Source organism: Dipodomys merriami, unplaced genomic scaffold, assembly GCF_024711535.1.
Source record: "Dipodomys merriami isolate MVZ:Mamm:240054 unplaced genomic scaffold, mDipMer1.0.p SCAF_62, whole genome shotgun sequence".
Taxonomy (NCBI): domain Eukaryota; kingdom Metazoa; phylum Chordata; class Mammalia; order Rodentia; family Heteromyidae; genus Dipodomys; species Dipodomys merriami.
This window is the reverse complement of record NW_027206202.1, coordinates 1,064,720-1,201,347: the sequence shown is the minus strand read 5'-3', so window position 1 is coordinate 1,201,347 and position 136,628 is coordinate 1,064,720. Positions and strand designations below refer to the sequence as shown.

The 136,628-nt window shown below is 50.7% G+C and overlaps 8 protein-coding genes across 19 annotated transcripts; 5 read left to right on the top strand and 3 right to left on the bottom strand.

The window, feature by feature from the left end:
• Positions 1-6,708: 6,708 nt before the first annotated feature.
• Positions 6,709-11,317, bottom strand: LOC138814953 (B-cell CLL/lymphoma 7 protein family member C). Its single transcript, XM_070004100.1, has 6 exons — positions 10,990-11,317; positions 10,413-10,491; positions 9,986-10,094; positions 9,731-9,895; positions 7,575-7,660; positions 6,709-6,904 (listed from the first exon to the last, which is right to left on the bottom strand). The coding sequence occupies exons 1-6, from the start codon at positions 11,079-11,081 to the stop codon at positions 6,779-6,781; spliced, it is 657 nt and encodes a 218-aa protein (XP_069860201.1). The 5' UTR covers positions 11,082-11,317; the 3' UTR covers positions 6,709-6,778.
• A 2,579-nt stretch (positions 11,318-13,896) lies between these two features.
• On the top strand, positions 13,897-19,146 carry LOC138814954 (cardiotrophin-1-like). 4 transcript variants are annotated; one of them, XM_070004101.1, is made up of 3 exons: positions 13,897-13,961; positions 15,072-15,190; positions 18,112-19,146. In XM_070004101.1, exons 1-3 carry the CDS (start codon positions 13,937-13,939, stop codon positions 18,577-18,579), a joined length of 612 nt encoding a protein of 203 aa, XP_069860202.1. In that variant the 5' UTR covers positions 13,897-13,936; the 3' UTR covers positions 18,580-19,146. The 4 variants fall into 4 exon arrangements, with proteins under 4 accessions (XP_069860202.1, XP_069860203.1, XP_069860204.1 ...); XM_070004102.1 differs by having other exon boundaries at positions 13,911-13,961; positions 15,075-15,190; XM_070004103.1 differs by lacking the exon at positions 13,897-13,961 and adding an exon at positions 13,962-14,006.
• A 1,669-nt stretch (positions 19,147-20,815) lies between these two features.
• LOC138814888 (cardiotrophin-2) lies at positions 20,816-24,838 on the bottom strand (the record flags this gene model as incomplete). The annotated part of the gene is made up of 2 exons (XM_070003985.1): positions 20,816-21,274; positions 24,689-24,838. Coding segments are annotated over 2 exons (609 nt in total), but the record flags the coding sequence as incomplete, so codon positions are not given.
• A 17,228-nt stretch (positions 24,839-42,066) lies between these two features.
• Fbxl19 (F-box and leucine rich repeat protein 19) lies at positions 42,067-63,379 on the top strand. 3 transcript variants are annotated; one of them, XM_070004099.1, is made up of 11 exons: positions 42,067-42,386; positions 43,658-43,858; positions 46,215-46,358; positions 46,482-46,568; positions 46,665-46,883; positions 47,398-47,430; positions 49,216-49,727; positions 57,737-57,900; positions 57,987-58,148; positions 62,585-62,803; positions 62,905-63,379. In XM_070004099.1, the coding sequence occupies exons 2-11, from the start codon at positions 43,682-43,684 to the stop codon at positions 63,081-63,083; spliced, it is 1,896 nt and encodes a 631-aa protein (XP_069860200.1). In that variant the 5' UTR covers positions 42,067-42,386; positions 43,658-43,681; the 3' UTR covers positions 63,084-63,379. The 3 variants fall into 3 exon arrangements, with proteins under 3 accessions (XP_069860200.1, XP_069860199.1, XP_069860198.1); XM_070004098.1 differs by having other exon boundaries at positions 47,398-47,559; XM_070004097.1 differs by lacking the exon at positions 47,398-47,430 and having other exon boundaries at positions 42,307-42,386.
• Positions 63,380-64,927: 1,548 nt separating this feature from the next.
• On the top strand, positions 64,928-70,697 carry LOC138814950 (protein orai-3). The gene is made up of 2 exons (XM_070004096.1): positions 64,928-65,297; positions 68,989-70,697. Exons 1-2 carry the CDS (start codon positions 65,070-65,072, stop codon positions 69,637-69,639), a joined length of 879 nt encoding a protein of 292 aa, XP_069860197.1. The 5' UTR covers positions 64,928-65,069; the 3' UTR covers positions 69,640-70,697.
• A 2,012-nt stretch (positions 70,698-72,709) lies between these two features.
• On the top strand, positions 72,710-100,077 carry LOC138814949 (histone-lysine N-methyltransferase SETD1A). 5 transcript variants are annotated; one of them, XM_070004095.1, is made up of 19 exons: positions 73,641-73,784; positions 74,115-74,279; positions 74,487-74,582; positions 76,647-76,917; positions 79,769-79,890; positions 80,112-80,341; positions 80,599-81,487; positions 81,632-82,417; positions 82,866-83,042; positions 83,155-83,242; positions 84,147-84,304; positions 84,964-85,051; positions 88,080-88,421; positions 95,097-96,149; positions 96,587-96,759; positions 96,865-96,975; positions 97,104-97,223; positions 99,036-99,173; positions 99,260-100,077. In XM_070004095.1, the coding sequence occupies exons 2-19, from the start codon at positions 74,130-74,132 to the stop codon at positions 99,431-99,433; spliced, it is 5,166 nt and encodes a 1,721-aa protein (XP_069860196.1). In that variant the 5' UTR covers positions 73,641-73,784; positions 74,115-74,129; the 3' UTR covers positions 99,434-100,077. The 5 variants fall into 5 exon arrangements, with proteins under 5 accessions (XP_069860193.1, XP_069860194.1, XP_069860196.1 ...); XM_070004092.1 differs by lacking the exon at positions 73,641-73,784 and adding an exon at positions 72,710-73,355 and having other exon boundaries at positions 96,587-96,975; XM_070004093.1 differs by lacking the exon at positions 73,641-73,784 and adding an exon at positions 73,503-73,529 and having other exon boundaries at positions 96,587-96,975.
• A 528-nt stretch (positions 100,078-100,605) lies between these two features.
• On the top strand, positions 100,606-105,246 carry LOC138814946 (3 beta-hydroxysteroid dehydrogenase type 7). Of its 2 annotated transcripts, XM_070004087.1 has the most exons (7): positions 100,606-100,684; positions 100,926-101,168; positions 101,392-101,547; positions 101,784-101,892; positions 102,218-102,317; positions 102,652-102,814; positions 103,981-105,246. In XM_070004087.1, exons 2-7 carry the CDS (start codon positions 101,003-101,005, stop codon positions 104,394-104,396), a joined length of 1,110 nt encoding a protein of 369 aa, XP_069860188.1. In that variant the 5' UTR covers positions 100,606-100,684; positions 100,926-101,002; the 3' UTR covers positions 104,397-105,246. The 2 variants fall into 2 exon arrangements, with proteins under 2 accessions (XP_069860188.1, XP_069860189.1); XM_070004088.1 differs by lacking the exon at positions 100,606-100,684 and having other exon boundaries at positions 100,696-101,168.
• Positions 105,247-105,337: 91 nt separating this feature from the next.
• On the bottom strand, positions 105,338-132,644 carry LOC138814947 (syntaxin-1B). Of its 2 annotated transcripts, none has more exons than XM_070004090.1 (10): positions 132,412-132,644; positions 120,815-120,889; positions 120,548-120,647; positions 120,373-120,447; positions 112,753-112,826; positions 112,336-112,444; positions 112,112-112,185; positions 109,218-109,355; positions 109,003-109,113; positions 105,338-106,370 (listed from the first exon to the last, which is right to left on the bottom strand). In XM_070004090.1, the coding sequence occupies exons 1-10, from the start codon at positions 132,439-132,441 to the stop codon at positions 106,350-106,352; spliced, it is 807 nt and encodes a 268-aa protein (XP_069860191.1). In that variant the 5' UTR covers positions 132,442-132,644; the 3' UTR covers positions 105,338-106,349. The 2 variants fall into 2 exon arrangements, with proteins under 2 accessions (XP_069860191.1, XP_069860190.1); XM_070004089.1 differs by having other exon boundaries at positions 105,338-108,731; positions 132,412-132,643.
• Between the last annotated feature and the right edge of the window lie 3,984 nt (positions 132,645-136,628).

Genomic DNA, 136,628 nt, shown 5'->3' with positions numbered 1-136,628 from the left:
AAAGAACAAACTACTGACCATAAGACAATGTGGGTGATATCAAACAATATGAAGTACCCTACTGAGTAAAAGAAAACAGCACAAAGCAGTATAGACTAAACAACTCTTTATGGAAACCTTTAAAACTGATTATCCTAATTTGTGATTTAAAAACAAAATTAAGAGGCAGATGCCAGTGGCTCACATCTGTAATCCTATCTACTCAAGAGGCTAAGATCTGAGGGTTCTGGTTTGAAGCCAGTCCAGGCAAAAAAGTCCATGAGACTCTCATCTCCAATGAACTACTCAGAAAAAGCTGGAAGTGGCGCTGTGGCTCAAGTGGTAGAACACTAGCCTTGAGCTGAAGAGCTGAGGGACAGCACTCAGACCCAGGGTTCAAGCCCCATAACCGACAAAATTTGAAAAATAAAAACAAAATTAGAGTAGTGATTGCCTCCTGAGAAGTTGGAGAGGAAAGGGCAAAATAGAGCTTTCTGGGGTGATGGTGATGCTTTGTGTTTGATAAGGGTTTGCTTTATGCAATTATACGCATTTGTTTGGTTTTGGTGCTAATCTTGGGGCTTGAATTCAGGGCCTGGGCACAGTTCCTAAGCATTTTATTTATTTATTTTTGCTCAAGGCTAGTGCTATCACTTGAGCCACAGCTCTGCTTCTAGTTTTTGGTGGTTCATTGGAGATAAGAGTCTCATAGATTTTCCTGCCCAGGCTGGTTTTGAACTATGACCTGTAGGAGCTCAGCCTCCTGAGTAGCTAGAATTACAGATGTGAGTCACTGGCACCTGGCTAGATGTATAAGTTTGTTAAAACTCAGTGAATCATGCAGTTAATATCAGTGCATTTGCTAAATGGATATTTTACCTTGAAGGAAAAAAAGTACTGGACTTTAGTTAATGATATGTACACTAATGACTATGGAGAGAAGTTTGTGTCTACAACTTACTCTGAATGTATCAAGCAAATAAGGTGGATGAATGTGGATATGTGATAAGGCAAGTACAGTACAATGACATAGGGTTTAGGTGGAGGGTATATGTGGGTTTTTTTTGTTGTCAGTCATGGGGGCTGAACTCTTCAGCCCTTCAGCTCAAGGCTAGTACCCTACCACCTGAGCCACAGCATCATTTCCAGCTTTTTTCTGCTTATATGGTGCTGAGGAATTGAACCCAGGGCCTCATGCATGCAAGGCAAGCACTCTACCACTGAGCCAACTTCCCAGCCCCAATATGTGGGTTATTATATAATTCTTCTAACTATCGAATTCTTTTTTTTTTTTTTTTTTGGGTCAGTTGTGGGGCTTGAACTCTGGGCCTGTGCTCTATCCCTGCGCTCTTCAGCTCAAGGCCAGTGCTCTACCACTTGAGCCACAGTGCTACTTCCGGTTTTCAGGTGGTTTATTGAAGATAAGAGTCTTACAGAGTTTCCTGCCCCAGCTGGCTTTTAACCTCAATCCTCAGATCTCAGCCTCCTGAGTAGTCAGGATTACATTACAGGCATGAGCCACCGGCACCCAGCTATTAAATCCTTTAAACTCATGTTTTTATTTTTATGTGTATTAAAATGAAATGTTTTCTTTCTTTTTTTTTTTTTTTTTGGGGGGGGGGTCAGTCATGGGCCTGAACTCTGGACCTGGGCACTGTCTCTCAGCTCTTCAGCTCAAGGCTAGCACTCTACCACTTGAGCCACAGTGCCACTTCCAGCTTTTTTCTGCTTATGTAGTGCTAAGGAACCGAACCCAGGGCCTCATGCATGCAAGGCAAGTACTTTACAACTGAGCCACCTTCCCAGCCCTTTAAAATGTTTTCTAATAAAATGTTAGGGCAAAAAAATCCTAAGTCTGACCATGTCAGCCCCCTGCTCGTAGCCTTTCAGTAGCTCTTTGTCATAACTACAGTGGAAGCCAAAGTCCAAACAGACCTCCCAAATGGGATGACCAGACATTCTACTTGTTTCGCTATTACCTGTGGCACTTAGAGATAATTGTGAATACTATTCTCTTTTTCTCAGCCTCCTAGTTTGGATGACAGATTGCATAGATGCGTGTCCTGCCTGTGAGACTCTGCCTGACCTGAACTTACTTCCTACCTCCTCCTCCCTGCCTTTATTACAGCCACACAGATCTGGCCTGTTCTGGCTCAGACATATTCCCTTTGCACTCACTGGTCCTTGCCTGGGATGCTTTTCCCCTAGACATTCATTTGGCTCTGCCCTTAACCCCTTCAAACTTTCCTTCAGGTAAACTCGCCAAGGAGGCCTTCTCTCTAAAACTGCAACTTGCTCTTTTCTCACCTCTTTCTGCTTATTTTTCCCCAGTGTACAGACATGGGCCACAGACTGATGTTTCACGAAGAAAAGACCACATATGAGATGTTGATCTCATAAGATTTTATCATAGGGACATTGTAGCCATCTTAGTTGCTGATAGGCAGTCTATGATGTTATGCAGTAATAAGACTGCCCAAGATGCATTTCTCAGAAATGCATGCCATTGGGCTGGGAAGGTGGCTCAGTGGTAGAGTGCTTGCCTTGCATGCATGCGGCCCTGGGTTCGATTCTTCAGCACCACATAAGCAGAAAAAGCTGGAAGTGGCACTGTGGCTCAAGTGGTAGAAGGCTAGCCTTGAGCTGAAGAGCTGAGGGACAGTGCCCAGGCCCAGAGTTCAGGCCCACAACTGACAAAAAAAAACCCAAGAAATGCATGCCATTCTTAAACATTGAGTGTACTTAAACTTGCTGGGAACAGGCTCCATGTTTTTCTTGGCATCTCTATGGTTTGAGTTCAGTACCTCATGTTTGCTAGGCAGGTGTGCTACTACTTGAGCCACATTCTTTGCTTTAGTTAATTTTTTAGATTTGGTCCTCCACTTTTTGCTCTGCTGACCTTGGACCAAGATCCTTCTACCTATGCCATCTGTTAAGCCAAGATTACAGGTGTTAAACTATCACACCCAGCTGTATTGATTAAGATGGGGTAAAGGGACCCCTAACTTTTTTTTTCTCAGGCTGGCTTCAATCTATGATCCTCCTGATCTATGTCTATGGAGTAGCTGGGATTGCAGACATGAGCACCATGCTCACTAAGCTAGCAGTCTATTTTATTTTGTTTAATATGTATCTTCTGAGTCTAGAAAATAGTAAATGCACTACAACTATATGACCCTGGTTCAAAGATTTCCTCACTTGTAGAACTTGCAGGCTGGTGCTACAACCAAAGCCAACACAGCCCACTATGAAGCCACAACCAGAGCTGCATAACATACAAAAGTAGGTGGAGGGACAGGAAAGAAGATGCTTGCTAGGTGAAGGGGACCACAAAGGAACTCCTAACAGAGTGGACAGCATGAGCTAGGTCTGAGAGGTGTGACTCTGCAGAGCACATGTAAGGTCAATCTAAGCAGCTAGAGCAGCTGGTGGTGGGTGAAGGCAGCAGATGGGCACTGTCATGCCTGTAAGGGGAGGCATTAGAAGGATTGGCAGGGCAGCAGAGGGATCGATGTAGGTTTGTAAAGGGCTGCCTGAGAATCAAACTGAAGATGGGCAGGAATGAAGACACAAACTTCCAGGAAGATGTTACAATTCTTTTGGTTCCTGAAGAAAGTAGAGCATGCCACCATGCAGAAGAGGGCCATGTAGAGCTCATTTAGGAGAGAGACTTAGAACACAGTGGTTTAGGAAAGGGGGGCAATTCTGGGCAGAGGAAATGGTGGGAATTAGCTGGGAGGGAAGATGTGGACAGGCCAATGGATGTTTCAGTCAAATGCCTCTCTGAATCTAGAGGTTGGAGAGATCATTTGAAGGCAAGGAATTAGGAACATTAACTCAGAGGGTTGCTGGGAGGCTAGAGGGCAGATATTCATGAAGAACTAGGCCTAGACAACAGATCTTAAGGATAAGGAAGAGACACTACGAATGGGCAAGAAACAAAGTGGGAAAGAAGAGAGGACAGACATTGGAGGCTAGGGTTCTGGAGCTGCAGGTGGAAGAATTTCCAGAAGAGCATGTGAATGAAGGGAGAGCTGGAGAGTGTCTGGCAAGTGATGAAAAGAATTGTGACTATGTGAGTTGTAGAGCAGGTCAGAAGTAGGCCACAGACAATACAGGGACAGACCTTGCTTGGGGACGGAGCCTATGTCCAGAAGAGGGAGATGAGAGGATATTCAAACTTTAGATTCTCAAGGATGCTCATCCAGGGCCAGAATTCTTCCCAGCCTCACTCTCAGGTAGTTCTCCAGCATCTGTCCCCACATTTTAATATACTCATCTATAAAATGGGGTAATAGGAAACACGGCTGCTTATTGACTTACTTTGTGCTAAGCCAAGGGCTCTCTCCCTTTCTACAAGTTGCCTTATTTAAGCTTTACAATAATCTTACCAGGCTATTGTTACTATTATCTGCACTTCACTGATGAGAACAGAGAGGTTAAGTCATTTTCTCAAGATCAGATAGCAAATGAATGCAATGCTGAGATTTAAACCCAGAACCTGGGCCTTAACTCTGTACCACTGACCTATGTAGTGTACTTTACACTTTACAGAACATGCATATTATCTCTGGTGTATAAGATGACTTATACACCCAGAACAGGGCTGAGACTTCTACACATGGGAGCCTGAATAGTGGCCCTCTCTAGAAACTGAATATATTATCTTACACGGCAATGAAATTTTGCAGATGGATTTAAGTTAAGGATCTTGAGAAGAAAAGATCTTGGACTTATCTAGGTGAGCCAATGTCATCATAAGAGGAAGCAAGAGGCACAGGATTTTGATAATAGAAGCAGGAGAGATTAGAAGATGTTCCATTGCTGGATTGGAAGAGGGAGTGAGAAGCCGCAAATCAAGATCTGCAAGCAGCATCTATAGACATTGAAAAGGGCAGAAAACAGGCTTTCTGTACAGCCTGGAGGAGCATGACTTTTTAGCTCAGTGAGACTAAATTGGACTTCTGAGCTGTGGAACCGTAATGACTGTAGATTTAAGCCATTTAAGTTTGTAGGAACTTAACAGCAAAAAGGAAACACACACACACACACACACAGAAAACTAACACATCCCATCCCTACATGCTCCTGGGCCAGCTCTGCCTCTACCAAAAACATCCTTACTTTTTTTTTTTTTTTTTTTGGGGGGGGGGGTGCAAGTCCTGGAGCTAGAATTCAGGGCCTGATTACGGCCCTGAGCTTTTTTGCTCAAGGCTAGCATTCTCCCACTTGAACCACAGCTCTACTTCTGGCTTTTTGGGGGTTTAATTGGAGATGAGTTTCATGAACTTTCCTACCTGGGCTGCCTTTGAGCCATGATCCTCAGATCATAGCCTCCTGAGTAGTTAGGATTATAGGTGTGAGCCACCAGCACCAGGTTCACCCTTACTTTTGTTTGTTTGTTTTTGTTGTTGTTGGTGGTGGTCATGGGGCTTGACCTCTGAGCCTGGGCACTGTCGCTGCATTCTTCAGCTCAAGGCTAGCGCTCTACCACTTGAGCCACTGCACCCCTTCTGGTTTTCTGGTGTTTAATTGGAGATAAGAATCTCACAGAGTTTCCTGCCAGGGCTGGCTTTGAATTGTGATCCTAGGATTTCAGCCTCCTGAGAAGGGAGGATTACAGGCATGAGCCACCTGTATCTGGCACCCTTACTTTTTAGATCGTTCTTCAAAGTCTCACTTTGGTCCTCTCTGATCCTCATTCTCTTTCGTTAAAAATGGGCTAATATGCTTGACCCTGCTTCTTGTAGGCACAGAGTGAGGAGAGCTTTATGGTTTGAAATTTCCCACAAACCAATGGGGCAGGTGAAGCCTATTTATTGTCCAATTGCTCAGATGAAGAAACCAAGACTCAGAGGGTAGAAATAACTTGCCTAGAGCCACATGGATAGTGAATAACAGAACCAGGATTTGAACCAGGACTTTGGACTTTAGATCTACCATGTTGAGGGTTTTATCTTAAGAGGCTAGCTCACATACTACTTCCTTAAAGAAGCCTTTCTGGACAGCCCCAGACCATTAATTTATTCATTCATTCGCAAAACAGTTGCTGTAACTGCCCTACTCCCAGCCATTGAACTAGGTAAAGCCCAGATCTACTTCTGTCCTCAGTACCCACAGTCTGCTGGAGAAGACAGAGGCAGATTAATGGTCCCCAAAGAGCAGGAAATCCAAGTGGTTTTGGTAGTTCAAAAATGGGGATGCTGACTGAGCCTGGGGGAGTCACCGAAGACTTCTAAAAGGAAGTGGAGATTGAGTGGGGGCAAGGACTCCAGCAGATGTGAGGGTCAGGAGTGGCAGGCAGAGATTGATTTGGCAAAGGCAGGAAGGCTGGAAGCCACAGCTTCCTGAGGGTAGGAAAGTGAACTGGTCATCCCAGTCTCCTGTGCCCTCTGGGTCTGTGTTCCTATGAGTTAAATGGGAATCACTGGTTTTGTTCTCCCAAACGGTGCAGTTGTTGGGCTTAGGGGAAGGCTGAGCAGGTAGAGGGGTCCTGGGATTCAGAGGAGGGTAGATGAGGAAAGTCAAAGGTGGGGAGTAAGAGCAGGGTGGGGAGTGCTGGAGAGGAAGGGTCCTGGCTCAAGCCCCCACTGCATGCACATGTGACCATGGTGTGACTATAGCAAGGCCCTCTCAGAGCTAGGTGACCCCCATCTGAGGAATGGAGCCTGAGACAAAGCTGTCTCCAAAGACCCTCCCAGCCCTGACGGGAAATGACATGACACGAAATTACAAAAGGGTCTTTATTTGTAAAAAGCCAAAGGGGCACTTTGGGCTTCAGGACAAGCAGGCTGGCTTCTCAGGGGTCAGGGGCATTTGGGCAGATGCGCTTGAGTGGGGGGGCGCCCTCCGAGTCCTCTGTGTCACCCTGGGCTGCCTCGGGGACAGGTGGCACTGGCTCAAAGACTGGGTAAGCTTCGGGGGCCTGGAGAGGAAGGGCGGACAGGCGTGAGCTCCACCCAAACCCAGGAGTGCAGCCTCCTAGCCTCTCCTTCTCCAGCCTCCATGCCACTCCCCTCGGACCCAGGAGTCTAGCCAGGGCCAGGTGGCCACGATGCAGATCAAGAAGGGCACCAAAAGCAACAACAATTAATAATGCTGTTTTGGGGAGGTAATTGGATCTTTCTGAAAATACATCAAGGCAATTCTTGTGAGAGATGTCAGGTTTATGAGGGGCTTTTCAAGCTAATTTTAGTTTAGTTTTTAGTTTCTTGTTTAGTTTTTTGTTTCGTTTTGTTGTGTTTTTTTTTTTTTTGGTTTTTGATTTGTTTTTGGTATGATGCTGGGGTTTGAACCCAGGGCTGTACATGCTAAACATGCACTCTACCACTGAGCTATACTTCCAATCTGGGATTTTTTTGATTTAATTACATGGAGGATCACCATGCTCTTTCACTCTTTTACTGGTCTTCAATTCACCCTATTCCAGCCCTCACAACATTGTCTCTAAAACACCCTTTCAGTCCCAAGAATCTGGCCCCTAAGCCTTTAGCTGGGTCCTGGGTCCGTATCTCCCTTTTGGACCTCAGTCTCCCAGTGCCCCAGAACCTCATTCCCTCCAAGACCCAGGAGTCCAGCCTTTTGGCCTCTCTCACCTCTGCTTCCAGCAATTCTGGAACAGGCTCCTCCTTGGTGAGCATGGGGGGGTCATCAGTGCTGCCTGTAGGTGTGCCCCCAGGGTCTGAAATGGCAAGTGAAAGGACATGCTCTGAGTAAGCCATTCTGAGTCAGTAGTACAAACAGAAGGGAAAACAAACACAGGCAGGTAGCAATCATGTAAGCAGAGACTCTGAGAGCCAGAGGAGGGAGCCAGGACCCTGGCTGTCATCCAGGATGCAGAAAACAGTCACATGGGATTTGAACATAAGTAGGATTTGATTGGGTAGACAAACAGGGAAGAAGAACAGAATTTAGGCAAATGGAACATACACTTTGGGAGTAGACTTGTTTATTTATTTATTTATTTATTTTGGGTCCGGTTGTGGGGCCTGAACTCTGGGCCTGGGGCGCTGTCCCTCAGCTCTTCAGCTCAAGGCTAGTGCTCTACCACTGGAGCCACAGCGCCACTTCCGGCTTTTTTCTTTTTGCTTATGTGGTGCTGAGGAATTGAACCCAGGGCCTCATGCGTGCAAGGCAAGCGCTCTACCACTGAGCCACCTTCCCAGCCCCCTGGGAGTAGACTTTATATTTGGACTGAGTTCAAACTCTGACCTTGGGCAAGATACTTAATCTCTCTCTTGGTTTACCCATCTGAAAAATGGGGACAGAGATAATAATTACCATGCAACTTTAGGTAGGATTAAGTGAAGTAATATAGGCAAAAGCATATACAGTGTCTGGCATATAATAGGTGCTCAGTAAATGTTAACAATTGTATTTACTTATTTAGCGAAGCCAGGGGTGGAATCAAAGGCCTCATGCATCCCAGGCAAGGACTCCACCACTAAGCTCTACCCTAGCCCAGTTTTATATCAGATGTATGTATGTGCTAGATAGTATGTAGAACCTGGCCTTTAGGTAAGAAACCACAATTTATGAAGGCTCGAAATGTCAAGCTAAGGAGTCAAAAGTCACAGGAAATCACTGAATGATGAGAAGCTTTAGAAAAAGTTGCTCTTGGTATCCATGTGGTTGTGCATGGAGTCCAAAGAGGAGGCTGGAGCAGGCACAGGTGATGGCTGAGAAGGGCAGAGCTGAGGAGGCCTGAAGTATACTGACCAGATAGGGGACTAACTGCTTGGAAGACAGGAACTGAGGAAGATTCAGGTGCAGGATGTTGGCTTACTGTCTCTTGTGAGCTAACTCCTCTGGATTCTCAGTCTCCTTTTTGTATAAATGCTAGGGGCTGGGAATGTGGCTTAATGATAGATTGTTTGCCTAGCATGGATGAAGGCCCTCCAGCAAAAGCTGGAAGTGGCACTGTGGCTCAAGTGGTAGAGTGCTAGCTTTGAGCAAAAGAAGCTCAGGGACAGTGCCCAGGCCCTGAGTTCAACCCCAAGAGCTGGCAAAAATGAATGAATGAATAAATAAATAAATAAGGTGCTAGTAGAATCACGGCCCTCCCCCCCAAGGTTGTAAATAAGATTTAAATGAGAATTGTTTAGAAGGGTATCTGGGACTTAACAAATACCAGCAATTATCCTTATTGTTACTAATCACTCCTATGATTATCTGTTACTTATTTACACAACAAATTATTTATTGGGAACATATGTATCCGATAATATTCTAAGGTACAAACTGGCCTACAAGATTAGTATAGGGCTGACACTGAAGAAGGTAAGATGAGATGGAAGTTCTTGGAAGACTGTACTGTAGCAAAGAAATAAATTTATATAAAAATCTCCATGATTGGGCTGGGAAGGTGGCTCAGTGGTAGAGCGCTTGCCTTGCATGCATGAGGCCCTGGGTTCAATTCCTCAGCACCACATAAGCAAAAAGAAAAAAGCCGGAAGTGGTGCTGTGGCTGAAGTGGTAGAGCACTAGCCTTGAGCTGAAGAGCTGAGGGACAGCACCCAGGACCAGAGTTCAGGCCCCACAACCGGACTCCCCCCCCCCAAAAAAAAAACCCTCCATGATGATGTGTTATCTACAGATCCTAAGAAGCTAGAAAAATGAGACAGACCACCGCTAGAGGTAGTTCTGCAGCTCTAGTGCAGCAGGTAGAGCAGGTACAAGATAAGCTGATAGGTTTGATTCTAGAGAGGGCAGGACTCAGAGGAGAGGGCTTCTGAGAGGCACATGGTCCTACCTCTCTCTTGACCCAGCTGTGGGGGCTGGACCTCCTCTGTGGTGACCCTTTCTGGGGGTCCAGCAGGTGACACAGGGCGGCTGGGCTGGGGAGTGCCCCCAGGGCTTGGCTCTGTGCCTTTTTGCAGGGAACCTTCTGAATGGAAACTCTGGTTGCTGTTCTCATCTGTGGGAGCAAAAGCTGGGATGGTTAGCCTGAGACACCCAATGTCATCCTTCACATACCACAACCCCCAGTTCCAGGATCCCTACATACCGTTGAGGTCCAGCAGAATAAGAGGGCCACCCCCTCTTGGACTGGCGCCCCTGCCCCGCCTCTCCCGGCCACGAGATCTGTCTGTCCCGCCACCTGCCCTCCGCCGTTCCTAGGGGTTAGAAGAATACTATCAGAACCAGTTTTCTAAGTAGCTTTTGCAAGGCCTCCTTTGTTCAAATAAGGAAACTGAGGCACAAAGAGGCCAATGGTGCTGCCTTAAGTGACAAAGATTGTGTATGCTGCAGAGATCATGACCTTCGGGTTCTGGGACAGGAAAAAGGAAGATGGAGATGAGTTGCTAAGAATTGCTGCCCCTATCTGGGCTGTGACACTTGGATCTCAGAGTAGGTATTGAAGGTGGGAGTCAAGGGAAGGTTTGCCTGAGGTTGTGCAGGTGCAGGATTTGGTGGGAGTGGGTCTTGCTCACCTCTTCTTGGGGATCCACCACTGGTACCCACTTGAAGATACGAAGTGAAGTGTCGCCCACAGTTACCCAGCGCTTCTCCCTGTGGGAGGGTAGGAAGGGTCAGAGAGGCCTGAGGGGAGAGACACTCCCCCCCCACGCCCTCCCACCTGCAGACCTGGGCATAAGCAGGGTTATCTCTGTAGGGTTTGTTTTGCTAATGGGGCAAAGAAGGAGAAAGACAGCCCTCTGAATCCCAGGACAGAGATGGGGCGCGACTAGAGAAAGGGTAGACTGGGGGCCACGGCAGCACTGTGGGCCTGGCTGTGGACCCCAGCAGGGAAGCACGCTGGCGGGAGGAGTGTCAACGCTCAGGGGGCGGGGCATAGGTGAGGAAGGCATGGGCACCGCTGGGGACCGCGCTTTATAGACCTCGGGAGCAGCCAGGGGAGCGGGAGTGGAAGCCTGTGGATCCCGGGCACAGCCGGTGGGCGTGGATACACCTTCCACTTGCGCCCCCACCGCTGGGGACCGGCAGGCGCGTTTGGAGGGATGGCTCCCGCCCATGGCCCGGGAGGGGGGGGGGGTGGTCAGCGCTCACCATCTCCGGACCTTCTCGATGGTCGCCATCACCTTCTTGATGTCATCCTTGGCCCGGCTCCGGGTCTCGGCCCGTACAGTCCGGCCGGCCATGCTGGCGGGGCTGGAGCGGGACCGAGCCCGCGGCGGGGCCGCGTCGGTCCAGCGGGCTCAGGCGCGGCGCCAGGCCGGGAAGCCGCGCTCGCCGCCGGCCGTCCCTTCGGGAGTTGGCCGCGCCCTCCCTCGCTCCCAATGCCTCCGCGAGTCTCCGCCCCGCTTCCTGCCGCGGCGCCCCGCCCCGGCCCGTCCCCGGAGCCTCTCGGCAACGCAGGCGGCCGGAGTCCAGGCCTGGAAGCCCCGCCGGGCCCCGCCCCGCCCCGGGCCCGCCCCCTCGGGCTGCCCTGTCCGCAGCGCCCCCTGCCCGCGGCGGAGGGAAGAGTTGGGGGCGGGTACCGCGGCTGGGCGCGCGTGGCGAGGCCGAGGCCGTGCGTTCAGACCACGTGGGCGCCGAGGTGCCGGAGGGTTTGGGTCCTGGTGTGCGTCCGCGGCTGGTGGGCGTTCCTGAAATGCTGGATGTGAGTGTGTGTGCGTACGCAGGCGTGCGCGCGCGCGCCTCGGTGCCTGCGCGCGCGCTTCCGCCCTGGGCCGACCGGCCCAGGCCACGCTGCGCAACTTTCTTCAACAGTCAACCGAGTGCCAAGTACCTGCCAGGCGCTCCCAATACAAGTGGGTCTTCCCAGCCAGTGGAAACGTGGAAAAAGCATACCGTACCACGTGTAGACAAGGAAGTAAAACAACTGAGCTGTCCTATTTCTGGAGTAGTGAAAGTTGGTAGAGACACTGGTAGAAAGCTGCCAGTTTTCTAGTTAGGTACAACACACAACCTGAGGATTCGGCAATACCACTCCGGGGTTGTCAACACATAACAGAAATGTGTACATATGAGCACTAAGATAGGTATACTGGAATTTTCATAGCATTATTCTCAATAGATCCAAACTGCAAAAAAAAATCCATCAACAGGACAAATGGAAAATAAATTACAAAATGTTCATAGACAGGAACCATATGAACCATGGATATAGACATAGCTACCAGAACAACAAATGTCTCATCAACAAAACCTGAGTAAAGGAAGCCTGACTTGACAGTACACTCTGATTGGTTCTAGTTATATGAATCAGAGCTATGGTGTAAGACATCAGGATAAACTAGGTGCTGGTGTCTCACACCTGTAATCCTAGCTGTTCAGGAGGCTGAGATCTGAGGATCACCTTTCAAAGCCAGCCCAGGCAGAAAAGTCCCTATGAAACTCTCACCTTTGATTAACCACAGAAAACCTGGAGGTGGCACAGGGGCTCAGGTGGTAGAGTGTTGGCCCAGAGCACAAAGAGGCTCAGGGACAGTGCCCACACTCTGCGTTCAAGCCCCACAATAGATTGGGGGGGGGGACTGAGAGAGAAAGGATAGCAGTCACCCTCAATACTGGAAGGGGAAAAGAAGGGGGGATTTCTGAGAGCATGTTCTGTTTCTGAATCTGGCTTACTCATATTTAACTGAAAATTCAAGCTGTTTCTGGTGTGTGTACCTTTTCACATGTGTATTGTAGTTCAGTTCAAAGTTGTTGCTTTTTGGTTTTTGGTTTGTTTGTTTTTTTGTCTGTTGGGGGCAAAGTGTTTTTGTTTTTGTTGTTGTTGTTTTAAGAAAATGAATGTGTCTTGGTTTGAGACTAGCCAGTCAATAGATAGGATCATGTCTGAATCTGTGCTGCTGTGCATGTGTTTAATTCAAAAACAGACGTACGTGTTTGTGAGTTTTTCAGGTGAACTTGACCGAAGTAAAATGCCAGACCTTCACACATCTGTGTGGCCTAGGATGACTCATATGTGTCTATTTCTTCATCTGTAACATGGAAGTCCACATACACACTAGTGCCTGACACACAGTAAATATTCCATATATATTCACTGTTGGTAAATTGGGTGGTTGTGGCCCCTATCAATAGTCTGGCTTCAGATCCACCTAACACTCTCGGCCAGTGATGTGCTTTACTGTCCTTTGGCTGTCTGTGTATGGCAACAGCTTCAGATACCCAGGCCTCCTTCACAGTTCCTTAGTCTCCTTCTCAGACTCAGTACTGCTGTTGTTTAAGGTCTCCTTCATCAGACTGTGAGCTCCTGGTGTGTGGGGAACAAGGGAGACTAAATATGGATCGACCCCAGAGCTCAGGTCAGAGTGGGTCCTTGGGAAACAATCGTGGGGTTAAGTGTGTACCGTTCTATACCATGTTAATGGGGGTAGTAATTGGGTGTGACCTTTTTTTTCTTTTTTTTTTTTGCTGGTCCTGGAGCTTGAACTCAGGGCCTGGGTGTGTCCTTGAGCCTCTCTGTGCTCAAGGCTGTAGCTCTACCACTTGAACCATAGCACCACTTCCTGCTTTTTCCATTTATGGGGTACTGAGGAATCTAACCTAGGTCTTCAAGCATGTTAGGCAAGCACTCTACTGCTAAGCCATATTCCCAGCCCTCATGTATAGGTGTCTGAAGCTTGCTCTTACAAATACAAGAATTTGGATCAGGATGTCTGAAACTCAGTACATGAAAGTATACATCCTGGTGGGGAGGGAGGAGTCTGTTGCTAGGCCTGGTAAGGTGAAGGCTCGCATAAGTGTCTGCCTCCCGCTCTGGGTAGGGCATAGGGCTGGCTGCCTAACAGGCCTCAGAACCTATTCACTGAGCTGACACCTGCCTACCATCTCTGGCCCCTTACCAATCTAGGCCAGGCAGGCGGATGGCTGAGCTCAGGGCCAAGGAATCTTGTCTGGAAGTCTGTGTGGCGGGGGAATATTTGGGGTCTAGGCTATGATTGGCTGTGTGTGGGCCCCGCCCTTACCCTTTTCCCCCCTTCTCCCTCCCCCCCCTCCCTCCGAAAGGGGGTGTGGAGGGAGCCGGGATCAGCCAGGGGCCAGCATGAGCCAGAGGGAGGGAAGTCTGGGTAAGGGGCAAAGGGATCGACCCTGGGTCCCCCAGGGCAGAATGAGTAAGAAGGGTTGGAAGGTGGGGGGTTCAGGTCTCCACCACCATTCCCCTCCGGCCCGGGAGAGGAGCGGCCTGGGCGGGCGGGGAAGGGGTGGCGGGGGGAGCAGGCTCCGGTGTCAGGTAACGAGCGGGTGAGTTGGGCAGCAGGGCAGGCTTGAAGGCTTAAGGGAAGCCTGGGGCTGCAGTTTCCTGGGGAGCGAGTGAGTAGGGTAAAAGGGCAGGCTTGAGGGTCTAGAGCAAGCCCGGGGCTGCAGGTCCAGGGGCTCGCACGCAGGGTTAGATCCCCGGTGGTACTCCCGGAGGGAGGGCCGACAGGACGTTGGTGTCAGAGCACTGGGAAAGAATCAGAACTAGGGGGGCTGGAGGTGTCCAGTTAGAGAAGGTTGTCTCAACCACAGGACCTAGTGAGTGACAACTAGAGGAGAAGAGTCCTGGTCGGAATCGGCGGTGGGAGACGCGGCACCGGCCTGGGGCGGGGGGGGGGGGGGGGGGGGGGGAGGAAGCGAGGGCGGAGCGGGTGTTGCGAGGCAAAGACTACATTCCCCAGTTTGTACTGGGCGCCCGCGCTATGCATCTCGGGAAATGTAGTCTTCGGCCTGGGGAGCCACCTTTTGGCTTCTGCCTAGTTTCTCTCATAGAGAGGGAATGGGGTATCAGTCTTCCTGTCTGTAAAATGAGCTTTAAAGGAACATTCCAATCTGAAGTTGTGTGCTTCAGCGATGCTGAATCTCACCAGCAGTCACAGAAGTACAGACATATGTGCCTTATCTTGAAAGTATCCCTGGTAAAAGCAGATACACAGAGGTAAAAACTGCATTGAGGAGGCAGTATTTGAATTTGGCTTTAATAGAATTTCACAAGTGATTTGGTAACAGGAAACACATTTCAGGTAGGTCTAGTGCCTCATTTTCCCCCAGTTAGATTGGGACAGATTCTGCCTGGCTTGAATGCCAGAGAATCCAGAATACAGTCTCTGGATTAAGAAGGGGAAGAGCCAGCCTGGGGGAGGTGGTCAAGGAGCAGAGTGTGGGCTCCCTGCCCTCATTCCTCCATCCTTTTCCACCAGAAGAACCCAAGGCTGAGTCCTCAATCTCACTGCTTCCCCACTTGGAGGCCAAGATCCGGCAGACACACAGCCTTGCCCGCCTCCTCACCAAATACGCTGAGCAGCTGCTCCAGGAATATGTGAGTGGAAATGTGGGTGGGAGGTGCCAAAGGCCTGGGAATGTGCAAGTACAGATCAGAGGTCTCTATCAGCTGCTTTCTCAACCTCTTTCCCAGCTTAGAAATTAAGGCTCCTGAGAGGGACAGTGACTTGTTCCTGGCCACACAGAAAATTGGAGGAGGACCCCTGTCAGTGATCCAAATGGTATTCTGCCTGTGCTTGGAGGTTCCTTTCTAGGTGCTGGAAATCAGAGGCAGCCAGAGAAAGCAAAGAGAATCCTGGTGTGTGAGTCAGGAGTCCTAGATTCTAGGCTCACTGTGATCTTGTCACCTCATAGACTATAAAAGGAGGCAGTTGAGCCAGGCACCAATGGCTCACGCCTGTAATCCTACCTACTCAGGAGGCTGAGATCTGAAAATCAGGGTTCAAAGCCATCCTGGGCAGGAAAAGTCCATAAGAGTCTTTATCTCCAATAACTAACAGAAAAGAAAAAAAAACAGAAGTGGTACTGTGGCTCAAGTGGTAGAGCTCTTGCCTTGAGCTGAAGAGCTCAAGGACAGTGCCCAGCCCCAGAGTTCAAGCCCCACAACTGACAAAAAAAGAAAAGGAGGTAGTTGAACAAGGTGAACTGTGAACTCTTCTACCTGGGACATTCAGAGAGGCTAAGAAGGAGTTTCAAACTGGGGAAAAAACTCTATTCCACAAAGGGATTTTATGGAGGCAAGGGATCTGCCAATATCTATGATTAAGCTGAGGATACTTTGGTGTCCAAATTACTATGGAGTAGTGGAGGGAGGTAGTCTTGAATCAGACAGTTTAAGCCTTCAAACTTATGAGTTGGGGTAGAAACAGTAACATTTAAAAATAACTGCTGGGTGCAAATGGCTCATGCCTGTAACCCTTGCTACTCAGGAGACTCGGAGTTGGGGATCTCAGTTTGAAGCCAGCATGGGTAGGAAAGTCCATGTAACTCTTTTTTCCAATTAACCACCACAAAGCCCTAAGTGGAGTTGTGGCTCAAGTGGTAGAGTGCTATCCTTAAGCAAAAAAGCTTAAGCCCTGAGTTCAAGCCCAGGACTGGCACCAAAATAAAGAACCAAATAAAATATTTATTTATATATTATATCACATATATGACATAATACATATGTCATGTGATTATGCTGTATAATATATAATAACATAACAATTATAATAGGTAATAGAGTAATACGACCAGCTTTGGTCAAATACCAGATCTGCCATATCCTAGATGGATTATCTAGGCAAGTCACTGACTTTAGACCAATTTTCTCATTTGCAAAACCACCATCATTATCACAATATTATTGGGAGACTGTTTATGTTTGGTTTTTGTTTTTGATGTTTTTGGGCAGTACTGGGGTTGGAACTCAAGGCCATGACAGGTATTCATTCATTGAATCCTTGCCCAGTGCAGGTACAGGTTGGGGAGGATGAGGAGGGAGTGAAATAGGACTGAGTCCCCACATTGACTTCTATGATTTCCAAGACTCTCTGGCAGAACATTCTTTTTTTTTTTTTTTTAATTTTTTTTGGGGGGTCTGGTTGTGGGGCCTGAACTCTGGGTCTGGGCGCTGTCCCTCAGCTTTTCAGCTCAAGGCTAGTGCTCTACCACTTGAGCCACAACGCCACTCCCGGCTTTTTTCTTTTTTGCTTATGTGGTGCTGAGGAATTGAACCCAGGGCCTCTTGCATGCAAGGCAAGCGCTCTACCACTGAGCCACCTTCCCAGCCCTCTGGCAGGACATTCTTGTACAGGTGTCAAAGAGTGAAGTTCAAGTTGGGCTCTGGCTCCATTGACTCCTGCCTATAATGTTAACTACTTAGCAAGCTGATCTAAGGATCCTGGGTTTGAAACCAGCCTTGGCAGACAAATACTTTGAAACTCTTACCTTTTGCTGGTTACCGGTTTAACCAGCAAAAAGGATCGTTTAAGTGATAGAATGCCAGCCTTACGGGCACAGGGGGTGGAGGAAGCCCAGTAAGAGCTCCATGCCTTCACTCATGTGCGCGTGCACATGCACACACGTGTGCGCACACACACACACACACACACACACACACACAAAGTGTGAAACTCAGAGAAATGATTTTAGGAAATGGAGGAAAGGGCACAGCCAGAAACTTTTTTTTTTTTTTTTTGTCCGTTGTAGGGCTTGAACTTGGGGCCTGGGCACTGTCCCTGAGCCTCTTTGTGCTCAAGGCTAGTGCTCTACCACTTGGGCCACAGCTCTACCTCTGACTTTTGAGTGGTTAATTGGGGTTGAGTCTCATGGGGTCTTTCCTGCCCAACCTGGCTTTGAACTGCAATCCTCAGATCTCAGCCTCTTGAGTAACTAGGATTACAGGTGTGAGCCACCGGCAGTCAGCAGGAACTGTTTTAAACAGGATTTAAACTTAGGTTTGTCCTTCTTAGTGGTCACCACCTGCGTTAAACTCTTTGTGTGTTCATCGCTAGTTTATGAGTTGATACTGTTATTAGCTCCATATTAAGGATGAGGAAGCACAGGCAATGTTTCTTGAAAGAAAGTCTATGTTCATGTGATTTTTGTTGTTGTTGTTTGCTGTTGTTGTTCTTTTGTCAGTCCTGGGGCTTGAACTCAGGGCCTGGGCACTATCCCTGAGCTTCTTTTGCTCAAGGCTAGCACTTTACCCCTTGAGCCACAGCACCATTTCTGGCCTTTCCTGTTTATGTGGTGCTGAGGAATTGAACCCAGGGCCTTCATGCATGCTAGGCAAGCACTCCACCCGTAAGCCACCTTCCCAATTCTCAGTGGGTTTCATCTCAAACACAGTAGCCCTGTTCAGAGACACCATTTGTAAGATGAAGCATTTCAGGCCTTAGGAAAGGAGGGTACCAGCCTCCACAGAACCCCTGTCTCTGGAAACCCCCCTGCTGACCCGCTGCCCTGTCTCTGCAGGTGCAGCACCAGGGAGAGCCCTTCGGGCTGCCAGGCTTCTCCCCGCCCCGGCTGCCGGTGGCAGGCCTGAGCGCCCCGGCACCAGGCCACGCGGGGCTGCCGGTGCCCGAGCGGCTGCGGCTGGACGCCGCGGCGCTGGCCGCGCTGCCCGTGCTGCTGGATGGCGTGCGCCGCCGCCAGGCCGAACTGAACCCGCGCGCGCCGCGCCTGTTGCGGCGCTTGGAAGAAGCGGCGCGCCAGGCCCGGGCCCTGGGAGCTGCCGTGGAGACCGTGCTGGCCGCGCTGGGCGCTTCGGCCCAGGGTTCCCAGGGTTCCCCGACCGAGGCGGCCACCGCAGCCGCCCCCGCCCCCGCCCCCGGGGGGTTCTCAGCCAAAGTGCTGGGGCTCCACGTGTGCGGCCTGTACGGCGAGTGGGTGAGCCGCACAGAGGGTGACCTGGGCCAGCTGGTGTCCGGGGCTCCTGCCTGACGGCAGACACCAGAGCAGTTGGCTTTGTGCCTTCCTCATCTCTAGATTCTTGTCTTCTTGGAGAACGCGCCTGTCCCATCTTTTTCAGCTTTCTCTCCTTTTTTTTGTTTGTTTTTTTGTTGGGTCCTTTATTACCGGGTCTCTTGGGGGGAATCTCTGTCTCTCCTTTTCCTCATCTACCATGTGGATAAGGTGTCCATCTCAATCTCCTCTCCTGGAGGTGGTTGGTGCTTGGTCTCTATCTCTGATCATCTTTGTCCTTCTCTGGATGAGAAAGTGTCTGCTAGTCCTGTAGTGAGACAGCTTCTCCATCCCAAACTTCAGCCCCACCTTCTTCAGGGTCATCCTCCTGCTGTGCTGATCCACACACCCCCACCACCACCACCATATACACATCCCTTAGGCACCTGTCCTCCTCCCTGGATGTCCTGCTTTCTGTCCCCTGTGCCCAGCCCCTACACTCCTATCCAGGTCTGTGTAAGAAAAGGTGACACCTTGAACAAGTTTTATTTGAGAATAAATATTTTCTTTGTAAATAAAACATTTAAAAATAAACTGAAAATTAGCTGTTGCTAAACATGAAGATACAACTTTTTTTGAGAGGGGGAAGGAGGGTGGTATCAGTCATAGGACTTGATTGGAGGCCTGAGTACTGTTCCTGAGCTTTTTTGCTCAAAGCTAGTACTCTTTATCACTTTAAGCCAGTTCCACATCTGGTTTTCAGGTGGTTAATTGGAACTAATCTCCTGTTGGAACTGGCTTCAAACTGTGATCCTCAGATCTGTCTTCTGTGTGGTTTACAGACAAAAGCCGCCAGTGCCTGGTTAGATACAATTTTGAGGAAAATAGGATCTTTGGGATACAGGCAGGTCCTCCACACACATCCAAAGGCCCAATATAAATAGATATACTGACAGGTATTGGAGGTTCATGCCTATAAGTCTACCTACCCAAAATGAGATCTGAGGTTCACTACTGGAAGCCAGCCCAGGCAGGTAAATCTGCAGCCACAGGTAAAAAAGCCAAGTGAAAATGTGAGGCCCTAAATTCAAGCCACAGTAAGACCCCCACACCCCACACCCCCCAAAAAAGATACGGCCAGGAACTGGTGATTTAGGCCTGTAATCTTAGCTACTCAGGTGACTGATATTTGAGGCTCCCTGTTCAAAGGACAGACAAATTTGAGAAACTCATCTCCAATTAAACAGAAAAAACGAAGTGGAGGTGTGGTTCAGGTGGTAGTGTCAGCCTCTAGCAAAAAAGTTAAGAGTGTGAGGCTCTGAGTTCAAGTCCCTGTACTAGTACAAAAAATGAGATTCATGAAAGATCTAGGCCAGAGGAACCATCTGTTTGCCCAGAACAAGAAGGAGATGTGTCTTGAGAAGGAAATAGCTGGGTGCCAGTGGTTCGTGCCTGTAATGCTAACTACTCAGGAGGCTGAGAATCTGAGGATAGCCGTTCAAAGCCAGCTTAAGCGGGAAGGTCTGTGAGACTCTTATCTCCAATAAAACACTCAGAAAACTGGAAGTGGTGCTATGGTTCCTGTGGTAAAACACTAGCCTTCAGCTGAAGAGCCGAGGGACAGTGCCCAGGCCCAGAGGTCAAGCCCCATGACTGACAAAAATTAAATTTATAAAAGAAGGAAACAGATACAGACGAGTCCCAGTGGCTTCAGCTGAGAATTAGGCTTCCACTGATCAAGAAGTGAAGCTCCTCCAGACAGAAAAAGGGAGAGCAGACACAGAACAGAGGTAGACTATGGAAGGAACGGAACTCCAGCAAGAAGCAGGGAGGTCTATCTGCTCAGAAAGACAGTATCTTCACATAGGAATTGAGGTAGATAAGAAGTCAATCCCTGGAGTTCCCCCAAATTATAGGAAAGGGAAGGTCTCGGAGAGCCCAAGACCAGGGGGCTGCTCCTAAACAGAAAGTAGGAAAATGGATAACCACTGAATGGATAACCCACAAAAGGGATAAGTAGGGCCGGTCTAAACCTGGAAGGGAGGGCCTGAGCAGGAGGGGCCAAGCAATAAGGAATATAGAATGAGCTTCCAGGAAATATTCCCAAAGACAAGGCCTGTTTATAAATAAACCCTGTTTATAAACAAGCCCTGTTTATAAATAAGATGCAGCTCCGTCCCCTCCGCCCCACCCCCTTACTTTTTGTCCCAGAAGCAAGGCAGATAAGTCCATTGTGAAAAAAGTGTTGTAGCTTTCCACAGCAACTCCTAACCCTTTATGCTGGGTATTTGGCTTTGAGCAGAGCCAAGTCTCTCACAGCTCTGTCTGTCCAGTGACCATATTCCCGAGTCACTACATAGCCTCGACATTTCCTCTCAAACGCAGAGGCCCCAAAGGGAACAACCCCCAGAGTGTCTTCTTCTGGGGGGATAGGCAGTCCCAGGGCAGCCATGATGGCAGCCATGTTACCTAACAGGCCTTGAGCCCTGAGTCTTGCAGCTCCAAGCTGGGCCAACAGGATAGGGCTGCCAGGATTCAGGTCATTCTGGTCATCTCCCACAAGCTGGAGGTGCTGAGTCAAGGCCAAGAAGGCTCCCTGGGCTCGGTTCAGGCGCTCCCCATCCTCCAGAGCATGCCAAGTCTTGAAGGAGACTGCAGCAGGTGGTAGGCTGCTCAACTGGAGCTCAGGGGCCGAGAAACCAGGGTCACTGAAGGGGCTGCCCTGGTACTGCAGCTAGGTGAAGGACAGAGACAGAAGTCAGGGGTGCCTGGGGCTCTGAGATAGACATTTCAGAGGAGGAGCCCCCATTCAGCACCCTTTAGGAGTTGGGGTGTCCTAACCCAGAGAAAGGGCCCTGTTGGGATATAGTTTATATCAATCGTACAACATGGAATCACAAAATTTCCTAACTCATACATGGTAGTATCATTATAAAGCTGATAGGTAATCATGTTTTTGACCCACAACAAGAGTGTGAAAATCCCCTGCTCATTAATTAATGAGTATATATATATATATATATATATATATATATATATATATGAACCCTGTGATTTTATTTTTATGTTTACAACTCAAGTATATTATTAACAGATTGATCTTTTATTTTCTTTCTTTTTTTTTCCAGTTGTGGGGCTTGAACTCTGGGCCTGGGCACTGTCCCTCAGCTCTTCATCTCAAGGCTAGTGCTCTATCACTTGAGCTACGGTGCTACTTCCAGTTTTCTAGTGTTTTTTATTGGTGATAAGAATCTCACAGACTGGGCTGGGAAGGTGGCTCAGTGGTAGAGTGCTTGCCTTACATGCATGAGGCCCTGGGTTCGATTCCTCAGCACCACATAAGAAAAAAGAAAAAAGCCGGAAGTGGCGCTGTGGCTCAAGAGGTAGAGCGCTAGCCTTGAGCTGAAGAACTGAGGGACAGCTCTCAGGCCCAGAGTTCAGGCCCCGCGACTGGATGCAAAAAAAAAAAAAAAAAAAGAATCTCACAGACTTTCCTTCCCGGGCTGGCTTTGAACCATGATCCTCTGATCTCAGCCTCCTGAGTAGCTAGGATTACAGGTGTGAGCCACCAGCGCCCAGCTAGATTGATCTTTTTGATTTCTAGTATTCTTTTGTTTGTATTGCTAATTTTATTCATGAACAAATAATTGTTAATTATTTAAATTTAGTCAAGAGCCTTCTTTTTTCTTTTCTTTCTTTCTTTCTTTTTTTTATTTTTTCAGTACTGGGGTTTGGAGTTTCCCACTTATTTATTTTTTTTGGTCAGTCCTGAGGCCTGAACTATGGGCCTGGGTGCTGTTCCTCAGCTCTTCAGCTCAAGGAAAGTGCTCTGACACTTGAGCCACAGTGCCACTTCCAGCTTTTTCTGCTTACGTGGTGCTGAGGAATCAAATCCAGGGCCTCATGTATGCAAGGCAAGCGCTCTACCACTGAGCCACCTTCCCAGCCCCATCAAGAGCTTTCTATAACAAAATTTTTCCTCCACAAATGAAGACTCACTCTTAAATATACACTAATAGATCTCATAATTGGTAGATCAGTTAGTCCCATATCTTGTTTGCTTGTTTTTAATATTACTGTTTTAGCTGGGTGCTGGTGGCTCACACTATAATCCTAGCTATTCAGGAGTTTGAGATCTGAAGATCAAGATTTAAAGCCAGCCTGGGGGAAGGGGAAGGTAGCTCAGCAGTAGAGTGCTTGCCTCCTATGCATGAGGCCTTAGGTTGGATTCCTCAGCACCATATAAACAGAAAAGGCCAGAAGTGGCACTGTAGCTTAAGTGGTAGAGCACTAGCCTTGAGCTGAAGAGCCCAGGGCCAGTGCCCAGGCCTAGAGTTCAAGCCCTGTAACCGACAAAAAAAAAAAAAAAGCCAGCCTGGGCAGGAAATCCATGAGACTCTTACTTCTAACAAACCACCAGAAAGCCAGAAGTAGAGCTGTGGCTCAATGTAATACAGCACTAGTCTTTAGCAAAAGAAGGGACAGTGCCCAGGCCCTGAATTCAAGCCCTATAACCCTATAACCACCACCAACAACAACAAAATTTAAAATGACAGGAGTCTTACAGTAAACTGAGACTCAAGATGTCCAAGGTTATTCGGGGAACAGAGGTAGATATAGGACTAGAATCAGATTGTATAACTACTTGTTAGCCTAGAGAATAGAAAAGGAAAAAGTTGTGAACTTTAGGGTCCCAGGGCCAAGCAAATGTGTAATTTGCAAGAGATACAGGGTTAAGGTAGAAGATAGAGTTGTAGCCAGTAGTATTCCAGTGTTTGTTTCAGACATTCATATTTAAAATGGAAATAAGCATCACACAAACCAGATTCAGCCCAAAGACAAGGACTGCCAGCTTCACTCCTGAACAGTGGGGTGGGGGTGACAACCAGAAGCTGTGGTCCGGAGTTTCACAGACTTAGTGTGAGATGCTGGCATTATCAACTTTGTTCCCTCAGACAAACTGAGTTTGTGTCCTCATCTGTAATTCTGATTCTAATTCCACTTCTCAGAACTTCTAAGAGTCCTAGGGGGCAAAGAAGGTGGCTCAGTAGTAGAGTGCTTGCCTTGCATGCATGAAGCCCTGGGTTCGATTCCTCAGCACCACATAAGCAAAAAGAAAAAAGCTGGAAGTGGTGCTGTGGCTCAAGTGGTAGAGCGCTAGCCTTGAGCTGAAGAGCTGTGGGACAGCGCCCAGGCCCAGAGTTCAGGCCCCGTGACTGCCAAAAAAAAAAAAAAAAGTCCATTGTCAGGAGGCAGTGACTCATACCTATAATCCTAGAGACTCAAGAGGCTGAGATCAGAGGACTGAGGCTCAAATCCAGCTCTGAGAGAGAAGTCTGTGAGACTTTCTTTTTGCCAATCCTGGGGCTTGAACATAGGACCAGGGCTCTGTCTATGAGCTTCTTTTGCTCAAGGCTAGCACTCTACCACTGAGCCACCTTTCTAGCCCCCCTGTGAGACTCTTATCTCCAATAAACCACCAGAAAGCTAGAAGTAGAGTTGTGGCTGTAGTTGAGCACTAGCCTTGAGCAAAGAAGCTCAAGGACAGCACCCAGAGCCCAAGTTAAAGCTCCAGGCCTGGAACAACAACAAAAAGTCTGTAAGGCTGGGAATGTGGCTTAGTAGAAGAGTGCTTGCCTAGCATGCATAAAGCCTTGGATTCGATTCCTCAGTACCACATACACAGAAAAAGCCAGAAGTGGTGCTGTGGCTCAAGTGGTAGAGTGCTAGCCTTGAGCAAAAGAAGCTCATGGACAGTGCCCTGGCCTCGAGTTCAAGCCCCAGGACTGGCAAAAAAAAAATCTGTAAGTCCATAAGAATAGAGTGCCCACTATGACTTACGGCTTATATGGGCACATGACATGAAACGGCTGTGGAAATCACCATGACTGTATGTCAAAGCCCTTCTTTAGAATTAACAGATCAGCAAAGACATAATCACCATCCCATTTTACATATGTGGAAGCTGGGACCGTGGGAGAAGGGATGACTTGTCCAAGATCACCCAGCCAACAATAACATCTGAGTTAGTGTGTCTAGTTTATAGTGCCTCAGTTCCCATGGGACTACAAGAATCTCTTGGCTTGCTCTACTTCCCCTTCCCAGGGTCCTCCTCCCCTGGTCCCTGTTTCTACTCAGTGTCACTCACATAGGTCTGAAGCAGTGTTGATGTGTTCTTCTGCATGTAGAGGGCCAGGCTATAGGCTTGACTGATGGGCTCCGCTGGGGAGATGGGGGCTGCTGGATTGAGTGGTGGCAACAGCAGGCCCAGGAAACAGATGGGGGCTGGCAGAAGAAATCAGAGATCAGTACCCTGTTCCTGCCTGCCAACTCATTCATTCATCTAACAACACCTTCAATAGGTACAGCCTACCTGGTCTCACAGATCATGCCTATAATCCTGGCTACTGAGGAAGCAGAAGCAGGAGGATCTTGGATTCAAGTTCAGTCTGGGCTATATAGCAAAATTCTATCTCAAAGACTAAACACAAACAAAAAGACTAGGGGTATAGCACAAATGGTAAAATATTTGACTAGCATGACAAGGCCCTGGGTTCAGTCTCTAGTACTAGAAGGGAAAAATGACAGACTTTATATCCAAATCAAGGTACAATCATTTGGTAGATAATTTCCAATTGAGAACTCCTTTTGACCTTCCCTTGAACTCCAGACTCTTGACAGTTTCACTCAGATATTAGTAAGCATCTTAAATTCAAAATACCTAATATTCTACTCCTGAATTTCCCCTCCTCCAGAATTCTTGTAGTTGCTTATTCGCTTTTTCTTTCTTTCTTTCTTTCTTTCTTTCTTTCTTTCTTTCTTTCTTTCTTTCTTTCTTTCTTTCTTTCTTTCTCTCTCTCTCTCTCTTTTTCTTTCTTTTTTCCTTCCTTCCCTCTCTCCTCTCTCTCTCTCTCTCTTTCTTTCTTCCTTCCTTTTTTTTTTGTCAGTCATGGAGCTTGAACTCAGGGCCTGGGCACTGTCCATGAGCTTCTTTTACTCAAAGCTAGCACTCTACCACTTGAGCCACAGTGCCACTTCTGGCTTTTTCTGTTTATGTAGTACTGAGGACTCGAACCCAGGGCTTCATGCATGCTAGGCAAGCAACTATACCACTGAGCCACCTTCCCAGCCCTCTATTTTCTTTTTTTAAAATATGGAAGGGCTGGGAAGGTGGCTCAGTGGTAGAGTGCTTGCCTTGCATGCATGAGGCCCTGGGTTCGATTCCTCAGCACCACAAAAGCAGGAAAAAAAACCGGAAGTGGTGCTGTGGCTCAAGTGATAGAGCGCTAGCCTTGAGCTGAAGAGCTGAGGGACAGCGCCCAGGCCCAGAGTTCAAGCCCATGACCGGACCCCCCCCCAAAAAAAAAAGAAAACAAATAAAATAAAAATAGAATATGGAACACTTACTCCCAGCTACTTAGGAGATGGAGACCTTGGGGATTACAGTTTGAGGCAGCCTGGACAAAAAGTGAGGACCCCCCCCCCCATCTCAATAGAACAATGTGGACATAGTGGTGCATGCTTGTTACCCTAGCCACTTCGAAGGCAGAAGTAGGATGATCACAGTCCAATGCTAGAGAGCAAAACCCTTGCTGGGAAGGTGGCTTAGTGGTAGAGTGCTTGCCTAGCATGCATGAAGACCTAGGTTAAATTCCTCAAAACCACATAAACAGAAAAAGCCAGAAGTGGCACTATGGCTCAAGTGGTAGAATGTGAGCCTTGAAAAAAAGAAGCTCAAGGATAGTTCCCAGGCCCTGAGTTCAAGTCCCAGGACTGGCAAAACAAAAAAACAAAAAAAAAAACCTTGAAACCCTATCTGAAAAATAATTAAAAAGGGTAGGAGGAATGGTTCAAGTTGTAGAAAGGTTTCTTAGCAAGCACATGTCTTGAATTGAAACTCTAGTTATATTAAAAAACAAAAACAAAAACAAGAAGGGTTGGGAATGTGCCTTAGTGTTATATAGTGCTTGTCTAGCATGCATGAAGCTCTGGGTTCAATTCCTCAGTACCACATACACAGAAAAAGCCAGAAGTGGCACTGTGGCTGAAGTGGTAGAGTGCTAGCCTTTAGCAAAAGTTCAGGCCCTGAGTTCAAGCTCCAGGACTAGCAAAAAGAAGAAGGAGGAAGAGGAGGAGAAGGACGAAGCGGAAGAAGAGGAGGAAGAAAGCTGGGCGCCGGTGGCTCATGCCTGTAATCCTAGCTACTCAGGAGGCTGAGATCTGAGGATCACGGTTCAAAGCCAGCCCGGGCAGGAAGGTCCGTGAGACTCTTATCTCCAATAAACCATTAGAAAACCGGAAGTAGTGCTGTGGCTCAAGCCTTGAGCTGAAGAGTGCAGGGACAGCGTCCAAGCCCAGAGTTCAAGTCCCACAACCAACCAAAACAAAACAAAACTGGAAGTGAGCAGGGTGCCTGTGGCTTGCACCTGTAATCCTAGCTACTGTGGCTGAGATCTGAGGATCTCGGTTCAAAGCCAGCCCAGGCAGGAAAGTCCATGAGATGCTTAACTCCAGTTAACCACCAGAAAAGAGGAAGAAGTGGGAAGTGGCGCTATAGCTCAAGTGGCAGAGTGCTCGCCTAAGCTGAAGAGCTGAGGGACAGCGCCCAGGCCCAGAGTTCAGGCCCCACGACCGGACCCAAAAAAACCCCAAAAAAGTAGAAGTGGTGCTGTGGCTCAAAGTGGTACAGTGGTAGCCTTGAGCACAAAAAACTCAGGGACAGTACCCTGACTCTTGAGTTCAAACTCCAGTACTACTAAAAAAAAAAAATGTTTTCATTGAAAATAATGAACTGGAAGAGAGCAAGGGAAGAGGTAACATTGTCAAAAAAGAAGTGTACTCATTACCTATCATATGTAACTATCCCCTCTGCATATCACTTTTAAATAACAAAAAATTTAAAATAACATATATAGAAAAATGCATGTCATAAGCTTAATTAGTTTCACAAAGTGAATATATCCTCCCAACCAGCATTCAGATCAAGAAACATTTGCACTGCACTTGCTTTTTACATTAAAATTGAAGTAATACCAAGAGGATTAACATGTCTTTGTACTAGATGACATACACTTTTATAAAGGGTTCCGTATTTCTCTCCCTTTCTTTCTCTCCCCTTCTTTCTCTCCCCTTCTTTCTTTCTTTCTTTCTTTCTTTCTTTCTCCTTCCTTCCTTCCTCCCATCCTTCCTTCCTTCCTTTTTTTTTTTTTTTTTTGGTCAGTCATGGGGCTTGAACTCTGGGCTTGGGCGCTGTCCCTGCCCTCTTCAGCTCAAGTCAAGCACTCTACCGCTTGAGCCACAGCACCACTTCCGGTTTTCTGGTGGTTTATTGGAGATAAAGAGTTTCACAGACTTTCCTGCCCAGGCTGGCTTTGAACCATGATCCTCAGATCTCAGCCTCCTGTGTAGCTAGGATTACAGGCGTGAACCACTGGCACCCAGCTCCTTCCTTTTTTAATGCCAGTCTGGGGGATGACAGGGGACTTGAATTTGGGGCATGCGCTGTCCCTGGACTTTTTGCTCAAGGCTACTACTATACCACTTGAGCCACAGCAACACTTCTGGCTGTGAAGCTTTTCTTTTTTTTGGGAGGGGGAGTCTGGGGGGTACTGAGGATTGAACCCAGGACCGTTGCACTTGCTAGGCAAGTGCTTTTATCACTGAGCTACATCCCAGCCCTACTTCTGGCTTTTTTAGTAGTTTATTGGAGTTAAGACTCTCACAGACTTTCCTGCTCGGGCTGGCTTTGAATCATGATCCCCAGATCTTGGTCTCCTGAGCAGCTAGGATTACAAGAGGTGAGCCACTAGTATCTAGCTAAGCTCATTTTATTGCTCGTTTTTTTTTGCTCACAGATGCTACTCTACCACTTAAGCCATACCTCCAGATCCAGCTGTTTGCTGGTTAATTGGAGATAAATGTCTGTTGGATTTGTCTACTAAGCTAGCTTCAAACCTTGATCCTCAGAACTCAGCCTCTGAATAGCTAGAATTACAGGTGAGTCAGCAGCACCTGGCTTTTTATTGGTTGAACTGGGGTCTCATGAACTTTTTGCCCCAGCTTGTCTCTTGATCTTCACCTCCTCCCCTTATTTTTTTTGGGGGGGGGTCCGGTCGTGGAGCCTGAATTCTGGGCCTGGGCGCTGTCCCTCAGCTCTTTAGCTCAAGGCTAGAGCTCTACCACTTGAGCCATAGCGCCACTTCTGGCTTTTTTCTTTTTGCTTATGAGGTGCTGAGGAATCGAACCCAGGGCCTGAGGCATGCAAGGCAAGCGCTCTACCACTGAGCCACCTTCCCAGCCCCTTCCCCTTGTTTTGTTTGTTTTGTTTTGTCAGTCATGGAGCTTGAATTCAGAGCCTGGTACTGTTCCTGAGCTTTTTGCTCTCAAGATTAGCACTCTACCACTTTGAACCACACCACCACTTCTGGTTTTCCAGTGGTTAATTGGAGATAAGCGTTTCATGGGGATTTTTCTGCCCCAGCTTACTTCAAACCTTGATTCTCTGTTCTCAGTCTCCTGGGTAGCTAGGATTATAGGCATGAGTCACCAGTGTCCAGCTCTTCATCCCCTTAATGGCTAGGATTGTAGGCATGAGCCATCATTATAATCTTTCTGAGGGTTTTGTATTGGTAGGCTCAACATCCACATATTCAACCAGTTGCAGATAGAAAGTTGCATCTGTACTGATTATGCATAACCCTTCCTGTCATTATTCTCTAAACAATACATTGCCCACTAGATCTTACCTTGCATTAGGTATTACAAGTCATCTAGAGATGATAAAGTAAATAGAAGGATGTAACATTCTCTATAAGGAGCTTGAGCATCCTTAGATTTTGGGATCCTAGTGGGAGGTCTTAGAACCAGTCCCCTGTAGAAACCAAGGATATATTTCTATTTTTTTTTTTTTTTTTTTTGTCGGTCGTGGGGCTTGAACTCTGGGCCTGGGCGCTGTCCCTCAGCTCTTCAGCTCAAGGCGAGCGCTCTACCACTTGAGCTACAGCGCCACTTCCGGTTTTCTGGTGGTTTATTGGAGATAGGAGTCTCATGGTCTTTCCTGCCTGGGCTGGCTTTGAACCCCGATCCTCAGATCTCAGCCTCCTGAGTAGCTAGGATTACAGGCGTGAGCCACCAGCACCCAGCGGATATATTTCTAAATAATAGGCAGTCAATAGATATTTGCTCAATGACCGATGGAGGAAGCCTTCGATATGTGAAGAGCTGCAGACACCATCAGGTTCAAAGTTTGCTAAGGCTTAGGAGTCATGAGTACCAGCAACGAGGGAGGCAGCCGGCAGCAGGGCTTTCTCCTCTGCTGGCCTCTGAGCCCTGGAGTCCCATCCCCTCACTCACCCAGTGGAAAGCTCATGCTCTCTCCTTGGCTCCTTCCTCTGCAATCTCTGTATCCTTCCAGGTACCTGTCCTTTCCCTCAGGTGTCTCAAGTGGCTTTATACCTGGGGCTAAGCCCGGGAGCCGCCCAGGAGGGAAGGTAGGAGTTACGCCTTGGGGAAGGAGGGCGGGCAGGCAGTGGACAGGGTCCTGGCAAAGAATGAGGCAGAGCCAGCCAGGTGACAAGGCCCCTAGGGAGAGGTGGGAGCAATACAGACCAAATGGAAGCCCCCAAGGCAGAAAATAAGGAAAGGGACACCAATGTGACCCTCTAGACCCCTACAGTCCCCAAACTTGACCTTAAACTCTGGTGGCTGGGAGGGAGGGTGCAAGGGCGGGGAGGAGATTATGGGGGACAAAGGGGCCGCCCTGCTCCCTGCTGCTCCGCACGTCCTGGTCCTGGGATCCAGTTTCTCCCCAGGAGGCGGCCCCCTGCTCCGCCCATGGGGACCCAAGCACCGGGCTCTGGCTCCCAAGGAGTTTGGAAAAGGGTCAGGGAAGCGTGATGTGGGAACACCACCACCCATAACCAGGTGCACCCTTGGATGCAGGGATATGTACACGTCCACACACATGTTGGCACGGCAGGCCGATACATATGCTTCCATGAAGTTCATTCATTCAAGTAAGCATGAATCCTACTGTGTATTCATACTGTTTCTAGGAGCTGAGACAGCATGGGACAAGACAAAATCCCTGCTCTTGCCAAGCTGGTACTAGTAAGCATGTTTCCACGTGTGTCATATCAGGCCAGACCTACGCATGCCCCAAGTATGCATGTGTACCAGATGCACATAGATATGAGAACACACGCTGTACACTTGGAGGCCCAGCCAGGGGTAACTGAACTGCATGAAACAGATAGACACACCTCATCCACATGTGTGTGTGCCACAATATACATGCAGCTGGGACATAGGAAACCTGGACTTGGCCATGTCTCACAGATCCTCTGCCTGAGCACAAATAAGGAACACACACACACACACACACACACACACACACACACACACACACACACACACACACACACACACACACACACACACACACACACACACACACACACACACACACACACACACACACACACACACACACACACACACACACACACACACACACACCCCACCAGCAGCAGCAGCAGCAGCAAAGCCAGTGGCAGAACAACAGGCAGGTTCTGGTACTTCCCAGATCTTCATCAACCTCTCCACAATGGGCTGACAGTCTTTTCAACCTGAGAGTCTGATCATGCTCAGAACCCTACTGTCGCCCTCTAGGGGCATAAGAATACATGCATCTTACCTTGCTTGGCTGAGGGTGACAAGGAAGGAGACATGCCTCACATTCACCCAACAGATACAATGTGTGTGGCACTAGGGTGAATGGAAAGGCACAAAGCTCCTCCTAAGAGACCCACAGTCCAGTGTTGAAGGCCAACAGTGACCATATGAACTTATAAAATGCACGGTTTCAGCCAGGCGCTGATGGCTCATGCCTGTAATCCTAGTTACTCAGGAGGCTGAGATCTGAGGATCACAGTTCAAAGCCAGTGCAGGCAGGAAAGTCCGTGAGACTCTTATCGCCAATTAACTACCAGAAAACTGGAAGTGGCACTGTGGCTTGAGCTGAAGAGCTGAGGGACAGCGGCAGGCCCAGAGTTTAAGCCCCATGACCCCCAAAAAACATGGCATGGTGGCATAAACCTGTAATCCCAGACCTTGAGAGGCTGAGGCAGGAAGATTGTGAGTTCCAGGCCAGCCAGGATACATAGCAAGACCCTGTCTCAAAAAGTAAAAAATAAAATAACCCTTTTGCAAAATGACAAGGATCTAAGAAAAAGCCAAAAGGAGTCAATCAATGTGTTATCCTAGATGTGGTCTGTGTGGATGGGAGGGGTATAGCTAGCTAAGGAATTCAAGGCCTAGAAGAAGATAGCTACTAACCTGGAGCCACACAGCAAAATCAGGACAGATCCTAGGTCCTAGGCCCTGTCCTCTACTCAGGGCTAGAGTTGGGGGTCATATCTGAACTGTGAGCTAAAGGAGGGAAGAGATTGCCAATACTGATGATTCTGAATTTGAGGGGGCTACTAAACACCATCTTCTTAACTAGGGGCTGCCAAGCTGACAGGTAAGGCCTGTGTGGGGCAGGTGGTGACGTCAGAGGATTAGAGAAGGCCCATTGAGTAGGAGCACTGAGGCGTGGGCCCTGCCATGGCAGTAGAGGAGGAGGAGAGCAGGGAAGGAGGGGACAGATACTCAATCTGATCTATTCATAGGTGGAGGCGGGGGGGGGGGGGGTTTGCACTGGGCCTCAACCCCCACCCACTGCCTGCCTCGGGGGTCTTCAGTTTATCCCACTGGACTTTCAGGAGCCTCTTCATGGTTAAGGGAATCAGCCTCCACCCAAAGCCTGTCTGTCTGATCTGTCTGCCCAAGGTGACTTGTCTTGGCTGAGAAGAGAAGCTCTGCCATCCCTTCCTGTCCTGCCCTTCCAGTCCACCTGCCTCTCTTTCTTCTTGTCTCACTAGAAGCTAATACACTGAGGAGCCCAACAATTTAAGAGTCAGCAAGTTTGGGCTTAAGTCCTACCTTTGTTCATCCCTCGCTTGGGCAGGTTACTTAACTTCTCTGTTGGATTATCTGCAAACAAGGATAGTGACTCTTACTGTAGGCCCTTGTTGATGCCACCCACCAAAAGCCTGGGCTCTTGCTGTGAGGCCCTCCTTTGGGATTTGGGCTACAATACTGATGTCCTCACCAGTGCTACTGAGCTCAGACTTGTCTTTGCCATACATGTGCTCCCAAGAGAGCTGATGCCCATCTACTCCTAGAACCCTCATACATAACCCTAACATTATCCAGAAACCACATAATCAGGCTCATTCAGAAAAGATAAAAATAAGCTACAGGGCTGGGGGACAGAAATAGTTCAGGTGCTTGCCTCGCATCCACAATGCTTTGGGTTTAATCCCCAGTGCTACAAAGCAAACACATATGCTGAGCTAGATCCTTACCCTACCCTCAACATTAACCCCAAATAGATCTCTACCCCTGGTTATATACCTTTCCTAAGGCTAGATCAGGCTTGGCAGAGTTCAGAAACAAGCAAGACCACTGAGAGAGAAACTGGTGGTTAGTAGAGATGACGAGATAGGGAAGAGCAAGGTTGCCCTTCTCACCCTACACCTTTCCTTCACTTCCTGGTACTTTCATGATAAAATCTTAATTTCAAAGCCTTTAGCAGTCCTTGGAAAAGCCTTTAGTCTTGCTTTTGTTTTTCTCATCCTCTCCTTCTGCCATACAGGCTACTCATTTCCTGCCCTTTGCTCTCCTCCTCCTCCTCCACCTGATACCCTACATCCACATGGATGGGTCCTTCTTCTGAGCTCTCTCTGTCTTCTGTGCTGCTAGTTAATATGGGGAGTTCCTAGACCTCTACACCTGCTTCTATTTACTGACCACCCTGCATTATATATGGAAGGCCAGCATTTTGTCATCTCTACATGGCCAGCACCAGGTTCAGTGAGTATGTTAGACTTTTTGTGGCTGTGATAAATACTTGAGAGAAAAACAATATTAAGGGCTGGGAAGGTGGCTCAATAGTAGAGCGCTTGCCTTGCATGCATGAGGCCCTGGGTTCTATTCCTCAGCACTACATAAGCAGAAAAAGCCAGAAGTGGCACTGTTGTTTAAGTGGTAGAGCACTAGCCTTGAGCTGAAGAGCTGAGGGACAGCGCCCAGGCCCAGAGTTCAAGCCCCATGACCAATCAAAAAACAAAAAACAAAACTAACAGCTTCAGAGGTTTTAGTTCTTGGTTTTGTGGCTCCACTGCTTTTAGGCTGATGATAAGGCAGAAGATGATGGTGGAGGAAATCTACTCAGCTCATGATGGCTAGGAAGCAGAGAGGAGTAACAGATAACACCTTCAATGTCATGCCCTCCGAGACCCCCTTACTCTAAGTAAAGCCCCACCCTACACAGTTATACCACCTTCGAATAGTCTGTTCAAAATTTGAACCCATCAATGGATTAATCCATTATCTCAGAGTCCTCATCATCACTGGAAATGCCTCACAAATGCACCCAGAAGTAGACTTTACTAATCTCCTCACTGTCTCTTAATTCAATTAAGCTGAACAATTACAGCACTGTGGATGGAAGGAGGGGAAGAACATAACAATCCCAAATGGTGGCTCAAACAAGACACACTTAGGGATATATCTAATTAAGAGTACCTGGCCTTGAGGAACGCCCATGCCAGAGCTTCATCCAAATGGAGTGGCAGACCAAAGAGGTAGCTAATGTGGAGCATGGAACAGAGTCCTAACACAGCAATTATCAGGATGAGGACTCAGCCCCTCAGCCCGCTCCATCAGTTCCATGGGCCTCTATAGCACCTTTCTAGAGCCTAGGTGAATGAGACTGAAGCTGTCTGGGAATGTGGCTTAGTGGTAGAGTGCTTGCCTAGCATGCATGAAGCCTTGGGTTCAATTCCTCAGTACCACATACACAGAAAAATCTGGAAGTGGTGCTGTGGCTCAAGTGATAGAGTGCTAACTTTGACTGACAAAAAAAAAAAAAAAAAAGTAGCATTTTTCAGTGGGAGGAAAAGGGGACCAAAATACAAAACAGAAGTGGAGTCAGGACTTAAGTGGTAAAATGCTTGCCTAGAAGGGAGAGGCCTTGGATTCAATCCTTAGTACTTTGAGAGAAAAAAATGCAAAGCAAAATTCAAAACAACTGTATTTGTATAGACTCTTGAGCAAACTTTTCTTCGTGTGATTCCCTAAACAATATTATGACTATTTACATAGCATTTTTATTGGATTAGGTATTACAATAATCCAGAGATGATTTAAAGTATATGGAACACATACTTAGGCTAAAGGCAAATACTACCTTATGTTGTGGCTCAAGAGGTAAAGTGTGCCGGGCGCTGGTGGCTCACGCCTGTAATCCTAGCTACTCAGGAGGCTGAGATCTGAGGATCGCGGTTCAAAGCCAGCCCGGGCAGGAAAGACCGCGAGACTCCTATCTCCAATAAACCACCAGAAAACCGGAAGTGGCGCTGTAGCTCAAGTGGTAGAGCACTCGCCTTGAGCTGAAGAGCTGAGGGACAGTGCCCAGGCCCAGAGTTCAAGCCCCACGACCGACAAAAAAAAAAAAAAAAAAAAAAAAAGAGGTAAAGTGTTAGCTTTAAGCAAAAGGAGCTCAGGGACAGCGCCCAGGCCCAGTTCAAGCTCCAGGACTGGCACAAACAACAACAACAAACACATACACACACACAAAAAGCTACCACTGTTTTTGTTGGTTTTTTTGTTTTTTGTTTTGGTTTGGTTTTTTTGTTGGTCATGGGGCCTGAACTCTGGGCACTGTCCCTCAGCTCTTCAGCTCAAGGATAGCACTCTACCACTTGAGCCACAGCCTCATTTCCAGCTATTTTTACTTATGTGGTGCTGAGGAATCGAACCCAGGGCCTCATGCATGCAAGATGAGCACTCTACCACAGAGCCACCTTCCCAGCCCCCCCCAAAAGCTAACACTTTATATAAAGGATATGAGCAACTTCACACAGGTTGCTTTTTTTTTTTTTTTGCCAGTCTTGGGGCTTTAACTCAGGGCCTGAGCATTGTCTCTGAGCCTCTCTGTGCTCAAGGCTAGCGCTCTACCACTTGAGCCACAGCACCACTTCTGGCTTTTTCTGCTTATGTGGTACTGAGGAATCGAACCCAGGGCTCATGCATGCTAAGGCAAGTACTCTACCACTAAGCCACATTCCCAGCCCCACACAGATTGCTCTTGATGGGGTTTCTGGAATTAATCCTGTGACTACCAAGACAAAACTCTTATGTAGTACCTGTGTGTGCTACACAAGATGAAATAAATGTAGGTTGGATTGCATATGAAAATCTATTGCTGTCTCTGAATTGTAGCAATACAGTATGTTAATGAAAACTGGGACTACCAGCTGAAATATAAAAATTCTAAAGCTGGGGCTGGAAGGTGGCTCAGTGGTAGAGCGCTTGCCTTGTATGCATGAGGCCCTCCCTGGGTTCGATTCCTCAGCACCACATAAGCAGAAAACCGCCTGAAGTGGTGCTGTGGCTCAAGTGGTAGAGCTCTAGCCTTGAGCTGAAGAGCTGAGGAACAGCGCCCAGGCCCAGAGTTCAGGCCACATGATTGATCCCCCACCAAAAAAAAAAATAATAATAATAAAAATAAATTCTAAAGCTGTTGCATATTGATTGTGCATGTTTGAATATGGACTACAGAAATTGTATAGCTCAGTAGTAGATGCTTAAGACCCTGTGATTGATCCCTAGCATGAAAAAAATGTTTAAAAATATAGAAAAACATACATTTCAGTTGGGAAAAGATAAGTATAATTATGAAAAACCAAAAAGGAAAGGAAGCCAGGTGCCAGTGGCTCACACCTATATTCCTAGCTACTCAGGAGGCTGAGATCTGAGGATCACGGTTCAAAGCCAGTGCAGGCAGGAAAGTCCATGAGACTCTTATCTCCAATTAACCACCAGAAAACTGAAGTGGCACTGTGGCTTAAGTGGTAGGCACTGGGTTTGATTCCTTAGCACTACATAAGCAGAAAAACGCTGGAAGTGGTGCTGTGGCTCAAGTGGTAGAGTGCTAGCCTTGAGCTGAAGAACTCAGGGACAGCACCCAAGCTCAGAGTTCAAGCCCCAGGACTGACAAAACAAAACAAAACAAGGAAACAAGGAAGGGAGGGAAAGAGGAAGGAGAAAAAAAAGGGGGGGAGGGAATAAGTGAATCAGGCTTGAGAGGCAACTAGCCCTGAGAAGCAACTAACCCCTGACCTCTGATCCAAGGCAAGTATGACTTAGGTCATTCTAGTAGAGGAAAGAACTTTAGGCAACAGCAAATCCAAGGCCTCAGAGGGACTTGGATCCTACCTAGGGAGTGGCTGGAGTTAGAGGCTCATAACTACAGTTAGTTTATTTTCTATGAATTTTGACTCCTTTAGGTATTTCATATAGAGGTATCAGACACTATTTGTCCTTTTGCATTTGGCTTTTTTCACTTAGCATACATATTCAGGGTTCATCTTTGTTGTAGCATGGGTCAGAATCATCTCCTCCTCCTCCTCCTCTTCTTTTTCTTCTTCTCCTTCTTCTTCCTTTTGACTATTGAGAATAATGAAGCTGTACACTTTGGTGAACAATTGTTTGGGTCTGTTTTCAATTCTTTTGGGTCTATGGGGCTGGGAAGGTGGCTCAGTGGTAGAGTGCTTGCCTTGCATGCGTAAGGCCCTGGGTTCGATTCCTCAGCACCACATAAGCAGAAAAAGCTGGAAGTGGCCCTGGGGGCTCAAGTGGTAGAATACTAGCCTTGAGCTGAAGAGCTGAGGGACAGCGCCCAGGCCCAGAGTTCAGGCTCCACGACAGACCCCCCCCCCCAAAAAAAATAGCAAAAACAACAACAAAAAAAATTCTTTTGGGTCTACATCTAACAGTGATAATTACTATTTACAATAATTCTATGTTTAACTTTGTGATGACCTGCTTTATTATCTTCCACAATTGTTGCACCATCCATCTTATATTCCCATCAGCAATGTACAAGGGGTCCAATTTCCCCACATTCTCTTTAACACTTGTTATTCCCTTCCATGGTGGTTTTTTGAGACAGGGTCTTGCTAGATGGCCCAGGCTGGCCTTTAATTCATGATCTTCCAGCCTGGGCCTCCCAGGCTGAAACCAGAGGAGTATAGTTTGAAGTAGAATCTGAACAAAAAAAGTCCATGAGACTTCATTTTTAATTGGCCAGCAAAATGCCAGATTAAAGGTGTGGCTAAAATCATAAAGCACCAACCTTGAGCAAGAAAGTGGGACAAGAATGTAAGATGAGTGGAGACCCTGAGTTCAAGTACTGGTACTAGCACAAAAAGGGAATGTTTCCTTCACCCCACAGGGATTGGAACTCAGAGCCTTGTGCTTATTAGCCAATCACTCAATCATCTTTTTGCTTTTAGGTTATTTTCCAGTTGGGATTTTGCTTTTGCTTGGGGCAACTTCTGAACACAATCTTCTTACCTAAAGCCTCTCTCATAGCTGAAATGACAAAAATGTACTATCATGCCCAGCTTATTGGATGAGATGGAGTATGAATAACTCTGCCTGGCATGACCTCAAACCTTGATCCTCCCCTTCTCTGCCTCCAAAGTAGCCTGGATTCTATGTGAAAGCCTCTGCTTCCTGCTTTAAAGAGGAAATTTTTATAATGCCCACAGCTCTAGCTCTAGGAATCCACTTCTAAGTTGATTGATATAAATTTTCTGTGTGTGTGTGTGAGAGAGAAATAGAGAGAGAGACAAAGACAGAGAAAGGGACAGAGACAGTCCTGGGGCTTGAATTCAGGGCTTTTTTGCTCAAGGGTAGTGCTCTACTAGTTGAGCCATAGCTTCTCTTCCAGCTTTTTGGTGATTAATTGGAGATAAGTCCCTCAGACTTTTCTTGTTCAGGCTGGCTTTGAACCTCGCGCCTCAGATCTCAGCCTCCTGAGTAGTTAGAATTATGGGTGTTAGCCACCAGAGCCTGGCTTGTTTTGTTTTTGGAAATGTGTCCTACATTGCCCAAGCTGGTCTCAAACTCCAGGACCCCAAATCCTCTAGGTTCCGCTTTCCAAGAACATGGATTACAGGGGTATACCACCATATTTCGGTTTGTAGGATTCTTTTTTTTTTTTTTTTTTTTTGGTTGTGGTGCTTGAACTCTGGGCTTGGGTACTGTCCCTGTGCTCTTCAGCTCAAGGTGAGCGCTCTACCACTTGAGCCACAGGGCCACTTCTGGTTTTCTAGTGGTTTATTGGATATAAGTCTCATGGACTTTCCTGCCTGGGCTGGCTTTGAACTGTGCTCCTCAGATCTCAGCCTCCTGAGTAGCTAGGATTACAGACGTGAGCCACCAGCAACTGGCCTGTAGGATTCTTATAAGGATTAAATGAGATGTCTGAAAGCACTTGGAAACATGTGGAGTGGGCTGGAAATGCAGTTGAGTAGTAGATTAATTGTCCAGCATGCAAGTTGAAGGCCTTTGGTTATCCCCATCAACCTCCAACCTAAACAGAACTTTGAGGCGACTCCTCAGAAACCTCCCAATTCAGCAGAAAAGAAAAGAAAAAATAATAATCTCATTTGGGTTTGTGGAAGGCTCAGTTGCTACAGTGGCATTTAAATAGACTTGAAAGATAAGCCGTGGGTGGAAAAATGGGATTAAAGGTTAAGAAAGGTGGGTGGTTTTGGAGAACAGTTCTTGAAGAGGCCCTGAAGCAATCCTGCAGGCTAAAGTTAAAGCTATGTGGACCAAGAGGAGCCTAAATTGACAGCAGGACTCAGTTCTAGCAGACTCAGTGCAGCCCAAGGCCAGTTCCTGCACACTTGGGACTTCCTTTGCAGTGGCCAGCGTTAACTTCCCTGCCAGAAAAGCCACACCCACCAAATCTCCCAAACCCAGTAGAGAGAGAAGCTGTGGGGCAGACTTGGGGTCTGCAATGAGTGATTTTTTTTTTTCCAGGAGCAGGAGGAAAATTAAGAAGGCAGGTAAGATGGCACCGAGTGGGAAGCAGTTCATCTGTGTTGGCGGGAGGAGCTGAGGGAGGCTTCCAAGGCTGACTGGCAAGTAGGCAGGGCAAGGAGGCTGGGCAGCATGCGGCGCCTACAACTTCAGCGGGAGGAATATTCGCGGTGTGTAGGAGCTCGGTTAGATGGAGAATGGGCGCCCCCTGGGAGTAATGATCGGTAGTAGACGTTGAAGGATCCAGATGAAGATGGGCGGGAGGCGGCTCAAGATGGGGGTAGCCTACCCGGCAGTTTTCTTCTTACAGAAGCGAACTCTGTCCGGCATGAAGGATTCCTGGGCTTTTAGGACAGCTGGGCTAGAAAAAAACCCGAAAAAGGAACTACTACTCTCACGTTCCCCGTGCCACAGCAGGACACTTTGGTGAACAGTCTCCCAACTCCCACCTCGGCTTGGCTTCGAGGTGGGTATATCATCATCCCCACTTTTCAGGTGAGAAAACCGAGGTCTGGTGATCTCCTAGGGCGCGGGGAGGGACTGTGTATGATTCCAGAGCCATTTCCCTGGGCCCTCACGTCTAGTAAGAGATTGCTTTCCAGAGGTTTAGGAGAACAAGCGTGGGGTGGGGGGTGGGGGGGGATGTGAGGCTTGCCAAGGGACCACAGCGCGAGCGTACTTTCTGGCGAGTACCACGCCTCCCTCGTCTCTACAATACTGATGACGGTGGCTTTCCTCTAAGAACCTTCTCTTGAAATATGAAATCCTCATTCCCCTAGGGCGGCGGGCGTTCCACATTCCTAGATCGCCCATACGGTTCTCCCTCACCCGCACTGATTCCTCCCCCCACTGGTGACATCAATTCTCCTCCACTGGCGAGGGAAGGCTTGGGACTACATTTCCCTGCAGAGTACTCCGAAAGGGGTGGTCAAGGAAAAGGAAAAGAGACTTTCCGTTTCCGTCCGCCAGCAGCTTGGCGTGTCCGCAGTGATGCACACATTTATACAGCCAACGTCCTTTCGGTAGCGCTCAGGATGGGACTACGTCTCCCAGTAGGCACTGATGCAGACGGCGTGAGCTCGGCTGCCATCTTGACCGTAGTCCTCTCCCCCATTTCTGCAGGGAATAACCTTAGCATCTGAACTACAAATCCCAGGTTGCTGTGCCCTTCCTCCGGCCGCCATCCTCGCTGTAGCCCTCCCGCCCCGCTCACTTCCATTGTCTCGACCGAAGAGAACCAAGGGGAGCCGGGAAGACTGCAACTCCCGGCAGGCTTTGCGCAGGGGGTGCGGGATTTTGGTATTACCGGCGGGCGAGGTGCTCAAGGTGGCTGAATGGAGCGACCAGAAGAGGTTAGGTAGCCTGCCATCTTTATGGTAGTCTCTTTGTCCTCCTGGTTCCGCCATCCTAAAGAAACGATAGGAGCTAGAAAAACTACTGTTCCCATCGCACCTCTAAGATCGCCTGCTGGTCAGGTGTACGCCTCCCCCTTCCGCCATCTTGCTTGTAGTCCTCGTTCCTTTTCACCTTTCCATTGTTCCTGACGCGTAGAAATGGCAGCGGGAAGGCAGCAGATGGACTGCGACTCCCGTCAGGTACCACACACGCGGAGGGTTGTGGACAGGAGGGCGTGTGAGTGCCTGGGAAGGAGGTCGGGTTGGGGTAGCAGGCCATCTTGTTTGTAGTCATCCCTCCCGCTCCTCTTCTATGTTCTTCAACGAGGAGCGTCGGTGCTGCTGGACTACAACTCCCGGGATGCTCGGCTCCCGGCGTGGCCTACCTTCCGCCATCTTGTTTGTAGTGCCCGCTGGTCCCTGTGTCCTATTGTTCCCACGATAGCACCAGCGTTCGTAGGACTACAATTCCCGTCGTGCCCTGCACACTCTCGTCCTAGAAAGTGGAGGGTTGGGATAAGGAGGAGGTGGGGGCGGGGTTCCTCTGGGAGAAGGAGGGAGTAAAAAGGAGGAGGAGGAGGGAAGGAAGAGGGAGGGAAGGGGAGGGGAGGGAAGGGGGAAGAGAGGAGGAAGGAGGAAGGAGCTGAGGAGGGATGAGAGAGGCGACCAGGGCCCCGGGCCGGAGCAACGCGGGGCCGGGGGACCAGGGGGGCTGAGATACCCCAGTTGCCCCCTCCCCCTTTCCCTGCTCCCCTCCAACCTTCCCTTCTACCTTCCAGCTTGAGAAGGGGGGTTTATTCAAATTTTATTTAAATCCCTATCTCCCGAGGGTCGCGCGCTGGGGGGAGGGGGGAGGGCGGGGGCGCGCGCGAGCTGGGGGGGCGGGGCCGGAGAGGCTTCCTTCACACCCCCCCCCTCCTTTCGCCCTGTAGCCGTAGGGCAGGGGGCCGCAGTCCAGGGGCGGGCCCAGGGGAGGGGGGCAGGTTACAGCGACCCCCCCCTCCCCGGGAACCGGCGGTGGGCGGGGCTTGAACCCCGGAAACGGTGGGGGGCCCCAGGATAGTCACTGGACCCCTGGGCAGTGGGAGTCGGGAAGGGGCCAGTTAAAGGGCCGGGGGGCGCTGGGGAGAGGCGGGGCGGGGTGGGGGGAGGGGAGCCGGGACTCGGACCCGGGGCTGAGTGGGGCCCGGGCAGAAGCTGAGCATCCTGCGCCCGAAAAGCCCCCGTTGGTCTGGGGGGGCTGAGGGACTGAGCCCCCCAGAGCAGGACCTCCCCCTGGAAGGGCTGCGCCGCAGCCCGTGGGAGGGCCTCGCTCCCGGCGCCCCCAGTCTCCATTCGCCGCCGTCCCGGCCTCCGCCGGAGGGAGGGGCCGAGCGCCCTCGGGGGGCCGTGGACCCCGGCGTTCAGAGCGTTCCGCGCCCCGCGCCGCCCGGCCCCCCCGCCGCCGATGGCCGCCGACCCGCCGGGAGCTGCCGAGAAGGGAGAGATGGCTCCCGGGACACGTGTGAGGTGGGTTCGTGCGGCTCCTCCTCACCCCCAGACCCGGGCAGCTCCCACTCCCATTCATCCTCAGCCCAGCCTCTGTCTCCCTTCCCCGCCCCCAGCCTCACCCTCCCTTTGCTCCAAACTCCTCATCTCCAGCCCTCCCTCCTTCAGCCTCAGCCCTGGGGAACTGGCCTTCCCTCCCAGACCCTGCTTCCCTTGCAGACCCCCCCCCCACCCCTGCCTGCAGTCGCCGTCCTCTAGGCCACTCCCCTGGAGCTCTGGAGGGCCCCTTATCCCCATGGATGGGTCTGGAAGTCCCTGGAAAGGGGGCAGCTGGGGTAAGACTGGCTAGGAAGGGACCCCTTCAGGCCTGCTGAGTCTGAGTGTGGGATCTTGGAGGATCTGGTTTCCATGGGCAGGGCCGCCCCAGGGATTCCAGACGTTTAGGGATGAAAAGCAGCCTGGTGAACTGGAGATGCGAGGGGGGGGAACCTAAGATTGGGCCCACCTTGAGTTCTATGGAGATGTCAGGCTGGGTTTTAGAATCCCAGTGAGTCTGGGAGTTTGTCCAGATTGACCTGAGGGATCCTAGAGGATGTCTTGGAGCAGAGGAATTCTGCCCTGAAATGAGGAGTTGAAATCTTGGGCTGAGAAGGGACTGAACAGGCATCTGAGAAGCTGGAGGCAGTCATTTAGGAACGAGGGGTCAAGGGTCCCATTGGATCTCATGAGAGTGTCTAGTTTGAGGGGAGGAGAGATTGTATGGCTGTTCCCTATGAAAAAGAGAAAAGAAAAGGAGATAAGAAAGTCAGGTGCTACCTTCCACCCTGGAACCAGGAGATAAAGCTGAGCAAGTTTAGATTGGAGAGAGCCTGGGTGTTCCACATTTGGGTAAGAGTTGGGACCTTCCTGAGGTGATTCCACAGACAAGGAGCCCTTGGTCTTTCCAAGGAGCTTTGGCTTGAGGACTTCAGAGGCGTGGCTTGGGAATCTCAGAGGTGCAGCCCAGTCTTTGTCCCTCCCCTCCTCACTGCACTTGGGAAGGGACACTGAAGTGTTTGGGAGGAGAGGTCAGGAAGCCAGTTTCTGACCTGGACTTCCAGAGAAGACCAGCAGCAGAGGGGAAATCGGCCTTGAGGAGAAGCGGTCCCCTACCCTCAGTGACACACACCAGAGGGTGACCCCTTGACCCGCTGTTTAGAAAGAAGAGCTCGAAATTGCCCAGGGTTGAGGGTAGTAGCCCGAAATCTCCCAAGCCAGTAAGCCTAGCTTACTCTTCCGTTTTCTACCTACAGCCCTCGGCGTTGCTGACGCCCCCAATGTCGTCGAGCAGCCGGGGACCGGGGGCCGGAGCGCGCCGACGCCGAACCCGCTGCCGCCGCTGCCGGGCCTGTGTGCGAACTGAGTGCGGGGATTGCCACTTCTGCCGAGACATGAAGAAGTTTGGGGGGCCCGGGCGCATGAAGCAGTCGTGCCTGCTTCGGCAGTGCACTGCGGTGAGTTCTGTCCCACCATGCTGGGCCTTTGGGAGCCCAGGCCATACTTCCCTGAGTGTATTTGTAAGAGTGGCTGCTTGTCCAGTTTTATTCACTGATTTACTTAAATGTTCATTTTTGACCTTACAGTGATCCTTCACCTATCACAGGAGTTACATTCCAGAGATCTCTGCGATAGGTGAAAATCTGTGAAGGAGCAGCAGTTATGTATTCCTCCCTTGCTGCGTGGTTCACTTGTTACTGCTTCACGGTTTTCACCTATCAGGAGGTCTAGAATGTAACTCTCGCGATAGGTGAAGGCTTTTTATTTTTTATTTTTATTTTATTTTATTTTATTCTTTGGGTCCAGTTGTGGGGCCTGAACTCTGGGCCTGGGCGCTGTCCCTCAGCTCTTCAGCTCAAGGCTAGCACTCTACCACTTGAGCCACAGCGCCACTTCCGGTTTTTCTTTTTGTTTATGTGGTGCTGAGGAATCGAACCCAGGGCCTCAGGCATGCAAGGCAAGCGCTCTACTACTGAGCCACCTTCCCAGCCCAGGTGAAGGCTTTTTAAAACCTGAGATACAAAGCCAGAAATTAGTGGCTCATACCTGTAATCCTAGCTACTCAGAAAGCTGAGATCTGAGGATTGGGGTTCAAAGCCAGTCTGGGCAGGAAAACCCATGAGACTCCTTTCTCCAATTGGCCACCAGAAAACCGGAAGTGGCGCTGTGGTTCAAGTGGTAGAGTGCTCCCCTGAGCTGAAGAGCTGAGGGACAGTGCCCAGGCCCAGAGTTCAAGCCCAATGACCAACAAAAACAAGCAAACAACAAAAAAAACAAACCCTGCGACACATTGTAGCTGCAATAAGTAAACCAAAATGTAGCGAGGGACAACTGTATCTCCAGTGGAGACAATGTTAGGGTTCACAGAAGAGTGGGCCTCAGTCCCTGCCTTCACTCTCCCCAGCTCAGGGACTCAGATACTGTGAAAGCTTAGCCCTAATGGATAGCACTCCAGGTTTGTCTGTGCACTTGTGTGTGTGTGTGTGTGTGTGTGTGTGTGTGTGTGTGTGTGATTCATGCACACTAGTGCATGTGTGCATGTGTGCACTTGTACTGGAGATTAAACTCAGGGCCTTTTCACTTTCCCAAAGCCCATGCTGTACCACTTGGGCCATAGCTCCACTCCCAGTTTTTTGCTGGTTAATTGGCGATTACGAGTCTCATGGACTTTTCTGCCTAAGCTGGCTTTGGACTGTGATTTTCAGATCTTAGCCTCCTTCGTAGCTAGAGTTACAGATGTGAGCCACTGCCTCCTAGCATCTCTCTCACTTCATAACCTATCCGGATAGCTTTGGATTTGAAATCAGGTTCCCTCTTCGTTTGACCTTGAGCAAGTCACTTTGAACATCGTGTACCTGCTCTATAAAATGTTTCTCTTGCTGACTTGTAAAAGCTTAAACAATGTCACGTGTATGAATATGGCTAGCACAAGGCCTAGCACACAGTAGGTGTCAGGGAAACATGGGTTTCCTCCCTGCCTTCCTCATCCTTTCAGTGTCCCTGGGCCCCAGAGAATAGCCCTTCCCCAGCAGCCATGAAGAGCCAGCTGCATCCTGCACGCCCTCCCCACATCACTACCTCCCTCTTCCTCCAGCACTCTTTTCCTGGTTCAGCTCTTCACCCCACAACACCTCTCCTCTCTTTCTTTTTCTCTCAACCCTTGCCTTATTTTCCTGTTCCTCCTTTACCTACCTGCATCTTCCTTGATCTTAGCTCACAACTTTCAGTATCCCTGATGTGACTCAGTGTTACCGTTGTCCTCCCCAAAGTCACATTATCTGAAGACTGTTCCCATTTTCTCTAGGACTAGGCAGCTGGCTTCAATGTTCCCAGGGGTCTTGGCAAAATGGGGCTCACTGAAGGATCTAGAAGCTATCCTTAGGTTGTCCATTGAACAGCCTTTGAATTACCACAAACTCCTGTCTATCTTCTCTGAATATTTTTATTCTCTTTGCTGCCTGTTTTCTCTCTCCTTCCCAAGCCAGCTATAATTTCAGGGTCAACTGGGTTTGGCTTCAGTTGTAACAGTCACCACAGTGATAACTATGTATCTAATGCTCCTTATATATTATTCCATTCTTAGGATAGTCCTGTAGGGAGATTCCTAGCCCCATTTTACAGATGCAGAAATGGAGACTGAAGTTAAATCAGTCACTGAAGGTCATATTGCCCCAACACAACAAATTTGGAATTTGACCCAGCTCGGTCCATGGATTCATAACCATACCCAGCAGTTGTCCAGGGTCCCCAGAAAGAAGTCTCTTCCCCTGTCTCTTGCTTTTGGTATCCCTAATGTCCCCTCTCCCCCAACAGCCCGTGCTCCCACATACAGCTGTGTGCCTCTTGTGTGGTGAGGCTGGGAAAGAGGACACAGTAGAGGGAGAAGAGGAGAAATTTGGTTTGAGCCTCATGGAGTGTACAATCTGCAATGAGATCGTCCACCCTGGCTGCCTGAAGGTAATAGCCCTGAGGATCTTGGAGCCTGGGTCAGGGCAAGATGTTGGAGGGAATAAGGAGGCAAGCCCTGCGGCTTCTGGGCTGATGGATATCCTCCATCCATCTCTGTCCTCTTGCCTGCAGATGGGGAAGGCTGAGGGTGTCATCAATGCAGAGATCCCCAACTGCTGGGAGTGCCCTCGCTGCACGCAGGAAGGCCGCACCAGCAAGGTAGGCAGTGTCTGGACTGAGTTGGGTGTTTGGCTCTGGAGTTGGTAGGGGCTAGAGAGCTGGATATGGCCTTACCCCCAGCCTCTACCCTCCCAGGATGCAGGTGAGGGGCCAGGCCGCCGCAGGGCTGACAACGGAGAGGAGGGCGCCAGCCTAGGGAGTGGATGGAAGCTGACTGAGGAACCACCGCTTCCTCCACCCCCACCCAGGCGCAAGGGCCCTTTACCTGCTGGGCCTCCCCCTGAGGATGTGCCTGGGCCCCCCAAACGGAAAGAGAGGGAGGCAGGGAATGAGCCCCCTACCCCAAGGAAAAAGGTAAGCTGTAGGGCATGCTCACAGGACCAGCCTGAGGAATTCTGGGAGCTGTAGTTCTGGCTGATTTATTTATTTATTTTTTTTTGTAAGAGGGTAGGCATGAGAAGCCACACTTTGGAGGTTCCCCAGGTGTCTTGGGGAGATGTAGTTTAAGAGTAGTCCCAGGTAGAAAAGTGTGCTTACTGTGAGAAAATTACAAATGAGGAGGAACTGGCTCAGTCTGGAAGCTTTGGGAGCCCTTGGTGTTTTAGGGAGGAAGAGAGAGCATGCTCAGACTATCTGCTACAGAGGAGGAGGGAGGGGCTGGAAAGAGCCTGAGGGAAAAGAAAGGAGTTGAGAGCATGCTCAGTGAGCCAAGAAACTGGTTGCAAGGTGAGCATGCTCCAAGTTCTTCCTGGGATGGGAGCTTCTGGGATTTGTAGTCTTAAGAGGCAGGCGTGGACCTTATTTTTATGAGCAGTGAGGGCCTAATGGGGTCTCTTCCTTCCCCCATATCTCCTTCTTGACCTGGTAGGTGAAAGGAGGCCGAGAGAGGCACCTGAAGAAGGTGGGTGGAGACTCCTGCCTCCTCCGAGGATCGGAACCAGGCGGCCCGGGCCTTCTGCCCCCCAGGGTTCTGAATCCAAGCCAGGCATTCTCATCTTGCCACCCTGGGCTCCCTCCCGAGAACTGGGAGGTGTGCCGGGGACCTCCTCCTTCCCCCTCCCGTCCTTCCTTGTCCCACCCTCCACCAAGGAGACAGATCTGTCCATTCCTGCTGACTTTGTCCTGTACCCATCCTCCAGTGTGCATCTGGATTCCTGGGAAGAGTTGGGTTGGGAAAGTGGGCTGTGTCCAGGCCACAGGATCCCTGACTTAGAAGAACCTTCAGTATATTATCTGATCCATTTGCCCCATCTTTCCAAGCCTTAAAGGGACAAGAACTGAGTTCATATTTCTGCCCAACTGCTGACTCTGTGGTCTTAGCCACTTACTTGTCAGTTGCTCTGAGCCTCAGTTTCTTCATCTGCAAAATGGAGATTAAGTTGCATCCCAACCCCCTCCACCACTCCATTTCACAGCACAATTTAAGCCTAATGAAGTACATGATCTTTAGAAACTATGAAGTTTACCTAGATTCAAGGGAAATGAAGTCCAGAGAGTTTAAAAGACTTGTTAGGCATGATTATACATACTTGTAATCCCAGTACCCAGGAGGCAAAGGCAGAAGGACCACTAGTTCAAGGGCAGCCTCGGGCTACAAAGTGAGACATTGTCTCAAGAAACCAAACTTGCCCAAGATTATACACATCAAAGCTAGAATTCAGATATTGTTACTTTGTACTCATACTCTAAATACAAGGTCTGCCTGGCTGTATTGTTCTACGTGTGCGCGCGCCCGCACTGGTCCTGGGACTTGAACTTAGGGCCTGGACACTGTCCCTGAGTTGTTTTGCTCAAGGCTAACATTCTACCACTTGAAACACAACTCCATTTCTGGCCTTCTTGATACTTAATTGGAGATAAGCATCTCACAGATTTTCCTGTCCAGGCTGGCATTGAACCATGATCCTCACATCTTAGCCTCCTGAATAGCTAGGATTACAGACATGAGCCACTAGCGCCCAGCCATTTGTCAGCTTGTAACCTTGGGCAAGTCATTTATTCTTTTTGAGCCTCATTTTCTTTATGTCTAAAGAGAGTGGCCCAAGTTACCACTATGTAGAGATTAATGAATGAGGACTCAGTCAGTAAGCCAAGGATGCTGCACACAGGGCCAGATGGTCATAGTTATGTTGTGGAGTAGATACTTGAAATAGTCTAGTTGAGCCATTCCATGCCCCACCTGATGAAGTAGGGGCTTCCCTAGATTGCACAGACTTAATAAGCAAGTCAGCTCAGCAGTCAACACGGTCTTTAGCTATTGTCTCTACTTTTCTGCTTTGGGAAGTACATGGTCCACTGGAATTTGTGAATTTTTTTTTTTTTTTTTTGCCAGTCCCTGAGCTTCTTTTGCTCAGGGCTGGTTCTCTACCACTTAAGTCACAGCACCACTTCCAGCTTTTTTCTGTGTATACTGAGGAATGGAACCCAGGGCTTCATGCATGCTAGGCAAGTGCTCTACCACTAAGCCACCTTCCCAGCCGAAACTTTGAATTTTTCAATGTGTCTCTCTGTATTCCACATGAGGAAACTGCAGTCCAGAGAGGGCCAGGGCTAGCACATTATTTGAGAGCAGTTTGGAACTCAGGACTAGCCCCTGGGCTGTTCATTCAACCCCTGGTGAGTCCTTGTGGGTGGGGGATGGGAAAGTGTTCCAGAGCCTAGAACAGCTTTGTCCTATCTCTTGCAGAAACCAAAGCCGCCTTTGGCCTCTGCTGAGGGCCCAGCAGTGCCATCCCCATCGCCACAGAGGGAGAAGCTGGAGCGTTTCAAGCGGATGTGCCAGCTGCTAGAGCGGGTGCCTGACACCTCTTCTTCCTCCTCGGACTCAGACTCAGACTCCGACTCATCAGGCACATCCCTGAGTGAGGACGAGGCTCCCGGTGACACCCGGAATGGGCGCCGGCCAGCCCGGGGCAGCTCTGGCGAGAAGGAGAACCGTGGGGGACGGCGAGCCGTGCGCCCTGGCAGTGGGGGGCCCCTGCTCAGCTGGCCCCTAGGCCCTGCCCCACCACCCCGGCCTCCACAGCTGGAGCGGCATGTGGTGCGACCTCCCCCTCGAAGCCCTGAGCCTGACACACTGCCTTTGGCTGCTGGATCCGACCACCCCCTGCCTCGAGCCGCCTGGCTGCGTGTCTTCCAGCACCTGGGGCCCCGAGAGCTCTGTGTGTGCATGCGAGTCTGCCGGACCTGGAGCCGCTGGTGAGTGCCATACCACGCTTGCTTGATGCTTGCTGTGTGGCCTGTAATAGGTCTCTGTTCTCTTGGGGTCTTGGCCCAGCACAGTGTGTCCCTATCACAGTGTGACACTTCATGGTTAATGTGCACAGCCAGCCTTCTGCTCATGAGCTCTGCTAACCATACCTGTGAGAGGGGTGTTAGTCAAAGCTGAAGGCCTAGCACATGTGGAAAGGAAGTGGTAGAACTGGGAATTTGGACCTAAATCCTCTGGCTCCCATATTCTCTTAGTAGTGGCTATTGTTTACATGGAATAGGTACCAAGCATATGTTCTAGGCTGCACCACAGTGTCTTACTTCATGATCCATCTTCTGAGAACAGCTGACTGTTGGTTCTGTTTGCACATGGGAAAGCCCTTTGCTGGGGTAACTCCTGCCCTCTCTAAAACAGCCATACTAACTCAGCCCGTCCTCTGTTCCCCTCCTTCCTCCCTTTCCCCCAAGGCCTCCTGAGAAATGTTGATCATGCTGAGCCTCTGTCCTCTCCGATCCTGCCCTCCTTCTCCTCCTCCCTTTTTCTTTATCTTCCTCCTCCCCTCTATCCAACTCCCACAGCACTCTGTTCCATAGTGGAACACACAGGGGCCTTCAGCATGACAAACCTTCATTCACTCACTCATTTTCATGTTCCCATTAGCTGTTGGAATAGGGACACATATTGTATCTACTTTATCTCTTCTGTTTCCACCACAGAACAAAGGGATGTTTTAAGAAATGTTTTATTAAGTAAGTTTAGGTTCTTTTCCAGCACGAACTGTGGACTGGGCATCCTCTGTATTGTTTTTTTTTTGGGGGGGGGGCGGGGGGAGTCCGGTTGTGGGGCCTGAACTCTGGGCCTGGGTGCTGTCCCTCAGCTCTTCAGCTCAAGGCTATAGCATTCTACCACTTGAGGAGCTACAGCGCCACTTCCGGCTTTTTTCTTTCTGCTCATGTGGTGCTGAGGAATTGAACCCAGGGCCTCCATGCATGCAAGGCAAGCGCTCTACCACTGAGCCACCTTCCCAGCCCCATTCTCTGTATTGTTGAGCACTTTACAAATGGTGTAGTTAAAGTCAGGTGTGGTGGTACATGTCTATAATACCAGCATTTGGCAGGAGGATTGAGAGGTCAAGGCCAGTCTGGGCAGCATATTGAGACACCCTCTCATACAAAAACAAAGAAGTTTAGCTGATTTGTTCCCCATAAAGCAGTACTGTGAGCAAATGCAGAACACTTGTGGCTGCAGCCATAGTGGCTAGACTCAAAACTTTAATCTTCTTTCTTTGGGACAAGGCCTGGAGGGCTACTGCTTGCCCTTTGGTTTCTGTGGAGCCAGGAGACCTGGAGCACAGGTTCTGAAGACAAATTCCTGTAGATTTTTGTTCTTTCTCTGATGAGTGGTATGCCCTTGGGCTGGTTTCTTAAGTTCCCCAGGCCTCAGTCCCTCCTCCCTCCCTTTCTCTCTTTCCTCCCCTTGTCTTCTTTCTCTCTCTCTCCACCTCTTCCCCCTGCTTTCTGTCTCTCCTTTCTTTTGTCTGTACTGAAGGGCCTGTGGTTACTGCCCGGGTATTCTACCACTAGCGTCAGGACTTCAGCCTTTTTTTTTTTTTTTTTTTGGCTTTAGCATTTTCCCTCAGGGATGGCCTCAGATTGTATCCTCCCACCTATTGCTCCATCCTAGCTGAGCTTACAGGCATGCACTACCACATCAGTCCCCCCGGCCTCTAGTTTCCTCATCTGTAAGTCTGGGATAACCAGAACTCTCACGTTGTAGTGTTTTTGTTGAGTGCTGCATTTAGAGAACTGTACAGAGTACTTAGGAAGTAGGAGCTCTTCAGTCTTACCTGTGATCATCATTATTGACCTGTCACTAATACTTACCGAAAACCTAGCCTTTGGGTCTTTGGCACATGTCTCTGTGGCCTTGCACAGCCACCAGTCCATCTACAACATAGAAACAATTAGTGACCGAAGGTCCTGGGCTAACCAGTCTCACGTATTGAGTGGGACTTGTTTGCTCTGTGCTTGGCATTGTGGGACCCAGAACTAAAAGAAAAGGACCTGATTTTTGTCTCAGGGAGAGACTTGTGGCTTAAAGGAGACCAGAGAGGATAGGCCTTCTTCTCGGGTTTCAGCATGTGAGTTTCATTGACTGTGACATATGTGGCTCTATTCACTTTTCTCATTTATAATCTGGGGTGCATATTAATGCACCTGTACGCTGGTCTCCCCAGTCCAGGATACCGAAATCAGGGTTGCTCAAGTTCTTTATTGTAAGATAATGTGATTGCGTATGACCTACACGTGTCCTCCTATACATTTTTATGTCTAGATTACTTATGATACCAAGTACGAGGTAAATGCTATGTTAATAGTCATTGTACTCTATAGTTTAGAGAGGAGCAATAAAAATGTTTGTATGTGGGGTTTTTTGTTGGTTTGGAGTGCTTTTGGTCTGTGGTAGTAGACTATATTTACCTAATGGCATTAAGTGAGGTGTTCCTGCAAGCACTTAGCAATTGCCTGGAAGTACTTGTCACATGCCTTTTGGTCCAAAGGATAAGCTTAGGGTGGATCAAGGTAAGGGGATCCACCAGTCAGGAAGCCTTGCCAATTGGGGACAGAAGCAACAACATTGGAAGAGCCTCAGGTTGAGAACTTTTTTTTTTTTTTTTTTTTTTTTTGTCGGTCGTGGGGCTTGAACTCTGGGCCTGGGCGCTGTCCCTCAGCTCTTCAGCTCAAGGCAAGCACTCTACCACTTGAGCTACAGCGCCACTTTCGGTTTTCTGGTCATTTATTGGAGATAGGAGTCTCACGGTCGCTCCTGCCCCGGCTGGCTTTGAACCGCGATCCTCAGATCTCAGCCTCCTGAGTAGCTAGGATTACAGGCGTGAGCCACCAGCGCCCGGCATTCAGGTTGAGAACTTTTTAAGAAGGGAAATGGCTTGGATTTGGTGGCTTTGGCTATGGGGTCAGCAGGGTGTATTTCAGCTGGGTTTGTGGCTCTGGAGTCATGGTGGAGCAGATTTCAGGGAAAAGTGAAGAATTTTGATTTGACCATTTGACCTGCACACTGTGCAAGGCTTGGCAACCAGTCACATGAAATTGGGACTGGGTCTGTATGTCCGGTGCTCAAGAAAAAGGTACAAGTTTGAGAGTTTCCAACTTGTAGGGTAGTGGCTTCAATAGAGAGAGATGAAAGCAGGATGTGACTGTTTCTAAATTAGAGAAAACACAGCTCAGGAGTTGAGAGGGCTGGGAATGTGGTTTAGTGGTAGAGTGCTTGCCTAGCATGCATGAAGCCTTGGGTACAATTCCTCAGTACCAAATAAATAGAAAAAGCCAGAAGTGGCACTGTGACTCAAGTTTTATAGAGTGCTAGCCTTGGCTTGAGCACAGGCTTGGTAACAGTGCCCAGGCCCTAAGTTTAAACCCCAGGACTGGCAAAAAAAAAAGTCCAGATAATCAAGGGTTGGGGGTGCCCTCAAGAGAAAAGAGATGGAGGAACCCTCAGTGGTGCACATTGCTGAGAGTGATCAAGGACCAACAGGTGGTAGTTGAATTTTGCTACAATAAAGCCTTGGTGAGCTGGAGTTGCAGCACCTGCCTAAGACGTAGAGGACCCTACATTCCGTCCCTAGCACCGCTGCCACCATCAGAGGGTCAGGCAGTCAGAAAGGGAAGAGCGAAGACCTCACGCTGTCAGACATCATCCCTGAGGCAGGGACTTGATCCTTTTGTTCCTATGTTCCTGGTTTCTAGGATGGCAGTTGGTATTGGGTAGATACTAAAGCAACATTTACCAAATGAATGAAAGTGAGAAATCAGGATGGAGTGTGGAAAGAAGGAGTAGAGGGTGGAGCTGGAGAGAAGTTGTAGGTGGGAGAACAGGAAGTTGCAGGCTTTCCTGTCTGGTGGCTTTCTTCCATCTCTCCTGGAACTGCAAAGCCAAGAGAGGGGAGAGGGCGGGCAGAAGAGTATGGAGGAGGTGTTGAGATACAAGGAAGACAAGGAAGGGGGAACGTTCATGGCCGTGGGCAGAGAAGGCAACCAGGAACAGCTTGGATGGAACACGGTGTCAAGGCCAGGTGGGGTTGGGAGAAAGGCCCAGAGATGGATACATTGAAGGGCACTGGTGGTATCAGTGAGCCTGAGAACTCTGAGAAGGAAGAACTGGCTGTGGGTGGTGCCCTGGAGGCAGGGAGCTTGTAGCAAGCAGGTCAGGCTGGCCCAGCCCTGTGTTGGTTTCCTGGGGGAGCTTCTTCAAAAAGACTTTTGGAATCAGAATGTAGAGATTCATGTGGGCCTAAGAGGCTGATGAGCCTGTTAGAGGATGGGCTGGCATCATGAGAAAATCGGTGAGAACTTGGATCTCAGTCTTGTCTCTCCAGTATGTGAGCATACCCTTGCTTGTAAGAGTGCTTCCCGCCATTTGCCTCTGTGTTTTCCCAGCTTACAAAGAACCAGTCAATCCCTGTCACCCTCAGTGAACTCCCAGAACCCTTAGGGAAGGCACTAAGTGCTTCTCTTAGTAGTGAGTGTTGATGCTTAATGCAAAGAACAGCACAGGGCATGTAGATAGACACTGATAATTAGTACTGTAACCACTGTCCTCATCATTGCTACAATGACTGAATTAACTATGCTTTATTCCCACCACTTGAGTTACAGAGAGATTTTCACATTATCTCACTTGGGTCTAGACACAGCTCTGCCCTCTTTTTCCTTCTCCTGGCTGGGACAGCAGCTACCCTTCTCACGGTCTAAGCTCAGGCATTATCTCTAGGGGATGCTCCTGTCTTGGTCCATAAGCTGATTTAATGTTTCCCTTACCACCTGCTTTGCCCCCAGTGGATGCTGGACCTTCAGTATCAGTAGAACTTCAGTGATTGTTAGCTACCACTCTGAGATTTAGTCCCAGGTTTAGTATGAGACTGGCTCCAGCCAAGAATGGGTCAGTGAGACTTGTTGGAAATAAAGGTCCTGGAGCTGAGCTTTCAAGAGTATGGATTGGAGCCTGGTACCAGTGACTCGTGTCTGTAAACCTAGCTACTCAGGAGGCTGAGGATTGTGGTTCAAAACCAGCCCTGGCAGGAAACTCCACAAGACTCTCATCTCCAATAAACTACTAAAAACAAACAACAACAAAAAAATCCTTGAGGGCTGGGAAGATGGCTCAGTGGTAGAGTGCTTGCCTTGCATGCATGAGGCCCTGGGTTGTATTCCTCAGCATTACATAAGTAGAAAAGGCCAGAAGGGGCACTGTGGCTCAAGTGGTAGAGCTCTATCCTTGAGCTGAAGAGGTGAGGGGCAGTGCTCAGGCCCAGAGTTCAGACCGCACGACCAACAAAAATACAAAAAACCCTGAGGTGGTTCTATGGCTCAAGTGATAGAGCATTTATGTTGAACTGAAGAAACTCAGGGACAGTGCTCAGGCCAAGTTCAAGCCCCAGGACTGGCAAAATAAATAAATAAATAAATGGATTGGCTTTTCCGGCAAAGGCACAGAATGTCCCAGAATCCCAGAATATGTTGGCACCAAGCAACAGTACAAGTCTATAGGTGGGCAGGTGATTTGGCCTGGCTCTTGTGGAATATGATGCAGAAAGACAAATTTTGGACCCGTGAGTGCTGCGAGGGATTTGCTTCCATGTACGGATAGTCCAGGAGTGCATCAAGGAAGTGGTAGTGGCTGAACTGAGACTCGAGGTTGGGTCAGAGTAGAACATAGAGAGGTTTTTACCAACTGGAAGAGCAAAGAGGCAGAAGCTGGGTTGAAGGTGGATAGATTTTGGGTTTGTTTCATTCTTAGAATTGGAGAGTATCGCACATATTTCTGATGACTGGAGTCAAGAGGAGGAGGGACAGAATGCCAGTGGGAAGGAAGGGGGACAATAGGAGAGTGGGGAACAGAGGTGCTATGTTCACAGTGAAACCTGTGAATGCTTATGACATTCTCTAAGATGGCACATGGGGCTCTGGATTAATTTGGTGGGGTGGGAATGGGGGCAGGATACGGTGGTTTTTGGAGTCAGGGTCTGAGTGATCTGAGTTCAGGTCCAGCTGCCTAGACTGGACCAGAACTAGACATAAGTAATCCTTCCCGACTAGATAGGGCATACAGATAAGTGCCACCCTGTCCCTCCTCTAGCACTTCTAAGTGACAGACAATTATGGCTTAATCCTTCTATTAGTTTTGAAAAGGAAGTTCCTCCTTTGAGCACTGCTGAAGCTTTAACACCTCTCTAATAATATTGGTTATCTTTCTGATTACAAAAATGATTTTAAAGTGGTAACTTAAAAACCAGAGTGGCTGGGAATGTGGCTTAGTAGTAGAATGCTGGCCTAGCATGCACGAAGCCCTGGGTTCCATTCCTCAGCACCTCATAAAAAAAAAAAAAAAAAAAAGAAAAAAAGAAAAAGCCACAAGTGGCACTGTGGCTCAGGTAGTAGAGTGCTAGCTTTGAGCACAGTTTAAGCCCCAGGACTGGCCAAAAAAAAAAAAAAAGAGCAAACAGGTGCCCATGTCTCATACCTGTAATCACAGCCCCACTTCAGCTTTTCCTGAGTAGTTTCTTGGAGAGAAGTGTCTCAAAGACTTTTCTGCCCAGGCTGGGTTTGAACTGTGATCCTCAGATCTTAGCCTCCTGTTGTATTTATGTATTTATTTTTGGCCAGTTCTGGGGCTTGAACTCGGTCTGGGCACTGCCCCTGAGCTTCTTTTGCTCAAGGCTATCACTACCACTTGAGCCATGACACCACTCCCTGCCTTTTCTGTGTATGTAGTACTGAGGAATTGAACCCAGAGCTTCATGCATGCTAGATAAGCACTCTACCACTAAGCTACATTCCTAGCCCCATCCTGTTGTATTTATCTTTAAGCTCAACATATTTTTGTGAAACTATACTGGTTTTAAATGTAAAGAGGAGATGAATTAAAGACAATTTCATCTTCTGTAGATAAGTGGACAGCAGTGACTGGCTTAAGACAGTTCTAAAACTGAATCCAAAGGAACTTCTGTATACAAAATGTTAACAGGTAACCCTAGCAGAGGTAGGTAAGGGTTCCTTGGTGAAATAAGTTTTGGAACTCCTTTTCCCATTCACTTCATGTTGGAGTAGGTAAGGTTCTTGGAGTACTTGGCGCAGGAAACGTTTAACTTTGTTCAGACCTTGTCTATCATTGTAGCTTTGATACCTGGACCCTATCAGACCTTACATAAATGTTAAGGGAATGGACATAAAATGGTGTGAGTGAGATCGAGTGAGAGGGCTTAGTCCATAGAAGTGCAAAGTAGTTCCCACTGGATTGATTCATTGAAAACCTGTGCCACCAAAAAAAACCCTGCACTTGGCAACTGGTAATATATAATGAAAAAGCCAAGTTTGCCCTTGATGAGCTTACATTCTATTTGGAGCAACTAACCAGCAATCCAGTAAAGAGAGAAAATATCAGGGCGATAAGTTAAGCATTGGACAGCCAGCTATCAGATGGCAGAGATTAGGAGAGGAGGTGAGAAGTACCCGTGAGCCATCATAACTTAGCAAGGAAGAAATTAAGAAGCCCAGAAGCCCAAAGGTAGGGGGCTGGGGGCTACTTTCACATCCCTTTGGCACTACATCAAATAGTGTGCCCAGTGTTTGTGTAGTTGTTTGGCAAAATGCTTTATGAGCTGTAAGGCCTACAAACCATAATTACCTCATTTGATCTTACAGTAGCCCTGTGGGGCAGGCAGAGTCTGGATCATTATCTTCATTTTATAAAGGAGGCCTTTTAGACCCAGGGAGAGGAATGGACTTGCCCAGGGTCTCACATTTAGTTAGGAATGGAATGGTGTCCTAAACCCAGGGCTCTTGGCTGGTGGCCAGGAGCTTCTTGCCACTTGGCTATCTGTGTGGGCCAGGAGAGAACTGTGGTCAACTGTTGGGAATGTGATTTGTGGGCTCCCTGAGAACTGAGGCTGAGGTCTCTGTCTCCCCCATGTGGCTCACAGGTGCTATGACAAGCGTCTGTGGCCTCGGATGGACTTGAGCCGAAGGAAGTCTCTGACCCCGCCCATGCTCAGTGGGGTAGTTCGCCGCCAGCCCAGGGCCCTGGACCTCAGCTGGACAGGTGTCTCCAAGAAGCAGCTCATGTGGCTTCTGAATCGACTGCAAGGTAAGGCAGGTGTTAAGTCATGAGAGGGGAGGACAGGGGGCTTGGTGGGGATAGAATCCTCCTAGCATCTGCTTCTAACTCCCCAGGCTTGCAGGAGTTGGTGCTCTCTGGCTGCTCCTGGCTCTCTGTCTCTGCCCTGGGCTCAGCCCCACTGCCAGCCCTACGGCTCCTGGACCTCCGCTGGATCGAAGACGTTAAAGACTCCCAGCTCCGAGAACTGCTGCTGCCTCCACCAGACACCAAACCAGGTGTGGCCTCTTTTTCAGTGGAGTGGTTTAGACAAGGGCCTCTAAGGTATCTTCTGATATGCTAAGTGTTGAGGTTTGTGAAGAAAGGGGAAAATACCTGAGTCTGAATAGCAAGGACTGTCTTGGCCAGTGTTAATTCATTCATCTGCTGTGTGCTTTTAACTATGTCTTGAAAGGATGGGGTTTTCCCAGGGACAGCAGAGAGGCATGTTCAGTGGGACAGGAGGCCCATACTGGCAGAGGGGAATACTTAGAACAGACCAGCACTTTTTCTGGCCTCCATCTCTCTTCCAAACTGGACCTAAGGGAGCCATCCAGAAGGGCACATCTGTCCGTTGTTGCCCCTGATACCTCATTGTTTCCAAGCACTCTTTGGATAAAGTTGCTGAGGCCTGACAAGGCCTGGCCCACACTGATCTATGCTATCCTTGAATTATATCTTAGCCTTCTTGCCAAGTCCTAGGGCCTTTCCCCAATAAGTCTCTTCTGTATGCTCTGTGAAGGGTAACCTCAACTCATCCTTCAGGCCTCGAGATAAATGCTGCTTCCTCTTCAAAGCCCTCCTTTATCCTGTACACATTGTGCTCAGATTGCTCAAGTGATCTCATGAAGCAAGTAATCTCATGAAGATCTGTTTTCTCCTGCTGGAGTTTTGGGATGTATGAGGTCAAAGACTCTCTCCCTACCCTGGCGCCTTGCTTTCTGTCTTGAAGGAATTCCTTCATTCTTGAAGGAATGAATTGAATGAGCAAACAGATCATCACAGAATTGAAGATGGGAATATGGCTTCGTGGTAGAGTGCTTGCCTAGCATGCCTGAAGCCTTGGGTTCAGTTCCTCAGTACCACATACACAGAAAAAGCTGGAAGCGGTGCTCTCACTCTCAAGCAGTAGAGCGCTAGGCTTGAGCAAAAGAAGCTCAAGGACAGTGCCCAAGCCCTGAGTTCAAGCCCCAGGACTGGCAAAAAAAAAAAAAGAGGAAGCTGGGCACTAGTGGCTCATGCCTATAATCCTAACTACTCAGGAGGCTGACCTCTGAGGACAGAGGTTCAAAGCCAGCCCAGATAACTCCTATCTTTAATTAGCTACCAGAAATCTGAAGTGGCACAGTCGCTCAAAGTAGAGTGCTATGCTTGAGAAAAAGATCTCAGAAACAGTGTGCAGGCCCAAAGTTCAAACCCCATGATTGACCCCCCCCCAAAAAAAAATTGAATTGATCTATTCTGAGAGAAGATTTCCAAGACGAGACTTTCTAGACTCTGAAAGCATTTCTGTCTCCTTTCTCCCTGCCCGGCTGACCTTCACACAAGCTTGGAAGAGGGAGTAGGAAACAAGTGAGGGCCTTCCCATTTTCTAAATGATGCACTAGAGACCTGGCTGACTCAGCAAGGGGTTGACTGTTATAAGCCACATAGGCTGAGCCAAGACAGAGTACTTACTCAGTACTCACTCACTGTTCATTTCTGGACTTAGACTGAGCTAGAAGGTACCAGCAGGAGGGTAAGGTAGACATTAGGAATGGTGTGGTCCATGAGAAAGTGAAAAGTGCCAGCTGGTGGCAGATCAACCCCTCTTTTATACTCATTTCAGATTGTGCTTTTTTCTTTTTTTGTGTGTCATGGGACTTGAACTCAGGGCCTGGGTGTTGTCCCTGAGCTCTTTTGCTCAAGGCTAGCAGTACTCTTACCACTTTGAGGCACAGTACTACTTCCTCCTGAGTAGCTAGGATTACAGGCATGAACCACCAGCATCTGGCATTTGTTTGTTTTTTGTTTTCTTCTTCTTTTGGTGTTAGTCCTGGGGCTTGAACTCAGGGCCTAGCCACTGTCCTTGAGCTTTTGTGCTCTAGGCTAGTGCTCTCGCACTTGAGCCACAGCTCCACTTCTGGCTTTTTTGGAAGTTCAATGGAGAGAAGAGTCTCAATAATCGGTACCAGTGGCTCATGCCTATAAAACTAACTGTTCAGGAGGCTGAGATCTGAGGATTGATGTTTGAGCCAGACTGGGCAGAAAAGTCCCTGTAAAACTCTTATCTCCAATTAAGCTCTCAAAAATGGAAGTGTGGCTGTGTCTCAAAGTGGTAGTGTTACCTTTGAGCAAAAGAGCCCAGAGACAGTGTCCAGGCCCTGAGCTGAAGCCCCATAACTGACATAGAAAGAGAGATGGAGACTAACTTACTTATAAGACTTCCATACCCAGATTGGCTTTTAGCCAGGATCCCCAGGTCTCAGCCTTATAACTAGCTAGGATTACAGGGTATGAGCCACCAGTACTTGGCAGACTGTGTCCTTTAAAAAAATTTAAAAAAATATTTTGCCATTATTGAGGCATGAACTCAGTGCCCGATGCTCTTGCGTAGCTGTTTTGCTCAAGGCTAGTATTCTACCACTGAGTTACTCTTCTACTTCCAGCTTTTTGGAGGCAAGAATTTTATGGATTTGTCTGCCCAGAGCTGATTCTGACCCACAATCCTCAGATCTTAGCCTTCTGAATAGTTAGGATTACAGGCATGAGCCACCTGCACCTGGCAGATTGTTCCCTTTTTCAGCAGCTTATAAAGGCCCACAGGCCTCTTGTCCCTCTCATAGTAGCTTGTGAAGGCATTTTACTCCATGGATTTTGTCCTCTGCCTCATGTATTTCTCTTCTGCTGTGCTCTTTATATTTTAAGCCATTGGAGGCCTACCTAAATGCGATCACCATAGGAAAGCCCTCCCTGATCTATGCTCTTCTCCCTACAAGCACTCAGGGCTTTGCACTAGTGGCTTTTGGCTTTGGCCCATCTGTAAATATCCCTCTGCAGGCTCTTAGCTCTTCAGAGATAAGAAGTAGACTTCATGGTGTGCCTGTTGAGTGCCTGCAGATGTGGGCTGGAGGTAAACAGCTCATGTGTTGGAGCTGGGCATTAGGGACTGCCAATAACCATCATGCTACTGCCATTCATTGGCAGGTGGGAATTGGAGCCCTGTTGCTTAATCTGACAGGTTCTCAATTTCTTTATAAAAATGTCCTTTTTAAGAGTGCTAGCCTTGAGCTGAAGAGCTCAGGGACAGCGCCCAGGCCCAGAGTTCAGGCCCCACAACTGACAAAAACAAAAACAAAAAATGTCCTTTTTGTACTGCTAGTCATTCATGTAAGAAAAATGGTAACACCATGCAGATTTGATAAAAATCCTTTTTAAAGGCTAGTCTTGAGTCTTGACGTGATGGAGGTTCTCTCAAGGCTAAGCTGGTGCATCAAAGGTAGATAGCACTATGGTAAGAGTTGAGACTCAGTCACCAGGTCTTGGTCTCTTGCTCTGATACAGTGTTTATATCATGTGATCAAGACACAGGGCTTTTCCATCTGAGCCTTAGTTTTCACAAGTATAAACAAGGATGATGATCCCATTGATGTGAGCTTTTAAAGGGTGGTCTCCGATCCAATGACATCATCTTAGGAAAACTTGGTAGAAAAGTAAAGCTCAAGCTAGCTAGATTGATGCAACCCTGCGGTGGGGCTGGGGCAACAATCAGGCTTCTGAGAGTCAGTAACATGGAAGAAAGGCAGACCATGTGCTCTGATGTGAGGAGGAGAGCATAAGACTCTTCACCCTGGAGATGTGGGAAGAGGAAGCCTCTGAAATCAGACCTGAAGGCCAGGCAGTTTGTTAGGTATGAGTGGCCAGGTGGCCTATCGTGAGGATAAAGTTTGAAGTTAGGTGCCCAGAGATAAGACCTTATAGGAATGTTCTACCTAGGAGACTGGACAAATTTGAAGTGATCTCAGAGCTTCTAGTGAAGGAGGGAGGTCATCACATTTGTGCTTGAGAATGGCTCCCTGTGGGTGCTAGGAAGAAGAGAGACTGAAGGGAGTTCAGTCTCAGTTCAGGAAAGAGTGGTGTGGATGCAGAATGGTGACCAGGGGTTTTGGAGAGCTCCAGGTGGTGACTTACTAATGCAGAGGGAGGAGGGAGTGGAGCCAGGGCTGGTAGTGCCTTCAGAGCTGCTCTCCTGTGTAGGACAAATGGCAGATGATGTGTTGAGCGCTCCACTGGGTCAGTGACTGGGGAGAGAGCAGTGGTTAAAAAAAAAAAATCTTATATTCATGGAACTGACATTCTCATGGGGGAAGCAGAAGACGTCTAAGTAAAAATGTGTGCAGTATGTCAGATGCCAAGAAAAGGGCAGAGTGCAGGGAAGTGGTGGGGGCGTGAGGAATGTTCTGGTGTCAGAGGGCTCATGGGAGGTCTTCCTGGGGAGGTGATGGGGGCAGTGAACAGATTCAGGGGGTCAGGTCTGTGGGGCTTAGGAAAAGAGCAAGCCCCTGGGAGGCCAGCAGAGGGAGGTTTACATGTTGTGGGAGATGGGGAGGAATGTGGGTGTGGAAAAGAGCAGTTTGGGTGCCTTGATGAAAAGGTGGAAGGGGCATAGAGTGCTGACTCTTCTCTACCTGCCCAGGGCAAACAGAGAACCGTGGGCGGCTACAGGGGGTGGCAGAGCTGCGCCTGGCAGGCCTGGAGCTGACTGATGCCTCCCTGCGGCTCCTGCTGCGCCATGCTCCCCAGCTGAGTGCCCTGGACCTTAGCCACTGCGCCCATGTCGGGGACCCCAGTGTCCACCTCCTCACAGCTCCCACATCCCCACTCCGAGAGACCTTGGTGCACCTCAATCTTGCTGGTAAGCACTATTCCCTGCCCCTCTGGCTGACCCTCTGGCTCTTATGACTCCTGACTCTCACCTCCTCATCTACCTGGTCTCATGCACTATCCCATCCCCAGGTTGCCACCGCCTCACGGATCACTGCCTCCCATTGTTCCGTCGCTGCCCACGTCTACGCCGCCTTGACCTGCGCTCCTGCCGCCAGCTCTCACCTGAAGCTTGTGCTCGTCTGGCAGCTGCCGGGCCCCCAGGCCCCTTCCGCTGTCCAGAGGAGAAGCTGCTTCTCAAAGACAGCTAGTTGGGTGCCCCCCACCCTCCCTCCCCCAGGACTCACCAGGAGACTGAACCTTAGCCTTCATTTCACCCCCTGCTGGGAGGCCAGGTTTACCCACCCCCCCAGCCCCCCTTAGTACTTGGGATTCCTGAGTTTTATGACTTGAGATTCCTGCCCAGGGACTCCAGCCAGCTTCCCCCTTCTCTTCCCCTGTGTTGATATCTCTAGGGGTCTCTCCTCCTCATCTCCACCCTCTTCCACCTGCTTCATTGTCTATCCCTTGGGGGGAGTGGGTCAGAGGAACTGGGGGGTGCTGAGCCAAAGGGATGGTGGGAGGGGGGGGTTAGGTGCAAGTCTAAGCGGGGGAGAATGGGAAAGGGTATCTGCATACAGATTCTGGGAGCCAGGGGGCTGGGGGAGGTGGAGGATGGGTGGGGGGAGGGCAGAAAGCAGACCACCAAGGGTGCGCAGGGAATGAAGACCAGATAATTGGAGTTGGGGGGTGGGATGGAGCAAAAAAGGGAAACCAGAGGAGCGACTAGGATTCAGGTGTCAGAGGTAGGGGGCTCCAGGAGCCTGGCAATACAGGGCCGAGTGGGGTGGGAAATGACAAGAACAGGTATGCGGGCAGTAGTATCCCCTCTGGGAGGTCACCCCTCTCCTTTCCCCCTGCCCAGATTTCATTTCCTTCCCCCGACCCTGACTCCTTGAACGTCACTGAAAATGGCAGCTATTGCGAGGAGTGGGGGCCACGGGTGTATTTGCTGTCAAGCTCGTGGCCCAGGGGAGTGGTGAGGGGTACCCCAGCCCCTTGCCTGCTTCTCCGCACAATACTTGAACATTCATCTGTACTGAAGTGTTACTTGAACCGGGGGAACCTCGGACCTGGGGGAGCCAGAGTGTGATGGGCCTGGACCAGCTTGGCTCTTCCCACTCTTTCATCGTCATGGAAACTTGTATCCCATTTGCCCAGGGAACTGCCACTCCTGATTGCCATGGAAATAGCAGCCAATGGACACCTCCTGATGCCAGTGCTAAGGCTGGAAATGGCCCCTCTCAGTTGCCATGGGAACTTAGTAACAGACTCTTGGCCCTCTACCCCAGCCCCTCCTTCCAGCATGGGGGCGGGGCCTCGGGAACCAGAGGGAGGAGTTGGGGCCAGGTCCTGCCCCCAGCCCCGGCCTCCGGGGAAGCCGGGTTGTACCATGTAGGGGAGGGGGGAATCTATCCACATACCTCAGGTAACAGGGAGGTGCGGGGTGGGGGGAGGGACAGGGTGGACCAAAGGCCGGAGGGGAGGGGTCCTGGGGATGGCGAGAGGCCTGAGGATGGGGCCGCTTGGGGGAGGGGGAGGAGGCCGCCCGGCGAGGGGCAGGTGAGGGACCAAGCCGGGCTGGGCCCCGGGTCTATACAATACGGTTTGCTATAAAACTCAAAATCTTCCAGCCGGGGCAAAGAGTTCTTGCGTTTGTTTCTGTGCAGCGTGGCGGGCGTGGGGCGCTCCTCCGTCTCTTTCCGTGGGTCTTTCTGGATGGATCTGGGCGGTTCCTAAGGGAGGAAGGGTTCGTCTCTCCCGAGTTCACTGTTGTTGGGAAGAACATGGAAGGCTGGACACCTGGAGAGGGCCAGGCGTGCTCTGGAGTGACCCCTCACGCCCTGACCTAGGCGGGGCTGGAGCGGTGGCCGCGGCTCGGGCGCCCGCCTACTTCGGAGCACGGGGGTCGCCAGGTCCCTCGGCATCTCCGTCCACGGCCGGGACTGGGGGGCCCGTCCCGGCTCCACCCCATCATGTGGCCGCCCAGCCCCGCCTCTGCCCCAGTTCCTGTTTCGGCCTCCGCTAGCCCGGCTCGGCCCTCAGTCCCCGCGCCTCCCCCGCCGGGCCAGGGCCGCCTCTCCCCGGGCGCCCGCCACCCACGCCCGCCGGTGCCGTGCCGCGCGCGCGAGCCATGAGGACGCCCGCCGGCCCGGCCGCTCCGTGACCGCCCGGCGCGTGCTGCCGCCGCCCCCGCGATGAAGGGCGGCGAGGGGGACGCGGGCGAGCAGGCCCCGCTGAACCCCGAGGTCGAGAGCCCCGCGGGCTCCGCCACGTACCGGGAGTTCGTGCACCGCGGCTACCTGGACCTCATGGGGGCCAGTCAGCACTCGCTGCGGGCGCTCAGCTGGCGCCGCCTCTACCTCAGCCGGGCCAAGCTCAAGGCCTCCAGCCGCACGTCGGCCCTGCTGTCGGGCTTCGCCATGGTGAGGGGTGGACAGGGCACCCGGGGCGGGCTTGGGAGCACGTGCGGGGCGCGGGGCAGCGGGAAGGCGGCACAGAGGGACGCAAAGGCCGAGTTCCTAAAGGGGGAACTGAAGGAGGCCTCTGTGCTGGGGCCACAGGACCCATGGCGGCCTCGTGGAAGAAGCTGGGTAAACACATCAGTGGGGATACACAGGCCAGGCTGGGGCCAACGGATGCAAAAGGAACATGTTCCTGGCAGAAGTACTTAGTTGCTCAGTACTCCTGAGACGTTTGAAGGGCAGATCGGGGGTGGATGGAGGACTGTGCCCACAGTGCCAGGGGACAGGGAGAATTCGCTGCGTGGAAGAGTCCCTCAGCTGAAGGAGGGTCTATCCCCACGAAGGACAGGGGCGTCCCCTGGACAAACACAAAGGGTCCAAACTACCCAGGAAAACTTTGAGATGAGATGATGTAGGCCAGGAAGCCGCTGGGGAAGGAAGCTGATGAGGGAGCTGATAAATGATTCGCAGGCTGATAAACTGCAGGTGTGAGTGGGTGTGATCAGCCAACGGTCTCAGCGGTGGCCTTGGAGGGGAATGGTAGGAGGATTCCTGCAATAGACCTAAGTTCTGACTCCTCCCTGCTAGTGGCCAGCGGGGTGGCCGTGGACAGGCCTCCACTCCCTTGCTACTATCCAGCGGGAAGTTTTGAGATCATGAGGGTGCATCTCTGCCCAGCTCCTGCCCAAGGAGGAGCTGTGATTCTTGACATCTGAACCTCTGGGTTCAGGTGTGTTAGGACCAGACCTACATGCGAGGGGAGGCTCAGACCAGTGTGTTAACTGGGCAGGTGTAGAAGCGGAGCATATTGGAGTCTTTCTCCCCTTCATCCAAGGAAGGAGAAGCAGGCCCAAGAGGGTCTTTGGGGAAAGGGCTCTGGTGTGGGTGGATGCACCGTCAGAGGTAGGGAGGTAGGCTCAGCACTGGGTGACTGGGTTTGGTCCCTGCCCCTCTGTGTGACACATCCTCCGTATTTGAACAATGACAGGAAAAGTCTGGAACCATAAGGGTTATCCTAGGCCTGTGGTGTTCTATTTTGGGAGAGGGTTGTTCAGAATGCACAGAACAGTCCATCCTCCCTGATAAGGACATGTGGAGACAGGGAGTCAACGCCCCTTCATCTGCACAGATCACAAGGAGAAGGGAGGCCCCTTGTCCCCAGTGCCATGCACATGGTTGAGGAGGGCAGTAGCCCCTCGGTCCAGCCTGTTCCCTAAGGGACAGTCTGGCCTGCTGCAGGACCTGCTGCACAGGTTGCTGGGGTGACAGCTAAAGAGCCTGAGTCTTCTCTACAGGATGAAGAGGCTGGTGTGGGCAGGTTCTAGAGGCAAAACTGGCACCACCCCTGGCACAGGGGAGCAAGGCTAGGCCAGGCCCTGGGGGAAACCAGGACTAAACCTGGCCCAGATCTTCACCTGCTGGCATCAGCTATGGCCCAGTTTCCCAAAATACTCAGCCTGGTCTCTTCCACCACCGCCTTCCTAAACCTTCCTTCTCACAACCTGAGAGCAACCAGGAATGGGGAAAGATCCTATTCTTGAAATCCAGGTGCCCAAGTTACAATAACATTATGCAAATTGTATTCAACTGTCACTGTGTAGTGTGTGTGTGTGTGTGTGTGTGTGTGTGTGTGTGTGTGTGTGTGTGTGTTGCTGAGGATTGAACTCAGGGCTTATGATCACGAGGCAGGAACTCTACCACTTAAGCCAAACCCCATGCCCAGGGCTTTTTTTTTGGGGGGGGGTGTCCAGTCGTGGGGCCTGAACTCTGGGCCTGGGTACTGTCCCTCAGCTCTTCAGCTCAAGGCTAGCACTCTACCACTTGAGCCACAGCGCCACTTCCGGCTTTTTTCTTTTTGCTTATGTGGTGCTGAGGAATTGAACCCAGGGCCTCAGGCATGCAAGGCAAGCGCTCTACCACTGAGCCACCTTCCCAGCCCCACCCAGGGCTTTTTATGTGCATCATTTACCTGTTATTCTGTGAAAGGGTAACACTACCATGACCATTTTTACTGATGACAAAAGGGTGGCTCACTGGTGGCTCACATCTGGAATCCTAGCTTCTCAGGAGCCTGAGATCTGAGGATAGCAGTTGAAAGCCAGCACAATATATGAGACTCTTCTCCAAAAGCCAGAAGTGAGGTATGGCCTAAGTGGTACAGCATCAGCCTTGAGCAAAAAAGCAAGTCAAGGGAAAGTGTGAGGCCCTGAGTTCAAATCCTGGTAGTAGCGCACATTTGCGCACACACACACACACACACACACACACACACACACACACACACACACACACACCAAGATTCTACACGTGGCAGAATATATACTTAAACTTTAAGCAATCTTATCTCTAGAGTCCACAAATTTGTACATGCCCAGAACAGAATCATTAACTCACTTGTTTGCAAAAGCCAGATAGGTGTGAGGTGAATGCCAAGTTGACGGGGTAGGGACATGTATGTGATCAAGGGACCCCATGACTTGTCTCGAGGAAGTCGTCATTCAACTCTGAACTGATGGCTGCCGTGCTGGAACGTGAGCCTAGTGTGACCAGATCTGCCAAGTTTTCAGGAAGATCTGGAAACAGGGATATTTATATGACTCCTCTTGAGTTTTAAAAACTGGAAACTTACTCAGTTTTTTTAAAAAAGCACACTGTGTGAGCCAACCAAAATATGCCTGAAGCTGGCTTTGATTCATGGTGTACCAATTTGCAGACTCTGGTCTTGGAGTTTATGATCAACTATAATAAAGACAGCAAACATCTATTCATTTATTTGGGAGTGACTACGTGCTAGAGTTGTTCTTAACACTCAGTGTATGCTATTTAGCTTTCTCAACAACCCAATGAAGTAGGTAGGTGTTAGTATCAGTTTCCATTCTCCAGATAGGAAATTGAGGTACAGAGAGAACTAAGCCACTGGTTGAAAATTAGACAGCTGCTGGACATCGTGATACATGCCTGAAAGCCCAGATATTCTGGGGGCTGAGGCAGGAGAGTGATTCATTTAAAGCCATCCTGAACAATTCAACCAAGATCCTATCTTAAAAAAAAAAAAAGCTAGGCACCAGTGGCTCACACCTGTAATCTTAACTATTCATGAGGCTGAGATCTGGGGATTGCAGTTCAAAGCCAGTCCTGGCAGAAAAGGCTATGAGACTGTTATTTCCAGTTAATCACTAGAAAACTGGAAATTGCACTGTGGCTTAAAGTGGTAGAGTACTAGCAAAAAGAGCAAAAATTGCTCAGGGACAGCACCCATATCCTGAGTTCAAGCCCCATGACTGGCACAACAAAGAAAAAGATTGCATAGCTTGTAGAGCTGAGAGTGAACCCTAGTCATACACCTTGTGTCTTTTAACTTCTATGAGATGATCAAGTCAAACTCAAAAACATGTAATCTAAGCTGGTCCCAGCATAGGACAAAGCCCTTTAAGATTGAGAGCTTTAGGCAAGGTGCTATCCTTGAGCAAAAAGGCCAGTGACAGCATCCATGCCCTGAGTTCAAGACCAGGACCAGAACCACAACCAAAAAGGATTGAGAACCTTCCGTCAGGCACTGTTCTGGGTCCTACATATATAGATGCGATGGGTCCTAATAAGTAAACCACCTCCTTACGATCAAGCACTCAATCATCCCCTTTTGTGCCCACAGGTGGCCATGGTGGAGGTACAGCTGGAGAGTAATCATGAATACCCACCAGGCCTGCTGGTCGCCTTTAGCGCCTGTACCACTGTATTAGTGGCTGTGCACCTCTTTGCCCTCATGGTCTCCACGTGTTTGCTGCCCCACATTGAAGCTGTGAGCAACATCCACAACCTCAACTCTGTCCACCAGTCACCACACCAGCGACTCCACCGCTATGTGGAACTCGCCTGGGGTTTCTCCACTGCCTTGGGCACTTTTCTCTTCCTGGCTGAAGTTGTCTTGGTGGGTTGGGTCAAATTTGTGCCCATTGGGGCTCCCCTGGACACATCGGCTCCCATGGTACCTACGTCTCAGGTGCCATCCGTGACCACCTCCTTCAATCCATCTTCCAACCTCCCAGCATCCTCTGCTTCTATAGCCCCTTCACGGACTGAGTCTCCTAAGAACTGCCCACCCCGGCAAGTGTGTGGTGGTGGGGCCCACGGGCCCGGCTGGCAGGCAGCTATGGCTTCCACAGCCATCATGGTGCCAGTAGGACTTGTGTTTGTGGCCTTTGCCCTGCATTTTTACCGCTCTTTGGTGGCCCACAAGACAGACCGGCATAAGCAAGAGCTGGAGGAGCTGAGTCGCCTGCAGGGGGAGCTGCAGGCTGTGTGAGCCTGGCATCAGCCTCTACTGTGAGATCTGCCTCCCTCAGGTCTGGAAGGGCTCTGGGGCCTGCAGACCATCCTTACCCTTGGCTGGAGTCACTCCTTGTGGCCCCTCTCAGGTGGCCAGATTACTGTGGCCATGGACGGAGAGGCGGGGGTGGGGGGAGGTCTCACCTTCCCAGAGATGTTTCCTGTCAGTCCATGGGTTTTGTAAGCTCTATTTTGTCTAGCTGGGAGGAACAAGAAGGCAAGTAGAATCCTCAGTTCAGGGATCCTGGGGACTGCTGAGGGAGGAGGGTGACCTTAGTGAGACTTTTGGTGCCTACCGTCAACATCTTACTTCTCTATAGGATGGCTAGGTCAGAAGGTGACACACGCACACAACTGCCCCTAGGCAGTCAGCCTTTGCTCCGGCTATGTGGAATCTATATTACAGTTGTGTGCCAGTACTAGGGCTTAAACTCAGGGCCTAGGTGCTGTACCTTAGCTTTTTTGCTCCTAGGTTCTTGGTGGCTAATTGGAGATTGGAGTCTTCTACAGTTTCCTGCTCCAGCTGCCTTTGAACCTTAATCCTCAGATTTCAGCCTCCTGAGTAGCTCGGATTACAAGTGTGAGCCACCGCCATCTGGCACAGTTGGCATTTTGATAGGCTCCACATTCTTGCTTTATCTGCTTTGGGTGTCTCTGGGTATTGGGTCAGCTTCTTTCCTAAAAGGAGACACCCTGTTTTTGGAGATTCAAGCCCACCCCTCAGTGGGCTCACACACCTCTGGATCTGATTCTCCCTTGAGTGTTTCAGGGGGGGAGGGTGTCTTTGAAGACCAAGGGCCTATGAGCCCTATTTGATTCTAGCAAGGTTTGGGGAAGGCAGTTTTAAGGGAGAAGGTCAGTCCTTTGACACTGAATTTTTCATTTTTTTTTGAGGGGTCTGAAACTGGGACTTGAACTCGGTACCTAATATTTTCACTCATTGGCTAGCACTCTACCAACTGAGCAACACCTCCAACCCCTGACACTGAATTTTCGATCCACCTAGTTTTGTATAATAAAAGTGTGTTTCACAGATATCCTTGTAGCTGCGAATGGGATGACGGGAGGCCTTTTGGATAAGGTTACTTATTCTGGCTGAGAATGTGGCTTAGTGGTGGAGCACTTGCCTAGCATACGTGAAGCCCTAGGTTCGATTCCTCAGAACCATATAAACACAAAAAAAAACAGAAGTGGTGCTGTGGTTCAAGTGGTAGAGCGCTAGCCTTGAGCAAAAGAAGCTCAAGGACAGTGCCCAGGCCCTGAGTTCAAGCCCAGGACTAGCAAAATAAATAAATATTTACAGGTTACTTATTCCTAAGAGCCAAGTAGAGGTGAGTATACCTAATAGGGAGAGGGTCCAGGTATAACAAGGACCAGTAGTTTCTTAATCTGGAAAAAGTTATTCCAAGTCTAAGACTTTTGAACTTTTGAATCTCCATGATCTCTTCCATTCAGGATTTGAAGACACTTTTTTTTTCTTGAGTCAATACTACATCCTAAGGAACTTCTCATAGGCTGTCCCATTTCACCCTCTCAAACACTTCAAGAGACAATTGTGTTATTTGTTTGTTTACAGTGGAAAAACACGATAGAGAATAGGAAGATGAGGCCCACGTGGGCTGATGATCTTGACCAAAGCTAGGCAGTGAGCAAGTCAGTGGGACTGAGCTTGGATTACCGTTCCTGTCACATGAGAATCTTTCTGATTGAAAACAGGAATCAGTACCTTTCAACTTCAAGGAACCTCATATCATCTCCTCTGCTTTCATGTAGATTTATTTTTTTCAGTCTTATTTCCTCTGTAATTTTAAACAGCCCTAATCCTCTGTCTTTTATTCTTGTGGCAGGAGACCTTGGACAAATGCTGTCCTTATTACTTAAAATAAAAAAACCAAAACAGGCTTCAAAAACCTCTCCTGCACTGTTCTGATATCTTCAATATGTCTTCTGTGACAAAAATTACCCTCATTTTTTGAAGAAGTGGACACTCGAGGTCATACAGTGACGGACTGTTGTGGAGATGCAGTAGGTTCTGGGCATACTCTGGAGGGTAGTTCCTCTAGACACCAGGGCACCTGTATCTAAACAAGATATAAGGTTACTCAGAGCCTTGCCTCCGTGGCTTATGTCTATAATCTTAGCTACTCAGAAGGCTGAGACAGAATGATTCAGATTCGAAGCTAGCCCTGGTGGAACAATTGATGAGTCTCTGATCTCCAATTAACCAGCAAAAAGCCAGAAGTGACGGTGTAACAAGTGGTAGAACACCAGCCATGAGCAAAAAGCCAAGCAAGAGAGGCTCTGAGTTCAAGTCGAGGAAGAGGAGAAAGGAGGAGGAAGAGAGAAAAACAGTCCTGTTTTAGGGCCACCTCAGCTCTAGGATCCTAAATTAAAAGCTGGGGTGAGGATGCTTGGATTCCTAAGTATATCCATTTATTTAGGTATCTCTGCATATATTATCTATCTATCTATCTATCTATATCTATCTATGGCGTCAGTTTGGGGGCTAGAAGTAGAGGGAGAGCTGTCCCTGAGATTTTTTTTTTTTTTTTGCTCAAGGCTAGAGCTTTACCCTTTGAGCCACAGCGCCATTTCCAGCTTCTAGGAGTCTCACAGACTTTCCTGCCCAGGCTGGCTTCAAGCCATGATCTTCAGCTCTCAGCCTCCGGCGTAGGATCTTTATTTTTTGTACACTTAGGGGACTCGAGACTCAGAACCCTGAGACCACCTAACACCCACCAGGGGTGGACTGAGCCTGGGAAAGCGCTGCGCCTCGGTCAGACCTCCCGTCTCCCCATCCGTCAGATGGGCCGAACCCCTCCTCGACGTTGCCTGCAGAATCAGGCAAACGGCCTGAGTCACCATCGCTCCCGGGGGCATTTTTTTCACCTCCGGGCGCCCCTCCCCGCCCCGCTGGTTTTTTGGTGGGTCCAACAGGAAGCGCCCGCGTGACGTCGTGGCTCCGCACGCCCAGGCCCCGCCCCTCCGCCGCGCGCGCGGCCCTGGCCCCGCCCACAGCGGCATCCGCAGATTCGCTAGGTCGGCTCCTCAGGCCGGCGTGGGTCCCTTCCCTTGGTTGAACATTCCTCCTCGGAATCCTGAGAAGACTTTTGCATTGTAGCCATTCCCCCCCCCACCCCCCTAGGTCGGGAGTGGACTGTCCCTTGGGCTGTGCTAGTCGGAAAGATCCAGGAGGAAAAAAAAAACAAAACAAATAGCTGACTCTGCCAGCAGGAGTGGGCTGCCTGGGCATGACTGTCTTCGCCTCTGGAGCCGAGCCGGCGGGGAATCTGCAGTCGTCTCGACTTCGGGCCGCGCGAGGAAGAGGCAGGAGAGAAGCGCCCAGGGGCTGGCCCCGCCCGCCTCGCGAATCTGCGTCCGTCCAAAGCGCCGCTTGAGCATCCCCGGCGCTGCTGGCCACCTCCCCGCGCTCCGCCCCCTTCCCTCGGGGACGAGTCGCTGCTTTCGTCGCCGCCGATTCGCCGGGAGCCCAAGAGAGAAGCAGCTGGGTAGTGGCGGTGAAGCCCACTCTCCGGGGAATGCGGCCGGTCTCCAGAATCCCTGGGCCGAACCTCTTGAGCCTTATAGGCCGCTGGCCACGGCAAGGCCACTACCCTCGGCTCCGCGGAGCTCCCGGGGGCACCCGTGGCGAAAGTGCGAATGCGGACGCCGCGCCCGCTGGGCCTCGTGCAGGTGGCGGTGGTGTTTGGTGCGCGCGCCGGGGAGGTGGTGGTGGTGGGGGGGGGGGCGCCGCCGCCGCCACCGCTGCGGGGCCGGGTGTCGCGCTGCCACCGCCGCCGCCGCCGCCGCCTCGCGCCGCTGAGGTGCTGCGCGGGGTGGGGGAGGGGAGCCGCTCTTCGCGAGCGGGTGAGTGGGGTCGCGGCGCGCGTGCGCGCGGAGGCCGCGGGGCGCAGAACGCGCCCGGGCGGGAGGAGAGGGCAGCGGCGCGCGTCCCCCGGCCCCCCCCCCCCCCACACCTCCCGCGCGGACTCGGACCGAAGCCGGGGTTCGGGATCGGTCTCGCGGTGTTTCCAACGCCCCGGAGAGGCGTCCCATCTTGGGGCTGAGAGTCAGGGCGCGGGGCCGGGAGCGAGAGCCGGGCTCGGCCCGGGCCGCTGGCCGGTGAGGAGGCGGGAGGGGGCGGGGCCTGCGGGGCGGGGGAGGGGTCTGCGCCGAGGCCGCGCGGGGAGAGCGGGAAGGTGAGGGGCACGAGCGGGGACCCCCGAGCGCAGAGGCAGGAGGTGGGGCGAGGATGGGGCGCCATGGGGAGGCTGGGTGCCTGGGGCAGAACCGAGGGGGGTGTGTGTGTGGGGGGGGACCGGACCACGGTGAGGCGTGGACACGGGGGTGATGAGAGAGGACCTGGAAACCTGGGTTAGCCAATGAGGGGGAGGACAGCGGAGTCCGGCAGGGTCCTGGACCCCCTTTGCGTACCCCCTCTTTTCCTCTCAGTGTAAATGAGCAGAGATGGATCAGGAAGGTGGGGGAGATGGGCAGAAAGCCCCGAGCTTCCAGTGGCGGAACTACAAGCTCATCGTGGATCCTGCCTTGGACCCTGCCCTGCGCAGGCCTTCTCAAAAGGTGTACCGCTATGACGGCGTCCACTTCAGCGTCAACGTGAGTGCCTGGCCTCTCTCTCCTGCGCCCCTCTCTTCTTTCCCTGGCCTGGAGCCACCGGACCCATGGCATCCTTCTCAGAAATCAGGGAGGAAACCCAGCTCTGTTGCAATGGCTGGGGAGGGTCTTCACGTGGGCAGGAAGCTTAGGGCCCAGACACCTGGTCTCATCCTGAGCCACCTTTTCTCTTCCTGACTTCCTTGCTAGGACTCTAAGTATATACCAGTCGAAGACCTCCAAGACCCTCGTTGCCATGTCAGGTCCAAAAACAGAGACTTTTCCCTCCCAGTCCCCAAGTTCAAGGTAAGTGTCTGCTAGTTTTCTTGCCATGGTGGCCCTTGGAGGGGGTAGAGGATCTTGGCACTCTGGACTTCACATAGCCTGATAAGATGAGTGCTCCAGTGACATACTGACAGCCTGATCTAACCACTCCTGAGACTGTGGCACTGAGAGGTTTGGGACAGGAGGTACACATGTATAGCAGTGGTATCCAGATGTTTCCTTGGCAGCAAGGGTCTTGACTTCTGCCATTTCTCTGACTGTGTCTTTTATGACAGTACATGGCAGGGCAGTGGGGCATCCTAGTTCATCCACAGGTAGAGGAATGATAGAGCACTGCCTTCCAGGAGTCCTCTGTTCCTCACTTTTTGTCCGGTCATATGCTCCTCCATCTTGTTTCTTAAGCGCATTCCCACTTCTCAGTCTAAGCAAGCAACTTTTGGGCCTTGGACTGAGCCTAGAACTAGTTCTTGGTTTCCTTCAGTTATTCTTTGAGTTCTTTTCTGAGTAGTTTGTGGGTATATATACTTGTTTTTTTTTTTTAAACTTCTTATGCTTTCTGTGGACAACCTCTTTCATATCAACCCAAATGTTGGTGACTTTCAAATATCTTATCAGCCAATGTCAGTCTTGAACTCCAGGCTTATGTGCCTGGTAGAGGTAAACAGCTCCACCTGGAGATCCCATACACACCTCAAACTCAAGAAACTTAAAACAAGTTTCTTTTAACCTCTTAATACTACTCTCCTTTCCTTTTTCCCTCTACTGACACAGGGCAGCACCAACTACCCAGCTGCCCAGGCCAGAAACAGGGAGTCATCCGTTTTATCTTAAAAATCTTTCTATTTTCATTCCTTAATGCAGACCTTTGTATTTGTTTTACTTGGTTTTCCCCACTTATATTTTTTGCTCTATTCTGCAGTCTTTTGTGTCTGATTTTATTGTTATTTTACTATTATTGTTCAGTGTGTGTTTTTGGGCATTGCGCATATTATTCATCTGGCCAAACCTTATCTTCCACCTTATCTTCCTACATTCCTTTCACACTATACACTTTTGATTTTTTTTTGTTTGTTTTTGTGCTGGTCCTGGGGCTTGAACTCAGGACCAGGATGCTGTCCTTACGCTCTTTTTTTTTAATTGTTGTTACTAGGGTACTGTCCAGAGAGGTTATCATTTCATAAGTCAGGTGATGAGTACCTTTCTTTTTTTTTTTTGGACAGTGTCACTCTTTCCTTTGCTTTCCCGTTTCCCCCTCACGTCCCTGCCCATAAAATACATAGTTTCTTTTCTACATAGTGTATACCAAATAGCATGATTGCATCTATCCACCCTTCCTCTGCCTCCCTCTTTGCTCCCCAAAAGGGGAAAAAAAACCCTCAAAAGCAAAAATAAACACACCCAACATCACTTGAGCCAAGGTTCCACTTCTGGCTTTTTTGATGATTAATTGGAGATAAGAGCCTCACAGAGTTTCCTGCCTGGCTGGCTTTGAACAGTGATCCTCAGATCTCAGCCTCCTGAGTAGCTAGGATTACAGGCGTGAGCCACTGGCCCTACACTCTGATTTTTAGAAAGTGCCATATTGTGGAGTTTCCTGGCCTAAAAGTCCTTGTTTTGGTGTAGCAAAACAGACAGAACCAGAATGATACCATCTCTGAATCCTTCCCTGATTCTACTCTGTACAAAGGTGTCCTTCTCTTGGTTCCTTCTCTACACTTCTCTTGGCACCATATCACGCTGTGACTGTGTCTGTGTATCTGCTTTTTTCAATGGGAATCTTTTTTCCTTCTTTATATTTCTAATGCTTGGCCCATGACAGTCAGAAGGTGAGCTAGTCAATTGTTTCTCTACAGCTACTTCCTTCACATAATTATTCTTCCATTTGTGTGTTTTGTTCCTAGTTTTTGTGCCACTTGGTGAGAAGGATTCCAGGAGAGAAAGGTCAAGACTGATAGAGCTCTTGTGACCCTCCTTCTTTTGCCCTGCAATCTCCTAGATCTCTCTCTTGATGGCTAAAGTTTTCTAAAGGGCAAAGGGTCAGTGGTCAGTATAGAGACCCCAGACCAATTCCTCTCCTCTCCACAGCTGGATGAGTTCTATATCGGACAGATCCCATTGAAGGAAGTGACTTTCGCAAGACTGAATGACAACGTGCGGGAAACCTTCCTGAAGGATATGTGCCGAAAGTATGGCGAGGTGGAAGAGGTGGAGATCCTTCTTCACCCCCGTACTCGGAAGCACCTGGGCCTGGCCCGAGTGCTCTTTACCAGCACCCGGGGTGCCAAGGAAACGGTCAAAAATCTCCACCTAACCTCTGTCATGGGCAACATCATCCATGCCCAGCTTGACATCAAAGGTGAGGGTTTTCCTGTCTGCTGCCCAGCATTGGTCTCCAGGAACGACATGGAGGCACATATGCTTCCATGGGTCAGGCAGGTGATCGTCATGATTCCTTGTCTGAAACTCTTGGGGCCAGGTGTGTCTTGAAACTTAACAATATTTCAGATTTTAGAGGAATTCTGGTACATATATGATGTTGTGTATATCATTGTCAGCATGGTTAATGAGCAATCTCAGTCAAGCATGGGAGTATATCTAAAATCACATGAATTATAGTAAATAAATCTGGATGCCATGTTCTCAAAAAATATTAGCTTTTCAGGGTTGGCTTTTTGTTTTGTTTTTCTTTTTTCTTTTTCTTTTTTCCTGGTCCTGGGGCTTGAACTCAGGGCCTGGATGCTGTCCTTGAGCATTTTGCTCAAGGCTCTACCATTTTGGCACAGATCTACTTCCAGCTTTTAGGTGGTTAATTGGAAATAAGAGTCTTATGGACTTCTCTGTCTGGGCTTGCTTCAAACCATGATCCTCAGATCTTGGCCTCCTGACTAGTATTACAAATGTGAGCCACCAGCACCTGGCTACTTTTTTTTTTTGGTGCTGGTTTTGGGACTTGAAAGTTCTGGGGCTCAAGGCCAGTGCTCTGCTACTTGAGCCACAGCTCCACTTGCAGCTTTTTCTGAGTTGATTGAAGATAAGGGTCTCAGGCTTTCTTGTTGGGCTGGCTTTGAACTGCAATCCTCATACCTCAACCTCCTGAGTAGCTAGGATTATAGGGATGAGCCACTGGTGCCCTGCTTTTTTTTGGTCAGTCATGGGGCTTGAACTCTGGGCTTGGGTGCTATCCCTGTGCTCTTCAGCTCAAGGCGAGCTCTCTACCACTTGAGCCACAGCACCACTTGTGGTTTTCTGGTGGTTAATTGGAGATAAGAGTCTCATAGACTTTTCTGACTGGGCTGGCTTTGTACAGTGATCCTCAGATCTCGGCCTCCTGAGTAGCTAGGATTACAGGCGTGAGACACAGGCGCCTGGCTGTTGCCCTGCTTTTTTGGTAGGTAACTGGGTACTGGTGACATAGTAGTGATTGCATACGTAGCATGCAAGCCACTGGATTTGCTCTCTATCACTACTGGAAAGAACAAATAAATAAAGCAGTCCTGAATTTGCTTTCAAGGGGGGGTAGGGAAGCTGAAGGTATGGCTTTAATGAGGCCCGAGTTCAAACCTCACTCTATCACCACAAAAAGGAGCAATAAGAAAAAGTAGGCTCTATGTCAGATTGCAGGGTTGTAGCGCCATCTGAATGGGGCAGCTGTTTGGCACTAGCCAGCTTGTAAGAGGGAATGAGGACTAGTTCCCAAGTTTGAATTTCGAAAGAAAACTTCGTAATCTCATGCTTTTTAAAACAACTATTACAAGCTGGGTGCTGGTGGCTCACGCCTGTAATCCTAGCTACTCAGGAGGCTGAGATCTGAGGATTGGGGTTCAAAGCCAGCCTGGGCAGGAAAGTTTGTGAGACTCTTATCTCCAGTTAACCACCAGAAAACCGGAAGTGGCGCTGTGGCTCAAGTGGTAGAGTGCTGGCCTTGAGATGAAGAGCTCAAGAACAGCATCCAGGTCCAGAGTTCAAACCCCATGACTGACTGAAAAGAGACCAAAAACATTACATTTTCTCGAATTTTTTTTTAAACTAGTGTGCAAATTATATAAAATGCAATGTAGGCTAGATTGTCTTGAGGCTGCTCTTCTGTAGCCTTTGAGGTGGGAGGTGCTTAGCATTAGATAAACCTGGGTTTAAACTCTTCTGCCAGATTTTTTATTTTGTTAGTATATGTTAGTTATATAGGGGGAATTTCATTGGACTTTTCCCCTGATGTGTATATACTATGTACAGTATATACAATATGACCGTGTTGATTAGTTGTGTGTGTTGAGTTGATACTGGGACTTGAACTTATGGTTCTGGCTTTTTGATGCTTCATTGGAGATAAGGATCTCATGGACTTCCCTGCCCAGGGTGGCTTCAAACCACAATCCTCTGATCCCAGTCTCCTGAATACTTAAGATTAAAAGAGTGAGCCACTGGTGACCAGCCAGTCAGTTTCTTTCTTTCTTTTTTTTTTTTTTTTTTTTTGTCGGTCATGGAGCTTGAACACTGGGCCTGGGCGCTGTCCCTGAGCTCTTCCGATCAAGGTGAGCGCTCTACCACTTGAGCCACAGCGCCAATTCCCGTTTCCTGATGGTTAATCGAAGATAGGAGTTTCACGGACTTTCCTGCCCAGGCTGGCTTTGAACTGTGATCCTCAGATCTCAGCCTCCTTGGTAGCTAGGATTACAGTCATAAGCCACCAGTGCCCAGCCAGTCAGTTTTCTTTACACTTGTAAAATAGGGACACTGATGTGTTTTTCCCTCTCTCCTGTTGATCATTCAATATACTAGCATATATATAGGAATGTTACTAGTAAACTGAAACGTGCCAGAAGAATTTTTTTTTTTTTAGTAGTAAAGTGGTAAGAGATAAAAGAGTAAGTTCCTAAAGATAAAGAAATAAATAAAGATAAAAAACTGGGCTGGGAAGGTGGCTTAGTGGTAGAGTGCTTGCCTCCCATGCATGAGGCCCTGTGTTCGATTCCTCAGCATCACATATACAGAAAAAAGCCAGAAGTGGCACTGTGGCTCAAGTGGTAGAATGCTAACCTTGAGCTGAAGAGCTGAGGGACAGAGCCCAGGCCCTGAGTTCAGGCCCCATGACCGATGACAAAAAAAATAAAAATAAAAATAAATAAATAAAATTGAAGTCTAAGGAGGGAACGGACAACCACACAAGGAAAGGAGTTGTTTTCAGCTTCTTTTCATTTTTCTCCCTGTAGGACAACAACGAATGAAGTACTATGAACTGATCGTCAATGGCTCCTATACCCCTCAGACTGTACCAACTGGAGGCAAGGCCCTGAGTGAGAAGTTCCAGGGTTCTGGTGCAGCCACGGAGACGGTGAGCAGCTGTGGCCGCCACAGCCTTGGCCACTTAAATACAATGCCCAATTACCAGGACTAGGACCTGTTTTGAGAGGTTCTAGGCTTCACTGTTAGGTAAAGGAACTGTTGAGGTAAATGCCCATTTGCTTTCAAACGACAGAACTAGGATTCTTGGTTTGAGGCAAAGCAAGTTTTTAAGCCGTGTCTGATCTCTTTCCTTTCTCCTTGTTCCTCCAGACTGAGTCCCGCCGCCGTTCTTCTTCGGACACAGCCACCTACCCAGCAGGCACTGCTGTGGTGGGCACCCCTGGCAATGGTACCCCCTGCTCCCAAGACACAAGCTTCTCCAGCAGCCGACAAGACACCCCATCCTCTTTTGGCCAGTTCACCCCTCAGTCATCCCAAGGAACACCCTACACATCTCGGGGCAGCACCCCCTACTCTCAGGACTCCGCCTACTCCAGCAGGTATAGCACAAGCACCATGGGGGCCCCTGGCCATCCAATCTGGAAACAGCCAGCTGCCACAGGGAAGAATCCCAGAGTCTGAGATCACTGAATCCAGTCTGTAGGTTTAGCAGACAACTGCTGTCTGCAGAGAGATAGCCAGAACTGGGCGTGTAATGCTTTGGGGTCAGTGCAGAGCACCTGTGGGTATGCGAACAGGGAGGTCAGGTTTGGTGACGTGGAGATGAGCCCAGCTCCCTCTCCCTTTTCTTCTGCAGCACCACTTCAACCTCCTTCAAGCCCCGGCGGTCAGAGAACAGCTACCAAGATTCCTTTTCTCGCCGCCATTTCTCTGCATCTTCAGTTCCCACGACTGCCTCCACAGCCATCTCAGCCACCACCACCGCCACCGCTGCTTCTTCCTCCTCCTCCTCCTCCTCTTCCTCCTCCACTTCCTCCTCCACCCCTTCCTCCTCATTGTCCTCATCTTCATCGTCATCATCCTCTTCTACATCTTCTCAGTTTCGTGCTTCTGACTCAAACTACCCAGCATATTATGAAAGCTGGAATCGCTATCAACGCCATGCATCTTACCCACCTCGTCGAGCAACTCGAGAGGAGCCTCCTGGTGCCCCCTTTGCTGAAAACACAGCAGAGCGCTTTCCACCTTCATACACCTCCTACTTGCCCCCTGAGCCCACTCGGCCCACTGACCAAGACTACCGGCCTCCTGCCTCCGAGGCCCCACCCCCAGAGCCTCCAGAACCTGGTGGAGGTGGCGGTGGTGGGGGGACCAGCCCCGAGAGGGAAGAAGCTCGGACCTCCCCCCGCCCAGCCTCACCTGCTCGCTCGGGCTCCCCAGCCCCAGAGACCACCAATGAGAGCGTGCCCTTCGCGCAGCACAGCAGCCTGGATTCCCGCATTGAAATGCTGCTCAAAGAGCAGCGCTCCAAATTTTCTTTCCTGGCCTCTGACACAGAGGAGGAGGAAGAGAACAGCACTGCGGGTCCTGGGGCTAGAGACCCAGGGAGTGAGGGGCCTGCCGGGTCAAGTCACGGGCCCTGCACACCCCCTCCAGCCCCGGCTAGTTTTGAGGATGTGGCTCCTACAGGGAGTGGGGAGCCAGGGGCTGCCCGAGAGTCTCCCAAGGCCAACGGGCAGAGCCAGGTGAGATGGGGGTCAGCTAGAAGGGGGGCTTGGGGCCTAGGAGGCAGGGTGGACCTGGGGAGGGGAAGGGAACTAGACAGGAAAGTGAGTTTGGAGATGAACCCAGGAACACAGTTTTTTCTGTGCCTCTCTCCACCCTTGCAGGCTTCTCCTTGCTCTTCTGGAGAGGACATGGAGATCTCTGATGATGACAGGGGTGGCTCACCCCCTCCGGCCCCAACGCCCCCCCAGCAGCCTCCACCTCCACCCCCTCCGCCGCCACCACCTCCTCCCTACCTGGCTTCTCTTCCTCTTGGTTATTCTCCCCACCAACCTGCCTACCTCCTCCCACCCCGCCCCGATGGGCCACCGCCCCCTGAGTACCCCCCACCTCCTCCTCCACCACCCCATATCTATGACTTTGTGAACTCCCTGGAACTCATGGATCGACTCGGGGCTCAGTGGGGAGGGATGCCCATGTCCTTCCAGATGCAGACCCAGATGTTAACGAGACTCCACCAGCTGCGACAGGGCAAGGGATTAACTGCTGCCTCTGCCGGGCCTCCTGGTGGGGCCTTTGGGGAGGCCTTCCTTCCTTTCCCACCCCCACAAGAGGCTGCCTATGGTTTGCCCTATGCTCTTTATACACAAGGGCAGGAAGGCCGTGGAGCATACTCACGGGAGGCCTACCATCTACCTTTGCCCATGGCAGCCGAGCCCCTGCCCTCTTCCTCAGTCTTGGGAGAAGAGGCCCGGCTGCCTCCCAGGGAGGAAGCAGAGCTGGCAGAGGGCAAAGCCCTACCATCAGCTGGCACTGTGGGCCGTGTATTGGCTACTCTAGTCCAAGAGATGAAGAGCATCATGCAGCGAGACCTCAACCGCAAGATGGTGGAGAATGTGGCCTTTGGAGCCTTTGACCAGTGGTGGGAGAGCAAGGAGGAGAAGGCCAAGGTGAGGAGGGCTGCTATCTGGACTTGGAGACCAGGGCTTTGCTGGATGAGATCTACCTCAGACTTCTCCAGGCTGCACAGTTCAAAATGAGAGAGGTCAAGGCAAATGAAGAGTCAGGCTATGGATACTCAGGGACATATTAGCTGGGCAAGGAAGTTGGGCCAAGCCACAGGGAGTCAAGCACAGGACCAAGAGAGAGCTTTGTTCTAGCTCTGTTGCTTGCTTTCAGTGGACATGGCAGTTAGGCAGTTCTGGGCTTGGCTTGTCTTTGGCCATCTATGAAGTGGGAAAAGAAATAGTTGTATCCTGTAGTTGAGGGTCTAAATGAACAGATCTGAAAATCATACCCATAAGGGCCTGGTGGAGGCATGGGAGGGGCCAGTGGAGGGTCCAGTGAAGGGATTTCTGTGTGGCTGGGTCTTGGGCTCAGTCCCCATGGTGCCTGCAGCCATTCCAGAATGCAGCCAAGCAGCAAGCCAAGGAGGAGGATAAAGAGAAGACGAAGCTCAAAGAGCCAGGAATGCTTTCCCTGGTAGACTGGGCCAAGAGCGGGGGTACCACAGGCATCGAAGCCTTCGCCTTTGGGTCCGGTCTGCGAGGAGCCCTGCGGCTGCCTTCCTTCAAGGTACCCAGAACTGTACTTCTATTTTTTGTGGGATGGGAGAGGGGAGGCTTTCCTTGGAGCTGTGATAGTGGGAACTGAGTTTGAAATGGGCCCAATCTTCTTCATCCTCCAGGTAAAACGGAAAGAGCCGTCAGAAATTTCAGAAGCCAGTGAGGAAAAGAGGCCCCGACCCTCCACTCCAGCTGAAGAAGATGAAGATGGTAAGTAGGAGACAAGGCAAGAGAGAGGACTACATGAAGTTCTGATAGAAAAGCAAGAGGCAGAGACAAAAGGGAGGGAGAAGGGTATTGTGAGGGCAAGGTACAAGTGGAGAGGTAGGTTGGTATGAGGTCTTAAGAGTTGTCACAGGCCGGGCGCTGGTGGCTCACGCCTGTAATCCTAGCTACTCAGGAGGCTGAGATCTGAAGATCGCGGTTCAAAGCCAGCCTGGGCAGGAGAGACCGTGAGACTCCTATCTCCAATAAACCACCAGAAAACCGGAAGTGGCGCTGTAGCTCAAGTGGTAGAGCGCTCGCCTTGAGCTGAAGAGCTGAGGGACAGCGCCCAGGCCCAGAGTTCAAGCCCCACGACCGACACAAAAAAAAGAGTTGTCACAGATGGGTTGCATGAGATGTGTTCTCCTTGGATTGTAGTTGTGTAGAATGCTGGTTTTAGTTGGTTTGTGTCTTGATTTTTCTACTTAAAATAGAAGTGACAGACCTTGGAGATTATAATAAGTCACTACCTACATTTACCATTCATTCCTGCAGCCTCTCTTTCACTTCATCCAAGTCTCGGCTGTTGGTTGACAGCTTCTGCGGCTTGAAACTTAACTGAATCACATTTACTGCCTAGTGGCCCATTGTCCTTAGTTCTCTTTCTCTTGGGTCAGACATGACAAGTTGTTTTCCTCTTTCACCTGGCCTAGAAAAGGATGAAAGATAAAATGGGTAGGATGTGCCTAAAATGATAATTATAAGAAATAGCAGATAAATGTAAAGTTTTGTGTTTCATTTGCTGCCTGCTAGGGCGTTAGGTGGACAGAAGCATATGTAAAACTCCTAGGACCAAACTGATGGTTGAAGATAATTGCTCTCACCGCCCTACGCCTCCTTTTTGTTCTAGACCCTGAACGAGAGAAGGAAGCCGGAGAGTCAGGACGTCCAGCAACTAAGCCCCCAAAGCGAGATGAAGAGCGAGGCAAGGCCCAAGGCAAGCACCGGAAGTCCTTTGCTCTGGACAGTGAGGGGGAGGAAGCATCCCAGGAGTCTTCCTCTGAGAAGGTGAGAGCCTAGGCATGTTAGCTCAGAAACTTGCTTTATTCTTGTTTGGCGGTGCTGGGGATTGAACCCGGTACTTGGTAAGCAGGTGCTCTACCATTAGCTCCCAGAAGCTTGATCCTCAGTCTCTTCTCTCAGAGTCAGCTTCTTTCTGGGCTCGAGCCTAGACAGCTGTATCTTCTCATGGTGCAGTTGTCCCTTTTACCCACCCCACCCCCACCCCCATTTTTTTTCTGTGCCAGTTTTCGGGACCCTGTACTCTCACTTGGCTTTTTTTGTTCAAGGCTGGTGCTCTACTATTTAAGACACACCCCCACTACTAGTTTTTTGCTGGTGAATTGGAGATAAAGAGTCTCACAGACTTTTTTTTTTCGGTCAGTTGTGGGGCCTGAACTCGGCCTGGGCACAGCTCTTCAGCTCAAGGCTAGCGCTCTACCATTTGAGCTACAGCGCACTTCTGGCTTTTTCTGCTTATGTGGTGCTGAGGAATCGAACCCAGGGCTTCATGCATGCAAGACAAGCACTCTACCACTGAGCCATCTTCCCAGCCCATCACAGACTTTTTTTTAACCCAGACTGGCTTCAAACCTTATCCTCAGATATGAGCCATCAGTGACCAATAGTTCCTACTCTGTTAATCCCCATTTGTTCTTTTCCTTAAGGATGAGGAGGAGGATGAGGAAGATGAGGAAGACGAAGAAGGAGAAGAAGCAATGGACACCACGAAGAAGGAGGCAGATGCATCAGATGGTGAGTGCAGATAGTTGGGGAGAGCTCTTCTTGCATAGGAAGGGATTTTGGTCACCTGACTTACACTTTCCCACACCCATATCTTTCCTGTGTGGACACCTTTGCCCTCCTCAGTAGCAATTGCTTTAGGTACAGTCTTTAAGCTTTAACTTTGGTGCTTACTTCTTCTGAAACACCTCTTCCTTTGAAATAGTGCAGCAAAGTCTTCATATTTCGCCAAGTCCCGGAGATGAGAAGGGGCTGCATTATCCTCCTCCCCTTTGGTGTTACCAGACCAGACCTTCCTATCTTTGATCACTGTTCTTTAAGGTCTAGTCACCAAGCTAGCCTCCCTCTTCCCTTCCTAATAGCTCCGGTCACCCAAATACTCATCCACTTTAAGACCTGTGGGTTCTTCACATCTAGGTTTGGGTATATGATGTCGACTTCCTTTCCACTCACTCGTTTAGAAATCACTTTATGGCTGGGCGCCAGTGGCTCACGCTACTCAGAAGGTTGAGATCTGAGGGTCATGGTTCAAAGCCAGCCCGGGCAGGAAAGTCCATGAGACTCTCATCTCCAATTAACCACCAGAAAATGGGAAGTGGCGCTGTGGCTCAAGTGGTAGAGCACTAGCCTTGAGATGAAATGCTGAGGGACAAAACCCAGGCCCAGAGTTTGAGTCCCATGACTGACAAAAAAGGAAAGAAATAGCTTTATGGCCCTCCTCAGTGCAAGTGCTGTTTTAGGTACTTAGGGTACAACAGTAACTGAGGCAAATGGCTCCTGCTTTTGAGGGCTTGCTTTTTGAGGGCTTGTTGGAAGAGAGACGGAGACTTGAAAACAAGCAAGTAAATCCTGTTGGGCTTTGAAGAAGATGAAACAGTAATAGGGTAGAGTAATAGTGCAGTAGACTGAGGAGTCACTTCTTTTTTGGTGGGGGGCGGGGGCAGGGAGAAGGGATTGGTCATTGGGCTTGAATTAAGGTCCTGATGCTGTAACTCAGCTCTTTCACTCAAGGCTAGCACTCTTTATTACTTTGAGCCACAGTGCTACTTCTGGTTTTCTGGTGGTTAACTGGAAGTAAGAGCCTTACAGACTTTCCTGCCCAGGCTGGCTTTGACCTGTGATCCTCGGATCTCAGCCTTCTGAGTAGCTAAGATGACAGGCATGAGCCACCAACACTCAGCTAAAAGAAGTCACTTTTCTACATGATAGGCAAGTTGTGCATTTCAAGAGCCAGGATGGTACCATGCATGATCTGAGAGAATCCTCCTTGCTTGAGCAGAGGCTAGGTTGCTGCCAATGTGACTACACACCTACCTATACTCCTTGGATGCTTCTTGAATTTCTTTCCTTTGTCCTTGCTGTTATGTTTTTCATTTGGGTTCTGGTAGTAGTCTTTAATGATTTCTGTCTCAATCCTTCTCCCTCCATTCTAATATATTTTTCCAAACTACTGGTAAACTTGTCTTTCCAGACATGTGCAGACGTTATTAACCTCTCTGCAGTCTTTTCCTGGTTTCCTATTTTCCACAAGGTGATCAGTAATTCAGCTCTTACTTAATCCATTCACCTCCATCTCACAATTCTCTAGAGCCCTTGCCAGCCACTACTACCATCTAGCCTGGATTACTTAATCTTACATTCCTTAAAGATTATGGAGTTCTGGGGCTGGGAAGGTGGTTCAGTGGTAGAGCACTTGCCTTGCATGCCTGAGGCCCTGGGTTCGATTCCCCAGCACCACATAAGCAAAAAGAAAAAAAGCCGGAAGTGGCACTGTGGCTCAAGTGGTAGAGCGCTAGCTTTGAGCTGAAGAGCTGAGGGACAGCGCCCAGGCCCAGAGTTCAGGCCTCACGACCAGACCCCCCCCCCAAAAAAAAAAAAAAAAAAAAAAAAGATTATGGAGTTCTCAGATTTCTTTATTTTTATTTTCATTTTGTTGGTCGTGGGGCTTGAACTCAGGACCTGGGCACTCAAGGTTAGTGCTCTACCATATTCAACCACAGCTCCACTTTTTAAAGAAAAATATTCCCTGGGTTCGATTCTTCAGCACCACATAAGCAAAAAGAAAAAAGCCAGAAGTGGCGCTGTGGCTCAAGTGGTAGAGCGCTAGCCTTGAGCTGAAGAGCTCAGGGACAGCGCCCAGGCCCAGAGTTCAGGCCCCACGACTGGACCCCAAAAAAAAAAAAAAGAAAGAAAAATATTACTATTTGTTTGGTTTTGTGGCACTGAGGAATCAAATCCAGGGCCTCATACATGCTAGCAAGCACTCTACCACTACGCCACATTCCCAGCCCTTTTTTATGTGTGTGTGTGTGTATGTGTGTGTACTGGTCCTGGGGCTTGAACTCCTGTGCTTAAGGCTAGCGCTCTACCACTTAAGCCATAGGTCTACTTTCAACTTTTTTAGTAGTTTAGTGGACTGGCTTCAAACTGTGATCCTCAAATCTCAGCCTCCTGAGTAGTTAGGATTACAGGTGTAAGCTACCAGTGCCCAGCTCTGATTTCTTTTTATAGAGTACTGGGATTTGAACTCAGGGCTTCATGCTTTCTAGAAAAGCTGACAGCTACCAGGTGAGCCAGGCTTCGGGTGGGCTGAGTGCAAGGATTCAGGCATGCACCACTATCCTGGCTGTTTATTAAGCTTCCTTTTTGACTCTAGGATCCTTTCTCAGAATCTGCTGGCCCATCTTGGTGCTTTAAGCAGCTATTTGTCAGTCTCTAGGTCTCTGTCTCTTCTTGCCTTTGACGTTTTTACATGGCAGGACTCCCATCCGTCTTGATTTCAGTGTCTCCTTAAAGAGGCCTTCCCTGACTCATTCGCTTTTCCAGTCAGAATCCAGGGCTCTCCCCCTGACTTCCCAGCCCCCAGCATAGTGGTGATTGTCACCTGTGAGCAGAGGTTTGCTTATTTTACTCCTTGACGTCTTGGACTTCCAGCCCTTGGCTTATCCTGAATACTGAGTACTGAGTCAGAGAATGACCCCACAGCTTGACCAAGTGAAGGTCTTCTCACCTCGCCTGATTGCCCCTTCTGGATTTCCAGGCGAGGATGAGGAAAGCGATTCGTCCTCCAAATGTTCTCTGTATGCTGACTCAGATGGTGAAAATGGTAGCACCTCAGACTCGGAGAGCAGCAGCACATCTGGCTCCACATCTTCCTCGTCTTCCTCATCCTCGTCTTCATCATCCTCTTCATCATCCGAGTCCTCCTCTGAAGAAGAGGAAGAAGAGGAACAGCCAACATCAGTTCGCTCCGCTTCACCGCCTCCCAGAGAAGCCCCAGCGTCCCTCCCAGCGCCTGCAGAGGAGCCCGAGCCAGAGAGGACTACAGGCTCTCCAGCCACGCCTCTTCCTGAGCGGGAGACATCTCCAGCAAGGCCTGCAGGTAGGCAACTTGATGTGTGTGTCTCTGTCTGAAAGAACCTACATTCAGTAATGGTTTACCAGGGCGTGTGACTTTGCTGGAGAAACTCATAGAGAAAAACGGCATGTTGTCCCTCTTGGAGACATTGCCTAACCCTCAATGAGAGGTTTAGCTACTATCAGAGTAAAACAAGATGGTCTCTGCCTGAGACCACTTGAGTTAAAGAGAAAATGCCCAACTTAATAAATCCCTTCTCCTACTTCTCACTGTGTAGTGTAATATGTAGGCAAATATTAACTCAGAACTTACTCAGTTCTGCCTTTGCTTTCTTTTGTGGATTTTTACGTTTTGCTTTTTTTTTTTGTCAGTTGTGGGGCTTGAACTTACCACTTGTGCCACCACAGCATTGCTTCCAGTTTTCTGGAAGTTAATTGGAGATAAAAGTCTCACAGAGCCAGGTGCCAGTGAGTGGCTTACACCTGTAATCCTAGCTACTCAGGAGGCTGAGATAGAGGATCACGGTTCAAAGCCAGCCCGGGCAGGAAAGTCTGTGAGGCTCTTCAATAAACCACTAGAAAACCAGAAGTGGCGCTGTGGCTCAAGCGGTAGAGCGCTCGCCTTGAGCTGAAGAGTGCAGGGACAGCGCCCAAGCCCAGAGTTCAAGCCCCACGACTGACAAAAAAAAAAAAAGGTCTCACAGGCTTTCCTCCCCAAACTGGCTTTGAACCTCTATCCTCAAATCTCAGCCTCTTGAGTAGCTAGGATTACAGGCGTGAGCCACTAGCACCTGGCCATTTTACTGTTATTTCATAACATATACATACAGATTCTCTTACTCTGGGAACTGTCTGTCCAGATAGTAGGTATTAGGATATTTGTTGATAGGGTAAGGTTTCCCGGGAGGTGCTGTTTTTCCACTCAGAAAGTTGTGGTCCATGAGGAGAGATGTGCCAAGTAAGTAGTAAGTACATAAGCAAGTCTATGATTGCAAACTGATAAGCACCACAAAGGAAAAATATGGGGCATTCAGTACCTGCACGATCTGTGGAACTAGTAACAGCTTCCTGCTGAAGCGTAGTGTGCTGAATCTAGGCAGAAATAGGCACAAAAAAACTTGAACAGGGGCTGGGAAGGTGGCTCAGTGGTAGAGCACTTACCTTGCATGCATGAGGCCCTGGGTTCGATTCTCCAGCACCACATAAGCAAAAAGAAAAAAAAGCTGGAAGTGGCGCTGTGGCTCAAGTGGTAGAGCGCTAGCTGAAGAGCTGAAGAGCTGAGGGACAGAGGGACAGCACCCAGGCCCAGAGTTCAGGCACCATGACCGGACCAAAAAAAACAAAAAACAAAAAACGAGCCGATACAAAGGCCATAAGGCCAGGGATTAGCAAGTGGACATAGAAGAGAGCTAACTTGGGGAATTGAGAGCAAGAAGTGGTGCGTGACTGAAACTGGACGCGAGGGCATGGATCATGCCATGTAGAATGTGGAGACTTATTAGGAGTTTGGTCTTTGGTCTTGAGAGCAGTAGGAAGCCCTCAGAGAAGCCGTGATCACATTTGTGATTTGAAAAGGTGCAGTGCAGAGAGGAGTTGGAGATAGGCCAAAGTGATATAGGGAAGATGGACAGGCAGGCAGGACTTCTGTGTCTTAGCAGTGTCTTGACTGTCCAAGGTGGGTAGAGGCCACAAGAAGATCTAGTGCTGGTGCCTGCTGATCTAGGCCAGACCCCGCAGGATGAGTTGAGCCTCTCCTGAAGCTGTCACGTAGTGCAAGGGCCTGGAAGGCCACAAGGCACTCAGAAGGTCATCAAATATAACCTTCTGTTCTCTGTGGGACAGGAAAAGAAGAGGGACATGGTCACAAATGCATTTCAGAAAGTCCATTCTGATAGGAGGAGGAGAAGATTGTAAGTGGTCAGGGAAGAGGTAGGCTGGCATTAGAACATTTAAAGGACTGCATGAGCCAAACAAGATGGTTACAGTGAGATAGATGATGGCGTAGAAGTGGGATGAGCACAGGAGATGGTGATTGTTAAATTACTCAGCAGGAAAGGAGACCCAGGACGGTGAACTGAGTCTAAGAAGAAAATGGCTGCATTCAGTCGGGGTTGAGTTTCAGATGCCCCAGGACCTCCAGTTAGAAACATGACTGTTAGATCACAGCTCATTTAAGCCCTGGGAGGAATAGGCTGGAAGGTAGATGTCTGTAGGCGGTGACTGTGCAGATAAGGAAAGAGGGTCTGGAGCCTGTGAGTCATTTTAGACAAGTGAGCAAAGGAACCCAAAGAGGCTAGAACAGAATTGGAAGTAGAGTAGGGGTGGTGAGTTTTGAGCACCAAAGGGAGTGCAAGTTTTGTGGCTTGTGTGTGTGTGTGTGTGTACATGCACACGCACGTGTCAGTCCTGGGGCTTGAACTCAGGGCTTAAGCACTGTCCCTGAGCTTTTCTACTCAAGGTTAATGTTTTACCACTTGAATTATAGCTCCACTTCCTACTTTTTGTGGTTAATTAGAGATAAAAGTCTCGTAGACTTTCCTGCCTGGGCTGGCTCGGAACCGAGATCCTCAAATCTCAGCCTCCTGAGTAGCTAGGATTACAGGGATGAGCCCCTGGTGCCTGGCTTTACTCCCTTTTAGAGATGAAGTGTTTGAAGCTTGTTGAGGTACAGGAATGTGCTTCAGGTTTCCTAACTAGGATTGAAAGCAAAGAAAGAATGAGGGGTTGATGGAAGGTTTAGCTTTTCAGAGTGGATGAGATGGATGCATTTCTACACTCAAGGAAAGAAGGTGGACCAGGCAAGGGAGAGATTTTGATGGAGTAACATTCCTGGAGGGTATGGCCGGGCCTCTAGATATGATGGGGAGGGATGGGTGCATGGGGAGCTATGGGCTTTTGTGCTTGAAGCTTTTGCCCTGAGCGGCAGGTACATGAGAGACAGCTAACATAGAAACCTTGCACAATGAGGGGAGTGGGAGGCCGGGGGGGAGGCTGCCTGGGCCTGCCAGCAGCACAGAAGTCCTGCAGAAACCCAGGCCTGGGAGGAGGTTCCAGTGGTAAGATGAGGATATAGAGTACACAAAGTACTGTGAAAGGAGAAGACCCAGTAAGGGTCCTGGGGACAAGGCAGGAGAAATAGGGTAAGCCAGGCATGGTGGTGCATGACTGTAATCACAGAACTTGGGAGGCTGAGGCAGAAGGATCTCAAGTTTGAGGCCAGCCTAGACTAGAAGAGAGTCTTTAAGAACCTGACTAAACATCCACATCCTTACTACACCCGTGTGTGTGTGTGTGTGTGTGTGTGTGTGTGTGTGTGTGTGTGTGTGTGTGTGTGTGTGTGTGTGTGTGTGTGTGTGTGTGTGTGTGTGTGTGTGTGTGTGTGTGTGTCTTTAAGAACCTGACTAAACATCCACATCCTTACTACACCCGTGTGTGTGTGTGTGTGTGTGTGTGTGTGTGTGTGTGTGTGTGTGTGTGTGTGTGTGTGTCTTTAAGAACCTGACTAAACATCCACATCCTTACTACACCCGTGTGTGTGTGTGTGTGTGTGTGTGTGTGTGTGTGTGTGTGTGTGTGTGTGTGTGTGTGTGTTTCTTTTGGAAAAAATTGAAGACAGTTCTTTGCTCTTTACCAAATGAGAAAACAGAAAGTGGTGCTGTGGCTCAAGTGGTAGAGCACTAGCTTTGAGCTGAAGATTCAGGAACAGTACCCAGGCCCAGAGTTAAAGCCCCATGACCAACAAAAAGGGGGAAAAAAGAGAGAATAAGAAAACAAAGCAAGGAAACCTGAGTCACAAAGGGCTAGGTGGGCCTGTGGTAGGAATCTGGGTAAAGGCTTCGAAGGGCAGCTGCCCACACTTAGCTCCAGACAAAGTATGGTTCTTGGTAGCAGGAACCCACTTAAAGGCTGAGTATCTAGTGGCAGGAACCCATTTTAGCCAGATTAAGTATGGAAAGGGATTCACAGGGCTAGGTACCAGTGCACCTGTCTTTAATCCTAGCCACTCAGGAAGCTGAAATCAGGATCGTAGTACAGAGGCAACCTGCCCAGGAAAGTCAAGGAGACTCATCTCCAGTTACCCAGCAAAAAGCCAGAAGTAGAGCTGTGGCCCAAGTAGTAGAAGTAGTAGGGCATTAATTTTGAGCAAAAAAGCTTAACAGTGCCCAGGCCCTGTGTTAAACCAGGACCTGCTCATGTACACACAGACACAAAAAGGGATATACAGGACATAGCCAGGTGCTAGAACCCAAAAGCAGGAACCAGAACATCTTTCAGCTTTGCCTTATTCTGATCTGATGCATTATTTTCTCCTTGTGCAGATGGGATTCCTCTGCTTCTCTATTCAGCATAGGGTCACTGCCAAGTGGCAGACCTATCCATTCCTATCTCCATGGGCTTTTTTTTTGGTTGATTGTAGGGCTTAAACTCAGATCCTGCGCACTATCTTTGAACTTTTTTGCTTAAGGCTATTGCTCGACCACTCTGAGCCACAATTCTACTTCAGTTTTCTGGTAATTAATTGGAGAGGAGTCTCATGGACTTTCCTGTCTGAGCTGGCTTTGAACCACAATCCTCAGATCTCAGCCTCCTGAGTAGTATTACAAGGGTGAGCCACCAGCACCTGGCCCTGTCTTAGTTCTTATTACTAGAAAGTTTTTGATTGGGCTGGTTAGGTGACATTTTAGTCCTGTCAGTTAGTGATGGCCCTGGGAAGAAAGGAGTAGCCCATGTAGTAGGAGTTACCTTTTGGTGACTTTGTAGATCCTAGGATGTTGAGAACACTTTTTCTTCTCCTGGGGTGGGTGGGTGGTGAGGTAGTGCTGGAATGTGAACTCAAGACTTCTCACTTGCTAAGCAGGAACTCCTTATCCTTAGCACCATTATGCCACACTTCAGTCGGTTGCTTTTTTTTTTTTTTTTTGCCAGTCCTGGGGCTTGAAGTCAGGGCCTGGGCACTGTCCCTGAGCTTTTTACTCAAGGCTAGCACTCTACCACTTGAGCCACAGCCCACTTCTGGCTTTTTCTGTTCATGTGATGCTCAGGAACTGAACCCAGGGCTTCATGCATGCTAGGCAAGCACTTTATCACTGAGCTGCATTCCCAGCCCTCGAGAACATTTTTATGCAGTCTGGCCTTCAGCTGCAATCCCAATGGGTCTCAACCTCCCAAGTAGCTAGGATTATGAGCATGAACCATTAGCCCTTGGCTCATTCATTGACAGGTGTATCTTCAGTGAATGGGGTGAGCAGGCAGGGAGTGAAGGGAAATTTGTGTGGAGAAGCTAAGATGGGAGGGAAATTGATTCTGGCGGTTAGGAACATGCACAGTGGGAGAGGTGGTCCCAACGTGGTAGAAAGGAGGTGAGAGGACTCATAGCAAGCCATTGGATGGGCCTGGGCTGGGTGCCTGGGGCCTCACTGGCTTCCAAGTTTGGGCTGCTGCTGCCTGAGATTCCTGTGGTATCCAGAGCCTTGTACACAGCAGCCTGCTCAGCTCAAGGTATTGGTTGAGACTGGACTGATTGATCACTGGCTGCCTGGCCTAGCCTGGGTTCTGGCTGCTGTTTAGTTTGAGTGGCAGCACCAGGTGAGAAGTCACTAAGTTCGTAGAGGCCCAGGGCAGAACAGAGCAGCAGATAAGAGCATGAATTCAACCCCAGTTACCTGAATGTTGTTGCTCTGCTACTTGCCAGGTGTGTGGCATTGGGCCGGTTATTTTTCTCTGTGCCTGTTTCCTCTGTGTGAGGTAGGATTGATCGGAGTACAGTGTGGATTCAGTGTATGTCAGGGACACACTCATGTGGCTGTTACTCGGCTGTGGCCAAAGCTAACTGTAAGATGCCAGCCACCAGCTTTCTGGAGAGCCAGCAAGGCTGGACAGTGGTGGTGGCCTTGAGCTGGAGTATCAGAGGGCAAAGGAGCAAAGAAACGCCATACTCCTTGTCCTGGGGGCTGAGCTGGGGAGGTTAATGAGATTCAAAGCAGCCCCCCTCAGAGACAGTGTGTCCCTTGTCTAATCTGCCACTCGTCCCTTAGATTTCAGCTTCCACCTTGGCCTCTTGATGCGCGGTGTCTTCTGCCCCCCTGCCTACTAGGGCAAATCCCGTCATTCAGCTTTTTACATTGAGTCTTTTTCACCTCACTGCCCCCAGAGAATATTGTTACTGGGTAAAGTGGTGGATATTTTTGTTTCCTCTGGCTAATTGGATCTTCAGAGAATTTGCAGTGGACAAAAAGTGGTCTTGGCCTGTGTGCCTAGCTGTCCCGTGTGAGTCTGTTTCTGCTAGTCTTGGTTTAAAAAAAAAAAAAAAAAAAGGCCATTGAGTCTGGGTGCTTGTGAGGAGCCTTCCTCCACCATCTTCCAGCGGCTCCACATTTGATCTGAGTGGTCTTTTCCTGTTGGACTTGAGCTCTGTGAGGACATCAGAAGCATTTTTGCCCAGTAGTTGTCCCCATACCTGACATATTTGGGGTTCGATGGGCCTCTTGACCAGATGGGTGTGTGCAGGTACAGCTTTCCATCCTGTCCAGGAGCTTGAGGGCAGAGGGGGGGTGGGGGGCTGTGAGGCAGACACTGAGGGAAAATGTGTAGCCTATGGCTGCCCCGCCCCACCCAGGCCTCCTGGCCCTCGTGATCACGTCTGATAAGGTTGAGCCTGCACGCTAACCCTCTCCCTTTCCCGGTGTGCTTTCTTCCCCAGGTCCCACGGAGGAACCACCTCCCAGTGTGCCCCTGCCTCCCCCAGAGCCCCCAACAGGCCCCCCGGGCCCCACTCCCCGCCCGGATGAGCGCCCCTCTTCTCCTATTCCCCTCCTCCCCCCTCCCAAGAAGCGCCGGAAAACTGTTTCCTTCTCGGCCACGGAGGAGGTGCCGGCCCCAGAGCCTCCCCCAGCCGCCCCCCCGCAAGCCAAGTCTCCCGGCCCAGTCTCCCGCAAAGTCCCCCGGGGTGTGGAGCGGACCATTCGCAACCTGCCCCTGGACCATGCGTCTCTGGTCAAGAGTTGGCCTGAGGAGGTATCCCGAGGGGGCCGGGGCCGGGCAGGGGGCCGCGGCCGGCCCGCCGAGGAAGAAGAGGCTGAGCCAGGGACGGAAGTAGACCTGGCCGTGCTGGCCGACCTGGCCCTGACGCCCGCCCGGCGCGGCCTGGCCGCCTTGCCTCCCGGGGATGACTCGGAGGCCACAGAGACGTCCGATGAGGCAGAGCGCTCCAGCCCCCTGCTCAGCCACATCCTCCTGGAGCACAACTACGCCCTGGCTGTGAAGCCCACCCCTGCCGTGCCGGCCCCCCGGCCCCCCGAGCCAGTGCCTGCCCCTGCCGCGCTCTTCAGCTCCCCCGCCGACGAGGTCCTGGAGGCCCCCGAGGTGGTGGTGGCTGAGGCAGAGGAGCCAAAGCAGCAGCCACAGCTGCAGCAGCAGTCAGAGGAGAGGGAGGAAGAGGAGGAGGAGGAGGAGGAGTCCGAGTCCTCAGAGAGCAGCAGCAGCAGCAGCAGCAGTGATGGCGAGGGCGCTGTGCGGCGGCGCAGCCTGCGCTCCCACGCCCGGCGCCGCCGGCCGCCGCTGCCCCCGCCCCCGCCCCCGCCCCCGTCCTTCGAGCCCCGCAGCGAGTTCGAGCAGATGACCATCCTCTATGATATTTGGAACTCAGGCCTGGACTTGGAAGACATGAGCTACCTGCGGCTCACCTACGAGCGGCTGCTGCAGCAGACAAGCGGGGCTGACTGGCTGAACGACACCCACTGGGTCCATCACACAAATATCCTGAGCCCCAGAATATGGCCTTCCTGTACAGGAAAGCAACCACGGGCTGCGGCAGGCGGGGGGGGGGGGGGGGGGGGGGGGGGGGGGGGGGGGGAGTGGGGGGAACCTCCCCATTAGCAGGGTGGCCCGTCCTTCTCGGGTCTTGCCTGGCACTGCGCTCAGTTCCCTCTCCAGCTGTGTGCCTCAGTGCGCTGCATCTAGCCAGAGGTTTCTCTGGCTGCCCAGCCTGCTTCTCTCTGCTTCATGCCTTTTGTGCCTCAGTTTTCCTGGCAGAAGAGGCGGGGTCTGAGTGGACTCCTCCCACCTGCTGCCCCCCTGCAGCAGACATGCTTAGCTGCTCACACCAACACCTTCTGCTTGCGCTGGGGCTGAGGTGGCTAGACAGGAGCGCGCCCCAGGGAACCACCTGTTCTCTTCCTTAACGCCCTGCACTCACCAACCTGAACACTCCAAAGCGCAAGCGGCGGCCCCAGGATGGGCCCCGAGAGCACCAGACCGGCTCGGCGCGCAGCGAGGGCTACTACCCCATCAGCAAGAGGGAGAAGGACAAGTACCTGGATGTGTGCCCCGTCTCGGCTCGGCAGCTGGAAGGCGTGGACACTCAGGTGGGGCCCTGCCCTAACTCCAGGCCCATCCCATGGGGTCTTTCTCTTTCTCCTCCCCCCCCCTTCCCTCCATCACTCACCTCCTCCCTATCCTGCTTCTCACAGGGGACTAACCGTGTGCTTTCCGAGCGCCGCTCTGAACAGCGGCGGCTGCTCAGTGCCATCGGCACCTCGGCCATCATGGACAGTGATCTGCTAAAGCTCAACCAGCTCAAGGTAAGGAGTGGGACCTGGGCCCGGGAGGAGGCACTGCTCCTAAGGGAGGGGGGAACCAATCCTGAGACCCCCATGGTGGGTGGCAAGATGGGAGGCCTCTAGCAGTACCGTCTGCTCTCTGTCCCCAGTTCCGAAAGAAGAAGCTCCGCTTTGGCCGGAGCCGGATCCATGAGTGGGGTCTGTTTGCCATGGAGCCCATTGCAGCTGATGAGATGGTCATCGAGTACGTGGGCCAGAACATCCGCCAGGTGAGGCCACGCTGTGTGGCAGGCTGGCAGCCAGGCAGCCCTCACCAGCGTGAGTTCCAGGACTTAGCCAGTGAAACCGGTGTCCTTACAATAATAGGTACCCAGCACCCAGATATTAGTAGTCCAGCAGCAAACATGATCGAGACTTTCCCTTTAAAAATGGGAATTGCTGGGCGCTGGTGGCTCACACCTATAATCCTAGCTACTCCGGAGGCTGAGATCTGAGGATTGAGGTTCAAAGCCCAGGTGGGAAAGTACATGAGACTCACCTTAGATAGGAGGTTCAAAGCCAGCCCAGGCAGAAGAGTCTGTGAGATGGTTCTCTCCAACCAACTACCAAAATCCTCAAAGTGTGAAGTGGTAGAGGTGATCTTGAGCAAAAAAAAAAACTAAGGACAGTTCCCGGGCTGGCTTGAGGGTGTGGGACACACACCCTCCCACACAAAACAACAACAAAACCAGGGGGAATGAGGGAACATTGGCAAGTAATAGCAGAAAAGAATGGTGCTTGACAACAGGTTTGGCACACCAAGATGGTGTCTTAGCTGCATGAGGAGGAGGATTTTCCAGGCCTTGGGTCAGGAGTGTGCTCCTGATTTTGGAAAAACATATACTAAGGTTTGACAGTAGTGTGGTCCTAGGAGGGCAAAGGGGTTAGTTAGCATGTCAGAGAGCTGAAGGTCCATGGTGGTGCTGTGCGGGGTGGGGGGGCCCTCCTTTCTCCATGGATCCACATTGGGACTGTGGTAAGAAGGGCTCTGGAAGCTACGCCGCAGAGGGCTTTGGGAGTTAAACCTGGCTTTGCTGTGAGGAGTGCACTAGTAGCTAGTGCTTGAACACTGGTACCAGTGCCTGGCTGTGGCAGAAATCCGGGTCAGGGTAAGGGTGGTCTGGCCTGTGCAGCAGAGGCGACAGGAGTTTGGCGTCTGGGTAGCTAGCCAGTGAGCTGACTGGAGGGTGACGGATGAAGGAGTCGAGTCCCTTTCTCAGGCCACCGTTCGCCACTAGGAGTCCGAAGCCCAGTGAGATGATGAAGAGGACAGGGCAGCCCTGTGGGTTGTAGGCGCTGCACATGCAGGCATGATGCCCAGCAGCTCCAGTGAGGTGGCCTCTGGCCACAGATGGAGATTTGGGAGGAGCTGACTGGCAGCCAGAGCTCTGGGCGGGGTGAGGTCACCCACGGAAAAAGGCAGAACGCTCTTGGTCCTTTTTCTTTTTTTTTTTTAATGCCAGTCCCAGGGCTTGAACTCAGGACCTGGGCTCTGTCCTTGAGCTTCTTTTGCTCAAGGCTAGCACTGTTACCACTTGCCACAGTGCCACTTTTGGCTTTTTCTGTGTATGTGGTACTGAGGAATGGAACTCATGGCTTCATGCATGCTAGGCAAGCACTCTACCACTGAGCCACCTTCCCAGCCCATGGTTCTATTTCTTCCACAAAGCCAGGAATCCTGATGTGCATGAGCTGCACTGCCCCAGCCAGCTGCCCAAAGGGGCTTTCTAGGGGGAGGATTGTAGGAGAGGAGATGAAGCAGGGTTCTGTTGGTGAAGTGACACTGTCATTTCACAAACTGCGCCAGTCCCACAGCAGTTGGAGGTTCTGCAGCCACCAGGCAGGCGCTCTAGGAGAGGCCAGTTCCGTTTTGTCTGGAGTCCTCTTGCCAGTATCTTAGGCAGAGGCCAGCTGCAGGCCCAGCCTTGCTCATGTAGACCCTAGAGCCTGCAGCCTCTCTGCAGGGGCTGTGGGGTCTGGCCTAGGTCCATGTGGAAACTGAGGCGAGAAATTCAAGACTTCTGTGCCTCTCGCCCTCCCAGATGGTGGCGGACATGCGGGAGAAGCGCTATGTGCAGGAGGGCATCGGCAGCAGCTATCTGTTCCGTGTGGACCACGACACCATCATTGATGCCACCAAATGTGGTAACCTGGCCAGGTTCATCAACCACTGCTGCACGGTGCGCTGGGGACCGGGCTGGGGGGGGGGCAGAGCGGGGCGAGGGGGGGAGAAGGGCAGCCACCACTCACACCTCCGTTCCTGCAGCCCAACTGCTACGCCAAGGTGATCACCATCGAGTCTCAGAAGAAGATCGTGATTTACTCGAAGCAGCCCATCGGCGTGGATGAGGAGATCACCTATGACTACAAGTTCCCGCTGGAGGACAACAAGATCCCGTGTCTGTGCGGCACTGAGAGCTGCCGGGGCTCCCTCAACTGAGGTGGGCAGGACTGGTGCCCACACCCCTATTTATTCCCCCTTGGTGCCCTGAGCTCCCAGCACCCCAGCCTTAGTGGGCTCCACAGGGCCCACCTGCCCCCCGTGTCCGTCCACATGTGGGGGTTATGGGCCCCGAGCCCAGCAAGGGAGCCTCAGTTCCTCCCTCCCCGTCACCCCTGCCCACCCTCCCAGGCCCCTCATTTTTTTTCTTTGCGGAGAAGAAGCTGTAAATGTTTTGTAGCTGCCAGCAGCTGTTTCCTGTGGAAACCTGGGGTGCCGGCCTGTACAGATCCTGTTCTTGGGGGCTGCACAGCTCTCATGCTTTGTGTTAATGGGGACTTCCCCTTGTGCCCTGCGTGCACCCCTCCCCAGTTTCGGGGTCTCTAGGGGCAGTGGCCATGTTCTCCCCTGGGGGGCCCTGCGGCCCCCTTCCTGGGGACTCCGTGCCTGCAACCCTGCCTCATCTTCTGTTCCTGCCAGACCCTGTGGGTTACCCTCCCACCCTGGCTTCTGGGGGCTCTGGCTCAGCCAGGCCAGGATGGTGGGGGGTGGGCCCTTCTTGTTGGGCTGGATTGTACATATGTTAATAGCGCAAACCCAACGCCACATTTTTATAATTGTGATTAAACTTTATTGTACAAAAAGGCCTCGGTCGTTATCTTTGGGGCGGGGATATGGGGGTTGAGGACATGGCGGGTCAAGAAAAGGAGGGAAAATGGGTGGTCTCATTTGCAGTGGGTAGGAGGAGCCCACAGGCAAGAGCCCAGATTTGCAGACCAACACCACTGCTTTGGACGCATCACCTGACAGGCTGTAACAGCCATGCCAGGAATCCCCCACCAAGGCCAGCCAGAGTTGGGCCAAGGTCAGGCCTTCCTTCCCTTCCCAACACCACAGCTGCTGCTGGGCCTCCAGCCCCTTGGGAAATCTAGCAGGAGGGAAGAACTGAGGTCATGCAGCGGGAATGAGGTCGCCCTGCTGCCTTCATCCTGTGACCCCCAAATCCAGCACCCCACCCAGCAGGTTCTGGCTCCAATCTTCAGAGAGCTCTGGGTCCACGAGGGGGCGCCCTGTGGCAGGGAGTGTGGGGTAGAAGGGGTGGAGGCTGGACTGAGGGACGTTCCAGGAATGGGCCCGGAGGGAGGAGGAGGCGGAGGAGGAGCAAGCGGAAGGAAGCCGGTGTGACTGGCCGGCCCAGGAGACAGCTCCCTCCCAGTGACCACTTTGGGTTCCCTGGGACAGTGGCCACAGGTACATAGAGCTAATACCAAGGCTCCCCTTGGTCATTCCTCTCCTTCCTCCCCTCCTCCAGCTGTCTGCCTCCCCCTTTTCTACCCTCCTTTTCTACCGCAAACCTTTCTCAGCTACTTTGATCCTGTGAGCAGTGGGTGGGATCGGAGGTCCGATTCAGCCTCTACCCGAATAGGTGAAGGCTGCAGGAACAGCTCTGTCTCCTCCTCTCTGCCCAAATTGCTGTGCTCTTGTCCTCTAGACCACCTGGCCCCTTCTTGAAATCCACGTGGCTGGGGCAGCTGACAATTACAGGTGAGCCAGACTCCGCCTCTGGGCATGGCAGAATCTGCACAGGCCCCGAAGCTGGTGTACCTGGTCACAGGTGGCTGTGGTTTCCTGGGGGAACACGTAGTACGCATGCTGCTGGAACGGGAGCCAAAGCTCCGTGAGCTGCGGATCTTTGACCTGCACCTGAGTCCATGGCTGGAGGAGCTGAAGACAGGTGATTTGGGTGGGGGGGGGGGTTGAAGGGAGGAGGATGTTTCCCCCATTCCCTCCTAAGCCGGGATGCACCCAACCCCTGGTGGAAAAGATGATAGCTGTTTACATTTTCCAGTCTACAAGGCTGGGATATATGAGTCATATTGGGAAGTTGTAGCTCCAAGGGTGTTGACCAAAGCCAGCTGATGGCGCCCAGCTGACTTTGCCTTTGCCTTCTCCACCAGGGCCTGTGCAGGTGACTGCTATCCAGGGAGATGTAACCCAGGCCCATGAGGTGGCAGCAGCCGTGGCTGGAGCCCATGTGGTCATCCACACTGCTAGTCTAGTGGACGTGTTTGGGAGGGCCAGTCCCAAAACCATCCACGAGGTCAACGTGCAGGGTGAGATGAACCCTGTGTGGCTCTCACATGTGACATTTGGCCTGTTTGTTCTCCGCCCTCTGACTGTTGACCTCTTGTGAATCTCCTGGGACAGCCAGTCCTGTTGATCTAATCCTGCCTCCCGTTACTCTGTTCCCACCTGCCCCAGCCTGGATGGTTCTCTTTAGATCTGGGATTGGGTAGGGAAAGATGCCGAGGGCGGAGCCACAGCTGGGCTGCATCCCCTCCTCCCACAGGCACGATGAATGTGATCGAGGCTTGTGTGCAGGCTGGAACGCAGTTCCTGGTCTACACAAGTAGCATGGAAGTTGTGGGGCCTAACTTCAAAGGTCATCCCTTCTACAGGTGAGCTGAGGACACCCCCCACCCCACTTTTAAAGCCCATGTCTAGCTGGGTGCCAGCAGCTCATGCCTGTAATCCTAGCTACTCAGGAGGCTGAGATCTGAGGATTGTGATTCAAAGCTAGTCTGGGCAGAAAAGTCTGTGACTCTTCATCTCCAATCAACTTGCAGCAAAAAGCTCAAAGTGGAGGTGTGGCTCAAGTGGTAGAGCACCATCCCTGAGTGGGGAAAAACTCAAGAATGGTGCCCAGGCCCCGAGTTCAAACCTCAGCATACATGAACATACACAAAAAGCCCTTTTGCTTTCCATTCTTCCTTCCCTCCTTAGGGGCAATGAGGACACCCCATACGAGGCAGCACACAGACACCCCTATCCTTGCAGCAAGGCCCTTGCGGAGCGGCTGGTCCTGGAGGCCAACGGAAGGAAGGTGAGACCTTGAGATACCACTTTAAATTGCTGCCAGGCAGAGCCTGCCCCCAGACTTGTGTCCATCATGGGGTTCAGAGAGGGAGGCCGGCCCTAGGTCCTAACCATTTCTTTTGTCGGTCGTGGGGCCTGAACTCTGGGCCTGGGTACTGTCCCTCAGCTCTTCAGCTCAAGGCTAGCACTCTACCACTTGAGCCACAGCGCCACTTTGGGCTTTTTCTGCTTATGTGCTGCTGAGGAATCGAACCCAGGGCCTCATGCATGCAAGACAAGCACTCTACCACTGAGCCACCTTCCCAGGCCTGGTCCTGACCGTTTGTGACTTGTGTCCCCAGGTCCGTGGAGGGATGCCTCTGGTGACATGTGCTCTGCGTCCCACGGGCATCTACGGTGAAGGCCATCAGATCATGAGGGATTTCTATCGTCAGGGCCTGCGCCTGGGGGGTCGGCTCTTCAGGGCCATCCCAGCCTCTGTGGAGCATGGCCGGGTCTATGTGGGTAAGCAGTAGGCCCAGCAGCTTGTGTGTTTCTGTGTGAGTATGTGTGTTCATGTTCATGTACTGGGGCTTTAACAGAGGGCTTGGATACTGTCCCTAAGCTTTTCTGCTCAAAGCATTCTGGCACTTAAGCCATACCTCCATTTCCAGCTTTTGCTGGTGAACTGGGGGCAGGGGTGGGGCAGGAAAGCTGGTTAATTCAAGAGTCACAAACTTTTCTGTCTCGGCTGGCTTGGAACTGCAACCTTCAGATCTCAGCCTTCTGAGTAGCTAGGATTACAAGTATGCGCCATCAGCACCTGGCTGGGCTTAGCAGGTTGGTTTTGTTAGTCTGGGGGCTTGAACTGAAGGCCTTACTGCTGTCCTTTTTTGCTCTAGGCTAGCACTCTAGAGCTTGAGCCACAGCTCCACTTCTGGCTTTTTGGTTGGTTAAATGGAGATAAGAATGTCTCATGTATTTTCCTGCCGGAGGAGCTCAGCAGTTTATGAGAATCTAAGAACAATGCAGAAAAACCTGCTCTGGAAATGGACAGGAATCATGGGTTCTAAAAGGAACAGTGTGTATCCTGGCTGGGGGGGGAGAGGGGGAAAGAGTAGTAGATCACGATTATGGGATGTCATCTGCTTGGGCCACAGAGGAAAGAGGATCTATCTAGGTTGGGAAGACTGACATAAAAAGCCACAGACTGGGATTGTGGCTTAGTGGTAGAGTGCTTGCCTAGCATGCATGAAGCCCTGGGTTCCATTCCTCAGTACCACATACACAGAAAAAGCCAGAAGTGGTGCTGTGGCATAAGTAGTTGAGTGCTAGCCTTAAACACATAGAGGCTCAGGGACAGAGCCCAGGCCCCGAGTTCAAGCCCCAGGACTAGCAAAAAAAAAAAAACAAACAAACCCAAAACCCCCCAAAAAAGCCTACCATAGGCTAGAACAGAGACAAATGTAACCCCGGGACCTGAGCACAGTTCTCGGTTGCCTTGGAGAACAAGTAGCTTCAAAGGCTGGGAGGGAGGGCAGGGGAGAGCAAAGCAGCCTCTTCCAGGCCATAGCACGAGGTGGACAGGATCTCAGCATCACTGCATGGACTGACCCTGGAGAGCAATGTCCACGCAGTGGCAGGGCACACCAATAGTCACCGTGCCACCCCATCCCTATTCCCATTGGCAGGCAACGTGGCATGGATGCACGTCCTGGTTGCCCGAGAACTACCGCTGAGAGCCCCACTCATGGGTGGCCAAGTCTATTTCTGCTATGACAAGTCACCCTATAAGAGCTACGAGGACTTCAACATGGAATTCCTGGGCCCCTGTGGACTGCGGCTGGTAGGCACCCGCCCACTGTTGCCCTATTGGCTGCTCTTCATCTTGGCCACCCTCAACGCCCTGCTCCAGTACCTGCTGCGCCCACTGTTGCTGTACGCACCCCTGTTGAACCCCTACACACTGGCTGTGGCCAACACCACCTTCACTGTCAGCACCAACAAGGCACAGCGCCATTTTGGCTATGAGCCTTTGTTCTCATGGGAAGATAGCCGGAGACGCACCATTCGCTGGGTGCAAGCCATAAAGGGTTCAGTTCAATGACAGCAGGTCTGGGCTCTGGTGGCCATCACGTTCTGTCCACCTGAGTCCTCACGTGGATGGACAGAGTGGCTGTGTTACAGGAGCTGAGGGCCCTGGTACCCGACTGGCCAACTCGGAGTCTTCTCTCTGCAGTGGAAGACCACGAGGCTGCCAGGAGTCTGTACTTTGCTACCTCTGAGTTCTAGGACAGGGCTGGGGACAAACAGCATCTTCCCTCTTGGCCTAGGCTTGCTGGGTGGTTGCAGGGAACTGGATCCTAAATGATCTCATGACTCCATCTCAAGAGTGGCTTTCTGAGCAGAAATGGCTGAGGTTCCACAGGCTTTGTGCTGATCTTCTGACATCTAGGTGCCATCTTTAGGCTTGGATACAGAGTGAAGAGGATACTTTGTCCCTCTCAGGAAGATTATAGTCCCCTTATTTTTGAAATGATCGCCTTTAGATTTTTTTCCTACAAAAGCCCCTCATAGAAAAGCTAGGGAAATGAATATATTACTCTTTTCTTTCTTTCTTCGTGTGTGTGTGTGTGTGTGTGTGTGTGTGTGTGTGTGTGTGTGTTTCTTTCTTCGTGTGTGTGTGTGTGTGTGTGTGTGTGTGTGTGTGTGTGTGTGTGTGTGTGTGTGTTTGCCAATACTGAGGCTTGGACTTCGGACCTAGGCACCATCCCTTAGTCTTTTTGCTCCAGGCTAGCACTCTACCAGTTGAGTCATATGAGTCATACCTCTAGTTGTAATCGATGCCTCTTCACCTAAATGCAGCTTTTGCAATCATGTTAGCAGTCTGCCCGCAGGGTTCCAGTAGTGCTGTACCTAGCCAAGGGGCTGGATTAAAATCCTTTTCCAAGCATGTGTCCATCTGTCAGTCCAGCTCCTCTGTCTGCCCACCCTTCCCCACGGCGGCGCGGCCCAGGTGGGGACCGAAGGAAGTGAGCACACGGCAGGCCCGCTGTTGGATTGGTTGCTATTTCTCCCGTCCCAGGGGGCCCAACCCGGCCCAGGGTGGGGTTGGGGGGCGGGGCTCTGGGGACAGGACATGCAGGGCTGGGTGGGGGGGCAGAATTTCCTGTATTTGATCCATTTGCAACTTGGTCACCAATAGAGAGAAATGAGACTGAGGGCTAACACGAGAGGGCGGCCAGGCCCTGGGTCCCCAGCCAGGCCCTAGGAGTCCTGTCCCCTCTAGGGAGGGGGTGGGGAGTGGGAAAGAGCTCTAGAAACCCAATAGAGAAACAGAGAAAGGGGGCAAAGGGCTCATGTCAGCAAACACGGCTACATCACGTGACACGCCAGCGACACAGAAACACACGCCAACGCACACGGCTGCACAGCAGGGCAAAGGGGCGGGTGTTGGCGGGGAGAAGGGAGCCGGGGAGGGGCACCCATCTTGTCCTCTGCAGGGCGGGCTGGTGGGAGGGGGAGGGCAGGGTGAATGCATAGAACACATTATATGGACACGCTCAAGGCGTGGCGAGAGCGTGCATCGCCCCCACGGGCTCATGGGATGGACACGCAGTGTGCTTTGTGAGAGGCAGGGAGAGGGAGAGGGGGAGCAGGAGCTCTGGCCAGGCTGGACCACCCCTGGGGCACACACGGGCTTGATGGCTGGGGGGTGCATGGAGGATGGGCAACACACACTTATCTGGGGAACATGCGTAAGACACCACTCTAGGACACAGGTGATACACGGCGCCACCAAGCAAGCCCACGACACAGCCCCTCAGCCCCTTAGCCACTTGAGGCCCAGAGGTGGCCGACTATCGGCCTGATGCTACTCAAGAAGGACAGGAGCTTCCAAAACATCTGGGCCTGGTAGCAGGGAGGAAGGACGGGGCTGGATGCTAGGGCCTGCTCTGATGTCTCCAAAGATGAGGGCAGGAAGGCTTGCAGTCAGACTCCAGGTGGACTTCCTGTCCTGCAGAAGGGTGTTCTAGGAATGGACAGCAGGTTCATCTTCTCAAGTCAGGCGACCTGGGGGCTACATACAGTGGCCACACTGACACACACAGGCCAAAGTGGGCAGGATCCAGCCAGCCAGCCAGGCGAAGAGATTGGCTGTCTGATTGGCTGAGATTGACCCTAGGAGGTCACATTTGCATGGTCTCTCTCGCACACACACACATACGTACACATATACGTGCACACGCACTTCACATGATGTGGGAATCTGGTGGGAAGGGCCTGCACACACATCCCAAGTTCATTATTCAGCCCACACGCATGCTCATATTCAGGGCAAGGCACACTGTGTACCTGTGTGTTCCAGGCCCATGGGGGTGGTCGTGTGTGTGTGTGTGTGTGTGTGTGTGTGTGTGTGTACTGACACTGGGGCTTGAACTCCAGGCTCAGGTGACATCCCTTAGCATTTTTTCCCCCTCAAAGTTGGAAGCTCTCTTACTTGATCCACAGCTCCACTTCCGGTTTTCTGGTGGCACATTGGAGATAAAAGTCTCACAGACTTCCAAATGGCTTTGAACTGCGATCCTCAGCTCTCAGCCTCCTGACTAGCTAGGATGATAGGCATGTGTCATTAGTGCCTGCCAGCAGGGGATGGTCCTAACACTGTCCTTTCTCCCATGTACCTCAAATCTGCCAGCACAGACAATCTACAAGCTATGTGTGTGCTACCTATAAACACACGCGTGACCCTCCCCACCCCCTCTTCGCTTACCATCAGAGGCTGGGCCTGCATCCCATCCTCCAGGGAGAACCCTGATTTCTCCTAGGTGCTGGCAGGCTGGAGGTAGGACGGGAGAGCGCCCTGTCTCCCCATCTGTCTGAGGAAGTCTTTGGCATTTCACCTCCCCAGCAATAGCTCAGTGTTCCCACCAGGAGGCCATGACACAGGCACTTTGCCATGGCGGGCTTGAGTATCCCTGTGTGTGTGTGTGTGTGTGTGTGTGTGTGTGTGTGTGTGTGTGTGTGTGTGTTTGCCTGGCTGGGGACACCTCTGAGGGACCACCTCAGTCTTGTCACCTGTGAGCATACAGAGATGTGCCAGCTGTCACAGGCTCCAGCCTGTCCTTGGGCAGAGACCCAGAGAAAGATAAAGGTCTGGGCCCGTGTGCCCAGGAGCCCTGAGGTCGCAGGGCAGGAAACTACCATTGCACAATGTTTCATGCAGCTGTGTGGGAGGCCATACCAGATAAAGGTCAGCGGCGATGGGGACAGAGGAAGGGACAAATCAACCCAAAGAAGCCATCCTGGACTGGGCATGTTCTAGAGAAATGTATCTGTGGGTTTATGTGTGTGTGTTTCGATAGGCAGAAAGCCCCTTACCATACACACGTGTGCATGCGCACACACATGCTCACGCAGCTGTACTCTAGGTAGCAGAGAAATAACAGGCATCTGGAAGTGGCGCTGTGGCTCAAGTGGTAGAGCGCTCGCTAAAGAGCTGAAGAGCTGAAGAGCTGAGGGACAGTGCCCAGGCCCAGAGTTCAGGCCCCACGACCAACAAAAATAAATAAATAAAAGGCATCTGTGCCCACGCAAAGCCAATGTGCAATCCAGTGGGAGGGGGCTCCTGTCAACACTTGGGGCATGCGCACACATGCACACACACTCTCCTGCCCTCCTCCAGGACATGGAGTAATTCCCCAAGTGATCAAGCGGTCATGTGGGGGTGGGAGGGGTGCCACAGCCTTCGTCTCTGAGCCTCCCTGACTCCTCGGAGGACGTGGACATGTGTGCACACATTTCCTGCCCCATTCACAACACACGAGGGCGGAGATGGAAAGATGGCTGTTGTCATCAAACGCAAAATGCCCACAGATCTATGACTACACACACACACACACACACACACACACACACACACACACACACACCTATGCGTGGAAAACGTCGGGGGGGTGCATGGTTAAACTCGGCCAATCTACCTGGCAACCAGGGTGGAGAGAGGAGACTGGAGGTACGGGGAGGGGAGAGGTGTGATCTGGTGGGGGGAGGGGTCTACACACACATCTACACATGTACACACACGCTGGGGTGTCCACACGTCTCAAGCATGTGCCGGCGGCATGCATGTTGGTGTGCATGTGTGATCACGCCTGCTGCTATCTACGTGCGGGGTGGGGCGGGGTGGGTGGGGGACAGTCCATGGCAGGGGAGGTCTGCCTGGGGAGTGGAGGGGGGTGGGGCTGCCTGGGTCTGTTTTCAGGGAGAGCTTGGAGCAGGGGGATGGAGTGGGAAGGTGGTGGGGGTATTGCTCCCGATGTGAAGGGGGGAGGATCTGGGAGAGAGAAGGGCAGGGGGACTACAAGCCCAGCGTCCCCCCAATGGATGACGCCAAGACCACCCCCAGCACCACACAGCAAATGATGATCATGATTTTCTTCTGCAGACAGAAAGAGAGATGAGAGAGACAGAGACAGAGTGATAGAGAGAGAGGGCAAGACAAACCAACAGACCAACAGATGGGGAGAGATAGGGGTGTGGGGTGTAAGAAAAAAAGAAGGGAGGGAAAACAGAGAAAAACAGAGTCAGAGGCAGAGATAAGGCCTGCTCCCAACTGCATCACCACCGCAGCCCTGGCCTACTCCCAGCCCCGCCCACCGCCTTCCTGGCTGGCCCCCAAACCCCATCCGGCCATGAGTACCCTTGCTCACCCTCCGGGCCTTGCTCTGATATTTCACAGCTTTCTTGGTGTCAGACACGGCTCGCTCTACATAGTCCACGGAATGTTCCACGTTGTACTCGATACGGTCAATCATCTCTCCCTGGAGACAGAGGTGCATGAGGCCTAGATCTGGCAGTCTGATGGAGGCTGGATGGGGGTGGTCGCTGCCCCCCCTCCCCCCGTGGAGTGGCAGAGCCCACGTACCTGGCTTTCCACGAGCATCGCCATGTCCACAAACATGTCGTGCAGCTCTCGGATGCTGGTTTCCAGTTTGATGATCTCATTGTGTCTCGTCTCGATCTCATTTAGGGCCTGCTTTGTCATCTGGGAGTCCATTTTGATCTAGGATGATGAAAGCAGAGAGTAAGGGCTGTGTCTTCAGCCCTCAGTGTGTCTGGATTCAAATCCTGGTGTCCTTTCCTAGCAAAATTCGGAACCACTCTAGGACTCCGTTTGCCCCTCCCTCCCCCAATAGAAAATTCAAGATCTTAGCAGGGTCCATCTCAAGTGCTATAGTGAAAAATCACAGGAGGCTGGGAATGTGGCTTAGTGGCTTAGTGTTTGCTTAGCATGCACTGGGTTCGACTTCTCAGTACCACATACACAGAAAAAGCTGGACGTGATGATGTGGCTCAAGTGGTAGAGTGCTAGCCTTGAGCAATAGAAGCTCAGGGACCGTGCCCAGGCCCTGAGTTCAAGTCCCAGGACTGGCAAAAAGAAAAAAAAAATCATACCAGTTTGGAAGAACGCCTGGTACTAAAGGGAAGTTTGCTAAATTACAGGAAATGAAACTTGGCGGGAACCCATCACCTCTGTCTGCCCCAGGACAGCTAGCACACACACCAGGGAAGCTCAGGAAAGAAAGATGGGCAGGGGCAGACGGGCGGTGGAGGGGACACTGCAGGTGGGAAAGGAGCAAGCTGACAAGGAGACTCAGAAGAGAAGGTCGTGTGCCCACAAGTCACCCAGAGCCTGCATGAGATGAGGCAGGAGATAAAAATCACCACTCAACTCACAGTCGGATCCCTCAGACCCACAGACTCCTGGCCTGAACCAGGCATTCACTTCCTATTCACTCCCGTGCTCTAAAGCCCCCAGGACTCGCCATTATCACAGGCTTCACACCTTTGACAATCAATGTAACACTGGGCCATTCTTCCTTTCTTTTTTTGGGGGGGGGGTTGGTCATGGGGCTTGAACTCTGGGCCTGGGAGCTGTCCTCAACTCTTTAGCTCAAGGCAAGCACTCTACCACTTGAGCCACTGCGCCACTTCCAGTTTTCTGGTGGTGAATTGGAGATGAGAATCTCATGGACTTTTCTGCCCAGGCTGGCTTTAAACCTCGATCCTCAGATTTCAGCCTCCTGAGTAGCTAGGATTATAGGCGTGAGCCACAGACACCTGGTTCTTCTTTCTTTCTTTCTTTCTTTCTTTCTTTTTTATTGTGAGGCAGGTCCTGGGGCTTGAACTCAGGGCCTGGATACTGTCCCTGAGATTTTGTGCTCAGAGCTATGTCTCTACTTCTGGCTTTTTGGTGGTTAATTGGACATAGGAGTCTCACAAACTTTCCTGCCCGGGCTGGCTTTGAACTGTGATCCTCAGATCTCAGCCTCCTGAGTAGTTAGGATTACAGGGGTGTGCCACCAGTATTCAGATCCCTGTAAGTTTTACTCGTAGACAGTGTGGAGAGAGCTATTTGAGGGTGAAGGGCGCCTCTCCTCAGAGATGAATTTGACCAAAGTTAATTCAACAAAGATCAATTATTCAAACAGCAATTTACTGAGATCTATTAAACAATCACAGTACATCCTTTTTTTTTTTTTTTTTTGGTGCTAGCACTGGGGCTTACGCTTGGTGTCAGCTCAAGGCTAATGCTCCATCACTTGAGCCACACCTCTACTTCTGGCTTGTGCTGGTTAATAGGAAACAAGGGTCTCATGGATTATTTGGCCCAGGCTGGCTTTGGACCTGGATCTTCAGATCTCAGCCCCTGAATAGCTAAGGCTGGTTTTGAACGGTGATCCTCAGATCTCAGCCTCTTGAGTATCTAGGATTAAAGATGTGAGCCACCAGTGCTTGGCTTCACTGTGTGTACTTTAAATCTAGTCTAGAACCATTATTCAGAACCACTGAGCCCCCAGAAGCAAAAACAAAGACAGAACTGAATAGGCCAGGGCAAAAGTCCATTAGGAGAGAGAACTTAGGTTAAGAAAGACCCATCCATTCACATAGAAAAAGATAGGGCAAGGCAGTGCGCAATTCTTAAGCAATATATATATATATATATGTATGTATGTATGTATGTATGTATGTATGTATGTTTATCCATTGTGGGCCTGGGCGCTGTCCCTCAGCTCTTCAGCTCAAGGCAAGAGCTCTTGAGCCACAGTGCCACTTCCGGTTTTTCTGGTGGTTTTATTGGAGATTAGAGTCTCACAAACTTTCTTGCCTGGGCTGGCTTCGAACCATGATCCTCAGATCTCAGCCTCCTCAGTAGCCAGGATTACAAGTGTGAGCCACCAGCGCCCAGCAAGCAAAACTAATATTTTTTTTTGAAAAATGTAGAGAAATGAGTCATATGGTGAATGATGAATGCTTGGGTGGGGACCATTAGCAGACTTCTACCACTTGAGGCACACCTCTAGCCTGACTTGTTCTGATGAACTGAAGCTAGAATCCTGTGGATGTCTGCACAGGCTGGTTATAAATGAAGACCCTCCAGATCTCAGCCTGCTGAGCTGGATGATGGGGTGAGCCACCTGCACAGAATTCAGACTCTGAAACCACATTGGACTCAAAATCGTTGGCAGGCTATTTGGCTTTTGGGGAGCTTGTTTTTCACGTCAGTGAAATGGGCAGCGCACTGAATGAGCTTGCAAGGAAGAGTAAAATAGGCAAAGGGCTGAGAACACCCTGCTTTCAAGGTCACACGCTGTTTTGAAGGGCGGGGACTTCCTGCGCTATCCCATGGAATTCCCCACTTCCCGGTCCCAGCTGCCCACGCCTGGCCATTGCAGAGTAGACCTAGGATCTAGGTTCAAGTTGAACCTGAGGAAGTCCCCCAAAGAGGCCCCATCCCACCCCAGGGGGAAGGCTCACATCGTCCGTGAAGATGGCCAGCTTCCCGCTCTCCAGCATGTCCTCCAGCTCTTCGTTGGTCGTGGTCCTGCCGGCTGTGGAGAGAAGGGACTCCCTGCTCAGGGGCTGGGCCCACCAGGGAGCCTGCGGTGGTGGGGTGGGGCAGGGCCCGGGGGCCCCCTCTCCCACCGGCTTTAGGCCAGGCCGCGCCCGGGGAGGGTGGAGGAGACCAGGGGTATACGCACTGATCTCCAGCTGCCGCTGGATCCGGTCCTTGCAGCGGTCTCGGTACTTGGACTGAGTCGCATTATACTCGGTCATTACCTCCACGAACTTCCGGGAGAGTGTTGAGTGCTGGGGTGGGAGGGGGGTGGAGCACAGACAGTGGGTGGGCAGGGGGCAGAGATGCTGGGCAGACGTAGTGTATCGCCCCCCACCCAAATGCGGCCATTCCACGCCTGCACCTGCTGCACCTGCCGGAGACCTGAAGATACAGCCAAGGCCCGCCCTTCGCCGTAACCCCGTCCACACAAGGCCACGCCCATTTTATCTGGCCACGCCCCGTGTTCTGGCCCCGCCCACCCGTCTGGCCCCGCCCCCAAGCGCTCCAGGCCCAGCTCCTCCCATCTCTTTGCAGGCCCAGTCCAGCCTTCGCCTCCTACCTGGGTCTTGCGGATGCGCAGGTCCGCGGAGGAACGGTTCAGCCCCTCTTCCTGTTCAATGCTTTGCTCAATCGCTGTGGGACAAAGGGCGCAGTGACTGTGGGAGACCTGGGGCAGGTGGGGTGAGGGGGCTGGGGCACAGGAAAGGCCGACACCCAGAGACAGGCCCTGGGCCTGGGAAGAGATTCATAGCATGGGGAGGACGGGCAGTAGAGGAGGCAGGGAGAAGGCCAGGCCAGCAGATAAACAAGCAAGTGTATTGGGGGTGGGGGGTCCCAGGCAGGTAGCAGGGGAGATTGCCCTGAGGTCATCTCATTAGCCAATCCTGAGCTATGCCTTTCTTTCTTTCTTTCTTTCTTTTTTTTGTCGGTCATGGGCACTGTCCCAGTGTTCTTCAGCTCAAGGCAAGTGCTCTACCCTTGAGCCACAGTCCCACTTCTGGTTTTCTGGTGGTTAATTGGAGATAAGAGTCTCATGGACTTTCCTGCTTGGGCTGGCTTTGGACTGTGACCCTCAGATCTCAGCCTCCTGAGTAGCTAGGATTACAGGCATGAACCATCAGACCCAGCTTGGATCTCTAGTTTTCTATGGGTTGGGCCCAGATCACAGTCCTCCTATCTCCTCCTGAGTAACTGGGATTATAGGCATATACTACTGGAGAGAGGGAAGAGAGGAGGGCCTTCTTTTTTGTTGTTTGTGCTGATACTGGAGCTTGAACTCCTGGCCTGCAAGGCGATCCCTTGTTCTGGAAGTTCATATGTCTAAAAGGTGTCTTGGAAAAGTGAAAAGATGAACTAGAATTCCTGCTTCTGGATCATGCACACCTAATACCACCATTCAGATTTTCTGAAAAAGAGCGTGAGGTACGATCTAATAGAGTTAGATCAGAAAATGCAGCAGAGATGAATCACTCAGCCTGCCCGTTCCAAGGGCCTCTGGGGCTATTCCTGAGAACATGGCTTCTCTGAGCTGCTGGCAGCTGCTGTGGGGAGGTATGAGGCTGGCCTACACCCCAAGGATCCCCTGCCAGCAAAAGCAGGCATAGTTAATGAGTGGCGGCTCTGGCCTGAGGATGTGGGGAAAGCATAGGGCTACCTAAGAAGGAAACTCAATGTGCTGGCCTGGCTGAGGCCCTGTTTCAGAGGTGGGGCTAGGCCAAGTATGGAGGGAGGCGTCTTCTATGTTGCTTCATTGACTTTTCAGGACAATCCTGAGAATTCTGTGATATCACCTCCTGTTTCAGACTAGAAACTGAGACTCAAATGGGTAAAACAACTCAAAGTCAAGTTCAGCTACCAACTAGAAAACCAAGGCCTCTCCCCCCCCTCCTTCTCCCTCTCCCTCTCCCTCTCCCCCTCCCTCTCCCTCTCCCTCTCCCCCTCTCTTTCTCTTTCTCCCTCCCTCTCTCTCTCTCTCTCTCTCTCTCTCTCTCTCTCTCTCTCTCTCTCTCTCTCTCTCTCTCTTTCTCCACCATTTGAGTCACAGTTCCATCTCTGGCTTTTTAAGCTGGCTTCAAAACAGGATCCTCATATCTCAGCCTCCTGAGTAGCTAGGATTATAGCCGAGAGCCTCTGGCACCCAGCTGGTTTTCTCTTTTTCTGGACATCTGAATGGTCAGCTTCTTGTATGTGTGTGTGTGTGTGTGTGTGTGTGTGTGTGTGTGTGTGTGTGTGTATGCATGCATGTATGTATGTATATCATACTTGAACTCAGGGCCTGCGCACTGTCTTTGAGCTTTTTCACGTAAGACTAGCACTCTAGGCCGGGCGCTGGTGGCTCACGCCTGTAATCCTAGCTACTCAGGAGGCTGAGATCTGAGGATCGCGGTTCAAAGCCATCCTGGGCAGGAGAGACCGTGAGACTCCTATCTCCAATAAAAACCACCTTGAGCTGAAGAGCTGAGGGACAGCGCCCAGGCCCAGAGTTCAAGCCCCACGACCGACAAAAAAAAAAAAAAAAAAAAAGACTAGCACTCTATTACTTTGAGCCACAACACCACTTCTGGTTTTCTGGTAGCTAATTGGAGGTAAGAGTCTCAAGGACTTTCCTGCCTAGGCTAGCTTTGAACTGGGATCCTCAGATCTCAGCCTCCCGAGTAGCTAGGATTACAGGCGTGAACCACTGGTGCCTAGATAATTTATTTATTTTTTATGTGCTTGACTTTATTGTTTTAATGGGCGTGACTTCCGGGCCTCTTTTTCTGAGAGCTTCTCACTCAAGGCTGGTGCTTTACCACTTGAGGTACACTTCCAGTTTCAGCTTTTTGGTGGTTAACTGGGGGGAAGTGTCTTGAACATTTATTTGCCTGGACTGGTGATCCTCAAATCTCAGCTTCCTAAGTAGGTTTGATGGTAGGCATGAACCATTAGAACTTTATTTATTTATTTTTGTCGGTCGTGGGGCCTGAACTCTGGGCCTGGGCGCTGTCCCTCAGCTCTTCAGCTCAAGGCTAGTGCTCTACCACTTGAGCCACAGCACCACTTCTGGTTTTTTCTGCTTATGTGGTGCTGAGGAATCGAACCCAGAGCCTCATGCATGCAAGGCAAGCACTCTACCACTGAGCCACCTTCCCTGCCCCTTGACTTTATTTTTACATATTTTAAAAAATATTTATCTACTATTTATTGTTACTGGGGCTTGACCTCACGACTTCACTCTCGGGGTCTTTACACTCAGGACTGGCACCCTAACACTTGAACTGCACCTCCAGTTTGGCTTTTTTTTTTTCTAGTTAATTGGAGTTGGAAACTCTTGGACTTCTGACTAGGCTGGCCTTGAACCTCAATCCTCAGATTTCAACCTCCTGAGTAAGATTACAGGTGTAAGCCACTGGTATCCGCCTTCTTTTTTATTTTAATTTTAGTTAGACTTGAAACAGTCTTATTATGGAGCCCAGGCTGGTCTTGGACTTGTGCCTTTCAAGTACTGGGATTACAGGCATGCACAAAGCACTACCATGCCTGGTTTAAACAATCAGTTTCTTCCTCAACCCCTTATACAACCTCCATCACCACCAAGTCCTGGGGCTTGAACTCAGAGCCTGGGCACTATCCTTGGGCTTCTTTACTCAAGGCTAGTGCTCTACCACTTGAGCCACAACACCACTTCCAGCTTTTTCTGTTTATATGGAACTGAAGAATCGAACCCAGGTCTTCATTAAGGCTAGGAAAGCACTTTACCACTAAGCCACATTCCCAGACCAAAATCAGCTTCTTAAACCATGGTCACTTTCCCTGTGTTCTTTCTGGGTTTATTAGTAACACATGGATCACGGAGATCCTGCATCACAGAGATATCCTTGGTATCATCTAGAAAGTATTCAAGGTCAGGGCTAATCAAGTCCAAAGACACTACTGAGCCTAGGGATTTAAAAACTGTGTGCCAGCAGGAACCTGGCTTCTTAGAAGGAACCCAAGGGGCTGCTGCAGGAGTGGGAAGGCAGGCGGGGCAGGGAAGGACTTCCAGTCCCTATTCAGTCAAGAAACCTGACACTTCCCTGAGCTCTTCAGCTCAAGCCAAGCGCTCTATCACTTCAGCCATAGTGCCACTTCCGGTTTTCTGGTGGTTAATTGGAGAGAAGAGTCTCACAGTCTTTTCTGCCCAGGCTGGCTTTGAACCACGATCCTCAGATCTCAGCCTCCTGAGTAGCTAGGATTACAGGCGTGAGCCACTGGCACCTGGCAACCGATACTTTTAAAAAAATATAAACTTTATTACAGACTGTGATAGACAATTTGCTCCAGGAAAGTTAGAATGAACTAGTGACTTTAAATGAGCATCATTATTCCACAATACTGTGAATTTCCGGAAATTAAGTAATCACTTAATCACAATCAAAAAAAAAAAAAAAAAAAAAGAACCTTGGGGAAGGGAGGGAGGGAGGGGATGGTAGGGGGAAAACAATGGAGGGGGTAACAATGTTCAAGAGGAAGTGTACTCATTACCTCACTCATGTAACTGTAACCCTCTGTATAGTATCTTTACAATAAAAAAATTTAAAAAAAATATAAACTTTGTAAAATTTCACTTGGAGTAAAAGATTTTACTGGGACTGGCAATGTGGCTCAGTGGTAGAGTGCTTGCCTAGCATGCATGAAGCCCTGGGTTCCATTCCTCAGTACCATATACACAGAAAAAGCCAGAAGTGGCGCTGTGGCTCAAGTGGTAGAGTGCTCGCCTTGAGCAAAAGAAGCTCAGGGACAGTGCCCAGGCCCCAAGTTCAAGCCCCAGGACTGGAAGAAAAAGAAAAAGCTGAAAGTGGTGCTGTAGTTCATTTGGTAGAGTGCCAGCCTTGCGTGAAAAAGTTAGAAGCCAGTGTCCAAATCCTGAGTTCAAAATGTAGTACGGGCGCGTGCGCGCGCGCACACACACACACACACACACACACACACACACACACACACACACACACACACACACACACACACAGAACAATCTGGGCACTGGTGGCTCACATCTATCATCCTAGCTACTCAGGAGGTTGAGTTCAAAGCCAGCCTGGGCAGGAAAGCCCATGAGACTTATCTACAATTAACCACAGAAAGCTGGAAGTAGCACTGTAGCTCAAAGTGCTACAGTATTTTTGGCCTTGAGCAAGAAAGTTCAGGGACAGCATCCAAGCCCTGAATTCAAGCCCCATGACCACCAGCAACAACAACAAAAGAGTTAACAACAAAAAAAAAAAAACCCAAAAACAAAAACAGTATTTCTGGGCTTGGTGGTACAAGCCTGTAATTGTAATCCCAATCCCAGCATTCAGAAGGCTAAGACTGGAGGACTGGGAATGTGGCTTAGTGGTAGAGTGCTTGCCTAGCATGCATGAAGCCCTGGGTTCGGTTCCTCAGTACTAGAGTGCTAGCCTTGAGCACAGAGAGGCTCAGGGACAGTGCCCAGGCCCTGAGTTTAAGCCTCAGGACTGGGAAAAAAAAAAAAAAAGGACTGGAGAGTTGGGAGTTCTAGGCCAGCTTGGGCTATATAGTGAGATCCAGCCTCGGAAAGGGAAAGAGAAAGAGACAGGAAGAAGGAAAGGGCTGCTGAGCGCTGGCAGCTGATGCTTGTCATCCTAGCGACTCAGGAGACTGAGATCTGAGGATCCCGCCAGCCCAGGCGGGAAAGTCCCTGAATCTCTCACCTCCAATGAACCACCAGAAAACCAAAAGTGGAGCTGTGGCTCAAAGTGCTAGAGTGCTAGCCTTGAGCAAAAAGAGCTCAGGGACAGTGCAAAGGCCCCCAGTTCAAGCCCCACAACCAACTTAAAAAAAAGAAAGAAAGAAAGAAAAACAAACAAGTTTTGAAATGGCTTCAATTTCCCCTACTGTGCAGATGAGCAGGCTGGGACTAGGCTGCTCACAGAGGCTGGGTTTGCTCTGCTGGGATTTGCACTGATCCCAGACCAGAGCGTTTCCATCTCACACACTCACCTTGAGTGCAAAGAGCTTGTTGTTACCCGTCAGCCTCCACCTGGTACCCATGGCCTCTCTGTGAATCTGAGAGGACATCCGGCTTTTGTCCTTGTCTCCCTAGCCCAAGGTCACTGGGCCAAGCACCATGTCAAGCTCCTGTCCCTAAAGCTTAGCGGTGATGGGCTTCACACACCGTAGGTCCTTGGCAAAGGCTCCAGATGCTGAATTACGATCGGTGCACAAATTAGCCTCCCGGTAGCATTGCTATTCCCGGGGTACCAGCACACGAGGAGGTTCCCGGCCCACAATGCTTTGGGGGAAGGTGGTTATTACCAGCGCCCAAGTCCTTAAATTAGAGTGAATACATGAGCACTTGGCAGGGCCCTCCTGAAAACGTGCCAGCCCCTGATGTCAGCCACACAGTCCAATCTGGCCTGAGCTGACAGTACTGATACAGGAGCGAGCATTTCTGAACCCATCCATGCTGGGGCGGGGAGGGAGGGGGGCCAGGACAAATAAGGACTTCACAAAAGCGAAGTCTTGTTTTTCAAAAGCAAAGACTTCCTTTTCCTGAGGGATCTTCACTCTGATGGAACCCACAGCACTCAGATGCAAACCTTCCTTCGCTCATGTCTCTGTCATGTCATTCTCTATACAATTGGGACTAAGTAGGGGTGCCAGTAGCTCATGCCTGCCTGTGATCCTAGCTACTCAGGCCAGCCCAGGCAGGAAGGTCTGTGACACTCTCCTCTCTAATTAATAAGCAAAAGGAAAGAAAAACGAAAAGCCAGAAGTAGAGCTATGGCTCAAGTGATAGAGTGCCAGCCTTGAGTGGAAAAAGCTCAACTCAAGCCCTGAGTTCAAGACCCAGGACTGGAATATCAACATTAAAAACAACAACAACAACAACAAAAGATCTGGCTAGCTGGGCGCCAGTGGCTCACGCCTGTAATCCTAACTTCTCAGGAGACTGAGATCTGAGGATCGTGGTTCAAAGCCAGCCTGGGCAGGAAAGTCTGTGAGACTTATCTCCAATTAACCACGAGAAAAACGGAGGTGGTGCTGTGGCTCAAGTGGTAAAGCACTGGTCTTGAGCTGAAGAGCTCAGGGACAGCACGCAGACCCAGAGTCCAAGCCCCATGACCAAAAAAAAAAAAAAAGAAGATCTGGATCTAGAGCAGGGTATGGTGGTACATGCCTATAATTCCATCATTCAAATCTAGGCAAAAGGATTGTGAATTCTAGACTAGCTTGAGCTACACAGTGAGATCTTGTTTCAAAAACCCAAGGGCTAGGGTATAGTTCATTGGTAGAGAGCTTGTCTAGCACATACAAGGCCCTGGGTTCCCTCCCCAGCTCTGGGGGAGAAAAAGAGGCAGCCAGGCACCACTGGCTCACAGCTTATAATCCTAGCTACTCAAGGCTGAGATTTAAGGAGTGAGATTTGCAAGCCTGGGTAGAGAAATTCTCAAGGCTCTTATTTCTAATTAACCAGCAAAAAGCCAAAACTGGAGACTTGGCTCAAGTGATGGAGTACTACCTGTGAATGAAAAAGCCAAGCAACAGGGTAAGGTCTTGGCTGGCAATGTGGCTTAGTGGTAGAGTGCTTGCCTAGCATGCATGAAACCCTGGGTTCCATTCCACAGTACCACATAAATAGAAAAAGCCAGAAGTGGTGCTTTGGCTCAAGTGGTAGAGTGCTAGCCTTGAGCAAAAGAAGCTCAGGGAAGCCAGGTGCCAGTGGCTCACGCTTGTAATCTTAGCTACTCTGGAGGCTGAGATCTGAGGATCACAGTTCAAAGCCAGCCTGGGCAGGAAAGTCCATGAGACTCTTATCTCCAATGAACCACCAGAAAACTGGAAGTGGTGCTGTGGCTCAAGTGGTAGAACACCCGCCTTGAGCTGAAGAGCTCAGGGACAGTGCCCAGGCCCTGAGTTCACACCCCAAGACTGGCAAAAGAAAAAGAAGCCTCTAAGGCCTTGAGTTCCAGCCCCAGGAATGGCACGCATGTGCACACACACACACACACACACACACACACACACACACCAGCAGCACACACACACACACACACACACACACACACACACACACACACACACACACACACACACACACACCAGCAGCAAGTCCGGGTTTTGTGCTTTCTCACTGTTTAGGAATCTGGCTCCCAGAAGGTTGTTTTTTTCCTCCTTAGCTCAGAATTGCACTCCTCACCTTTCAACTTGGACCGGACCTTGTTGGCCGTCTTTTTGATGTCTGCAGTAAGATCCTCCAGCTCCTGTTTGGTCTCTAAGGGGAAGAAGCCGAGGAGGCTGAGTGAGAAGTCTGTGTGGGACCCCAGTAACCTTCCCCCCACACTCCACCCCAAACACCCGAAAGCAACACTCACTCTCATCTGGGTTGGGGGCGGCCAGGATGGCGCTATGCTGTTTTTTCACCTGCTCCACGTCTTCCGACAGCTTCTCAATGCAGCCTCGAATCTCCTCCACCTGGGGGAAACCACCCATGACACGCAGCCAAGTGCTGGGGAGATCCAGAGAGTCTCCAGGGCTCAGGGGAAAAAGTCAAAGGCACAGGGGGGAAATAGGGGCACAGCGAAAGGGAAGCTGTTGAGAAGGGGCCAGTTTCTGGGTCTGGGGCACTGAGGATTCATTACCTGTTCGAAGAACTCATCCATAAAGTGGTCTCGGTCCACGTGGACCACCTCCTCTTCATCATCACTGTCTTTTGCCTGGAAGATAAAGGAAGATAGATCCATCCATGAGCAATCTTCACCCTGGTCCCTGAGGCTGGGTCTCTCCCCTTTTCCCTACCATGCAACCACAGGTGCTGCTCCCAGCTTAGGCTCAGAAAGGAGGCTTCAAGAAAGACCTAAACAGGCTAGGAATGTGGCTTAGTAGAAGCTCTGGGTTCAATTCCTCAGTACTGCATAAACAGGAAAAGCCAGATGTGGTGCTGTGGCTCCAGTGGTAGGGTGCTTAGCCTTGAGCAAAAGAAGCTCAGGGACAAGGCCCAGGACTGGCAAATGAAGGAAGGAAGGAAGGAAGGAAGGAAGGAAGGAAGGAAGGAAGGAAGGAAGCAGGAAGGCAGGCAGGCAGGCAAGAGAAGAAAAGAAAAGACAAGGCCCAAATGCTGGGCATTGGTGGCTCATGCCAGTAATCCTAGCTCCTCAAGAGGCTGAAATCTCAGAAGCACAGTTCAAAGCCAGCCAGGCAGAAAAGTCCCTCCAATTAACCACTCAAAAACCAGAAGTGGCACTGTAGCTCAAAGTGGTAGAGTGCTAGCCTTGAGCAAAAGAGCTCGTGGACAGTGCCCAGGCCCAGAGTTCAAGCCCCACAACCAACCACCCCCCCAAAAAAGGAAGGGGGTGCTATGAAGGCACCAAAATTCTGAATGAACATTAGGTACCATAGTTTTCTATGGAGCTTGAACTCAGGGCCTGGGGTCTGTGTGTGTGTGTGTGTGTGTGTGTGGCCTTATGGGTACAGCTTCTCACTGGAAGGGGATAGTATTCAGGGCAGCTGCTATTGACCAATCAGGATGGATGTATTTCAATATTTTAACCATCAGCTAAATGTCAGTCTTGCAATAATTGGCTCTGAGCTCCAAGAAGGATTCTGGAATCCACTGGTGTCTCTGGATCCTGAACTTTCCTGATATTCTTCCACAATACCTGCTCAAGCCTCAATGGACTCCCCTTCTTTTCCCCTCCACCTTCCCTCCCTGCCGCACCCCCCCCCCCCCCCCGCCGCCTCGTGCACCTGACCAGCTACATCTCCTATACAAGGTCACTTCACAGCCAATGGCAGGGCACAGGGAAGGTGGGTGAGTGAAGCAGACAGCACCCGATCCCTCTTCCTGCGCCTTCCTCCTGCCACCCACCCTCACTCCTCTTTCTCGGCCAATTTGTCTCATGTATTCAGTCGTGGATTCAATCGCTTTCCCCCAGCGCCTTCCAACAGCACACCCACCCACTCCTGCTTGCTTGGGTTTTCCAGTTGCAGCCGGCAGCTGCTCAGCCCTCCACCCCCGGGGCTCACAGACACAAAGGGAGTTACCCACCCACACCGCCACCGCCACCAACAGACAGACCGGGGCCACAGACAGAAGCACTGACATACAGGCGCACAGAAATAGTCCTCGACACCCACACGGAGACACACTGCCACGCTGACGTTTGCTGCACACAGGCCCACAGCAGAGCTGCACGCCGACACGTGGACACACAGATGTGTAACGCACTCAGAGGGACAGAGCAGGGACTCGGAGGGGCTGGGTGTGCAGGTTCACTCTGCTGATTGGAAGATGCAAGGGACAGAGCCCTTCCTATCCTAACCCCACGCTCTTTTTCTGCTTGGGACAGAGGTGTGAAGGCAAAGTTGGACCCCATCAACCTTAAGTACATTTGGAACTCTAATGAGCCCCAGTGGAAATTTAAACAAGAATGAATCCCAGGTTCCAGAAAGAATCTGGCCAGGCTCAGACAGAATCTAGCAACACGAGCCTGAATGAATAAAATCAACTCAGGATGTCAAATGGCCTGTCTGACGCTCCACCAATGGAGATTTACATAGAAGCCCCAACTCGGCCTAAGGAGATTGCAGACGGGCCTGACAGGCCTGCGCAGAAATCAGACAGGCTCAAAGTACACTCTACTAGGCTAGACAGACTTCAGACAGCTCAGATCGAACCTAGACAGAGTCAGATGGGACCTAGATACATACAATCCACATAGTCAAGAGTGCTTGGGATCAGCAGAAATCCACAAAACCGGGAAGAACTGCAAAGACCACAGGTCCCCAAAGCCTCTAATCCATGCCCTGCCCAAATGACACTCTGGGGAGTCTGGGTACATACGGCCTCAGGGGTGAAGCACTCCCAAACATCTGGCTGCAAAAGGAATTTCCTGCTGCTGCTTTATTGTTATTGTTGTTAGTCTTGGGGCTTGAACTCAGAGCCTGGGGTCTGTCTCTGAGCCGCTCTGTGCTCAAGGCTAGCACTCTACCACTTGAGCTACAGGGCCACTTCTGGTTTTCTGGTAGTTAACTGGAGATAAGAGTCTCATGGACTTTCCTGGCCAGGCTGGCTTTGATCTATGATCCTCAGATCTCAGCCTCCTGAGTAGCTAGGATGAAAGGCATGAGCCACACTGGTGCCCAAGGTTTCTTGCTTGTTGAGCACAGCTGGTGGCCCTGGTGGGTCTTGTGGGGACCCTCTGAGAGGATTGTGCTTCTAAAACCTCCATTCAACTCAAAAACACCCCCAGAGAGATCTTACTTGGCCCAAAGAGGCTCTAGAGTGCAAGATTCATCATGGAGATCGGCCAGTTTCCACTATAGCTGCTAAATTCTCAGTCCTCAAACACCAGCTGCCCTGGAAGACCCCCTCTGAGCCTTCACTACCCACCATCCAGCATCCCACCCTCACGAGGATCAGGGGTCCCTCGCCGGTCCAGGTGCTTGGGGACTTTTCTGTCTCTTTAGGAAGTCCTTCCTAAAGTCTACTGTCACTCCCTCCTGTTGTTCCTAGAGATTCTTTCTGGAGTCTCCAGGCTACCTATTTACTTGTCTTTGAGTAAAGAGGGAAGAGAGACAGAAAGGCCCAAGTCCAATTTCTCTGGTATCATGACAAAGAGAACGGAGTGCTAATAATCCTCCACGTTTATAAACACATTCATAATCCTTTCTGATCTTCAGCCCAGCCCAGGGAAGAGAGAGAGCTAAACAAACAGTAATATCCCTCTTTCCCTGATGAAGGATCAGAGGAAAGTGGCCAGGCTGAACTAGGCTGGGACACTGTGGACACCAGGCCCGCTCTTCCTGATCAAGCCTTTTCTGGGGAGGGCTTCTGTGCCTGGAAAACCTAGCAAACACTTTGTTGTTGTTGTTGGTCATGGGGCTTGAACTTGGGGCCTGGGAACTCTCCCTGAGCTCTTTAGCTTAAGGTGGGTATCTACCATTCAAGTCACAGAGCCACTTCGGGTTTTCTGGTGTTAATTGGAGATAAGAGTCTCATGGACTTTTCCTGCCCAGGCTGGCTTTGAACTGCGATCCTCAGATCTCAGCCTCCTGTGTAGCTAGGATTACAGGCATAAGCCACCAGCACCTAGCTCCCCAAGCTCTTTTTGCTCAAGGCTAGCACTCTCCCACTTTGAGACTCAGCTCTACTTCTGGTTTTCTGGTAGTTCATTGGAGATAAGAGAATCTCAGGATCTTTCCTGCCCAGGCTGGCTCTGAGCCGATCCTCAGCTCTCAGCTTCCTGAGTAGCTAGGATGACAGGCGTGGGCCACCAGTGCCTAGCAAATGTTTTCATTTGTTAGTTCCTTTCATGAGTCTGACACTCTTGTTTTCTCTTAGTCTTCATTAAAACTCTGTAAGGCCCATTGGCCAACATAATTACAATTATGACATTTAGACAATGAGCTGCTGCTCTGTGCACTCCGCACGTGTTTGTCTATGTGTGTGTGTTTGGTTTGTTGAGATGGATGTATACTTCGTATACTAGATACCCTCAAACTCAAGATCCTCTAGTCTCAAGCCAGGTAACAGTGGCTCATGCCTATAATCCCAGCTACTCAAGAGGTTGAGATCTGAGGATTGCAGTTCAAAGCCAGTCCAGGCAGGAAAGTCTAGGAGACTTTCATCTTCAATTAGCCAGCAAAAAGCCAGACATGGAGTTATGGCTCAAGTGCTAAAGCTGCAGCCTTGAGTGAAAGAATGAAGGGACAGCATTTAGTCCTGGAGGTCAAGTCCCAGTATTGGCACAAAAAAAAGAAAGCCACAAAACCCTCAGCTTATTGAGTGCTGGGATTACAGGTGTGTGACACCATGCTTGGCATGCTTGGCTTATCCACTTAATTCTTTTTTTTTTTTTTTTTTTTGGTCCGGTTGTGGGGCCTGAACTCTGGGCCTGGGCACTGTCCCTCAGCTCTTCAGCTCAAGGCTAGTGCTCTACCACTTGAGCCACAGCGCCACTTCTGGCTTTTTTCTTTTTGCTTATGTGGTGCTGAGGAATCGAACCCAGGGCCTCAGGCATGCAAGGCAAGCGCTCTACCACTGAGCCAACTTCCCAGCCCTATCCACTTAATTCTTACAACAATCTCCTGGGGTAGACATTATTATAGTCCCCTTTTAAGGATGGGGAAACTGAGGTAGAGACAGGCTGAAGAATTTGCCCCTGGTGAGCTGCTAGAAGATCATGTGACTTCTCTCCTCTGAGCCTTTGGACCACATGTGACTACCCTACCTAGCAGTCAGGAGGCCACAAAACAAAGCAGGAAAAATGCCTAACATTATCATGAAGAGAATATGTACTTAATGATGGCTGGCTCTTGCCTCTTGTTACTTTGTTACACATAAAGAGACAGGCTCAGATATAACCTGTATCACCTATGTAAGGCTATGTAAGGCCAAGAGGACCAGAGGTAGAATGTAAACTCAGAGTCTACTCTGTTGTATCCTAAGTGTGTCTGAGCTCCTATGATCAGAACAGGACTTCCAGGAAGAGCCCAGACAGGAAGCCGGGACTTCCAGCCTGAAAGAGAACTCCTGTGGGGCTCCAGGGAAATCTCAGGTCTCTCTGGGGTCTGGTCCATGAGAGGGTAATTTTCAGATGAGTGTTCAGCAAGGGTCACATTGCTCCAAGATGTGTGTGTTTGAATAACAGGGAGAGTCTCCAATTCTAGAAGTCAGAGCAGTCTAAAAGCACTCAGGCTGCAGGCACCAGAGACAACATAGGAAAAGACACTCAAGTTGTTCTATTTTTCTTTTCTTTTTCTTTTTTTTTTTTTTTAATTATCTGTGGGGCTTGATCTCAGGGCCTGGGCACAGATCCTGAGCTTTTGTACTCAAGACTAGCGCTCTACCACTTTGAGCCACAGCTCCACTTTTGGTTTTCTGGTGGTTCATTGGTGATGAGAGTCTCATGGACTTTCCTGCCCGGGCTGGCTTTGAACCATCATCCTCAGACTTCAGCCTCCTGAGTAGCTAGGATGACAAGTGTGAGCCACTAATGCCTGGCAAGTTGTTTCTCTTGATAGTGGTCCTGGGCTACAGGTGGGAAGGTCCAGTCTTGGCCTTTTCACATCCATGCTGGGGTCTAAGACAACACAGTTCCTATCCCTCCCCCCAACTGGTTATCACAGTTGTGTGCCACACTGCATGGATTTTACATTTCTTTTCTTTTTTATCAGTCCTGGGACTTGAACTCAGGGCCCTGCACTCCTACTTGGCTACCACTTGAGCCACACCTCCACTTCCATCCTTTTTGGTGGTTAATTGAAGATAAGAATCTCACAGCTGGGTGCCAGTGGCTCACGCCTGTAATCCCAGCTACTCTGTGCCCCCTGAGTAACTAAGATTACAGGCGTGAACCACCAGGCCCCTAGCCACAATGCTATTCTTATTTTCTTATGGTATTTGAGGAAATGGAGATGCAGAAAGACTAAATCACATGTCCAGGATTATTCAGCCAGTGGGGATGTTAACAAGGTAGAAGCACATGGATTTGGACCCAGACACTGTGTTCTCTCTGCCTCGAGACTTTGCAGGCTCTTGAGAACATTCTAGAACCTCTGTGGAAATGGAAGATACTCTAGTTAGGTCTCCAGCTTCTCTCCTGCCTCCTCAGGCCTCTCAGGCCCCAGGCTTTCCAGATCACAGATACCAGAGGCCCTCACGTGTGTGTGTGTGTGTGTGTGTGTGTGTGTGTGTGTGTGTGTGAGCGCACCCATGCGCATGTGCAGATGGAGGAGACAAGGATAGATACATAAATGGATGGAGGAGGGGGACAGTGTGGGCCGCCAAGTGAGTGACCAAGAAACAGATGGCAGTGAGAGGTGACAGAAACAGAGGTGGAGAGAGACTGGAATCAGGTGGCAGAAAGTCAGACAGAGACTGTGCACGGGTGCGCACACAGAAAGCCTGTGCCCACCAGGTGTGTATGTGTGTGTATAAACACAGTGCCCATGCACACTGGCACACACGGCTCACCCACACTCCTCACGGGCACAAAGGTTGCTCTCTGATCACGAGGTAGAAACCTCTCTGCCCCTGCCCCTCCCTCTCTGTCCATCTGTCTCCCTGGCTGGGGCCTCTCTTCCCTCTCCCTCCCATGGTCCAGCCTAGCCCTTGTCTTCAAGCCCCTGTCCATGCCTCCTCTTCTCCCCTTCTCCAGGAGTTATTCACTCAGCTCACAAACAAGTGTGATTTGTGCCAGGTTCCCTCTGGGTGCTGCAGGAACATGCCAAAGATCCAGTGTGGGAGACAGAGGGGGGAGGGGGAGGAACAAGGTAATTTCTGACCATGCAGAATAGCAGGAAGGGAAAGAGGAAGAGATGGCTGACTGGAACAGGTGCAGGGACGTTTTACACAGGATGGGCAGGGACAAGCGTTCTAATGAGGTAACACAGGAGCTCAATGCGGGGCTCACATGTGGGGAAACAATTCAAGACAGAGGGATAGCAAGTGCAAGAAAACGTAAGCAGGAGCTGGGAATGTGGCTTAGTGGTAGAGTGTTTGCCTAGCATGCATGAAGGCCCTGGGTTCCTCAGTACCACATACACAGAAAAGGCTGGAAGTGGTGCTGTGGCTCTAGTCGTAGAGTGCTAACCTTGAGCAAAAGAGCTCAGGGACAGTGTCCAGGCCCTGAGTTCAAGCCCCAGGACTGGCAAATAAATAAATAAATAAACAAACAAACCTAGCTGGGCACCAGTGGGTCATGCCTATAATCCTAGCTACTCAGGAGGCTGAGATCTAAGGATCCTGGTTCAAGGCCAGCCCAGGCAGGAAAGTCTGTGAGACTCATCTCCAATAAACCACTCCAAAAACCAGAAGTGGTGCTGTGGCTCAAGTGGTACAGCATTGCCTTGAGCTGACGTGCTGAGGGAGAGCGCCCAGGCCCAGAGTTCAAGTCCCACAACAGACAAAACAAAAAAACAAAAAAAACCTTAAGCAGAGATTAGGTAATGAACATAAAAGGCAGAAAAGGCCAAGTACCAGTGGCTCACACCTGTCGTCCTAGCTACTCAGGAGGCTGAGATCTTAGGATCATAGTTCAAAGCCAAACAGGTAGGAAAGTCCATGAGACGCTTATCTCCAATGAACCACTTGAAAACCGGAAGTGGAGCTGTAGCTCAAAGTGGTAGAGGGCTAGCTTTGAACGAAAGAGCACAGGGACAGCACCCAGGCCCTGAGTTCAAGCTCCACAACAAGAAAAAGGCAGCCGAGTGCTGGTGGCTCACGCCTGTAATCCTAGCTACTCAGGAGGCTGAGATCTGAGGATCGTGGTTCAAAGCCAGCCCGGGCAGGAGAGACCGTGAGACTCCTATCTCCAATAAACCACCAGAAAACCGGAAGTGGCGCTGTAGCTCAAGTGGTAGAGCGTTCGCCTTGAGCTGAAGAGATGAGGGACAGCGCCCAGGCCCAGAGTTCAAGCCCCACGACCGACCAAAAAAAAAGAAAGAAAGAAAAGAAAAAGGCAGAAGAAGTCCAGTGTACATGGAAGAAGTAAATTCATTTAAAGGGTTTCCTGATCACTGTCTATACTCTGGGTCACTCTGTTCAATCTTGAATCCCAGCCTTCCTCCAAGTCTCTAGAACATCCTTCCTCACGCTCTCCCCACCCCTCTCCTCCCCCTTGGCTCTTCTCCTACCCTGGCTCCCTCTTTGGATCCTGAGACAGTTGAGGACCCTCCCCACCCTAATTGCCCCCTCCCCTCCCCCCCCCCCCCCCCCGGTCCTAGGCCAGCCCTGTACCTTTCAGATAGTAACCAAAGATGTTGGTGAAACAGAGACAGAAAAGCTGGTTGATACCAGCTGTGCCGTGGACATGCTGTGTGACCTTGGATAAGTCAACATTTTTCTGTAGCCCTCAATGAACTCCAAAATAATAATTTATGTGATGCTCAGTAGAAGCATACGAATCATACATGAAACCACCTAGAACACAAAGCCTAGGTACTACTTTTATTTGTTTTATTTCAGCTTTCTCCCCCCACCCCCCCGGTCCTGGGGCTTGAACTCAGGGCCTGGGCACTGTCCCTGAACTGCTTTTGCTCAAGGCTAGTGCTCTACCACTTGAACCACAGCACCACTTCTAGCTTTTTCTGTGTGCATGGTACTGAGGAATCGAAGGCAGCGTTTCATGCATACTAGGCAAGCACTCTACCACTGAGCCACCTTCCGAGCTCTAGTTCAACTTTTTGTGTACTGATGAAAGTGGGTTTTGAATTCAGGGCCTGGGCACTGCCCCTTTGCTTTTTCTGTTCAGGGCTGATTCTCTACTACTTCAGCCACAGCTCCACTTCTGCTCTTTTTTTTTTTTTTTCTGGTTAATTGTACTTTCTCTGATTTGGAATCTAGATCCTCATATCATAACCTACTAGAGTGGCTAGGATTATAGGTGTGAGCCAAAGAGCCTGGCTAGAAACTTTTTTTTTTTTTTTTTTTTTTGCTAGTCCTCGGGCTTGAACACAGGGTCTGGGCACTGTCCCTGGGCCTATTTGTGCTCAAGTCTGATGCTCTACCATTTGTGCCACAGCACAGGGACTTTTCTGTCCAGGCTGGCTTTGAACCATGATCCTCAAATCTCAGCCTCTTGAATAGCTAGGATTACAGGTGTGAACCCCTGGTGCCCAGAGCAGACGCTACTCTTAATCCCCAGGAGCACCCTAGAAATCACAATCTGTTATTGCTCTTAGCTCACATATGAAGAAACAGGAGTTAAGGAGATGGCTCAGTGGTAAGAATAGCTACCTAGCACGTACCAGGCCCTGGGTCTAATCCCTAGCACTACAAAACACAAACAACAAAAACACACTGGAGGCCCAGACAGGTTCAGGTCCAGCAATTTATCCAAGGTCATATAGGAAGCAGGGCGAATTCGAATTTGAACCCAGTCTCTGCCTCCCACCTGTGCCCTGAACCACTTGATGATAAATAAAGTGGCAAAGCCCTAACCGTTGCTGGAAAGAGAATCAAGCCCCAGGGCTGCCACCTCTCCCACACTTGTCCCTCCCAAGATCTCAGAGACCCCCCCTCTCCTTCCTTCCCACACCCCTGCCCCACCCAGCCTCTCCTACCTCCTACCACCTCTGTCAGGGAGACCCTCACACTCCAGGCATCTGACTAGCAGGCAGCTCCTTTCTTCTAGGCCCGCCCCCTCCCAAATCCAGTCTCCCTGAGCCATGACTAAGAGCAAAGCCATCAGCACTTATGGGGGGGGGGGGGCCCACACTGCCTCCTCCACCTGACTGCCCCAGCCATCAGGTTTTCTCACCTCTGAACAGGGAACCCTCACTGGCTCCCCCCAGCCCCTCCTTTCCTCCCCACCCTCTCTAATTATACCACAATTCCACCACCACCCAGCCCACCCCATTTGCCATTTCTCTGGGAATCTCAGAATCATAGAATGGTTTTGGCTGCAAGGTGTGTGTGTGGGGAGGGGGGAGTGTCTAAGTTCCAATCAGATTTCCTCCCTTGTTAGCTGTGTGACCTTGGATAAATGATTTAATCCCTCTGTGCCTCAGTTTCTCCAGTACAAAATGAGATAGATACTAGGCTGTCTGCCTGCCTGGTCAAACCAGGAGCTTGGTGGTGTTCCAATGAGATCACAGTGGTTACCGGCTTTGCAAAGTGAACCCTGATGGAAGGGAGCGGATGTCAGAGCTGGCTGGTCAGAATTCAAATCCTATCTTTTTTGAGCTTTGTGGCTTTAAGTTACTTAACCTCTCTGGGCCACCGTTTCCTTATATATCAGACAGAAGCACCCGAGTATTTGATTTATAAGGTAGTTTTGAAGATCAAAATGATTTAATATGTATTAAACACTCCAAACATCAATGACTGCTATTTTTGTCATCAGACAAAAATGCAGAAAAAGTTTAATAATAAAAATAAATGTATCTTCCAAGTCCCTCCCTGAACTGCTAGCCCCTCCTCTTTCCACCTGCCGACCTGTCTTTCTCCAGAAACAGCAGTCAATAGCTTCTAAGACCCACTCAGAAAGCTGGGGTAGGGGGGTCCCTGTCCCTAGATGTGGGGAGGGGGAGCCTTTCAAAGACAGTTCTTTACCTTAGCATCAAGATTTCTGAGCCAAAGGCCAAAGAAGCAGAGTCCCATGTCAACTTGGCACACTTGGCCACCCAGATTCCTGTCTGACCTACCCCCATACAGACTTTCTTGATGACCTTGGGGAAGTCCCTTCCCCTCCTCTGAAGCTCCAGCTCCTCATCTGTCAAACAGCAGCACTATGGTGAGTGACAACCCAGAGGCCCCGGTTACAATCACTGCATCAAGTCCCACTGGCCACACAGGACAAGGCCAGGCCCATTAGCATAACCCCAGGGCCACCAGGCTGCCACCTCTCCACCTCTGCCTCCTTGGGCCCCCAGGTCATTTCTCCAAATGCTCCAGCGCCTGAAACCATTTTCCCCCTGCCCCATTCTCTAGCTCAATAGAGTAGCTTCCTTGGCAGCCTTGGGGGGGGGGTCTTCTTCCCCAGGCACCCAGGCATAACCCACTGCTTGGCCCAGTCCTGGAGCTGGGCCTCTTCAGGCCTCAGACCTGGGCCCACACAGGCCTGCCCCTGGCTGCTCCACTTCCCTCCAGCCACACAGTCATGTCACACAAGCCCCTCCGGGCCCGGTTCGTGGACTGTCCTTCCTTCTCCCATCTCTGGGGTCACCTCCACTCAGACCCTGGCCCTAGGCAGTCTCCTGAGCCCGTCCCCCGTCCCTGTCACGGAGAGGTGCCCCCTCCTTGCAGGACACACACACACACAGAGCCAGGTGTTGGCCTCTCCCCTCAACCTGTGTCCTTCCCCCATAGTCTCCCCAAATCTGGGTCCTCCCCCCACATACTCCCCCTCCTTAGCCTGGCCCAGTAGCCACCACCATTCTTCAAAATCTGCTCCTGGGGGGGTGGTACCCCCCCATTCTCTCCGAACAGTCACTCTTCTCATCCCCAGGCTAGACCCAGGGCTCTCCTGGGGTCATGAGATGTCCAGGCCCTAAGACCTCCCCCGCCCCCTTGTGCTTTAATGGCCTCCAACCCCTTCCAGGCTCTGCCCCCAAAATGCAGGTTCACCGGAGACATCAGAAGCCTGGAGATCTTTGGGGTGCCCCGGGCTCCCAGCCTCGTTTCATCCTTCGCCCCCCCTCCCGGCCCCAGCACCATCCCCATCACTCTGTCCCCACGCGCTCCCCCAAATATTGGGGTCCCGCCCCCCCCTCCTCCTCCATCCCCAGGGCTCACACTCCGCAGCTCCTGGGTCCGATCCTTCATCCTGCGACGGCTCCTCCTCCTCCTCGTCCTCCTCCTGCCTCGGCGGCCGCTCACTGCCTCCCACCTCGGAGCTGGGGGCCGGGGGTCTGGGGGCGCCGGGGGGGGGGCGCCGAGGGGAGCTGCCGCGGAGGCTCAGGCGGGGCGGCGGGGGGCCGAGGGCCGGGCAGGGGCAGGGGCCTGGGCGGCTGGGCTCTGCCTGGGCTGCGGTGGCGATGCGGCTGCGGCACAGGGCTGGATGGAGGGATGCGGGCGCCGGAGCGCGGGGGAGGGGGGCGGAGGGAGGGGGGAGGGGGGCGGGGGCAGGGGCATGCGCAGCGCCCGCCGGGGGGCCGGGGGCGCCTGGGGGTTGTAGTCCGGCGAGGGAGGGGGCCGCGGGGAGGGGCCTGGAGAGACCCGGAGTGGGCGGGGGAGGCCCGAGCCGCCGTGGAGATGCGGAGAGGGAGATGGAGAGGCAGCAGCAGCCTGCGCTGCCGGCCGGCCCCGGGCGGGGTGGGCTGAGGGGGCGAGCCCAGGGGAGCACCGGCCTAGGAGGACGGGGAGGCCGAGACGGAGCATCCTGTGCATGTGCTGGTGCGTGCACCTGCTGAGGACCCCCTCAGCCAGCCAGCCCGGGTCCCCCCACCACACCACCACCAGGCTGAGACTCCAGAAGCAACAAGGCTGACCCCCCCACCCCGTCCCCCACCCCCAGTGTGGATTTTGGATGCAAGGAATCAGCCCAGCCTTGGCCGCGAAGAGGGATGGGAAGAAGGCTCACCCTTCCCCAGCCTACCTGGGTGCGCAGCAGAGGGTCTCTCAGAGCCCTGACTCGCTCACCCCCGGGGACAGGGTGCTCACTGCCTCCTGAGAACTTCTCTCCCCCTTTCCCCCATCTGAGGTGGCACTAGTTGTTCAAGATGAAATTTGGACGGGCGCCAGTGGCTCCCACCTGTAATCCTAGCTATTCAGGAGGCTGAGATCTGAGGATGGTGGTTCAAAGCCAGCCCAGACAGGAAAAGTCCATGAGACTTTTCTCTCCAATTAATCACCAAAAAAAAAAAAAAAGGGAGCTGAGGTTCAAGTGGTCGGGGACAGCTCCCAGGACCTGAGTTCAAGCCCTAGTACCAGCAGGAAAATAAATACATAAATACATAAATACATAAATAAATCCTAGTCCCCCCATGTGACTCAGCTGGTAGAAGACCTACCTAGAACCCCTGTCAGGCCCTGGGATCCATCATGCTTTATACCTGAGCCCTGGACACTTAGGCCTGTAATCTGAGCTACTCAGGAAACTGAGATCTGAAGTTTGATGGTTCAAAGCCAACCCAGGCAGACAAATCCAAGAAGCCAGAAGTGGAGGTGTGGCTCAATGGTAGAAATCTAACCTCAAGGGAAAAAGCTAAGCAAGAGGCTGAGTCCTTGAGTATGCACACAGGCACACACACACAAAACCCAGCCGAAAGTTACCACCCTTTTCCACTGCCTTCTCCCCACCTTTCCCCTCTGTTCATCGTAGCCTCACATCTGCTCTCCCTGCCCAGGCAGGGGGCTCTGGGTTGCTGTGGGATAGGCTTTGACTCTGCTTTTGCCAAGTACTCAAGGAAACCCATCCACTGGATCTGGGTCAGGCCAGATCCTTTGGCAATGACACCCTGAGTATTGTGGATCCTTCACTCCAGCTCTTACCTGCTGACCCCGTGGCCAGTCTCTGGGTATTGTCCAGAGCCTTCTCCCAGACCCCGCCTCTCCCATCATGCTTCACCCTCAAGCTCCCCTGAGTGCTATCCCTGAATCCTTCCCTCCTTCCCTCCCTCCTTCCCTTCTTCCCTCCCTCCCTTCTTCCCTCCCTCCTTCCATTTCTTCTTCTTCTTCTTCTTCTTCTTCTTCTTCTTCTTCTTCTTCTTCTTCTTCTTCTTCTTCTTCTTCTTCTTCCTCTTCCTCCTCCTCCTCCTCCTCCTCCTCCTCCTCCTCCTCCTTCTCCTCCTCCTCCTCCTCCTCCTCCTCCTCCTCTTCCTCCTCCTCCTCCTCCTTCTCTTTTCAATCCTGGGGCTTGAACTCAGGGCCTGGGCACTGTCCCTGAGCTTCTTTTGCTCAAGACTAGCACTCTTCCCATTTGAGCCACAGTGCCACTTCCAACCTTTTCTGTGTATGTGGTACTGAAGAATCAAACCCAGAACTTCATGCATGCCAGGGCAAACACTATGCGGCTATGCCGCTAAGCCACATTCCCAGCCCCCTCCCTTTCTTTCTTTACGTGCACTTTTCAGCCCCTGCATGTGGGACCTACACAGGCCAGCAAGATCTATTGCCTCTGAAAAAGCCCTACTGTGTTTACGGGCTGGACACCAAATGCAAAGGGACTAAACATGCAATCAGAGACCCGAGTAGGAGCCAGATACAATGGTTCATGCCTATAATACTAGCCACTCTGGAGGCTGAGGCCTATTTTCTTCTCCTTTGTTGTTGTTGTTGGTGGTGGTGGTTGTGGGGCTTGAACTCTGGTCTTGGGCGCTGTTCCTGTGCTCTTCAGCTCAAGGCTAGGCTCTACCACTCGAGCCACAGTGCCACTTCTGGTTTTCTGGTGGTTACTTTGAGTTAAGAGTCTCACAGACATTCCTGCCCAGGCTGGCTTTGAACCATGATTCTCAGATCTCAGCCTCCTGAGTAGGATTACAGGTGTGAGCTATCGGCCCTCTGCTTTGGAGGCTGAGTTCTAAAGATTGCAGCTCAAAGCCAGCTCAGGCAGACAAATTCTAGAGACTTATTCCAATTAATCAGCCAAAAGCCAGAAGAGAAGATGTGGCTTGAGTGGTAGAGTACTAGCCTTGAGCAAACAAGCCAAGAGAGAATGAAAGGCCCTGAACTCAAGCCCCAGTACCGGTATGACTACAACTGCATTTCTCCTTGTAAATAAAACAACAACCAAAAAAACACTCAAGACAAGAAACCTCTGTCCACCCAGCCACTTGACACAGTCAGAAAGCTACATGACCTGCTTTGTAGCATAAGAATGGTACTCTGTTCTGAGCACCCACCAGGTCTGACTCACAATTAGCTCCTACATACCTCCTACCACAAAGTACAGATGAGGAAACTGAGGCTTCACACTGCTGAGGAACATGTCTGACTCACAGGGATGGATGTTTGTAATTTGTGTGTGTGTGTGTGTGTGTGTGTGTGTGTGTGTGTGTGTGTGTGTACACCAGTCTTAAGGTTTGAACTCAGGGCTTGGGTTTTGTTCCTGAATATTTTGTGTTCAAGGCTGGTGTTCTACCACTTGAGCCACAGCTCCACTTCTGGCTTTTCGGTAGTAAATTGGAGATAAGAGTCTCACATACTTTCCTGCCTGAGGTTGGCCTCAAACTGTGGTCCTCAGATCTCAGCCTCCTGGGTAACTAGGATTATTATATGCATGAGCCACCAGTACCTAGTTCTCTGAGGTCTTTGATAGGGCTCTCCTCTCAGCTCACTCAACCAGAGCTGTCTCTTAGGGTCTCCCCCCCACCCCGACACACACACACACACACACACACAACCTCAGCTCAGGCTGGGGTCCCTGAGTCACTGGCCAGCTTCTTGAGGAGGTAGGATTACAGTTGTGAGCCACCAGTATCTGGCTCAAGGCTAATGCCCTACCACTTGAGCCACAGCACCACTTCTGGCTTTTTTCTGCTTCTGTGGTGCTGAGGAATGGAATCCAGGGCCTCATGCATGCGAAGCAAGCACTCTACCACTGAGCCAACTTCCCAGCCCCTCATGAAATTCTTATCTCCAATTAACCACCAAAAAAGTGGGAAGTGGAGCTGTGGCTCAAGTGGTAGAGCACTAGCATTGAGTCACAAAGCTCAGGAACAGCACTCAGGCTCTGAGTTCAAGCCCAAAGACAAGTACCAAAAAAAAAAAAAAAGTCTCATGGACTTTTCTTCTTAGTCTGGCTTCCAACCTTCATCCTCAGATCTCAGTTTCATCAATAGCTAGGATCACAAATGTAAGTCACCTATTCCTGGATTTGCCTGGAATGCTTTGAGCCCTAATTTTTTTCTTTTACTTTTCTCTCCCCGCCCCCCCCCCCCCCGTTTCTTTCTTCCTTTCTTTTTCTTTTGCCAGTCCCAGGGCTTGAACTCAGGGCTTGAGCTCTGTCCTTGAGCCTCTCTGTGCTCAAGGTTAGGGCTCTATCACTTGAGCCACAGTGCTATCTCTAGCTT

What these genes read in the sequence shown, in the direction of transcription:
- LOC138814953 (XM_070004100.1), bottom strand. Translation starts at nt 11,081, where the DNA reads ATGGCCGGCCGGACTGTACGGGCCGAGACCCGGAGCCGGGCCAAGGAT. An exon ending in TGGTGGATCCCCAAGAAGAG is followed by an intron (nt 10,095 to 10,412) that starts GTGAGCAAGACC and finishes TCTAACCCCTAG; the next exon opens with GAACGGCGGAGGGCAGGTGG. An exon ending in CAGAATTGCTGGAAGCAGAG is followed by an intron (nt 6,905 to 7,574) that starts GTGAGAGAGGCC and finishes CTTCCTCTCCAG; the next exon opens with GCCCCCGAAGCTTACCCAGT.
- LOC138814954 (XM_070004101.1), top strand. Translation starts at nt 13,937, where the DNA reads ATGAGCCAGAGGGAGGGAAGTCTGG. An exon ending in CCAGAGGGAGGGAAGTCTGG is followed by an intron (nt 13,962 to 15,071) that starts GTAAGGGGCAAA and finishes CTTTTCCACCAG; the next exon opens with AAGAACCCAAGGCTGAGTCC. An exon ending in AGCAGCTGCTCCAGGAATAT is followed by an intron (nt 15,191 to 18,111) that starts GTGAGTGGAAAT and finishes CTGTCTCTGCAG; the next exon opens with GTGCAGCACCAGGGAGAGCC.
- Fbxl19 (XM_070004098.1), top strand. Translation starts at nt 43,682, where the DNA reads ATGTCGTCGAGCAGCCGGGGACCGGGGGCCGGAGCGCGCCGACGCCGA. An exon ending in GCTTCTGAATCGACTGCAAG is followed by an intron (nt 57,901 to 57,986) that starts GTAAGGCAGGTG and finishes CTAACTCCCCAG; the next exon opens with GCTTGCAGGAGTTGGTGCTC. An exon ending in GGTGCACCTCAATCTTGCTG is followed by an intron (nt 62,804 to 62,904) that starts GTAAGCACTATT and finishes TCCCATCCCCAG; the next exon opens with GTTGCCACCGCCTCACGGAT.
- LOC138814950 (XM_070004096.1), top strand. Translation starts at nt 65,070, where the DNA reads ATGAAGGGCGGCGAGGGGGACGCGGGCGAGCAGGCCCCGCTGAACCCC. An exon ending in TGCTGTCGGGCTTCGCCATG is followed by an intron (nt 65,298 to 68,988) that starts GTGAGGGGTGGA and finishes TTGTGCCCACAG; the next exon opens with GTGGCCATGGTGGAGGTACA.
- LOC138814949 (XM_070004092.1), top strand. Translation starts at nt 74,130, where the DNA reads ATGGATCAGGAAGGTGGGGGAGATGGGCAGAAAGCCCCGAGCTTCCAG. An exon ending in AGCTGAAGAAGATGAAGATG is followed by an intron (nt 83,243 to 84,146) that starts GTAAGTAGGAGA and finishes TTTTTGTTCTAG; the next exon opens with ACCCTGAACGAGAGAAGGAA. An exon ending in AGGAGTCTTCCTCTGAGAAG is followed by an intron (nt 84,305 to 84,963) that starts GTGAGAGCCTAG and finishes CTTTTCCTTAAG; the next exon opens with GATGAGGAGGAGGATGAGGA.
- LOC138814946 (XM_070004087.1), top strand. Translation starts at nt 101,003, where the DNA reads ATGGCAGAATCTGCACAGGCCCCGAAGCTGGTGTACCTGGTCACAGGT. An exon ending in AAAGGTCATCCCTTCTACAG is followed by an intron (nt 101,893 to 102,217) that starts GTGAGCTGAGGA and finishes TTCCCTCCTTAG; the next exon opens with GGGCAATGAGGACACCCCAT. An exon ending in GCATGGCCGGGTCTATGTGG is followed by an intron (nt 102,815 to 103,980) that starts GTAAGCAGTAGG and finishes TCCCATTGGCAG; the next exon opens with GCAACGTGGCATGGATGCAC.
- LOC138814947 (XM_070004089.1), bottom strand. Translation starts at nt 132,441, where the DNA reads ATGAAGGATCGGACCCAGGAGCTGCGGAGT. An exon ending in TGGCCATCTTCACGGACGAT is followed by an intron (nt 109,356 to 112,111) that starts GTGAGCCTTCCC and finishes TCATCATCCTAG; the next exon opens with ATCAAAATGGACTCCCAGAT. An exon ending in CGATGCTCGTGGAAAGCCAG is followed by an intron (nt 109,114 to 109,217) that starts GTACGTGGGCTC and finishes CTCTGTCTCCAG; the next exon opens with GGAGAGATGATTGACCGTAT.